This window comes from Metopolophium dirhodum, chromosome 5 (genome assembly GCF_019925205.1).
Source record: "Metopolophium dirhodum isolate CAU chromosome 5, ASM1992520v1, whole genome shotgun sequence".
NCBI classification, from domain to species: domain Eukaryota; kingdom Metazoa; phylum Arthropoda; class Insecta; order Hemiptera; family Aphididae; genus Metopolophium; species Metopolophium dirhodum.
The window spans coordinates 37,601,951-37,737,463 of NC_083564.1; the positions used below are offsets into that span (position 1 = coordinate 37,601,951).

Here is a 135,513-nt window from a genome sequence, read left to right on the forward strand (position 1 = left end):
TTTTCAGTTTCCAATTTTAGACTCTGAGCGAATGTATTGATTTTACAATGATGTGTGTTTATTTTTTAATTTTTTTATTTTTCGTTACCTATTTTAGGACAGTAAAAAAGCTTGGATTTTCTTCAACAGTAACTTTTTTGATAGGAAAGTGAATCTAGTTGGTACTTTGGAGGGGTCAAAAGTAAAAATTTCCCAGTAGTTTTCAAAAGCGACATGAAAAACAAAAGAAAAATCAAGGAAAAACGGGAATTTTTACGCAAAATCTGTTTTTGGATTTTGGTGTAACTCTAAAACAAATGACTGTAGATACTTGACAATTTCACTGAATGTTTATATTATCATTTTCTATACACCATAACATTTTCCAAATATTTTAAGTTTTTTTTTTCTATGAATGTCAATAAAATTGTTGGGTAAAAAAAACTTGAAAATTTAATACAATACAAGACTCTTAATAGATTAATACAATGGCATTTGTAAAATATTAAAAATCTATATAGTCACAGTTTTTTTTATAAGCACTTAAATTTGAATTTTGACAAAAGGCGTAAAAATCACGAAAAAGTGCAAATTATTTTGAGTTAAAATTTCATAAAAATATTTCTATTTAAATCTAACATTTGACTTTTCTTTTTAAGTCTAAGATTTTAAAATGTAAAACAAGATTTCTCATAAGTTTGCTTACCTTTATCAAAAAAAAAAAAGGTGGGTACGTGGATGTCGCTCTGCTGTACAGTAGGTTACAAGTGGGTCACTCAAATAGGTGATGCTAAATTTGAATTCAATGATATAAAATCATTGTATACAAAAAACGATTCTGAGCGAAGAGTCGTCAGCCTATAATATTACTAAGTAGGTACCTATATTTTATGGTGTTATTGTGATTAAAGTAATTTATTGTAACTACCTACAACAGAAGGTTAAATTCATTTTTTCCAAAGAAATTACTTTTGAAAATGTTATTGTGTATAAAATATAATAATATACTTAGGTACTCTAAAAGTTTCATATGCATATACCCACGAATAATGTTTTTAAATTACATCAAAATAACTAAAATCATTATGGTTGGTTTTTATATGTAGTCGTCCAAATTTTAACTTAAAATGATTGTAAAAAAAACCTGTTTATATATTTTTTTAGATTTTTTGGTTACTGTATAAACTATTAATAAAAATCAGTTTTAAATTTTCAATCCTTAGCTACAAAAATTGAACATTTTATAATTTTTTAACAGATATATTTTTCATCTAGATTTTGATAAATTTTTGTGGATCTATTATATAGGTACGGGTAAATATCCAATGTTCAACTTCAAACACTCATAAAAAAAAAATAACTTGACCCTCCGGTAAACTTTTTTTAGATTCTGAGCGAAGCGATGAATGTATTGATTTTACAATGATGTGTGTTTTTTTTTTATTTTTTTTTTTATTTTATTTTTTATTTTTTTTTTTTTTTTTTTGTGTCTGTCATCCCCTTTTAGGACAGTAAAAGTGCTTGGATTTTCTTCAATAGTAACTTTTCTGATAGGAAAGTGAATCTAGTTGTTACTTTGGGGGGTCAAAAGAAGGCTCCTAGGTTATTGTTTCAAAGGCAGATGAAAAAAATTAAAAATCCTTAGTCACAGTTTTTAATTATAAGCATTTTAAGTTCAAATTTTGACAAAATACGAAAAAATCACGAAAAATAGCAAATTATTTTGATGAGAATTCATAAAAATTTTTCTTTTTAAATCTAAGATTTGAAAATGTAATATAAGATTACTCATAAGTTTGTTTACCTTTATCAAAAAAAAAATGTCTAGAAGAAACTTAAATTAAATTTTTATGAGCGTCTGAAATTTATATTTTTACAACATTTGATATTTACTCGATTTCTCATGTAACAATTTTCTTATTTTATTGTAATTAAAAAACGAATGACTGTAGATACTTGAAAATTTCACTGAATGTTTATATTAGCATTTTCTATACACCATAAAATGTTGAAAATATTTTGACTCTTTTTGAGCTGTTTACGGACATTGTCAGTTTTCAATTTTTTTAGTTTTTTTTCTATAAATATCAATAAATTTTTATTTGTTGGGTAAAAAAGCGTGAACATTTAATATAAGGCTCCTGATATATCGCTCTAATAGCAGTTGAAAAATATAAAAAATACATAGGCACAATTTTTTTTTATAAGCATTTAAAGTTCAAATTTTGACAACATTTATCAAATTTATAATTTATTAATTATTTTGTAGTTAAAAATTTATAAATTTTTAACTTTTATGGCTAAGGATTGAAAATTTAAAACAAGGCTCCACGTAAATAGGTTATATATAAATTACTTTATTCACAATAATATCATCAAATATACTTGGTAAAATCATATGCTGACTGACCGTTTTCGCTCAGAATCGTTTTTCTTATACAATGATATTATATCATTGAATTCAAATTTAACACCATCCATTACAGTGACCCACTTGTAACCTACTGTACAGCAGAGCGACATCCACTTATCCACCTTTTTTTTTTTAATTTCTACTAACTTCAACTTATGAGGAATGTTGTAGGTACCTACTACAACATTTCCAAGTATTTTGTATTTTTGACCGAGCGAAAAATATTGTATCGACAATATCTAAACTAAAACTTAGAAAACTCTAAATTTTCTCATAATATGCTAAAAAATAGCTCAAAATGAGTCGCAACATTAATTTTATCTTTATATGGTTATTATTTTTAGTTACAATAAAATACAAAATCTATTTTTCAAAAACTGGTTTTGCGTAAAAATTTAAGTATTTCCATTGTTGGTTCGTTTTTCTCATCGCTATAGAAAACTATTGGGAATTTTTACTTTTACAACATTAAAAAATTATTATATTATTTGTTATAATTTCAAATGTTTTTTCACGGTGTGCTTTTTTTCTTGTGTGCATTTGTTTTGCGTATGAAGTATGTCTACATTAATTATTCCACAAATAATTATTCATGATTACATAATAAACTGTCTTGCTATGCTTGATGTATCTATTCTCCAAATTTTTGTTTCATATAGTATCGTGAATAATAATTGATGGAAAAATTAATAAATGAAACAAAAATTTCGAGAATAGATATATCTAAAACAAGTTTATTATGTATAACTATATTATCAAGAGTAGTAAGTTTTCGTGGGCAGACCGCAGAAGGCAGTAGATATGTGACAAAAAATAGTATGTGTAGATCGGTTGGGAAGGCAATTTCTCGACTTGGGCTATCCAAGTCAAAAAAATCACTTTGAAAGGTACCAGCTACTGAGGTGACATAACACTAGTCCCCGGTATCAAAAATTGGAATTCTGGACATTCTTATAAATAACGATAAAGTTTATGTGGTTTCATATTGTTACAAAACATTACAAAATCTTGAAAAGTTTTGTACAAAAATTCCAAACTAGGGGTGCTAGTGATGAATCTACAAATGCAGCGATACCACACATTGTTTATGATTATAATATAAATACTTGTAAAACAACAATCAATTAAGATCAGGAAATAAAGTATTTTACTAGTTTTATTAATCATCATAATATTATGTTAAATTGAAATTAAATCACAACCTTAAATACATTTGAAATATAGAAAAAAAAAATTAAATAATTACGAAAATAAAAACAGTAAATTAAAAATGTTTAAATAAAAACCGTACTGAGAGTTTGGAGTGTTTCCTGTACAAAATATTATTTTATGGCACAACACAGCATAAAAAAAAGAAAATAAACAAAATTGAATTAAAAAAAGTTATGTACACATTTTTGTTAAATAAATGCATTACATTAAAATGTCAAGCAAACACGTAAACAACAACTCTAAACACTAAAAAAATTGCACACGGGACCTGTGAATTTATTTGATGATGATATTAATCATCAAGTGCTTTATAATTTCTAACATTTTTCTTTATTTGTTTGTTTTGAGCAATGGAAAGACAGAAAAAAATTATTTTGAGATTATGGTAACATTTTTTCTTTCTTTTTTTTCATTTAGTGCTGTTTATTTAGTTATTATGTTAAATATAAATATACATAAATATATACATAATTATATATTTATATATAAATATATAGAAAAAAATTGTGAATTTAAAATGTTGTTGATATTATTTTTAAAACATGTACATTAAGTCTACAAAAAAAAAACAAATACAAATTAACAAATACAAATGTTTTAAATTATTTTTAACTCTATTTACAAAATTATTTTTGATGTCGAGTTTCAAATGTTCCTAAAAATAGTCATAACCAATAAAGACATAGTACATTTTATTACCATTACAATTAAAGCTTAAGTGTTACTTGGAAATAATTTATACACAAAACGGCCTTAACTAATACACAATAATTGTCTAGAATGATAAAAAAAAGAGATAATATATATGAAAAAAAATATATGTATAATAAATATATTGCACAATTTATAAAAAGTACACACGCTAATATTAATTACATTTAATAAATTATATCAATATCTGTATTTATAATTATATTTTACATTGAAATTAATAATTAAAATACGAAAAAAAAAATACAAATTAAATCCTAGTTTTGTTAATTTATTAACAGACTCGATAGTTTAATACCATAATTTAGTTTTAAGCCTAATGGTAGGTAATGTTAGGTAATCTGATTTGAGTAATAAAAAAAAAATTACCTATTAAGAATGAGGTCAGCCAGCCAATTGTTTTGTTTAAATTTGAATGGCTTATTAATAACATGAAATGATAAATCACATTATTTTGCAGTCAAAAATGTTTATCCAAAATGATACACGAGTTAGAAATAATAAATTGGACAATATATTAGGTTGTACGTTTTATTAAGATTTAAAACGAAAAGTTTTTTTGTTAAGTAGAAGAACAAAAGGAATGAATACATTTATACTTAAGGTTACATAATAAACCATATTGTTAATTGGTTCATATACCATCAAGTATTATTTACTAGCAATTAAAAATCCTAATATGATACATACACTTTTTTTTACTTATTATGAAGTACTTAAAATGCCTTCTTATTTTTTAATTCACCATTAAAGTGTGTGATTCAATAGGTGCTGCTGAGTCATACAATGTATCTGTGTCCTGTGTTGGTTCGCCTTGTAACTGACATTGGTTATTTAAAGTGCCAGCTCCACAATCACAAAAGAATCTATAATACAGAGGTTTTGTAGTAATTTAATCAAATAATAGTGGTTCTGTCTTAAAATATAATATACTATAAAAATACAGTTTTTTATTAAAACATTTCTAAACCCTTATTGCTGATTTGAAAATATTAATAACCCAAATAAAATATTTTCTATTCAATATATTCATATTATGTATACTTGACATACCTGTCATGCCTTATGAATTCAACATCATGTCCAGCATGGCATGTTTTTATACAATTTACACAAATTGCATTTCTATCAGTCGTGTTGCATGTCTGACAACGGTAAAAATCATGCATAGGAAATGAAGTGTAAGAGGATATTTTATACAAACATTGACCATTAGCTACAGCCTTTTCTACAGCATCTTGATTACTAAAAATTTTATTGCCTAAAAATATTCAATAAGTATCAATTCTTTAAAACATAAATTATATCTCATAAATAAATTACTTACATCTAACAATAGGTTGTACACCGCTGGCTAAGCAAAGCCCACCAAAACGGTTATTAAATATTTGATTACTATCTAAGGTGGCTGTTGCATTGTTAGTAATTTCAACACCAGCAGCTAAGCCATCAAAAATTCTATTGCGCCTTAATGTAGGATGGCTTTGAGTCGAAATTAAAACACCAGCTTGAGCATTTCTAAATATTTCATTTTCTTCTAAATTACCTAAAAACATATTTTAACTTATTAATGGAGGTTCACATAAAAAAATCAAAAGAAATAGAGAAATTTAATACTATTTTAGTTTATGTACAATTTTGTACAGAAAATAAAATAACATTAAATTTCTAAATTTTTAAACTTATTTTTTTTTTTGGTAATTACTTATTAAATAATATTAAAGAATATTAGTATTAGTAACTACTATTATTGGATCAAGGTGCTTTAATTCATAGACTAATATAAGAATGACTGGAAACCAACCAGTAAGTGGGTGAGTGGTTAATATGGATGGAGTCAGTGAAATCATATTTGAGCAACAATATCAAACTCAAGTTTAACATTAATGCAATGTTGTCAACCTTGAACTAATATACCACTATTGTACTATAATTATTTCAACAAAAACTATACAAGTGGAAAAAATATATATAAAACTTCATAAGACACATTTTATGAGCAGTTATAATGATTATATTTAATTAAATCAGCTATAGTTGGATAGTCCAGATGGGCTGTGCCCAGGTGGGAGAACGATGGGGCAAGTGTCTTAGGGTACCACAACATTTGGGGCACCAAAGCTCTGAAAGCAATTTTTAAGGTTTAAATATGTATGTTGAATTATCGAATAGGGGTACATAATGATATGTAACACGTCACTACTATTGTTTAATGATTCAGTTCTCGACCATACTATTATAATATATGATATAAATGCTATTCTCCGGTATTCATTATTTTAATTTGTGATTTAAATTAAAAAACTGTATAAATATTTTTGAGGATGAAAATATATATTACTTTAATATGATAAAATAGGCAAATATATAGGCTAACACAATTATTTTTGAACATTCCACATTTTACATCAATATAAAATAACAAGTATCTTACCTTTCCCACCATTGAATATACAAATTCCACCATCTCTACCATCATAGATCTTATTTCGTTTAAGTGTTGGGTTAGAATCTGTTTTTATCCAAACACCAGCCATCGCATTATCAAATATTTCATTTTGTTCCAAAACTCCTAATCCACCATTGTACACTAAAACTCCACCATTTTGACCTCCCCAGATTTTATTACCTTTAATGATTGGATTACTACCAGTTCTAAAAAAAAAATATACACACATATATTATTTATTTATAAACCAAATACGTACCTAACCTATTAAATACAATTAATAAAACAAATTTTGACAAAATTTTTTTAACTTTAAAGGATTATAATAAAATGTTATGAGTATGTATTTTTGATATTTTTTAATTAGCATAGGTATGAATAAATTATGAGAAACCTTGTATTAAATAATCAAGGTTTTTAACAGATTGAAAATGTCTAATGCCTAAACAGTGTAACGAAAATATCTGATAAATAAAAAATTGATACAAGTTAAACGTATAAAAAAAATTATGAAAATTATATGGATAATGAATGATTTAAAATTTACTTATGTCTGAAAATTACCAAAAATAAGATTAAAAAAAGTTAAGATGATTCAAATAACTACCTAATTTTACAAAAAAATATTAATATTTTAAAAAATTTTAAAATATAAACTACAAGACTTAAACAAATCTTAAACATCAATATTTTTTATTAAAATAAGATTAACAATTTGATTTTTTTAATTTTTCAAAAAAAGATTTAGTAAAATTTATAATTATTTATTTTCAGTCCTAAAAAAATTGGTATACCGTACTTGTAGTACAAGCATCTATAAACTATACACAAAAAATGTTTTTAAATATTGATTAGAACAAAAGTTATTTGTCAGACCTTTCTATTACACATTGTACATAGCTCAAAAAGAATCAAAATATGATGAAAACTATACCATGTATGGAAAATGACAATATAAACATTTGTTTTTGAATTATAGGTAACAAAAACAAAATCAATTTTGACAAAAATTGGTTACAGTAGAATGGTGTAACCTTAATTTCGTGGGGCAACTTTGATACAATCATAGTTTTATTTACCAGAGTACCATGATTTAATTTTTTTTTCATAACGTGGGGTTACTTTGATATAACATTAAGAAATACAAGTATCAAAGTTGCCAACTATGTTGTGTAACTTTGATCTTTGATAGCATATTAAAAAGATTAAATCTCATAAGATGACATTAGAATTTTAAAAATTTTAACACTAAAAAATTGATCATAACTAGCCGTAACTAAGATTAAACTTTGAGAGTTTTATCGTTAATACTACAGAAGTCATTCATAAAATAAAAAATAAAATTGCCATAAAACAGTAAAAAATTATCAAAATAACCCCATTTTACAGTAAGCAAAAAAATTCCCTAATTTTATTTTAATTTTTTAATTTTTGTTTTTCGGTTATTATTTAAATTACTAAGGTAGTTTACTTTTGAAATAGTATCGACTACAGAAGTATCAACTAAATACAATTTGTTACCAGTAATCAAGTTAAATACCGAAGCTTTTTTACTGTTCCAAATGGTGATGACACAAAAATTTAAAAATTTAAAAAAACACATTGTAAAATCAATACATTCAATACTTAGAATATTAAAATATGAATTTACACAGGTATGACATACCAAATTTTTGCTTTCCAATTTCAATAGTGTACTGTCAGTTATGATATTAGAGTGAATTGACCTATTATCAAAGTTTTAAGTAAGAACATTATCTGTGTTCTCTCATTTTTTTACAATATTAAAATTTTTAAGTGAATTATTAGCATGTTAAAATATTAATATTTTACATACTCATGTCTCATAGGAATTCCACTTAAGATTAAAACATGTCTTAAATAAAACGAGAGAGCATGGTGATGATGTTCTTATTTAAAGGTTTGATAATAGGTCAATTCACTCTAATATCATAACTGACAGCACACTTTTGAAACTGGCGAGTGAAATTTTGGTATGTCATATGTATAAGACAGAATCAACAAAATGCGAGTACCCCGTCTTTTTAAGTTAGGTTAGGTTAGGTTAGGTTCAAATGTTGTTTAATATGTTTACAAAAAAAAAAATATTACTCACCTTATTTGAACACCAGAATATAAGTGATTAAAAATGTCATTGTCTTCAAGTTTTCCATGTCCATTATCATAGAAATATACGCCCACTTGTTTACCAGAATGTATTCGGTTACGGCGCAAAACTGGAGTACTACCAGTAGTGATCCAAACACCAGCTAATGTGTTGGCATATACTTCATTTTCTTCAACAAGCCCTGCACCCTTCTCGTGTACATATATTCCACCATGCTGACCATGATGAATTTTGTTATGCCTAACAATTGGGTCACTGTTTGTACGAATTTGAATACCAGCTAATGCATTTCCTGAAAAAATATATATTAATATATTAATATTTATATGATCCTAACTGAATTACCCGGCATTGCCCGGAATAAAATTGTTGACTGTTCAACTCCTTATGAGTATAACTCGCTGTGAAAGCAAAGTCTTTTAAAATGTAAATGATATTATATTATAATTTATAGCCATCCCAACCAGCGTTGTTTGTGAGATTCGCTTGTGATTATGCGAGCAGTATATTATCATGTAGGCATCTACCTACGGTAAATTGCAGACCCCGTAAGTATATAGTTTAACTTCAAAGAATCAAAGTTATACCAGGTTTGTTGTTTTTACTTAATTCAACCTACGGTGGATTGAATACAATCTGGTTGTTATTCATTCCAGAAAAAAATATCAATTAATACAAAATCCTAATCCAACCGTACTAAAATCCGATAAAACCCAAACATTTGTATCTATAGATAAAGAAGTACTCACTATAAAAAAAAAAACAATGTAAAAACAATTCGAAAAATTGGTCGAACGAATCCGGGTTCGAACTAGAGACATTCTGTAACTAACATTCATACTAAAATACTGTTTGAGCACCTCCTCAGGTTAGGATCTACCGTGTCCAATTGTGAATCTAAATTATCCCAGGAACCACTCAAACAACACACAAAAGAATGTCATCAAAATCGGTTCAGCCGTTTAGGAATGCATAAGGACATCCAGACAGATAGACAAACGTTAATTTTTATAAATTATGAATATTTTTGTACCAACCATATATATTGTTATGTTCAATCAGTCCTCTGCCTTCACCAAATATATATACTCCACCTTGATGTCCATTATATATATCATTACGCCGTATTGTTGGATTGCTGTTCGAAGTAATCCAAACACCAGCAAAATTGTTACTATGAATTCTATTATCAATAAACTGGCCAAGACCATTTTCATGAACATAGATTCCACCTGTCTGACCGTGATGAATCTCGCACTGCACAACAGATGGATTGGCTCCAGCTTTGACTTCAAAACCAGCAATACGGTTATTGTGAATATCATTGGCTTCAAAAAATCCCTAAACATAAAACAGAAATTGTAAGAATTGCAAACTCAGAATAAGTTAAATAGAATCTTATATTTTTAAAATTAATAATTACCAATCCATTATCAAATGTAAATATGCCCACATCTCTTCCATGGTGTATATGGTTGCGACGCATCACTGGATTTGCATGGTTTTTAACCCAAACACCAGCTAAAGCATTTCTACAAATTTCATTGTCTTCAAATGTTCCTTGAGCATGATCAGTAACATATATACCAACATTTTCACAGTCGCTAACATCACAATGGTGAATCCTAGGATTTGCACCAGCTCCACTAACACATACAGCAGCTCCTACAACTGAGGAGCTTCTGATAATACAATGATCAATTGTAGGTGAACAATTTTCGCCAACTTCCAAACAAAAATGTTTATGGTGTGGTACAGTTGAAGTAACATTTGGAGTAAATTTTAATGTGACATGTCCCAAATAGGCACTTTTGGCACCCTCAACAAACATTACAGTTGATTCAGTTTCTCTTTCAAGAATTACTGCATCAGCAACCACACCGGGGGCAGCTCCAATTAATGTTATATCTGAATCTATCACCAAAAATTCTCCTCGATAAGTACCAGGATGTAAAAATATTTTTGCTCCACCATTTAAATGTTCATCGGCATGATCTAAACCGGCTTGAATTGTTTCAAAATGTGGCATTCTCCTAACTGGGTCTTTGGCAGTACCATTATAATGTGGTCGTACATGTAAACAACGTTTTTTTAGTTGCCTAAAACTTTCTTTCCATGGATTATGGTGTTCACTTTCTTCAAATGGAATAAAATCAAAGCGACTATTTTCTGTATGAAACAGTGGTGTATCATACTCAAATACACTTTGATACAATCTTTTCCATAGATTATTATCATTAGCTATTGCTTGAAATCGTTTACAGACTTGAGCTATTCTACATAGATCTTGTTCATATAAGTAACTGAATATTGTCAACATGACCTCATCTGGCAGTTCACATTGTAAATAATGGGCGGCCGAGTTCGAATCTGAAATGTAATCAAATGTATTTTTTAAATTTTATTTAAATATTTATACCTATAAATGGTTGATTATGGAAATTCACTAAGAACTAAATATAACAGTAAGAAATGAAAAATAAGGAAAGAACAACAATTTAAGAATCAGCCCATTAAATAAATAAATACAGTATATTATAGTGTGAATTTAATATAAGCATTTTGGTGGTAACTGGTAGGTATACATTTATATTAAGGGAGCTAACGTAAGTATATCATTAGTTAGGAACTTTATTTAGACCATGTTTAATAATAACTTATAATATTCATTTTAAAATAATTAGGTATTGAAGCAAAAATTTTTCATTTTCAAATAAAAGAAACTTGAAGGAATATAAGTAGACGTGTATTATATAAAATAAATATAATTGTTTATAGAAAAGGGAAATGCAAGTGGGTTTCAATAATGGAAATATTTTAAGTTAATTTATTTTATAGTAGCATATAATTAAAATACTTGCTTTGGACCTTCTCCAACTTCAAGCCTAATCTATATAAATAATACAGATAGTTATATTTGTTTGTTGGCTACTGTGTGTCAGGATGCCCTCCTTCACAAAGAGTGTAAGAATGATATCTGTTATCTTATTTTAAAATGAAATAGGTAACTGATTTTAAGAAATAGGTACCAGAAGAACAATTTTATTTTTTATTTTTGGTAATGGTTAATAATTTAGTGCACCAAATTTTTTGAACTCATTAAAATTATGTTTTATAAAAAGTAAATTATCATATAGTATTACTGTTACTTATAAACGAGATTATTTTCCTGCATTGATTATTAGATGCTTAGATCCAACATTTCAGATAAGTCAATAGATAGAGTGAAATACGATCTGGAAAAGCAGCATATTATGAAACGGGATAGTCAACATCAACAATAAGCTTTATTTATTTTTATTAAGTCAATGGCAAGTTAAGACGTGCCATATAACAATGTGAAGTTTATTTATCACAATAGGTTTGTGATAAATAACATTAAATTAATTTAAATTTTAAATTCTAAATCTTAAATGAATCTTAATTTTTAAAATTTAATTGTGATGTCTATACAAATTTAAAATTAATAAAAAATATTTGGTAAATGGACATTTTTGTATTTGGCCAAATTTTTTTCTGGCAATTTTTGTATATGGACGTAATTACTTGAAAAACTTTTTTATTCTACGTATTCTACGTTTTTACCGACTGCCATACAAATATACACTACAACATTACATGTACCTATACCATAATCACGTCTGTTGTGCAGACAATTATCTCTAAATATCCAGAGTCTAGACAATGTTTAATATTTTACTTATTTGTCTCAATAGATTTTTACATTTTTTGAATTTCCTGTTAATTTGTAAAAAATATTTTGTTATTGATTATTAAATTAATTTAATCTATTAATCCATATAATATTCTATGATATCATGAAAAATCATCGTTAACCTACGAGTAAAAATAGATAACTAACATTGTGAAGATGTGTTAATACATGAATACAAAAATGCACGTGAATATGTATAGGTACACGTGAAACAAGGAGCCCTAATCATAACACATGAAATTCATAATTTTTCTTTATTAGTGTAATAAATGTACCTACCTAACAAATAATAGCAAAAGTATATATTATAAATATTATAAATGCTTAATTTGCGTTGTGATATTAAATTTGAAAGAAAAAATTTCAGACCTAACCTACGCTAATATATTTTTGTTTACTACCTATTAAAAAATTTGAAAAACTACTTCTTTAAAATAGGTACAAACTAGACTTATTTCTAATTACACTTAATAAAAATGATAAATTGAAATTTTTTGATTGTTCCTTTTCTTAAAAGGGTTCATTGTACACATAATACTTATGTATAATTTTATTTAATATTTTCTAAAAAAATAAGGATCTACCTAAATTGATATAATGTTGTTAATATAATTATCTTGTACGTAATTTACCTATTAAAGTGTGAAATAATATTAAATTAATATAAAACTATAGATATAAATACAAGAAACAATGATACAATATTGCAAAACAGTAAAATTACCACATAATTAAGTTTAATATAAATTAATCACTTACTGTCAGAGCTAGTAATTGTACAAGAAGTATTTCGCCTGAGCCGTTTACGGGCAGGCTGAGATAAAGGTGGTGTAGCAGCTGACTGTAACACCGATGCAGTAGCTGATGCTGTAGGTGATGTAGGACGAGTAGCAGTTGGGTGAACTGGTGCTGTAGCATTAAATCCAGCTGTACTAGCATCATGTAAGTGTAAAGGTGATTTTCGACCACGTAAATCATAAGGTGGCACATGTTGGAAACTACTAGTACTGGTACTAGCGCCGCCTGGAGTTGCATAGCTACCACTTGCAGCAACTAAAGGTTCACATGTTACACCAGCTTCAACAACTCCACCTAAACAATAATAAAAAATTTATTATATTAGGTAAATATATTTAAAATCAATTACCTAAAGAAAAAAAATTCTTTTGATTTTGAATTTTTTGTGATAAATAATAATTAGGTAAGTAATAGGTTATTGGAATACAGTACTACCTACCCTGGTACCTAAATTCAAAAGCCTAAAAGTGTCAGGTATACAATTTTAAAATAGGTAGCTATATAAACATAATAAGTGTCATAACTGAAGAGTAGTTTAAACTCGAGTTTTAATGAGGTAAAGATATTTTTAAAGAAATTAGTGAGAAAGTCAGTGTCAAACAATAAATAAAAAATGATAGGTAAGTGCCTAGGTACACTTATTTATTCTTATTTATTCAATATTAAGAAAAAACCGATTACCTACCTAACTTCATATTTTTAAAAAAATCTAATTAAAATGGGTATTAACACTAATAACAAACATAGTATAACTAGGTATGTTTGTAGTTATTTTAATCAACTAAAATTTAAAAATTGATTTTTATGACACACTATTTAACAAATTAAAACATAAATATTATAAATGTAGTCATTGAGGTAACCATGTAATATCATTACAATCAAGGTTACAATTTACAAGACGATTTAAAAGTAATAACCTTTTTAGAGTAAATGTTTCATATTGTACAAGTACCTAGATAGGTACCCCAGGTTCCAATTTTTTCATTAAATAGACGTATTTAATTTTAACGCTTCAATGATTTAAATGAATTTAATGTTTCAAGGCCCTGGCCCACGAACAAGTAATTTATAATGGGTATAGCTCTGATTTCTTTTTCTTTATTAAATCTCCTTGAAATAATATAACAAGTAAATGTATGGATATAAAAAATAATATTCATTATTTAAAACAAGGTCCATAAAATTAACACTGATACCTATTTGAGAAAAAATAATAGTTAGTTAATAGTATTTTTATATAATTTTGTTATTATTTATAGGTAGTTGATAAAAGTTTAACTAAAATTAATGAACCATAACAATATTTTTGAAACACACAATAAGTAAGTACATACCTAACCTGGTTATTACCATTTACCTACCTACTAATTTAATTATTTATCATAAAGTATTAATGGTTATACCAGATAGGTAGGAATAAACAGAGGAATAATGGTCCAAACCGAGGTCCAAACAGACAATCAAATTTTCCGACTGGTCACTAGTCAAACACTTAGCCCGAGCTAACAAATCATGGTGAACTGACCATTCAGCGAAAAACGTCTGTTTACTAAAATCTAACTCTACAACTATATAAAAAAAACTGTATAGCATTGAAGGCCATCAAAATCCAGTCTTCTGTTAGGACCCTAAACAATTATTATATTAGGTATATTACCTACATAGGTAATAAAATGGTATAAAATAATAAAATTGAGAAAACATAATATGTTAACATGTAGGTATCTTTCGAGGTATCTTAATAATATCTGAACGTAGTAAACTACCCTGTAAACTATTTAAGAGATAATGGTAACAGACAAGTTATTAAATAAGAAGGTAATTCTGTACGAGGCCTACAATAAATATTACAAGGTTATGACTGATAATCCAGTAAATAAGGTACAAACAAACAGCGGCCAACAAACCTATCTTGCGACGATTGATACGGCAGGGTCATTCGCCAGAGCAAAGGCATTGGTGACGGACCATGCAATCTTAGGAAAGCCCAGGTCCTAACTACCCATTTCTCTGCAGGTAGTAATTAATTTCCCCCTCCTCTTTTTCCGTTCATGGCACAGCACTAGTGCCCACCCGAGTGCCATACCGATTGCCCGCGGGGGTCCCCACGACACCAAGCACCCCCGAAAAACTTGACCTAAAATCCCGTGGTCGGCGGCGCGAGACTACCATTGCCGTGTGGTGCCCAAGCGGCGGAACGCAGAAGACCCCGCGCGGGGCCTTGTTTATCGATTCGGAAAGTCGTACGCACACGCAAACGCAACACATTTTACCTTGAAAGCAATCGCTTCTCGCTGGGCTGTCGCACGCGGCTCATTGTCATGGGGGCACCTCCAAGGGTCTCTCCCCCCCCCACCATTTTCCAGAAGAAAACGGGAAACCGTTGGCGTAGCGGTAAACTATAGGTACCTACCTAGATACCTAAGTACTCACCGGAATTCGACGTCCTAGACGGTATGGGCAGACGGTTGGAGCCTTTTCTCCTCGTCCTCCGCGTATAAGAACGAGTCGAGCTGAACGATGCGCTCGGCATTCTCTTCGAAGAAGTTTTTCGTACAATTTTTAAAACGCGTCGCGTACGGTCGGACGACAAAATTATATTTAAAACAAAACGACTAAGACGGTTTAACGGGTAAAAAAATTATCACAAAAATGATTGATTATTACTTATTATTATTATTATTATTATTGCACGCGAACGCGAATACCTACGAAGGATACATACGGACACCGCGCGCGCACACGTACACAATTTTATTTATAAATATAGACGTCAGACGCACACACGCACACACTGGCTTCTGTGGGCCGCCACTCTAAACCTACTCTAGACTATAGATTAACAATAATATTATTTATTAGAATATTAAAGTATTATTATTATTTTTTATAAAATTTATATTACGTTGCGTACGTGTGTGTAATATTTGTGTGTGTATACGCGAACGCGGCGGCGGCGACAACGGCGACGACGACGACGACGCTCTCACACACACACACAGTCACTGTAGTCACTAGTCTGTAGCTCACACGCACATAATATTATACACACCACAACTCGGCTCTCCCGCACGCACACAATCTCGCACACGAACGCACCAACGAGCACACGGGCGCACGCACACGCTCTCGCGGTTCGGGTCGGCGGCGAAACAAAAGAAAGGAGGCACAAGGCAGCTGCTGCTGCTGGTCATGAACGACGACGACGGCAGCGGTGAAGTCGCACAGGCATTTTTTCTTCTCTCTCGGCAAACGTCTCTCTCTCTCTCACTCACTCTCACACGCTCTCCCTCCAACACTTTCTCACTCACTCAAAGTGTGTCTCTCTCTGTCTATTGCACGCACGCACCGTAGCGCCACACAAAGTCTCCCCGCCGCGCCCCTCACTGACCACCACCGAATCGCTGCTGCTACTACAACAGTACTACACTACTACTACAATTACTACAATAAAATACTACTACCACCACTACCACCCCTCTCTCAACGGTGAGTACCGCGCGGCCCCGCGAGCACTCACCCACTCATAGTCGGCGAAGGCGGCGACGAACGACGGCGGACGACGACGACCATTAATGAAAAAATAAAAATAATGTGGACGCGGTCACACGCATCGTGTACCGTCAAGTCGGCGGCGCCCCTCGAACCAATGCCGTATCTCGGAACCGGTCACGTGACACCCCGGACAACTACACTGAACAGACGAATGTACCGCCGCCGTCGTACCACTCTCACAGACGGGTGTACGGGACGTTCGGCGTGTGGGGGATCTCAGCCACCGTCGTCAGGCGAACGGCTGAACGAGTGTTATATTTTTTGTTTCTCTACACGCGATTTCTAGGTTTTTTCAGATCTCGCTCGTCGGACCCGGCCCGGCCGTCCGCACCCTATTGAGGCCTCTGTATTCAAACTGTTCACGATTTTTTCCGTCTACTTTTACCTGAATTGTTTACTCGATGACGTTTGACAAGACGTCGTCGAGTACATTATATTATTTTCATAGTGCCATATATTATTATTGCGCAATTGCGACATTATTAATATTTTACTTATCTTACTGACTACTGATTGAAATGAATTTATAATGATAATTTGTATTGGCACAAATAAGAGGGAGACACCAAATGTCTGACAAGTCCGCCAATTCACAGTGTAGTACTTAATATTAAGCAAGTCATTTTTAGAAAATATTATTGAAGGGTCTTCAGCTTCTCCCCCGCCAAATTATATTTTTGAGTAATTCAGTAATATTGAACCCCAAAAATTCCATTATTTGATATTTTGATAGCACTTATCACTGATTGATAACAAATAGCACCTGTCATATTTTTATTTTTGCTCATCAGTTGCCACTATCATAGTACTGTCTATCGTACTATCGTAGCCCTGAACTATTTATTTAGGTAATGTGTTTTGTGTTATTCGCTGTAATATACCTATATAATTTAATAGTTGATTAATATTTTGGTTTGAAACACTTACCATCCGTTTGACTTTTGAATGTTCCTTTTTAAGTTGTAATTGTAGTTTTAAGTCGAAAAAGTTAAATAATAGTACAATAATACACGATTATTTTACTCGTTGAATTTATGGGTTACTGTAGGAGAGAATAGTAATTTAAGTCATATTATTCAGTATTCTATATTTAGGTGATTAACTAATTCACATTAAAGGTAAATAATTGTACAATAATCGCATATAAGATTGTCGTGTAAATTAATTACCTTTTTTTTATTTGGTTCTCATTGTATTTCAAAAATTTTAGGTTAACAGAAATTAATTTGTTTTTTATATTTGATAACCAATAATGTTTGCTATAATAAATATAGTTTTAAATTTTAATGCAAGCCCAAAGGCTAAAAGTAATGAATTAAAATTTAAATTATTAATTTTTAAAGGCAAATTTAATACAGTATAATATTATATTATATTATTATGTTTAGTCATTTCATAGCCTTTAAATAATAAGCCTAACTAATAATTTTTGGGTCATTAAACAGATTTTGACATTAAAATAAAAACTATTAAATAATAAAATTATACATTGTACATTCTATGAAAATTAAACATTGAATTTAAAATGTCTTCAATAGCAAATAGCAATGGCATTAAAAAAAATTCTGATTTCCCTACTGCCATCATTATATTTCCTCACAGTAATGTTTTAATTTGTTATTTTTATTTTTGAACTGGTGATCCAGTTTGCGCTGTGCAATTGTTGATTAGTCAGCTACATTTTCCAGTCACATTTTTGAAATTTATATCCAATTTATTGGATGTTTGTGTTCTATCCCAAATTAATATTAAACATATTTTATAAGTATTAGTCCATGTGTGTATTCAAACGTACAACACGCTGAGCTTTGATAATATATTATTTTTTTTTATTAATTATATGCTTTCAACAATTGCCTATAAATTATAATTATATTATATTATTATTATTATTATTATTATCATAGGTTTATGAAGGGTATATTTTGGTTTGGAGATGTTGACCTAGATTCCTGGTCCTCATTATTAAAAAAAATTATTCTGGAATAATTTTAATCTCAAACCATTTTGCATATTTTTGTAATTTGTATTTTGTTATGCTTATTTCAATTTCTGACCATCTAAAATGTAAATCATCAAAGCAGCAACTTTTAAAAGTTGAAAACATTAAATTATAAAAAGTTAATTGTTTCAGTATTGTATATCAGTTAAAAATCCATTGTTTAATTTAAACTATTAAAATTGGCATTTGTGTATTTGATAATTGCACCAACACAATATACTCATTACTCGTAGATGAAAAACATTATTTTACGGTACCTACTCTTGAAATGTTCAATCTCTTAAAATGTTGATAATAAAGACATAAAGTCAATATTATGCTAAAACTTTTTAAATAAATAAATTGATATAAAACAATTAATAAATAATTTTTTGAAATACCTACACAATTTTTCTGTTAATAGCTAACCATCAACATTCACTAAATGAGAAAAAAATGACAAGACCATAATTTTGTTCCTAAAATGAATACAGACAAATTAAATTACCAATGTTCTTACATAAAATGCATTCTGGAATGTCTCTTATTATCTGTGATATATGTATCCAGTTTATATGTATGGAATTCACAACATTCTAGGTAATTTTATAATTTATTTATTCATGAACAATAAACACAAACTATGAGTAATATTGTAATTGTATAAACTTATTTGATTATTTATTACTTGTTTTCTGTTTTTGTACTAAGAGATCATCCATCGACTATTAAGAAAAGATTTCTTAGTGTATCATTCATGCTAATAATTTCACCATTATATACGTGGTATTTCATTAGTGACAAAACAAAAGTAAGACATACTTAATATAAAACTGTTTTTATTTTCTTAAAAATTGAAATAAATATTTTTAGGTACCTATTCGGTATTGGTTGGGTTTGAAATGGGATGGAATATTGATGTCTGCAGCTTCTTCACTTTTCTTAACATGTATATTATTCATGGGTCCAATATGCTTAATTTGTTGTAAAAACATTCAATTAAAAAATATCATTAGTAAGTTCTAAAAAGCTTACCTAGTAAAGTAATATACCTATACAATTTAATAATTAAAAAATGAATAATTCTCAGGTATTGAAAATATAAAATCAAAGTTAACAGAATTAATTTGGCTCAGAAATTATGTGGTGGCGCCAATATCTGAAGAATTTACCTTTAGAGCTTGCATTATACCTCTACTACTTCAAAGTTTCCAGCCAATGACCACCATTTTAATTTGTCCAATATTTTTTGGAGCAGGTAATGTAACTGTTTAATTAATATGACTACAAATCTAATCTTTACTCTTATTATGTATCTTGTTTAGCTCATTTTAATCAATGGATAGAAAGGATGCGAGCGGGTGTACCATGTTTGGATGCTTTTATTATGTCAGGTAATTTTTTTAATTCTTAAAAACATTATATTGTTTTAAACTCAATTGTTGAATCTTACGCAAGACCTATATACTTGGATTTCACTCCTTAGAAATGTTGAAATATTCTAAGAAAGGGTTACTTACAACCTTATATACTCAGTCTAGCGAGAGAATATATTGTAATCAGTTTTTCTGTGCAACTTCCACCCATTTAAATTTTAAACTGGTCCAATATAGCAGGGATACGCAGAATCAGCATGATCTCTCATTAGACAGAGTATAGTTATAGTCTAACACTTTCAAAGTTTATTCCAACAGGCCGGTGACGCTAATAACTTATCATGTATTTATACAATATAATTAAATCGGATTTTTTTTAATAAACTGAAACTTAGATAGGCCATTGAAAATGAACTCTAAATTTAAAGGTATGGGTGGTATTAGTTTTTGTTATTTCCGTTGTTTTTGAAATCAAGGGTGGCGTTGAACGTGTTAATAATTAATATTTATAATAAAAATGTTTTGTTCTCAAATTGATCATTTAATATTAATTTAATAATTATTAGCATTCTAGTGTTTCAGTTTATGTATACTACAATATTTGGAGCATATTCGGCACTGCTGTTCATCTCCACTGGAAATGTTATAGGACCAATCATGGCTCATAAATTTTGCAATCACATGGGATTTCCTGACTTCCGAGAAATGTTTCAATTTCAAGAGCCAAAACGTAGCTGTTTACTCATTCTTTCATTAGTCGGGTTAATACTATGGTGCATATTGATTAAATATACTACTGACCCCCGCATATATTCTAACCAAATGGATTGGACTGAAATGAACCAATGTAATACCTTAAACTCCAGCAATAATTTTGAGCAAAAATATTTTGTAAAATTGTAAACACAAATACCTTTATTTACATACACACAAAAAGAGAATATTATGTACAACATTATAACATTTTGATAAAACTGTTTAGCTCAAAAATGTAATATAAATGCTTCTATTTAAATTGAAACAATCAAACACAACAAAAATGTTAAATTTAAAATAAAAGACTGGATTATAGAAGAAGTTGTTAAGATTTTTTTATAAGAAACACAAAATAATTATATATATTGTGTTATTTATACCATAAGTAAGAAAAAAAAATTGTTTGAGATATCACAAAAAGTAATTAAAAAATAGGTATATGAATAAGTGAATAAACGAGTTATGTTGAACATTGAATAGTAAATATTTTTCAATATTCAGAAATATACTTGTATATTCCTAAACAATTTAACCAGTACGAACATAATATTATAACAATTTATGAATTACCGTAAATTTGAATAGAAAATAATGTATTATCAACTTTAAATTATACATCATAATGGTAACAAAATATTTTTTGAAATAATAACAAGAATTTATTAAGTTGCTTTTTAAAATACAAGTCTGTTGTGATATTTAAATTTACAAAAAACATTATTTTCTATTATATTTTATTTATAAATTTACAAATATTTTTTCAACAATTACTAAGTATTTTTTTTTTTTACTTATTTCTACCTATAGGTTTAATGGTTTGACCCATTTATTTAAAATCCAAAAATAATTATTTGAATTATATTAAGGAATCAATTGTACTTGGGTCAGTAGACTAAATCACAGATTGAAAACATTAATCCCATCACTGAGTTGATCTGTACACAGATCACCTTGAGTAACACAAATTCTTATTTAAGATCAGTACAGAATTCAAGAGTCCAATTTACCAGTCAATGAGATATTACTGATTTTTGAAGACTATGGAACTTGCATGCTATTTAAGTCGCCTGAAATATATAAATATAACATTAAAATAATAAATTATTCTGACAAATTATAAATAACAAACATTTTGGTAACAACAGATATTAGACTGACTTGCATCTTGAAATCTTCTTCCAGCTTCTTCTTTTTCATTGCCATCAAAATACCAAAGAGTAATTGCATACCTACACCAAATTAATGCAAATACATTGATTAAACTCAATTACATACTTCAGAAATGTTACAAATGTCATAAGGTTTAAAGGTTACATAAATTCACCTAGTTTTAAAAGCTGGTTGAACTTCATGAGGATTTCTTCGGTCAGACCAAAAGAATAATATACGATCAAATAATGGTTCTATGTCAGCTACTTGATCACTCCAACCTTCCGGAAATATTCTTAGCAAGCCACCATTTTCCTATAATACAATTAATAAATTCAATAAGCTTATTATTAGATCATAAATTATAAAACTATTAAACAATGTCACTGACCAATTTTATCTAAACACAAATAGAATAATTTTGAAAACTATTATATAGAATATTAATTCCGAGAACCAATTTTTCTGCATTAAAGAATAGAGGTATTTTTGTAAGTTTATCAATGTTATGTATAATCTCAATTACAAGATAAAAATGCTATTAAATGTTACAAGAAATTAAATATAATAATAAATCAGAAACATGAAACCATTAATTGATTTAGTCTACTGGTAATATGATTATTTTATTTTATCGCAAATAATTTACCTATCATTAAGAGCTAATTTTTATTCATTTAAAATATAATTACAATCATTATAAAACTACATGAAAAAAAAAACAATAAATAATAAGAACAAAATAATTTCATAAACCAGACTAAATATAAATCTTGGATGTCTACCAATATTTTACTTGAGTGCTTACTTTAATATCCCAGTCTTTATTTAAATAATATATCGCAGTAATACATCGGCCATCTTTGTTTGGATTATCTACATGCTTGACATAATGAGATCCATGTCCTGGATAACAAGCGACCATAGCCTAAAATAAATTTATGTTATTTAATTGTATGTAAAAGTTCATAATAAAAACCTATAAATAAAGTAGGATAGCTAATTATTCAATGCATATTATAACTGTTTATTTGAAATACAATAATGTTTAGAGTAGGTAGCTAGTTCTATTTCAACGAAAGAGAATGACAAAAAAATCAACAATATTATAATAGTAATAGATATATAAAAAAATATTTTTGTAATAATATTTTCTTTGGTAATAGACTTAGTCATAAGTAATAAGTACAAGCAGGATACCGGAGATGTTATGTCCTTGACCCTGATTACTAAAATTAAACTGAAAAGAGACTACTTTTGCTAATCAGAGTAAAATATCTCAAATCAGTATTTATGATATACAAGATTGAACATGCAATTGGCCCACAAACTTTGTCAATGTTCAATAAATCATATTCACAGGGCCTGCTTTAGCTTTTTTAGCACCCAGTGCAAGAATTATTTTGGCGCCTATCAACCCTTCTAAAATTCAAATTTAGATGCCTCTGGCCGTTCTGATTTTGATGCCCTGTACCTTCGAATGTGTCAATTGTATCTTAAGCCGGTCCTGAATATTCTTAACCTTATTAGAAAAGTATTCCATAATAATTATGTATGAATTTAATAGAAAATACATTTTTTATAAAAGAAAAAACCCTTTTTATTAAATAGTGACAGAAAATAAATGTAGCCGGTTAAATTATTTATTTAGTTTTATAACTTAAAATAATTCATCAATTGGATTTTTCAACTTTATTATTGCTTGGATCTATATGTGAATATACCTAAATGTATTTATATTATGGTACTCTTAAACCGTCATTGGTTGCATGGTTAGAAATTTTCTCACCTTGGTAATATTTAAGGTTTAGTTACCACTGCCTATTGTATCAGTTTATTGCCTTAGACATCCATGTACGTGTTTAGTAACATAATATAAAAATAATTGTACATCAACCCAAATTGTAATTGACCATCAATTGGCAATATTTGTATAGTAAAATATAGAAGTTTGGTGATCAATACTTACATAGTGAGAGGAATTCTCTACAAGTGACAAATGAAGTATAAAAAAAAGATGCGGCTAATAACAAGTTAACTTAACTAAATATATCAATTTTTTATATTTTTTTTATACAAACTTAGCTAAACCTCAAGACTTATCCATATCTAACGTCAGCAAAGACGAAGAATCAGTCTAATAAATACACCAACAGTTAGAATTCTTTAATAACTATTATGTAATCTTAGCACATATTTGTAATTATTGTAATTAATTTGTAAAAACTTGTAATACTAGGCACATAGTAGTGGGTGAATAGCTATAAATATGTTGAAGTCATTATTTTAATCAAAATTTATTTTTATGCAAGTAAATTTTAAACAAATTAGATAATAACGGGGATAATAATTATAACTACCTATGCTGCTGTCATAAGATAGATGCGCAAGTTACTTTCAAACATTTTGAGCAAAAACAGGTTTTGTTCCATAGTATTGGTATAAGTTATTTTATATTTTATTATTTTATTAAATATAAATAAATTAAGTTATTTGAATTTTATAATATTTTAAAGTTACATATTATAAAATATTAATGTTATTATTTCAATTTGACAATATTACACAGCAAATTATTGTTTTTACTACAGACTAAGCTAAAATGCAGTATAAATACCTAAAGTTATGCAATTTTACGGCATATTTACCTAGTACCTGAAAGTTTTCAACAACTTACATAGTATTTAAGCTTGTGAGGGCAGTATGGCCAAATCATTTTATTTTATGACTACATAGTTTAACTGATGTTTATATGTTTATTGTTACATATTATGTGCCCTAACAATACTGTTAATATTAAAAACTAAGAGTTAAGCAGTGGTCAGGAGTAGCGCGCTAATTGTAGCGACGCTACTTTATTTGTAGCAATTGACGTAGCGTCATGACGTACATTATGCCTTAGATAGCGAAATACTATAGCGCGCTAAACATTTCCGGTTAGCATAGCGAAAATTATCATTATATTGTCACTACCTACAATCTAATTGGTAATAATTAAAATATCAATTATGATTATATTTGTTTATTTATATTATAATGATTAGTGAAGTTTTTGTCTTGGGTCCTGTCCAGTGACCAAATGTCAAATCAGTACAAACTACAAACATTAGTTTTCAATAAGAACATTTTTAAAAATGTAGCGAAAAAGTAGCGTGCTACATCTAAACAATAGGGTTAGAAGCAGCGCGCTACATTTAAAAAAAGTAGCGATAGCGAGCTACTTTTTGGAGGGAGTAGCTGTAGCATTAGCGTGGTACAAAAAACTAGTAGCGTCCCGACCACTGGAGTTAAGGTATACATTCTATGTAAAGCCAGGCCCAGACTAGAGTTTTTTTATTTAGTACATCAATTTCTTGAATATAATGAATTTTTCTAAACAACTTACTTTGGTCCTGCCATTAATTGTATAGTTTCCAAGTTTACCATTGTCATTCATTTTGTTTGATCCCATGACTACGGCATCAACATCGCTTATAAGCTGTCCAATTTGTTTGCAACAATCCTCACGACCATCAACCCAAATGATCTGATCACCTCGTATAGTTTTGAGATTATTACTCGCTTTATTTCGAACCAACTGACCATCCTTGAACACTCCCATGTTATATAGATTCAAAACTTCATCTAGTACAGTCATGCCACGTTGATAACCTAGGAAATTATCTAACACGCACACTCCATACAGATCCATGTCGCGTATAATGTTGCGACATAGATCAACATAGTCACTGCGCTGGGACATTGGCACATTGGTACTTTGAACACTGTGGCTGGCTCTTTTATTTCGATTTCGTCCCATTACAAAGAGATATTCTGAGAAAAAAAAACACAATACACCTGTAATACATTTACACAACATTTGTCGACGAATCTTTAAGGCAATCTCGACAACTACCATCTGGTATCCTGGCATACCTACCTCACATGATAGTGTGAATGATCGGACAATATAGTGTTTTTTTTATTTTTACTCGATCACGTCTTGGCTGGTGATGATTTCGTGTCGATTCACAATTGTTGGTCGTAGTTATGCATTAAGGTCACGACGATGGCCGCGCAGGTGTAAATCCGTGCGAAAGATACCGAATGCAATATCACTCGCACACCGGGAGATCTGACAACAGACGAAATCTTCTGATGGTACTATAACTGATTGCCACCGGGAAACCGAAAATAAAAAATAAAAACTAAAAACATTCGATTCACACACCACCAAATTTCTTACAAACACACGCACAAGCGTAAGCACACACGGGCGAAGTTCGAGATCGTAGTTCGTACACACATTGACACACAGACCAGATCGAATGAAAAACACATGAATATCGCAATTCGCAAACGGACCTCGGACGAACCACGAACGCAAACTGCACGTACGCACTACGGCTACTACGGCACCTACCTACCTACATAGTACATAATATTAAAATAGTAATAATAACACTTATCTCGGAGACGCACTATCTACGAAGAGATAACACCGGCGGCGACGGCGAATGAAAGTAGCTGCTCGAATGCGGGTCTCGCCGGTAATGTGGTTACTCCACAATCCGTGGTATGGTCACAGAATAGATTAAATGGTATCATGGAGTATACTCCAAGTATGGTATACAGCACGGATATATATACTATCTGGTGTACAGTGCACGAACAAGCCACTCAGCCACGGGGACACGGGGTTCAGTGGTTCACCTCAAATACTAATACGACAGTCGGCAATACGGGACCGTGGCCCGTGGGGTCTGATCTAAGACTGTGGGGACAACTCCTTATCAGTTCCTCCCGAAATTGTAGTTATGGTTGTCGTTATTTTACCCCTTAAAAATAAATATAATATAAAAAAAAAGTTTTTACCTATTACTGCATTAGTTAATAGTTTCAATATTTCATATAAAAATACAAGTCGTGGTTCCATAATTTATTTTAAATATTGTCATCCTTTTTTAATATAACAAAATAAAATAATTTTTTAAGGAGTAAAATCAAGCAGTTTTAATAGCAATCTCGGGCTGGTCCCCAGGTTCTACAGTAGGTAGTAAGTGTCCCGTACATAGTATTGGTTGTACCTTCACAAATATGCAGACATGCAGTACAGTACCTATCGCTTGTCGTTGTCGGGTTCTGTTCATTTAATACGCAGATAACAACATTTTGGTAGTTTGTTTCAAGAATAGAGATAGATATAATAATAGAGATTTAGAGATAATTCTATAGCGTAAAATGTTTTGCAGTACGAATGACCACGTTTGAAACGTTGAAAAGGTTGAAATAATCGTAAGCGCACAGAATACATGAAATCTATTTCATCTATTCTGTGGTAAGCGCTTGGTGCAGTATGTAAATTAACCGTAGTATATATTTGGAGATATAATAGGTGCAGTGTTTGGAAAGAACGTCGTTCATGAACGCACGTTCACACGTTCACGTTCATTCACATCCTTTTTTAAGGAGTGAACGTGAACGAGTTCATTTTTTTAGTGAACGTTCCGAACACTGAATATGTGTAACAGTTGTAATTTTAAATAAAATCATTTTATAGGTACTTTATATTAATAAACGTACGTTAAAATCATAGAAAAGTAAGTAAAGTTAAGTACTGATTATTATTATAAATAACAAGAGGGCCCCGTGAGTGAGACTCGCGTTAAAAAGTGGAAAGCGGAAAAAGTATAAGCAAATTCAACCATGGCGTATGTATTGGTTATTGGAACTGAACCAGACAAAACGCTTGATCATGGCGTTTGCAATGTTTGCAAACATTTACTTTACTGTTTAGCAAACAGACAGTCCGGATTTCTCTGTTATCAAACGTTTCCAACGTTAACCGCTATAAAATTTCTTCATAGTTTTCATCTATTGCGTGGTATGTGGTGATACATACTTTTTTCATTTTATTACTTATTTTGTGTATTAATACATTAAGTAAGTAAACGTCAGTTTCTTATTATTCAGAAACTATAATAGGGCCGGTTTTAAGGGAGAGCACCGGTGGAAAATTTCACAGGTTGGCATACTTTGGGAGTGGAAAATTATCTCAGATAAAATAAACAAACACTTTAATTTTTTTTTTGTAAAGATAAAATTAATCCGAAAACAAAAAAAAATGATGTGCTAAAAAATTAACAGTGATATTGATATTTTAGTTTAATAAGGAAATATTATTCATGTTATCTTATGTGAGTGTGACCCACTGATGTTTACTAAACTTTAAACATTTTAATCGAATATTTGAATGTATAACATATACTAAACATAGTATAATATATATTCAGTTATTGTGTTGTCGCTACATCTAACTATATAAATGTGAAATGAAAATCTCTCTTAAGACTAAACTCTGGAACTACTTATCAGATCTTCTAAATTTTTTTTTAACGAAAGATTATATCACGGAGTAGGTTCTTATGAAAGAAAATTTTAGGAAAAACCACCGGAAAAGTAGGATATCTGGATGTCAAAAATACAACAGTGGCGAAATCTGTTTAGAAAAAAATAAACTAAATAAAATAAAAATTTAGTTTTTTGTTGCAGGTTAAGATAATAATAGTGTATTATATATTGGTTGCTATTGGTTAATCAGGCATGTTTGTTGATTTTTATTATTATTTTTTGTCAATATATATATATATATATTTATACTATCTGACCCCGTGCACTTCGTTGCCCGTTAAATGTACAAACTCTATATGACTCAAACTTTGTTCAATTCGTTATTTAATATTCGGTGTATGGTGTTCAAAATTTATCTTAACTTTTCTGTTGCCTGGAATAAAAATTCTGATTCACAGCAGCATATTATCGTGCTGTTTGTACGTAACTGTATGGATTTAACTCTAAAGTATCAAAGTTATACCAAGTTTGTCGTTTTTACTTAATTCCACTTACGGTGGATTAATATAATCAATTAATAAAAAATCCTAACTTAACCTATATAACCGTCATAAAATCCGATGAGTATAAAAAAAACAAATTTAACCCCTTTTAAAATTTTTTAATTATCCAGAGGTCTAATCTACACTCAAACATTAATTTATATATATATATAACCCATAGAAACCATTACTAAACAAAAATTGCTATCGTAAATCTCAAAATTCCTGCTTGGGCACCTACCGGGGGTGATCAATTCCCCTTTTAAATTAGCCTAAGACACTCACAAAGAATATGATTTTCTATTGGTGAAAGAATATTCGAAATCGGTTCAATAGTTTCGGAGTTTATCCCGAACATACAAACAAATGCTATCATTTTATATATTAGTATAGATATAGATATAGATCAGAAAATGATGCAAATTGCAATTGCATATTGTACCTACTACCTACCTAATAAAATACCTAAAAAATGTAGGGCCGTATTCCATAGTCGATGCTTAAAATAAGTATTGCTTAGATAATCTAATTTTGATAATTTGAAAAATAAAAATAATGTGATAACAACTAAAAGCAATGCTTAAGGTACAGTGCTTAAGCAATGCTTTAGGTCTTGACCAACCTTAATTTAAGTAATAATTTTTCTTTTTTTTGGCTTTAGCCAAAGTCTCGTTTATGAATCTTAATTGAATTTTGAGTCATAAGTATAGCATAATATGTGACTGGGTCACGTAAAAGTATATATTTTTATTCCCAAAAGCGCAATGTATACAATACGCTAGTCCGAATATTCCAAACGCCATCTTTGATTCACTACGCTCAGGTTAATAATATGTACCTATTTTGCCTATACTATACGCCGGGTAACTAATTCCTTAGACTTGAGTGAAATACTTAAAACATTAATTATTAATATGTATATAATATTATTAACTAGCTGTCACCCGCCTGCTCCGCCCCCGTGGATAGTTGCTTGAAAATTGTAGTGCTGTTTCGTGGCTCCACAAATCCTGTCTATCTATCGTGCAACTTTTTTTTTTATATGAAGAGTAATTAAATTGTATGCAGAGTAGTGTAAATCTTAACTTTTCCGTTACCCCAAAAAAAATTCTGATTGTTCAACTCCTGTGTAATATGATGTGGAAGCAATATCTTTTTAAGTGTAAATGATATTATATTTTAATGTAAGGCAATCTATCTACGGTACATCGTGGACCCCGTGATGTTTGTACTGGTGAAAGACATAAGCGCCAAAATGAGATAAGAAAAAAAAAAGTGGATAAGTGGATGTCGCTCTGCTGTACAGTAGGTTACAAGTGGGTTATTCTAATGGATGGTGTTAAATTTGAATTCAATGATATAATATCATTGTATAAGAAAAACGATTCTGAGCGAAAACGGTCAGTCAGCCTATGATATTACCAAGTATATTTGATGATATTATTGTGAATAAAGTAATTCATATATAACCTATTTACGTGGAGCCTTGTTTTAAATTTTCGATCCTTAGCCATAAAAGTTAAACATTTTATACATTTTTAACCACAAAATAATTTATAAATTATAAATTTGATAAATGTTGTCAAAATTTGAAATTTAAATGCTTATAAAAAAAAATTGTGCCCATGTAGTTATAATATTTTTTTAACTTTTATTAGAACGATATATCATATAGCCTTATATTAAATTTTCACGCTTTTTTACCCAACAAATAAAATTTTATTGATATTTATAGAAAAAAAAACTAAAAAAATTGTCCGTAAACAGCTCAAAAAGAGTCAAAATATTTTTCAACATTTTAAGGTGTATAGAAAATGCTAATATAAACATTCAGTGAAATTTTCAAGTAACTACAGTCATTTGTTTTTTAATTACAATAAAATAAGAAAATTGATACATGAGAAATCGAGTGAATATCAAATGTTGTAAAAATATAAATTTCAGACGCTCATAAAAATTTAATTTAAGTTTCTTGTAGACATTTTTTTTTTTGATAAAGGTAGACAAACTTATGAGTAATCTTATATTACATTTTCAAATCTTAGATTTAAAAAGAAAAATTTTTATGAATTCTCAACTCAAAATAATTTGCTATTTTTCGTGATTTTTCCGTATTTTGTCAAAATTTGAACTTTAAATGCTTATAAATAAAAACTGTGACTAAAGATTTTTAATTTTTTTCATCTGCCTTTGAAACAATAACCTAAGAGTTTTCTATTAATTTTTCAAGCTTTTTTACTCAACAGATAAAATTTTATTGATATTTTTTAGAAAAAAAACTAAAAAAATTTTAAACTGACGATGGCCGTAAACAGCTCAAAAAGAGTCAAAATATTTTGTTAATTTTACGGTGTATAGGAAATGCAATTATTAATATTCAGTCAAAATTTCATGTCCCTACGGTCATTTGTTTTAGAGTTACACCTAAAACCAAAATTTTCTCAAAAACAGATTTTGCGTAAAAATTCCCGTTTTTCCTTAATTTTTCTTTTGTTTTTCACGTCGCTTTTGAAAACTATACTGGGAAATTTTTACTTTTGACCCCCCAAAGTACCAATTAGATTCACTTTGCTATCAGAAAAGTTAATGTTGAAGAAAATCCAAGCACTTTTACTGTCCTAAAAGGTGATGACAGACACAAAAATAAAAATAAAAAAAAAAAAACACACATCATTGTAAAATCAAAACATTCATCGCTTCGCTCAGAATCTAAAACACACATCATTGTAAAATCAATACATTTATCGCTTCGCTCAGAATCTAAAATTGTATAGTACGAAAGCGCAAAAATCTTAGATACCTGTGTGTCACGCATAATAAATGTCAGTTACATTTAGAACTATATATTATATTTTAACAATTTTTTATAAGATCGAAAAAATCAACCGATTTATTCAAATTATATTTATTTGTATAATGTATATTATATTTTATCAATTTATTATTGACATTTTTTCTTAAGATCAAAAAATCAACCAATTTATTAAAATTATAATTTATTAATTTCTATTATATTTATTGACAATTTTTTATGAGATAGACATTTTCAAATAACTATTTATATAAAATATTAATTTTGGCGCAAATGATATGCCATTTTTCCTTATGTCATATTATAGCCGTTTGTACTTAAGTGTAAAATTTAACTATCAAAGTATCAAGTAACAAAGTTATACCAAGTTTTTTGTTTTTACTTAATTCAACATATAGCGGACATGTTATTAATTTCATCTTCAACTATATTGTTCCTAGATAAGCGCTATCCTCTTGGCACTATTTGTGGAGCGGCCATGGTTTGATTTCCTCTTTTTATTTTAATAAAATTCTTCAAAATTAACAACTAAAACAAAACTAAAACATTCATAAATTCATAACCAATAGCAACCTTACAATAAACAAAAATATATTATTATTTAGTTTATTTTTTTCTGGACAGATTGCGCCATTAATGTATTTTTTATTTCCAGATTTCCTACTTTTCCGGTGGATTTTCCTAAAATGTTCTCTCATAAAAACCTTTTCCTGACAATTATGAACACAACAAAAAACATAAGCCTAATCGGTCAAGCTGTTTCGGAGCCAATAACCGTAACACAAAATATGGACTTGCTTTTATAGTATAGATTATAATTATACTACATTATATAGTTGTTATCAAGACTCACAGTTAGATCCAGAACGACCATAAGAACTTAGAAGTATAAAATAAAGATATAAACTTCCCCTATAAAAACGTACATATAATCTTTTCTGACCGTTTTCAGAAGTGGATTATGATTTAAAAAATGCACAACTGTCAGTTGTTATTAACCAGTGTACCTAACATAAAATAGGATTTTTTTACGTTTTTTTGGAAAACATAATTTTTATTACCTTTATTTAACGATGAATTGTGTACTGAACGTCTGCACTCTAGTCTCTAGATTATACGGTACAGCTAGGTTTGACCGGAATAGTCGATGTTTACACGTAAGTTGGTTTTTATATTATGTTGGTACACAATTTGAACCAGTGATTTACCCCTTGGTAAATTTTAAAATATCTTTGGAGATAAAATATTTTTATTTTGCCTAAGAATTTCTTATCATCTGAGCGCACGGCAGTGCGCCAGGCCAAGTTCCAGCAATGCCAGTGTATCTTTACACGAACCAATTCGCCCAGTTTTTCTAACCCATATATCTCTGTTTCTTCTTAAGATAAACTTTTGAAATTTAAAACACAGATAAATCTCGAGTAGCTTAGGACGCTGTAAGAAAATGAGCCCTGAATATTGTGCCATTTCAAAATGGGAGGTTTTCAAAATTTTTCAATATTGTTACCGACTCACCGACTCACTGATTCACTGACTCACTGATCATCAAAATTATAAGACACTTCCTGTATAGGTAGAAACGTGAAATTTGGCACAAAGGTAGGTTTTACAGTGTTACTAAAAGGAAAAATCTAAAAATTGAAATTTTTTCAAAATTTATGTCGCTTTAGAGAGTGTATTTCTAAACGTATGAAGTGGCGCGCTTAGCACGCATAAACGTTTTCTTTTAAACACAATATGGTGATTACAATATGGTGATTACAATATGGTAATAAGAAATTGTTTGTAGTTGACTTATATATATATTTATAAAACATAGTAATGTTTTCATAAATTTATTTTATTCAAATACGAAATATAATATAATTATTCAAATACAGAATATTTTAAAAATATTCGTCGGTTTACGGACGATAATTTTACCAACAAAAACCTAACAGTGAAAAAAAGCCAAATTCCAAACTCCCTCCCAAAAAAGTCGGCCTATCAAAGTAGGGAAATCTACATTGTGGCCAACTCTGCTATTTTTTAATTCATAACCTCACTGCACTCCTACATTAAAAGTAACACTCCTCTTTTATTTGTATTGTTTAACACTTGGCCAGCATATAACATCATTAACGAATACATTCATCGCTCAACTCAGAATCTAAAATGTATCGAAACTCGAAAGGGTATTTAAATAGGAATTCTGAAGTTGAGTTATAATAATATTACTCAAATATTTGTTCGGTCTAAGCGGCCGAAGTCGAAGATGCATTTACTAAGTTATTATCAATTACACTATTTAGTATTTACTATCCATACGAAAATAAATGTCTACATTTTACCTATTATGTTCTAAACACATATATAATATATATACATATAGATTATAGACGTAATCTCAGGGTCTTTTTTGTGGACATCAACACTAATATAAGCAATATTTTATCATTCAAAAACACAAGTATTACAGAATTGCCTAATTATACTTTACCCTATACTTCAACCTGCAGTATTTTTAGTGAACACTCGCCCAAACTGTGTACGCCCGAAAGGCCAATAGCAATTATAATGATTATAGCACAAAATAGACCTAATACATCTTAAAAATAACGCTGTATAGTTATAGAACACCTACCTATAATATTTTTTTTTGAGCTCCCATTAGCTGTTATTTTGGTCGTAGGTGATTGTAGGGGGAGTAACGGTTGATTTTTACTCGTTTTGTATGTGTGGCAAAGATTTGTTGCTAAAAATCACGGGTGGTCGCCCATGCGGGAGCTAGCAACACCGGTCGATACGTACACTCAGAGCGTTTCCGCAGTAGGTTGTATGGACCAAACCACACCAACCTATACCTATAAAAATAATTACGTAATAATATAACAATATACATAATATAGTGTATACATTTAGAATATCCCATTTTTTCTTCAGAACCAAGTGAACCAACATTAAGCAATAGATTCAGGTCAAAGAGGGAGGACTAAATGACTATCCCACATATTTTATTTTTTACCAAAACAGGAAACCGCACATACTTGATGTGTATCAATTAATAGGTTTGGTACAGCGTACACCGACACACCGTACGTATGGCATACCTATACGTATACGTATTCGTGTTATGATTAAACTTTCAAAGAAATAATTCAATTGACACTCAAACAATTCTTATCTCTAGCTTCACTATTTAGTCATAATACCCATAATAATCTATACGATTATATAAGCACCTACCGCCTAATACACTACATTTAATGTATAGAGTTCACGCAAATAACACAGTTCTAGAAACGCGATTCATAATGTACCATCCATTTATACTTTATTGGCTATTAATTGTGATCACAACAACTGCTACTTTCGACAAAAAATATCAGATCAAACTGTTGAAAGATTCTTCAAGTAAAAATATCAATAACATCAACAAACATGCACCCAAAGGAGCTTGTGATGGGCATTGCAGCAATTCAAATAGTCATCAGATTAAAAATTATCCAGAAGTAATTATTATAAAAAAAAATAGTCTTGTATAAGAAGTCTTGTACTTCTTATATTCTTAAAATTACATAAAAATAAATAATAATGTAGGAATATAGTATATAGTATATACTATATATACCAAACTAAACCAACTTTTATATAGACAATAGACTGATTCAGTGGCGTATTTAGGAATTTGACATGGGGAGGGTCCAAATAATTTTAAGAAAACAGAGCCGCGGGGCAAAGCCCCCCATACCACCCAATTACTTTTTATTAAATAAATATACCATATTTGTAAGACGATATAAAATGTTTGAGTTCTTAATTATTAAATAATAATATGTACAAAACCAATTAAAAAAAATGGGTAAGTGGATGTTGCTCTGCTGTACAGTAGGTTACAAGTGGGTCAATGTAAACTGGATTATATTAAACTTGAATTCAATGATATAATCATTGTATAAGAAAAACGATTCTGAGCGAAGACGGTTTGTCAGTCTGGATATTTCATATCGTTATTATTTATTATAGCCTGTAAGTTGAATTAATATTGAAATATTTTTTTTTTATTCATCTCTATGGTGATAAACAAAGCGTTAGAAATTAAAATCCCATTTTTAGGTGGTTTTTCCCGTGGCATTATATAACTATTGAGAAAATAAAAAAATGACCTCCCTAAAGTACCATCTTGATCCAATTTGCTATAAAATAAGGTACTTGTATTGAAATCGATGCACTTCTTCTGGTAGAAATTTTGTATACAGGATAAAAAAAATAAAATAAACACCATTGTAAAACCACTAGCTTCATCGCTTCGCTCAGTATCTAATATAGTTATGTTATAACTTATAACTGTTATAAAAATATTTCCTAAAAGTTTGAGGATTTTAAGGTTGAAAAAGATCCTCGGGTAGATACAGGTAATGTTCAAAACTACAAAATATTTGAATTAAAAAATAAACTCGGTATTTTTAAACCATTTTCGGTACCAAACTCATAACAAAAAAAAATCACGTTATTAATTGAAAATGTTGATAACTGAAGCTTCGACATTTTTTACAAAATCCTTCGTATCTTATGATAAAATTTGTTTTTCTTAATCATGTATAAACATAACATTTAACATTTACGAGACACGAGTCAATGGGGGGGGGGGGTCCGGACCCTTTGGACCCCCCAGTAAATACGCCACTGGACTGACTGACTACCTGTAGTCCAACATTTATAATAATTAATGTTTTTATGGCTTTAGTATATCTCTATCTACTGACGTCTGACACCCTTATATTGCTACATAATATGATGATGATTTGTCTAATTAATAACCCCGGAAGTTTAGTCACCCCCATTAAAAAATAACCATGGAAAAAATAACGTGTACCAGGTACCTACCTAACACATATTCAGATATTCTTGAGATTTCAATGACAGTTAAACAGTCTATGTATGAAAAAAAAAATAGTCAATTTTTTTAGTCATAATGAAATTGTAATAGGTACAATTTCAATAATATATAAATACAAAATAAATAGTCAAATTTGTTTTGAAATGTCAACAAAACATTATAACCATTTCCATAAAGGTGAAACTATAAAATGTCATTAGAACAGACCAAATTATTAATATGAAAACGAATTCTAATTACAAAATAAGTTTTTAATTAAAACTTTATTAAGTTAGTATGTTATCCAGTCTACAGTATTGGGTCATGGCCTGACTGGCCTAAATCGCAGTTTCACCTGTAACCGTATTTGCTCCAAATCGTTTTTATCGTATATAATAATTTATTAAATCCAAATTATATAAAATTATATAATTGTGAGGATATAACAATTTTAAGTACTTACCTAGGTGTGTCATATATTTTACTAGATGCAATGACATAGGTACAAATATTTAGATTAATTTTAATTTTATAATATATATTATATAGGAACTTGAACCCATTTTCACTGCTCCGCGGCAAAGTAGTGGTAGGTATATTGGCTCAAAAGTTAATAACAATAATCATATAATATGATGGCAGTATACACTATTATAATAATTTTATATTAATCATTGTCCCAACTTTCCCATGACAACGTTTTTTTAATTTTGCAAAATCTCATATGAGATTATTTATTCAGGGTTTTTTTTATCGGAGACTCAATATCCGGGGTTATTTTTATGCGGTACCGATGTGATACCAGCAATGGCATACCGCCCTTATCGCCACTATGACACTATTGCAAAATGCAAAGTCCAGGCTATAGGTATAGTCATCAATTTACTTCAGGATCAAGCAAATAACATTGAGCACGTTCGCCACGTTCTAAACCTTACATATCGACTTAGTTAAATATTTCAGTTACTGAACTCGTTCAAATAATGTACCTACAAACATTTCCATACACAAGCTTATTTCGTTCGTAACTTTTTTGACCATTTTGTCAGTATTGTCTAATATCTATACCTATATCTGCCTTTAACATTGCAGCGACTGCAGTACCTATGCGCTCTACCGTTTTTGCCACTCTACGGTCTCTACTGCAAAACAAAACACAATAACACATCATTATATAATTTATAAAAAACTGTATCATTTAGCACGTATTCTGAAAGCAAGAAGGACTTACTTATAAAAACATAAAGTAGTCCAGGCCCGTTCGCTAGGAGGAGGAGGAGGAGGGGGAGAGGGGGTTAAACCTGCCATTACCTACCTTTATTTTTGCATCTAGGTCGTTAAATAAATAAATAATATTAGGTATCATCGTTATCTGTGTCCTACTGCCCTGTACGGCTGAACTAAAATTGAATGTCTTGATGTTTTAGATACCGTTGGACATTATAATGGAATTAAACCAGGTTAAAAGTGTTTCAGAATTATTTTGGAAGTTTATGCCACGTATCAATATTTATGAAGTATTGAAATACAAAACTATTGATGGTCAAAGTAAGATAGTAAAAATACATTATATCAAATATGCCTAAAAATATGTATGGATAAAAAAAGTAATACATTTAACATAACAGTACAAACAGTATTACATCATTTAACATTTTAGAAACGATTCTGTTTTAGCAACTTTACGATTTTTAATTATTTTTTTTTCAAAATGTGTGTCTTAGGGGGCTTTGTAAGAATGCAAAAAAAAAGCCCAGATAAACTTCGTTTTGAAGTTATTGATGAAAAACTTCAAAAACTACATTTTTTTTCGTATAACGCACATTAAAGAAAAAAAATAGTTAGATATCATTGAATATCGCTTGGACGAAAATATCCCCCGATTTGCTGTGTAAAACCACTTTGGGTAGGCCTCAGAATTAAACAAAGTTGTTAAAAAGTACATAATGATATAATGTGCTGGCGTCAGTGGCGTATTTACGGGGGGCGGGGGTGGTCAAGGGGTACTGGACCCCCTCCCCCAGAATCTCTCCAAAAAAAAAAAATTCTTAGATATTTGCAGACCCCGATTTATGTAAGCACGCGCGTACATGGTTTTTTCCCGTGAACAAAATATTTATATGAAATATAGTTTAAAATTAGCCAACGGTCGAACGATCAAAAACCCGCCACCACGCGTAACTAAACTTTTCCTTGTATTGTATGTATTACCACTTTATAAAATACCCGTATTAGATAAACATCAATAATTCTCGAAACAGTCAAGATATTCTTATCGCAAGGAATTGACGACTCACATCATTTTTCCAATAAACTATTTCTATAGGACAGTATAATAGGTTATAGGTATAGGTCGCTATTATTTATCTATTTGAATTTTTGCTTTGTAAACAAGGGAATTGTCGTAGAATCATATACTTTATGTTTGTATTTGCTACTGAACGACGGCGTCGGCTACGAGTGCGAACTGCATTAAATTTCTTCAATAAAATATATTAGATCTATATCATCTATTACGTATGTTGTATACTTGTATGTAAGTACCAATTAAATATATAATAAATTAGTAAATAATAATAATAGCTCATTGATCTGATGTGAGCCGTAAGGAATTTATTATTTTTAATAAAAACATAAAACATTAATGTAATTTTTGGAGTCAACTGGCCGACAATTAGTATTCATTTAGAACCATGTTTACCTACGTAATATTTATTTTCTGTCCAGAGATTAGCAGAGTGATATGGACGACTGTTTTCATAATTTCATATTTCTATAATTTAAACCTATTCTTATTCTGTGACTAAACACTCTAGTTGCTGATTATGCAGACGATAAGGCAATAATATCTATAAATTCTAATCCGGAAATGGCCTCACACAATCTTCAGAATCACCTAACCCTTATGGAAGTTTGGTATACCAAGTGGCGGTTCAAAATTAACCAGTCAGAGTATCCACACAACATTCACACTTCGTCTCTCTCCTTGCCCTGAAGTATCTATTTATGGCACTCAAATTCCTACTTCTTCTACAGTCAAATATCTAGGACTCACACTTGATCGCAGACTTACCTGGGCTCCCCACCTTAGATCTAAAAGACAAAATTTAAACCTATAGGTTACATATTATTGTTCATAGTGTACGGCTGCGCCTGTTAAAAACTTTTTGCAATAACAACAAATACACACACATTAAAACTAAACTCCTAATTTACAAATCTCTAATTAACCCTAGAGTACACGCTTCACGGTCAAAAAGACCGGGCTTCTTGAATTTTGTTCATTGTTTCAAAAATACGAAATATTAACCTAACCTAATCTAGGTACCTTCTAATTAGATGATAAACTAACATTAGATACAATTCCTAACTGTATACGATTTGTTGCCTGTACTATAGAAGGGTTCAAAGTCCATTACCTATTAAAACACGGTCTAAAAGACCGTGTGCGTGTTATACTGTGACATTGACACACAATTTAATTTTAACTTATGTTAACTTTCTTATCGCCGATAAGACGTTATTCCTTATCGATAAAACGTAAATGAATATTTTATTTTCAATGTGACTGGCAAGATTGTTTTTAGTTGACATTGGTTCGCCATACCGTGTGTAACTACGAGTATAATACAGATAAAACATTTATAAATGTAAGTATCAGTACATTTTATTTTTAAATAAATTTAAATAAAAGTTTAATTTTTTTATATTATGTATCAATTAAATTATTTGAAAATATTTATTTATTTAAAATAAAATCAATAAAATTATTATTTCAATTTATCGAGTTTTAATGGAAATATTTCAATACACGGTCAAAAACACCGTGTGCGTGGAATCTCGTGAATATTTTTAATGCGTGTAACCTAGGGTTAAGCCCATCTGGACATATGGCATACAACTCTGGGGTAATGCAAAAATTTCAAACATCAACAAAATACAAACCTTCCAAAACTTAGCGCTAAGGAAACTACTTAATGCTCCTCCTTATGTCTTCAACCTTTCCATTCAGCAAGATCTCAGGATGAACTCCGTCAAAGATGAAGCAAAACTCTACTAAAAGCGGTTTCACAGTAGGTTACTGAATCATCCTAACCCTCTTATAAAAACTCTAGCAGTCCCTTCGATCCCGGGTAACCCCATTCAGACGTCTCAAACGTAATTGGTGTCGTAACCTGCTAAATGCTTGATTCCTAGATCAAATTTCCCCTAATTAACTAAACAAAATAGGTAGTGTCATCAATGGGTGGCTTCTTCCGCCATATTACTCATGTTTTTTTTATTACTCTTATCTAATTTGCTTATTTTTCTATGAATAAATTGTAAATATCTTGTAAAAATAAAAAAAAAAACATTCTTACAAAGCACCCTAAAATACAGATTTTGGAAAATACAATTTGAAAAATCGATAGGTTGCTAAGCCAGAATTATGCCACATTTTTATATATTATTGTAATATTTTAATTACACTTTATAATCCAAAGATTCAACAATTATTCCAAAAGCGGCAACTTGCACCACAGAAAATCAAACAGTGAGCCTGAGAGACGATGATAACCCAAGTTTATACTTTTTACCACCTTGTACACGAGTGAAGCGATGTGGTGGTTGTTGTGGTAGCCTTTTGGTTTCTTGTCAACCGACCAAAGTAGAGATGCTCAATTTTGAAGAAAGTTTAACGTTCTAAACATCAATTGAATATTTGAATGTTTGGTTTTGTATAAATTTTATTCTTATCTTAAATTTGTTAACCACAGGTCACCATTATACAATATTATAACGGAACGTTCACTTTCAAAGAAAAGAAAATTATTGCTGTAGAGCAACACGTGAAATGTAAATGTGATTGTGTCGTGAAAGAGAAAGTATGTTTTTTTTTTAATAATAAATAAAAATAGTAAAAAAGTAATAATAAAAATATTCAATATCTATCTATACATAGGACTGCAAGCCCTCGCAAGTGTATGATGCTAGAGAATGTCGATGTTTTTGTAACGATTCAGAAGAAATATTATGTGACAAACCAAGTAAGGTATGGAATTCAGACATTTGTTCATGTCAATGTGTTGAAGATCTAGAATGTACAACAGGTTACAAATTCGATTACAATACATGCAGGTGGGAGATAATTAAAAAATAACTAAACCATTATATATTTCATATTACCTATAGCAGTGTAGATATTATTAATTGGGCTAATTACAATTTACAAATATTTTAATGAATTTAATCTATTTTTATCAATATTTAGAAAATACTACCTCACATGTTAACATATTTTGTATATTTGGCACCAAAAATACTTATATGATTATTTTTATTTTACAGCTGCATAGAAGACACCGGCGATTGGTAGAATTCCTTTTTACAATCTTATAAGTACCTACCCACATAACCATGAACTTTATAGTTTATGAAGACTTTACTTTACTCATAGAAGTTATCTAAATGAATACAGAAGTATAAATTATCATTACTTACAATGTACACTTAATAAATAATTCTGTTAAATAAATGTATCTATTACACATTGATAATAATATAACTAAATAATAAATAGTTCTAATAAGACAGATCTAGCTATTTCAAGTATGTGGAATGTAGCAGTACTCCTTAACTAAACAAGGATGTGTAGATATATCTATATTTATTAATAATTAATCTTTTATCAGTGGCGCAACTAGAAAAAAATTTCTGGGGGGGGGTTTACAATGTTACATTATTTTATTACAATATAATATACATAAGCTAAAATCCTGCATGGTTAATAATATTACATAAATAATGTTAATATATACACTGTATACATTTTTCAATTATTATTGTCATGTATATAATATTGTTATACATCACAAGAAATAAAACAATAAACGTCATATTATTATGAATAAAAATCAAACAAAAAACACTTATAGTCCATAGATAAATATATTGAGTCTTCAATTTGAAGTTTTAGCCATTGCCCATTTCATCAATTATCATCAATGGATCAACATAAATATCCTGGTGTATATTGAGGACTGCCAATCCATTTAATCTCATTTGACCAGTAGTATTTCTGATAATTTTTAAGTTGACGCATGGAAGAAAAAGACCTCTCTCCGGTAGCCGTTGTGACTGGTAGTGTAATTAATATTTGCAATAACTTTGAGATTACAGGAAAAAAATAGGATTAAAATGGAAAAATAGTTCTGTTACGACGAATTTGGTGATTTGAATGCGCAACTGTTATGCCACAGTTTAAGTTCACCATAACCTACTTCTAAGCTAGTCAAATTGTTGCTGTTACTTAATATATCAGTATAAATATTGAACATAATTTTGAAGTCCTCAAAACTGAAAAGTTTCTTCAGATATTTGTTTGCTAGTCTTAGGTAATAAGCAGTTGAAACTTTTTAGTTTGACCCTATGTTCAAGAAATCGTCCATGAGTTGTTCAATAAAATTATCAATAAATGGGATGAATGTTGGATTATTATTCATAACATTACTCCTATTTTTTGTCAACTTGGAACACTAACAGTCATACCAAAACAAGAACAAACATCTTCAACTTTTTTAAATATATTATCAAACTCAACATCAGCATTATCGCAGATTTGTTTTATAGTTGATTGAGTCATATCAGCGAATTCTAAATCTAAGTTTTCAGTTTTCAATGTATGTATCAAAATAGTTATAAAACTATTATATTATTTATATTTTTAAATTAAAATTTTTTTATGATAATATTTGTATTTTAAAACATTTGAGGTTCAAGTGGTTAAGTATGTTTTCCTAATTAAATTAAAAATTGTACAGCTAGATATTATTATAAAGTTGAAACTATTTTTATTTTAAAAATTAAGCGTACCTGTGTAATTAGTGGTTATTTTACTGTTTAATTTCTTTTTTATTAATGAATTAACTTTTCATTTTAAGAAGTTTAAGTTAATTTTATTATATTTCACTATTTCAGTATAGTCGATAATATATAGTTTTGAGTTGGAAAAAAATTAAGTACGCTAGCGTTGTATAAACAAATTAACTTTATTTTAACTAAATAAAAAGTTAACAAAAAGTGTGTATTAACTTAACTTTTTGTTATTGATGCATATTAACTTAACTGAGTTAAAAAAAAACCATTAACTTGCCCAGCCTTGCATTTTACAGAGTGCAAAGATTCTTTTTTTCAATTCATCGTAATTGATGGGACATTAAAAAAAACATTGATTACTCTATACATCTTTCTAGTTTCAATTTTTGTCATCCCTTATCAAGTTATTTCAATTTTTATTTTTATTATCGATGTTTAAGACCAGTGGCGGCTATCCTATACTCAAGGTGTATCTGTCGATACACCTTATAGATGGGTGGTTGGTCATGGACCACGGTGTATATAGTGGGTAATGACTAATGAGTAATGACCCTAAATAAATAAAAACAATATATTTAATAATCCAACTGGTGGCTCTAAGTTAATATAGTTAAATACAAATAGAAATACTAGGTAGTAAATATATTGTAATATTGGTTGAAGAAATTGTTGCATTTCCAATGTTTCAAATAAACGATACAATAAAATTAGCACAGAACATTATATTATATTATGAATTATAAATATTATATATTAATAAGTAATCATTAATTAATGTTTATACCTACCTAGTGGAGATAAGATTATTTTATATTTTATTTGTTCCATTTATTCTGTGGCTATACAGTAGGTAGGTTTACAGTATAGCTGAGTATTGAATAAAAAAAAAAATAATTACTAAAATATTATTAGTTATTGTTTGTCGCGTTGTCGTTATTAATTACTACTTATTAGTTATTATATTGAGTACAAAGTAACAACTAAGAATACCTATTTGAATTTATAAATACAAAGTAATCAGAAATAGTTAGGAAAAACAAACTACAAATTAAGGAAAACTGAGATTTTTACACAATACCAGTTTAAAAAAAATAACAGATTTTAAAAAAATAACCGTAGAAGCATCAAATTTTCACAGAATGTTTTATATTAGCAATTTTTATGCGCCATAAAATTTTGGGAATATTGTGAGGCTTTTTGAACTATTTATAAATTATAACCATAAAATTTTTTCAAGGTTTATTAGTTTTTTTAATTTATTGTTGTCGGTAAAAATTTTTTCATACAATCGAAAAACTTGAAATTGTATTCATCGGGCCTTATTATGCGTTTTTTGTTATCTAGTGAAAAATAAAAAAAAGTTGAACATCAATCCACAGTAGTTTCATAAACGTCTGAAGTTAAAATTTTGACACGAAAATTGGCAAATTAATTTGAGTTAGTAATTCATACAAATTGTTCTATTACACTAATATACATAGAGTATATTATTATATTTTATACAAACAATAATATTTTCAAATGCAATTTAGTTGTAAAATTAATTTAACTTATAGGTATACGGTTGTACCAATGCCGGGTAGTTAAATTCAAAATTTGATACACCTTTATTTTGTTTGATAGCCGCCACTGTTAGACAATAGTTATCATTATTCAGTCAAAATAATGTTTACATTTGAACACTCGTACATTCTTGTAGTTACATAGGAATTAAATAGATCAATGTTATAATATACTGTAACTTCACTGATCATGTCAATAAGATTTGTTAAAAGAGACAAAATGATCAAGGTTTAAAAACTTAAAAAAAACATAGACTGACTTAGTAAAATTCTTACTTTTAAGTTAGTACGATAGAAACTATTTAAAAAAAGCTATTCTATCCAATATGTAATTATTGTACAAACTACAGCAGTCATTGTTTATTCTGAAAAAATCGGAGGATTTTGTAAGGATTTAGCTGTTTTAGCGATCATGTTTGATTTTAATGTAATAAATAGGAACCAGAACCTAACTACGATTATTGCGTAATGTTATATATGCCATTAGAACATGTTTAAATGTTATAATCTATAAATATTGTAATGAATGAAGAATCCAAAAAGAATGGACGCAGGTATGACACTTTTTTAGTGTTATCTAGTATAAACCCAACTCAAATTAAAATTTAACAGTTACGAATTTGAATAACATTAATGTATTATCATGTATAAATGATATATAGCAATCAGTGTCATACTGATATTCTCAATTATCAAATGAAAAGAAAAACACAAGTTTAACATTTAAATTAAAAAGATTTGGTTTTATTGATCTACGCAAAATTCTTTTTCTTCAAAATCTCTAACAAAGTGTCCAATTCTTGTGTGTCATCTCCGAAATGTTTGACAACCACGCATGAACATCCTACCACTTTCCTGGCTTGACCGTTGTTGTCGTACTTACACAGACCGCTCCATTCCCCTAAAGTCTTGTTGCTGTCTACCTCAATCAGAGGGGTACTGTTCTCAGCACACAATCCAGTCACTAGTTTCTTGTACATGGCTTCCTCGCAGTTGTTGGCCAAGACGCACAGTACTCCTGTGCACAAAATCAAAACCATGTAACTTACAATAAATTAGATCTAACAACTAGAAATAGTTTAACAATTACCAAGTTTCTTCTCCAGAGCTTTGGTACCCTCATGTATTCCGTGTAAAAGGCTGCCGTTCACTTGGGCATTCTTTAACACTTCTTTCAAAAGGTTGTACATTTCTCCGTGTTCACCAACCTCTACGGCATCTTCAACGTCGGACATTATGAATAAGTGTATAGATACAGCAATAAATTTAAAAAATAAATTAGCAAAAACTTGCTAAATTGAAAACGAGAATTATTTTGAAGCTCAAAAGAAATATAAAATGAACACGTTTTCGAGAAGGAGAGAAAAACTAATTGATATTGTTGAGGTTAAGTTGTTTGCATTCTGTTTATTTCGGCAATCAGTGCATGCAACTAACTCTTGATCGCACGGTAATTTCATCGAACCATATATTTTACATCTATGATATTTTATTATCTATAGCCACAACGATTTAAGATAGTACTATCTTATTCCGTGCCACGGACCCATAGATAATAAAGATAAATGAAAGGCCGGAGGGGAAGGCAATTGAGGCTCCTTTATCCATAGCCGTGATCACGATTTAAGATATACAGGTTGCGTATCGAACTCCCATAATTTAACCGGTGAATTAACTATCTGAAACAGCTGTTCCCTGTACTACTAGCACACCCTGAGGACAAATTTAAAGATTCAATAATACTATATACTATAGGTATTATTGGTATCAAAAGCAAATAACCGTGGTAAGTGATTTATATCGTTACGATATTATATATATATTTAACATATTTAAACCACAACGAGCGCTAGTGATTCTGGGCCCTCAGCTGTTTCAGATAATTGGTTCACCACTTCACCAGTCACCGTACAGCACTATTCGTTATAGGCCGATGTTTAACGTCCTGTATATCTTAAATCGTGGCCGTGATTGATAGCATAGATAATATCTTATATCTTATATTATCTATGATTGATAGTCGATACTCGATTTAGGTATACTGTATTTCACGATTTAAGATATACCCTGTAAAGTAAATCGTGCTTTATTTGGCCTCAATTGTTCCCCTCGAAGACCGCTGATAAGACCATTATGGCTTATCCACGGCTTAAGATGGACTGGGAACCATAGATAATATAAGATCTTATATTATCTATGCTGGGAACGAGCAGCTTATCAGTGGCCTCGAAAGTATGTACAAAAGGCAAATGCGGGGGGTCACAATCATAATTGAGAGTTTACAGCGCCATATGTATAAAACACGGACTGAGATACAAAATGTGACGCTAAATAAAACCACTGGTAGCGCTGAAAACATTCAATTATGGGTGTTGATGATAACAGAGGAACCTTTTGCGGGCCGCTGTCCCCCGTCACCAGGTCCTGCTCACCATATCGTTTCCAGTCCATTATATCATAGAACAATGATTAAATCTAATACGGACTAAGTTAGATAAAAGGTGTATTGATAAGCTGGTGTCGTCAATTGTTTTAAAACTCGATTGGAAGTTTTACTACAGATAGTCGTCACCACCGGGAGCGCTTTATGTCCTAAAAAGGCCGATGAACGAACACTTAATTGGTACACCATAGAATATTCTATGGGTACACCAAAGCCATAAAAAATTGAAAATATATTATTTAAGGAATAAAATTCAAAATTATTCATTGCATAATGACTTCTATGTTTATCAATACACCTTGCTAAGATATTATATCTTAGTCCGTGTTGTGGCGAGCCAAGGCTTCACCACAATGCTCTCCCGCGACGGTCACGCCGCCTATCGTTGGCCACACCACCCGGCACCTCGGCGTCTGTTGCGAGATAGGCCACGATTTACTATAGCTACGATTTAAGATAATATCTTAACAGCTGTCGTAAAAAAGATATTAATGTTATCATATAGAATTAATCTTTGTAGTCTGTGCTTTGTATATTATTATTATCATTATCATAGAACTGTATTTAAATAATATGATTTAGGAAAAATATGCTAATTAATAATTATAATTTATATTATATTCTCTACGTCATGATTGGGTGCAGATCATAGAAGTACGAAAGGTATTTAAATATTATTGAGTGATAACAGTTATAATTATTAGGCATTTAGGTGACTAATATAATAATTTATACTTGTACTGTGAGTATGTATTTTTTTTAGCCACACTAACACAGTAGAATTAAATGCGCAATTTATTGTGAACTTGGTGTCGACAAAAACAAATAGAAGAACATTATACAAACATCAAATGAACATTTGTGTACATTTTTGTTTCAATAGTGTGTTATGATAATTCTGGCAATTTGACAAATTAATACGTGTCGTTACGTGTTGTGCAACAATTTATAAACTATGGAATCTGTAACTACAAGGGTGAACGATGAGAGACGAAAAAGGGTAAATTAACATCCAATAATACAATATGTATAACATTTTTATGATTTTTCTACTATTAAAATTTACTTTCAACTATTTATAACCTAACCTAATTATAGTAACCTAAATATTTTATTTATATTATTATTTTATTAATTACCTACATTAATTGCTTAAAATAACAAATTAAGATAATGTCCAGATAATAGGTATAAAAAAATAAAAATATGTGTTCTCTTTTAAATTTATCTGCATCATTAAAAAATTATACCAACAGTACTTATAATGTTTTATTAAATTAATAATCACATTTGCAGGTGTATGTTGGTGATTTACCTAATGACTTTTTACGTCTAGACGTGGTTTCAGTAGATGATTCAACTAATAGATTACAACAAGAAGCTGCTGACCAGCAAGCTGCTATGGCTCTACAACAAGCATTGTCTTGTGTGCAAGGAGACCGTGATAGAAATAGACTAAATATTACAATAGTACAAGCACGGCTCGTCAAAAACTATGGATTAACCAGAATGGATCCATATGTACGCCTCAGAGTTGGACATTGTGTATATGAAACACAAACGGATCCTAATGGTGGTAAAACCCCTAAGTGGCATAAAACAGTTCAAACGTAATTCAAATTATTTCTAATTAATGTTGATTATATTATAAAAGATTGTACATTTTTAGACTTCCACAAGAAGGTGTTAATCAAATTCATGTAGAAATATTTGATGAATGTTCTTTCAAAATGGATGAACTTATTGCTTGGACAACAATACCAATTCCTAATCAAATTTATAAAGGGGTTACAATTGAACAGTGGTACAATCTAACTGGTAAACAAGGACCAAATAATGAAGGAACTATAAATATAATTATAAGTTTTGGAGTAAGTATTCAATTTATTTTTTAATGAAAATTATAATTCTGTAGTTGTCTAATATTATATTCATGTTACAAAGGTAATATATTAATTATATATTCTTGTTTAATTTAAGACTCCGCCTAGTTTGGGTTTAACAAATTCAGTTATGATGCTGCCACAAATGTCAAAATTCAGCAATTCAAGTGCCAGTTTAACTCCTATTTACATTCAACCTTCAGCACCACAAGTGCCAACTCTTAGTACAGAAGACTTGAAACAAGTAAATTAACTACACAATTTAAAAAATTTTAGTATTAAATTTTATTTTTCTCTCATAGATTCAAGACATGTTCCCAAATATGGATAAGGAAACAGTGAAAACTGTTTTTGAAGCCAACAATGGTAACAAAGATCTTACCGTTAATTCCTTACTCCAATTGGTCGACTAAATATTTGTTAAACAGTTAAGCTTTTACATTAATTCATGATATATTAGTGCCATGTCTGCATTTTGGTACCATTATTAAAAGGTACCCAATAATTGCCTATAGTGGGTTCTTGCCTTAACCACTTCTCATTTGGTTTAATTAATAAAGCAAATGCAAATCAGTTATCACATATTGGATTATATTACAAGAATAATATTAATGTATCTAGTCTATATTAGTAGTAGACTTGTAGTTAAATATTTGTCAATTTGTCCACAATGGCACAATTCATTAATATATCAACTGAAATTCAAAAAAACATAATAACAAAATAATTATTAATCTCTTAGTAGTTAATAAATATATTGATTTAGGACGAGTTACATAAAGAGCAGTCTGTAAATCTGTTACTGGCCCTGTAATTTATTCATTCTATAAAGTTAATGATGGTGTTAAACTATGCTAGTGTTGTATATACAAATATTAAATTATTGATAAGCGTGATTACCAAATATATTAAACCATCAATAACATTAATTATAGGTACTTGTTTGCTATCACCCCGCCAGTACAGCGTATAAAATTTATCTCCCCGCCACTCTTGTTTGTTATCGCACCCCGCTATATAGTTTTATTAGACATTTTTACATTAGTGTGTCATTATTGTTCCTAAAGTTATCGACAATCGTGTATTCTTGTTTAGCTCGTGGATAGATGATCTATTTTAGGAAATAATCACACTTTAAACCACAACTATAATTTTGTTTACCCGGTCACAGGGGCGCACACCCGAAACATCGAGCTGTTGTGTGGTTTTGCTAAAAGGGGAGATAAAGTGTCGTGGAACTAGGTATAATAAAAATTATCTGGAATCGTATTCGGCAGAACTTTTGTGGAGAACATGTCTCAGGGAACATGATACATTTGAAACTATCTTAAAAGATATTTCTGAGTTCTGGCCCGCTTAATAAATTTAATATTTTTTTTTTTAATTTATAATTGTATACATATTTTTAATTAAAATTTTATATATAAAATAATATTGTTTAATTTATAATACAATATATTATTTTCATTTTTATTGTTTATTTTTTTTTTTTTTTTATTGATCTTGAGCCCGGCAGCTGAGGCCATTAGCTATTTTTGGTTTTTACTGTAGGTTATTAAGTCGGTAGGGGGAGGAACATGTATGTGTTTAGTTTGGCAGAGTTTTTGATTGGGCACCCGTAGGTATCTGCCATGCCCGGATGGAGGATGGCGGCACTTGTTCTCCGGACACCGTGACTTGCCCAAAGAAAATGCCGCCCGCGACCAAGGTATCGAACTCGGGCCGGCTGCATCGCAGCCAACGCCTTAGTCCGCTCGGCCACTCCGTCTCCCAATATTATTTATTTTATTCATGATGGGGCGATAACATTTAACAAACAAAAGTGGCGTTATGATACATTTTATACGGTGTACGAGCAGGGCAATAACAAACAAGTACTATTTATAACATCAATGATATTTCATCTATCTGTAAGACGTAAGTTACTCAACCAAAATTTGATCTGTAGTTTACAGGTCTGGTAATCGATAGTTCAAAGAAACTATAGTTTAACTATTGGGCGCTCAAGAAACACCCAGTTTTATTAACTGTTAACATTTCTGTAATTCGCTACAGGACATTTATGCAACCCACCCTAAGGATTGTTTGTTTGGGAACTATTTATAAATAATATTAATCTTTCATCATTTTATTTTGTTCTGTTATTGCTAATTTAATGTTTATGATATTATACATGTTTATCTTTTTTTAAATGACACATACATTTTTTATCCAATTTATTAAAACTTACACATTCCTAATTTGTAAATCAAAATATTTGTGTATTGAGATGATAAAATAGATTTATGACAGTTTGATTATTTCATTGCTTTCTAGCATATTATATACAATACATTTTTTTAAATCATACAAATATTTAAAAGATAATTCACTACACTCTGCACCATAAGAGAACATAATATATGGCTAGCGTATCCAAATAACTGCGCCCTATCATCACAAGGTCTAATATTTTCCTACTACGCGACTACTAGTATGTGAATACCAAGGCACCAACAAAATGGTGCTCGGGCTGATATATAGTGGTGTGTATGTGTGCAAATAGACAAGTTCTTTCATAGCCCAAAGTATACCTAAACCAGTTTTTATACAATTAAAAAATGTATGTTATTAATTTTAATATTGCAAATTATTACATTCTGTATTTTTGAATATAAATATTTAAAAAAATGTTACATTAAACTCAATGTTTTTAATAGGTACATAACATATAAACACTTCAATTTGTAGTTATTTATAGTATATAAAATTATTTAAAAAATAATACATCAAAATATTTTCAAAGATTCTTTATTCTTGCTTTATCCTTTTAATTAACTTTCAAAATAAATGTTAAGAAAACTATTAATAAATTATTTTTTTGAAGAAATGGAATTTTAAATATTATATTATAGAAGTGTACACATTTCAACTATTTGAGAAATTATTACTGGAATGATTTTCTTTTATTATTATTATATTTTACACAATTTGTAAGATAGTTTATTTAGAATAATTATCAGTGATGATTTATACTAAGAAATCACAAGTCTTGAATGAAAAATACATTATTATCAACCGAATTAATATTTCACTAACAATAAATGTCCTTTTTTTCATAAAATATTGTATAGACAATTTGATACAAATAATAAAATTTCTCATTTTTCAAATTATTAAAACATAAATAAATTATTTAGTTGCTTGATTATGCACCATTCTTTACCTAATTTTGTTGCTTTTTACAAGTTTATTATTATTATTATAATTATGCACCAATAATGTACTAATAAAAATATGCTTTGCAGTATTTTTTCGGATACCTAATTTCTTTATTTCACTGCTATATGTATTATGTATAAATGTACGTTTTATTTCACTTAAATATTACTATTATTCAATACTTATACTTTTCTTCGTGGTTAAAATGTGTTTATAACTTATTTAATGTATTACTTGTAGGCTTCAATGTAATTTACTATACTTTTTACTAATTTATTTTGTAGCTTATGAGGAATTATCATTATGGTACTCAATAATTAAAATTTAGAATAACATGTACCTAGTCTTAAACTATTTAAAAATGAAAACAAAAAATGTTGTCAAATTTGTTTAAATATTATATTACAAAAAACACAACTTTATTTTGTCAACATATTATAGTAAGTTAAAAAAATATTAACAACATTATGTAGTTGTATAACATAAAGATATTAAATAATATAAATAAAACAATAAACATTTATATTTTATATTGTAAATAACGTCAAAAAAAAAAAAAAAAAAATGTAATATTTTATTAAATAACAAAACATTGTTAAATATTAAATTATAATTCAATAAATATATATAATAGTAAAAAATAATAATGAAAGTTACTGGCAGTTGTTATTGCTTGCAGCCACTTGGGCTGCTAAATCTGCAAACTTAGCAGTGTAATCCACACTATTCTCACTCATAAGACACTGAAATTGGGCTTCCACCTATTAACAAAAATATTTATTTTTCACTATTTGATGTTTGGTGTTGGTTTGAAAAATTAACAGGTCAAATGTTAAGGTAAAAAGAAAGAGTCCCCAGACCCAGCGTTTTTGGATCAAATCAAATGTATATAAAACAAATGAAAAAAATGAAAACTTTCTTATAATTCTTGGTTAAGAGAAATTGTCATGTTAATTATTCTTAATTTAACATTTAAAAAAATAATAATGATCCAGTTGGCTGGCACTTGGTGGAAAAAATTTAACCACAAATTGAATAAAAACAGAAAATGTTAAATATCTATAAATAGCTCAAAAAAAACCAAAATTATAATATCATGTCTAAAAAATGTATGTAATGCAAATAATCTCCTTTTTGTTTTTAAAGTACTGAGTATTTTTTACTTATGACCCCTTTAAAGAACCAACCAAATTCTATATTATTATTCCATCTAAGTTTACGTTTCAACTGAAAAAAACAGTCGTAGCCTAGGTGGCCATTAAAAACTAGATGTAATGTTAGTTGCTCACTAACGGCGATCAAACACAGAGCAAAGTCAGATGACAGCTAGACGTCGTATTGAATCAAATTTTTAAATTCTCAATAGGTGTCATCAGCGTCGGGAAAAACAACATAAAAATTATGGAAAAACAAGAATTTTTACCCAAAATCGATTTTGGTTTTTAGCGTAACTCTAAAACAAATGAACTTATATTATATAATTGAAATGATCACTGTTTGGGTAAAAGGGCTTAGAAATTTAATACAAGGCTTAAACTATATTGTTAAATGACATTTGAAAAATATTAAAAATCCTAGAACAGATGCATTTTACCACGCCCCTCACGAATTTCAGTAGTGTTGCGCACAGCGTATAAATGTAAAATCGCAAACTTTCGATGGTGTTAACTTCCAAAAAATTGGTTTCCGCAAAAAAATTCAAACAATTTCGAAATCAGCGTTGAAAACACTACTTTTTTTAAAAAAATATGAAATTCGTGAGGGGCGTTCAAGTGCATTTCAGCCAAAATCCTTAGTCGCAGTTTATTTTTATAATCATTTAAAGTTCAAATCTTGACAAAATACTGAAAAAGTAGGTCAGCGCATTTCGGTGGTGGATGTTTGTTCATTGTCCCTTCGGGCCTCGGACAGGATAGTGTAATTTTACTGTATTCGATTTGAATGCAATGACTGCATTCGATAAAAAACGATTCTGAGCGGACGAAGGAATCTTTTTTATTTAATTTTATTCGTTTCTATGGTGATAAACAAAGTGTTTTAAGAACAGCTCAAGAACGATTTATATAAATAGGTAATTTATATAATTATAATTAGGAAATATCATAAAAATGAAAAAAAATATAAAATAAAAGAAAAAGCTCATAAGTTGCTCAAATGTTTTGAAAATTTTAACATGTATAGGTAAGGCTAATATAAGTAAACAATCCAAATTTCAAGTTTTTAAGAATGTTTTTAACCGAATTACAACAAAAAACTCCCAAACTTAAAATGTCTATAATTAGCTCAAAAATGGCCGAACTTTAAACCGTAAAGAACAAAATCCAAAAAAAAACAAAAAAAATCCCTTGTAATTTTTCATTTGAAGTAATATTTCTAGTAGAAAACGTCGTCCGTAATTATTTAATATTATAAAATCGCGAAATCGTACGAATAAGTACCAGCTCAAGAACATTACCTTTCAGAAAATATGTTATACTTGATACTTTTGAGCAAGTTTAGAGGGAGAAAAAGTGTTTACAGAATAAAAAGAAATAAACATCATTGTAAAACCATTACATTCCTCGGTCCGCTCAAAATCTAAAATCACGAAAATTAACAAATTATTTTGAGTTGAGAATTCATAAAAATGTTTCTTTTCAAATCTAAGACTTGAAAATGTAATACAAGATTATTCATAAGTTTGTCTATCTTTATCAAAAAAAAAAAATGTCTACAAGCAAATCAAATTTAATTTTTATGAGCGTTTGAAGATCATTTGGATATTCACTGATTTTTCATGTAGCGATTTTGTTAATTTGTTGTTATTCAAAAACGAATAACTGTAGATACATGAAAATTTATATATTTATATTTTCATTTTCTATATACCATAAGGTTTTGAAAATATTTTGACTCTTATTGAGCTGTTTACGGATATTGTCAGTTTTCAATTTTTTTAGTTTTTTTTTTCTATAAATATCAATAAAATTTTATTTGTTGGGTAAAAAACGTGAAAATTGTATACAAGGCTCTTGATACATTGTTACAATAGCAATTGAGAAATATTAATAATACATAAGTGCAATTTTCTATTTTATAAGCATTTAAAGTTTGAATTTTGACAAAATGTATCAAATTTAAAATGTAATAATTATTTTTGTAGTTAAAAATTTATAAAATGTTCAACTTTTATAGCTAAGGATTGAAAATTTAAAACAAGGTTTTAAAAATAGGTTATGCATAAATTACTTTATTTACAATAATGTCATCAAATAAACTTGGTTATATCATAGGCTGATTGACCGTCTTCGCTCAGAAATTAGAATCGTTTTTCTTATACAATAACATTATATCATTGAATTCAAATTTAACACCATCCATTACAGTGACCCACTTACTGTACAGAAGAGCGACACCTTTGCCCACCTTTTTTTTACTTTCTTGATTTTTAATCAAGTAAGTATGGTAATTGAAATGAAAAAAGTCTGAATTTTGAAAACTTCAAGAATTTGTGTTAAATAGAAAAATAATAAAAATGTAACTCAGTAATGATAAGTAGGTGGGTAATTTAGCTAGCTTTAATATAAAATATTAATGAGAGATATTTGATATCACACCCAAGCGGTATAACCACTTGATTCCATAAAAATGTTGGCGTGAACAGTCCCAAAATTTCTATTTATTAACTTTTCTCATAAACTATGATAGCTAGAAAAATTTTTGATAACTCAATAAAAAGCAATTATCAAGTAGATACTAAATGTGGAATTACATTTTTTTTTTTTAAATATTTAATTTTTCACAGATAAAATAAGTTATTTTTTGCTAGATTTTCATTTAGCGAGGTAGATTTCCAAAACTGGAAAACAGATTTTGTTGTTTGGGGGTCGTGTTAGATTCACATTTGGTAGGAGAAGTGCAGTGAAGATTTTCAGAACTTTCTCTCCAATGTTAATTCACTACAAAGCTGTAAAGCTGAAAAACATCAAAAAACGCCCAATAAAATTTGTTTTTTTTAATGTTCTGTAGTGAATTAACTATTAAAGATAAAGTTCTGAAAATCTTCACTGCACTTCTCCTAACCAATGTGAATCTAACAAGACCTCTAACAACGAAATCCACTCTCTGGTTTTGGAGATCTATCTCACTAAATGAAAATGATTTTTTGTGGGGCTGTTCACACCGGCATTTTTCTGGATTTAAATTGTTATACCGCTTGGGTGTGATTATCAGTTAATACATATATAAAAATTAAAAATCAAGAAAGTTTAAATGCCGACCTCTGACTTGGCAAGCGTTTTTTATATTAATATTATTATAATAAGGGTTTTACTGCTAAAATAATTCAAAATGTATTTATTATTTAAAAAAATATATAGTTTTTTATTGGGTAGGATTTTACTTAAAAAGTTGGATTATTGGTGTGTTTGAAATTATAGGTTAAGAATTTGCCTCTGCACCACCAGAAATTGGACCCAATATACAAATAACTATACAAATAACAAGAATGTGCTACACAAAAATTCCTTCAGAAATCAGAAAATTAAAAAGCATTACTATTATTAAAATGTTTATAAGACACAATTTGGAATATTTCATAATAGGTTATATTATAGTGAACTCATGAATAATTTTCAAAAGTATAAATCAGTATTTGTTATCTATTAAAATTAAATATATGAACTTAAATAAACATATATGAAAACGCTATTAAACTATTATTTATATCCTCTGGAATTTTTTTTTCTAACTACTTCGGGCTAGTAATTCATCCAGATCACCTCTCAATGCTTACTTATTGAAGAGTTTCTTATGGTGTATATTTTTCAATACCAATGGGAAAAAAGTTGAAAAAATATTATTGGTTAGTTTGTAGCAATATATAATATATATACAGTATCATAAGTCCACTTCATCACTCAGTACAAAGTAAATATTTTATTAATTGGTTTTGTTTGACATTTTACAGGCCATAAAATAAATGACTTAGTTATATGTGAAAATATTCATGTAGATAAGTTAAATAGAACTTGAAACAACTTTTAATATTAGTATTATACTTACATCATTTGAAATAACTTTTTGATCATCATTCCTTGTTGATTCAGCCATTTGTTCTTTATCTAGATGACCTAGGAAACTACTTAATGAAAAGTCCATCTGAAATTAAAAACTGTATTTAGATGATGAAAACCAAGTAACCTTTGTCATAATTATATAAAATAACGCTGAATGATGTATTAGTCATATTTTAAACAACTAAAGTTTGACATACATCTGGATTTAGCCATTGATTGCTATCGTCCTTCAAAAGTCTAGAAGGACTAGTGGATGGTGTTGTTAAGCTAATAGCTGATGTTGAACTACTACAGTTTGATAAAAGACCAGAAAAATTTGGAGCTGAGAGTTCATTCATGGACGGCAACGCTATGTCCATTAACCTGTTTATAGCCGATGATGTGATACTTACATCATCCGGAATATCTTCATCAGGGGATTCCCACACTTCTAAAAGAAAATTGAAATTATCATTAATTAACCTTAACGTAATGTATAAAAATAAATAAAATAATATTAGCTAATTTATATTGAAATAAAATGCAAAATCTTTAAGTTTTTCATGAAAACAAATACAAATACAGCATTTAATAGGTACAGCTTATAAAAGTATGATACATTTAAAATAATAAACAACGAGAGAAATGATGGTTCAAAATAAGCTTAATGTATTATACATTGGAATATATGATTTGGTTATAATTGGTGAAGTGCATTGATTAATTTTACGAGAATAAGTCCACTACACACGCACATACACACATCATTTCTATCAACACATAAATATTTAAAGTTTTTACTATACCAAATACATCTACATTTAACATGTTTCATGGTTGATTAATACTAATTCTGTAACCATATCTTTACTTTTTCAATATTTCATGTGAATAATATGTTGTTTATTCTTGGTTTACTACATTACACATTTTTGATATTATATTTATAACATTAAGTAGGTTAGAAAATTCATTATGAATTCAAATCTTCAAAATTAATAATAGACCACAATATCAGCATAGGTACTGATGGAACACAACAGTAAAGTGGGCGTAGTAAAGGAAGGAACCCTCTTATATTTTTATCTATAATATTATCAAAATCTACTATGTAGGTAAAAAAATACTAATAAATACACGTTCATTATTTATACAATTTCAGCCTTGGTAAGTTTTAACCTCCTCCTCCATAGTCTCTGTGGTTGCGCCTAGGAATTTTAATTCAAGATGATAAGACTGAAGAGATATTAAATATTAATTTTATCATTCAACAGTTTTAACAAAAAGTTAGTTGTTTTCTATCCATCTATAATAAAGATTTTAGAAGGTAGTTTTGTGTATTGAGTGTTTTGGGGAAGGTGATCAATTTTTAGTTGGTAAGATGCTAAATTAAGAAATTTCATATCACATATTCCAAAACTGTTTACAATTTTTCCTTAGATCAAATAAATGGAACTATTATACTCACTTTTTGGTGAAAGTGGGGCTTGATCTACTTGGTTAATATCACATTTTACGACTTCCATTATCTGATTCTGTTCAGAATTGATTGCTGGCACAATGGGTCTGAAGTTAGATGTTTGCACAATAGTTAAACTGGTCTTTGGTTGGAGTGGCAGAAGTTTTTGAACAATGCCTACATGTTTATTACTCGGTCGACCTGTTCGATTACAATACCTTGGTTGCAATTTCTGCAGAAAAAAGTTCAATGGTTTAATCATTAATAACAATATAAAAAATATTATATACATTCAAATTAAAAGTAAAATTAACAATTTGTAAATTTAAATGAATAGTTGAAATTCAAGCTGAAACTGTACATAAATATCCTTACATCAAGTTGAGCTTTGAATGAACCAGTCGAATGTAAAGGTTTTGGCTGCAAAGGTCGTCTAAATACTGATGATGGGTTAACCATAACTTTACAGCCGCTGACTAACGAGTATGCACCACGCTGATTTTGATCCACCTCTGTTTTAATCTAAAATTACAAACATGACCATATTTTATAAGTTAATATTATTAAATAAAATTAGCACAGTTCAATCGGTTATCAAAATTTACCTCTGTCTGTCTTGGCAAACTATGTGGTTTATTATTCACAGAACCACATGAACAGCCCTAAAAGTTTCACACAACATTAGGCTTATACTCATTTAATAATAAAATAAAGATTCAATGTAAATATTTAAGAATCTAGACATACTTTAGAAGAAGTTAAATTATACTGAGCAATAGAAATGAGTTTATTGAGCGATTGGGATATTCGATTTTGACTGGTAGCTTCAACGCAATCTTCAAACCAATACTCAAGTTGAATTTTAGATTCACCACCGCACTAAAAAAAAACCAGATATTTTATTTACATGAATTATAAAGAATATATCTTTTAACACATTGACGACGTAGGGAGTCACTGGTGACACCCAAACAGTTTTTTTTTCTGAACGGCGGGTGTCACCAGTATGGACACCCCCATATAATTTGTCACTTCAGTCAACTTCCCAATTTGAAAATGCAATTATATTGTAAGTTAAGGTATTTTTCCATTCCATTATTTGTAGTCGAGGGTGTCACCGGTGACACCCGCCAATATTATTACAGAAACGTGTTCACCTCAGTCAGACAAATTGACTGATATCAAAATAGGTGTCGGTACAAGTGGATTTTTTACCATTTTAATTTTATAAACGGTATGAACAGAACAGCAAAAACAGCCGTCGTCGCCAACATGTTAAATGCTAATAAAATAATACTATATAAAATTATTACTATGAGATAAAGTTCCCCAATTTTAATGGTTTCAACATTGGCCAATGTCCATCCCTGTTTGACTCTTGCAATAAATTCTTCTTTCTTCTCTTTTTCTTGGTCATGTGATGAAATAACTGGATCGTTTTTGGGAGGACTTGCCATTAGAATATCCAAGCCTTTTTCACCATCGTAAATCACATCTGATATCGGACACATTGTTGACGGACATGTATTCAAACTACTTTCTTGACTCCCAGATGATCCAGATGTTGAATTAACAGTTTCTGTGCGCACTCGTTTAACATATGGTTTTTGAACTTTCGTAGAAGGAAACTTTAAACAAAAAATTAACAAATTTTAAAATATTTAATATATTAAAGTAAAAATTATTTTAAAACTTTAAACCTTTTGAAGAATTGAATCTACTGATTCTTTAGAAATTCCATGAGTGTTTCTATGAGCTAATAAACTAACATTTGTATTTTCAATATCACTAAAATTAACACTAATAGGAGTAATATTAACACCAGTAGCAGGAGCAACTCTTAGAATTCTTTTGGATTCTTGATCAACTTCTAGTGTTTTAACTCTGTGTATTTGTTCACGCTAGTAATATAGTGTTTAAGGACAGATTCAACTTAAATATTGTTAGTAGATATAATAAATATCAAATACATTATGGTGAAAAGGATACAAGTTTTCGATTTTCTGTTTGCCATCTATTTTCTAAAAATGCTAAAAGCATAGATAAAGGTTTCTGTAACTCAACTGTTGCTCTAATACGAGGATTCATGGCAAGTGATTGCACTAAAGACCATGTATCCATATCTCGGGGCCTCAATTCAACACTCACTTTTCCTGGCAATTTTAAGTCTCCAATTGTGTCTAAAAAATACAAATTGTATTACAAATAACTTTAAACAGTAAAAAAAAATTTTACCTTCAAGACAGTTGAGCTTCCTCAAAGCTCTACAATGCGGTGTTTTAACTTTCCACAATTTTCCTTTACTCCTGACTTTAGTTGAACCATGATAAATCATTTCATACAATTTTGACCAATTTTTATCATTACAGAATCCAACCCTTCGTTTAAGTTCGCCATAGTTGATCAATCCATAAAGCTCTTGCACTACTTTTTGCATTTCTACAATAATACATTGATATGAATAATAAATTATCAACAAATATATCCTCAAAAATATTATTAATCATTACCTTTGGGAAATTCAATATATTTGCAAATTTTGTGCCATGTTCGATAATAAAAGTGCCTTAACTGTTCTTTACTTTTAATAGCTTGTTCACAAGAACCTTTACGCTTAGCTCGGTTCACCATAAACCACTGAATTGATTCAAAATCTTTGCCAAACTCATTTAAGCCTTCAAAAAAAGAATTGGTATCCTCAGCTGACCAAAGTTCACGCCTAATTTTGGAAGACTTGAAAACTGGAGCATCATTTGAGTCTATAATAGATATATGAATTGTACACAAATATAAATCATATGCAAGCAAGGCTAGGATGCGGACACAATCTTCAAACCTATTTTGGTACAACTGGGTCCGGGTGAAGTAGACACTGGCGTCATACGTAATTTTTTGGACACTCTTGCACTGGTTCTCAACAGCACACCCTTTTCAGAGACCACTGTTGGAGCATCGGGCTCCAGATGGCAGTCATCCTGTTTGATCTTCTCATCCATATTACTGTAGTAGGATCGACGAAAAAAAATCTGAGAAGACGATGTTTTGACCCAATTATGAGAAGGCGCAAATCGAAAATAAAAATAAAAAAATACATCGTACTCATCACTTACCCAGGACGACGATCGTCTAGGTAGCTGTCCAATCAACAACACAGCTCATGTCCACAGCTCAATGAAGTCGTAGGACTGGCTCGGAGCTTTGGATCGCGCGGGGTCAATTAGCGCCATTGTGGAAATCCTCCAGGGACGACGTACACAATTCCGGTGAATCTCGGACGATCGGGGTCGTTATTATTTGTCAGACACGGGCGGATGCATAGCTAATTTTCGGACAACAACGACGACAAGGAAAAAACAGCAGAGAATAGAGATCCAGCGAAATAGTCACTTACTCACTTGTACGCGCAGAAAATGATAAACAGAAAAATCGCTCTAATCAAATGAACACACAACAACAAACATGGCGAAATGTACTGTTATCATTGCAACGGTGCTCCGATATTTTGATGGTGGCATGACGTGAAGAAGGGGAAGAAAATTATAATAATAATAGTCGATGGTGGTGACCGAAAAGAGTTCGCGAAGACACAGCGAGTCGGTATTCTGTATTTTTGTGTTAAATACTTGCTACATACTTAATAATGGCAATACTAAAATAATATTATGGTAGTCGGCAAAGGTGCATAATTATTATAGTTTATACACACACGCGTCGGATCCTCGGATGACGAGTGACGACTAAATTGTCTAAATCTAAAATATTATTGTAATTTACAGTACGTAAGATTTAAATAATATACCCTATTCAATAATCATCGGTGCGCTAATGTTTTTGAGGACGATGGGCTAGTAAAAATCATGTCGGCTAAATCTACGTATATTTTTATATTGGTCCACTGCACCTGCAAAATTGAATCAACTTTTGGAGCGGAAAGTGTTTCGCCGCGGTCTACTCGGATTTCGGCTCATATATTTATACCTACAGCGTTTAATATAATATATGAATAAATAAGGATTTTTCTAAGAATATACCTTCTGGCTTCTATATTGTAACAAGTCACATGTTATATACCTCTATAGTCTATAATATATATATTTACTTATATTATGCTGACTATATGTCTATATAGTAGTTAGTATCGCCTGTATACCAACTGTCTACAGGTTCGCATACAAGAGGCAGGAGCCTATAGTGGTTTAAGCCTGCAAGATTGACTCCCAAAAATGACCTATAATTTATAGTATACTAATGCCGGATTGCACAAAACATTTAATGAATCAATAGTGAGTTAATGGTCCCTTAAACAAGATTTAGTGACCCGTGATTGGTCCATTAAATTTTTAGTGAACCATTAAATTTAATAAATTGTTTATTTTGTGTATAAGTATACTTACCTATAAATTATAATCTATACCTATTTATGTATTATTTAGTATTATACGATGTAGCCTGATGTAGGTATACGATTTTTAAGAGAACATCGCAAACGCACGATTTTTATGGGTTTTCAGGTTTTATATAGGAAATTTTCTTCAAATTGGTTATCACATTTAATGATGTTATATACCTACTTATATAGTGATATTATTGGTAGGTTAAGTTTCTATTTTATAATAGATCAATAGCCAATAGGTTAACTAAATTACATTTTTAAAATTTAAATCCTGGTAGTCGAGTTTTGAACAAGTACCTTCCAGGGCCGTATTCAGAGCAGGACAAGAGGGCATGGGCCAGAATTTCAATACTACTTATGTAATATTTGAAAAATGTATATTTATTTTAAGAGGACGCCACACCCGCATGCGCATGTGTTGTCTCCGTCTTACAAACGCCTAACAAACAAAATTTACGCTCAGAAATTCAAGTTGTATGCCGTTAGTTTAAAAATTAGAGTGAATCGACCTATTATGAAACTTGGTGGTAAGAACATTAACTGAGTTTTGTCGTAATTTTTTTTACGATAATTCAGTTTTTAAGTGAGTTATGAGCATTTTTAATTTACATTTATTGTATACGCTATAACTCACTTAAAAACAGAATTGTCGTAAAAAACCTTCCAACAAAACACAGATAATGTTCTTTCCACCAAGTTTCATAATAGGTCAATTCACTCTAATTTTTAAGCTAACGGCATAATTCTTGAATTTCTGAGCGTAAATTAGGTATGTTACGCGTTTGTAAGACTGAGACAACACATGCGGGTGTGGCGTGGCGTCCTCTTAACGACTTACTATAATAGTAGAGCCTCACTCTATTTTTATTATACAAAAATTATTTATGTTGATGCTGTTGGAGTACAATATTGGAAATATTAACAATTATTTATTATACATGGACTATCTATATATTAAATTTATACCATACGTATAATTTAATATTTATTTGTGAATAATATTCTCGTAAAATAGATTAGGTATGTATTTACAGTGGCGTACAAATTGATGGGGGGGGGGTCCGGAGAAATCCCCCCCCAAAGACAAAAAAATTCAATTTTTAAATGGTTAAAATGAAAAATATACACTGAAAATGTCATCATGTGTATAAAATTAGGTATTTGTCAATTATGATGAAATCACAAAAATATTAATTTTTCGTCAGAGGAGGTAATGACAATTAAATGTTTACTATTTACATAAAAACTATTTTTGTGTAGATATTAAATATTATTTATCATTATTAGTAAATACTAAATTGACTCTGTGCTGTAACCAGTTGCCCGTGTGTGTGTCTATTTTTGTAATGGCATACCCGCATACCGGCGTCATCGAAATCATGGACCTATTAACTTAGGTCTATGATCGGAATATTATTTTAATTCATAACTTTATCCCTTATCTCTTGTTTATTAAATTATTAATTTATAATAATATATACGATTGTCCAAATGTCTGACGACCGACGTCCAGTGTTCAAGTGTACTAATCTATAGTCGTACAACTGTCGTGACTCGTATTTTAAATATTATATTATCAAAATCCATACTATCTGTCTATCTGCAATAGTAATCTAAAATGTAAGTCAATTTTATGATTTAATTTGTTTGTAGCCGGTAGTCTTAAATATTCTTAATGTATACACTAATACACTAGAACATTTTTTATTGGTAAATTAGACGACATAATCATAATGCAACCAAATGAATATACAAATACGTAAACGTATTAACAGTATTCTAAATACTTATGCGTAAAACTGTAAAAGTGTTTCAGTATCTGAGTATTGATATTCAATTACAAATACTTATTACAATTATACAGATTGTACCTAGGTACTTTATATTTTTGGTATCTGTAGTTTATTAATATTTTTGTACATTTAATTTATAAATGCATATAAATATATAATGTCCTATATTAATAAAAAATTGACGTGTTCAAATTAAAATATTTATGATTCGATGAAATGTTTATTAATGACTAAAGTTAAATCAATAATAATACTGGTTTTATGATTTTATAAATTACCTATTAAAATACATTTGGAACGGACTGGTACTAATTATATTAGTACTTATAGTCTCAACATATTATGTTTGCTTTCTAATTCAAAATACTTATATATTATAATACTATAATAGATTCAAATTACTATTGACGAGTGTTGATTTTATTTTTTATTCAAAATAAATCCCTTTACTTTCTAAAATGTAATAACCCGCGGAAACATAGGACATTGGGTGTGGGGGAGGGCACTGTAGGTTTTTAAATTGGGTAGGTTGGTACACATGTGTGTTGTGTTTTGGCAGAATTTATAATGGGGTACCCGTAGGTTTCTGCCGTGCCCCGGGTGGGGGGATGGCGGCACTTGTTCTCCGGACACCGTGACTTGCCCGAAGAAAAATGCCGCCCGCGGCCAAGGTATCGAACTCGGGTCGGCGCGTCGCAGCCGACGCCTTAGTCCGCTCGGCCATTCCGTCCCCCCCGTATTATATTTTGTTCTTGTATAAACTATCGTTTTTTTAAATACTGACATTATGATTTATTTTTTTATTTTTAAAACTCAGTAAATATACAGTGGTTGTGGCCGAAAAAAACAGCCCAAAATTAATTTTTTTTTCAAAACCTCTCCCGGGTACATCATCGCCACATCTATCTCCTTCAGATTTGCCATCAACAATTATATTATCTTCCACCCCATTATCCTCACCAGATCCGATCATAGAGCCAACTTTTAAAGTATACTAAAATCACTGATATTTTTGATATTGCGTATTATATACAAAACAAATTGTTGTCACAAACCGAAAATGCAGATATTTTAAACAAAATATGGAAACTTGATTTAAATTATAATTTTCCTATTAAAACATCAGTTGTTGGTAAGAAACAAAAAATTGTGAAATTAAAATTTCAATTTAAATGGTTTTTAAATTTCTCTTGGTTGGCGTATTCGAAAAGTGAGAGCGGAGCATATTGCAAATATTGTGTCGCATTTGCTAAGAACGAAGCAGGCGTTAATAATCAAAAATTGGAAGCATTGGTGTTAAAAAAATATGATATTTGGAGGCATGCCCTAGAAGATTTTAAATATCATTCAAATTTAGAATATCACAAAAAATGTTTGTTAGATGCAGATCATTTTTTAAACACGTTAAAAAATCCAACTATGTCAATTGATAAAATAATTGATACTGAAAAATCTAAACAAGTGTTAAAAAATCGAAAAAATATAATTCCGATAACTGAAGCGATTATCCTGTGTGGTCATCAAAATCTAGCACTAAGGGGACACCGTGATTCTGGAAAGATTGAAACAGACTCTTCAAACAATGAGGGTAATTTCAGAGAAATTGTACGTTACCGTGCCAAGGGTGATATTGAAATGCAATCTTATTTAGAAGGTCCTGGAAAAATGAATTATATTAGTCACCGAAGCCAAAATTACATGATTATTGATTGATGCTTGAATAAGGTTTTATTAAATAAATTGGTATCTAAAGTCAACGCAGCGAAATGCTTTTCAATTCTTGCTGACGAAACTGCTGACATTTCAGGAACCGAGCAAATATCATTATGCGTTATATATATTGAACTGAAAACATTGACTCTTACTGAAGAATTTTTGGAATTTGTTCCAACATTTGATATGACGGGAAAGGTAATAGCCAATTTAATCTTAGAAAGTCGGCTTAGCTATATCTATAAACCATCATTACCAAATAACCGCAGACGAAGTTCTTATTGAATTATCAAACAAGAAACGACGTTTAGAATTTTTATTGTAGTATACTAGTATAATAATATTCAATATGTCTATTTAAGTTGTTTTCAATTTTTTAATAAAAGTATTAATACAAAAATGAGTGTGAACTCTGAATGTTTTAAGAACTATGGTCTTACGTCTTTGATAAAACATATTGCATTGGGTGAAGCACTCTGATATACATATCACATATGTATATAATATTATTTAATTTCCCAAAAATAATATAAAGTACCTACAGTACACTCGAAGTACAACGATTTTATTTTCTAACTTCTGTTAAACTGCTGCCTAGTGTCAACTGATTTTGACGTAAAATGTACGTGAGTACCTACAACTTTATGGTAATTTATTTTTCTAGCTTTTAAACACTCGTACGAACTATAGGTAATATGTTTTTTTAAACTAATGCAAATTTTCATTTTTTTTTTTTTTGGAGGGGCTGCCGCAAATGCAGTGATTTGCTACCAAACCTCAATACGGCCCTGGTACCTACATAATATGTAGGTAACATATTGTAATTTAATTAAAAAATATAACTTCTCCAACACTGTGTCTATAGGGGCATTGACGAGTAAATCGTGAATATATTAGAATGTCTTTAAACTTGTGGACTATATCTACTATACCCATGTAGTGACGTATATTAGAAGTGAATTAACGATTGACGATAAAGTTCTGAAAATCTTCATTGCACTTCTCCTAGCCAATGTGAATCTAAAAGACCCTAAACAACAAAATCTGTTCTCCAGTTTCAGAAATCTACCTAGCTAAATGAAAATCTAGCGAAAAATAACTCTTTTTTTAACTGTGAAATTAATGTTGTATCTACTTGATAATCCCTTTTTAATGAGTTATCAATCAACTTTCTAGCTATCATAGTTAAGGAGAAAAGTTAAAAAATAGCAATTTTGGGACTGTTCAAGCCGACGTTTTTATGGATTCAAATTGTTATACCGCGTAGGTATGACATCAAATCTCTCTCATTAATATTTTATATTAAAGCTAAAAGCTAACTAAATTACCCACCTACTCATCATTACTCAGTTCATAGGCGCAACCTTACCAATATTTTTAGGGGTGCACAAATTATAAAAATTTTCTTTATAATTTTCCCTTAACACTGTATATCTATTAAAAATAATTAAAAATGTATATTTATGAACTACCTACATTTTTAATATTTTTATGAAACAGTAACAGTAAATACTAAATTGTAACTAGGTAGGTACTACATAATTTTTTGGCCAGTAAATTGTATTTATTTAAATTACTGCTAGTTTAGACTTCTGGACGACATGGTCCACCTCTCCTAACTCAATTGAACCCTAAACAAAAATGCCATTACAATTATTTTTATTCGGTTTAGTAGGTACTTTTTAACTGATTTAAACTAGAATTATAATAGCTTTAAACAAGAAGACTTAGATCATTAATTTTTTGTTAAGTAGTTTTTTTTTCTTAAATACTACATGTACTATGGACGTAAATAGGGGCATTACTAGTGGAGAGCTATAGGTTAGGTTACTTGATATCATTTTTTGTATCATGTGTATTGGCCACAAACACAATATAAACAAACGTACAAAAAAAAGTTATTCATATTTATATATTATATGCTGGCTCAATATGCTGCTTAGTGCCTATTAGTTATTAATTGTCTTATTAATGTTATTAACGTTTTAATTCTGTTCAAAATACATTTGTATAATATAATATACACTAGCTGATCCTGTGCACTTCGTTGTCCGTTAAATGTACCAACTATATATGACTCAAACTTTGTTAAATTCGTTATTTAATATTCGGTGTAAGGTGTTCAAAATGTATCTTAACTTTTCTGTTGCCTGGAATAAAAATTCTGATTCGCAGCAGTATATTATCAGGTAGACAATCTACCTGCGGTAGATCGAGGACCCGGTGCTGTTTGTACGTAAGTGTATGATTTAACTCTAAAGTATCAAAGTTATACCAAGTTGATTTTGATTTAATACAGTGGATTAATACAATCAATTAATACATAATCCTAACCAAACCTAACCGTATACTAAAATCCGATGAATAAAAAAAACCAAATTTAACCCTTTTTTAATTAGCCTATCTTCTTCCCAGAGATCTGCACACAAACATTCATTTATATACAATATATCTGATCCTACGCACTGCGTGGCCCGTAAAAAATGACAACTCTTAAAAAAATTGTGATTGTTCAACTCCTTTTTGGTGTAACTCATTACAGTAAGCAACTCAGCCACCCTGCTTGCCATGGTAGGCAATGTGCGAAAATTCGATTTGATGCATGTTTGAGGTCCATTTCAATGGCCCCCCCCACTTTCGAAATTTGAACTTCTGACCACGCCAAACGTTTGTGCATCGTTTGTGCAGAAATGTGCACCAAGTCCAATCGTTTGTGCACAAAAACTGAAAGCTCTATCCCTAAAACAAAATGGGGGGCCATTGAAACGGTAGCCCCCCCCACATTGAATATTTGGATTTTTGAATGTGCCAAACGTTTGTGCATCGTTTGCGCAGAAATGTGCTCCAGGTCCCAACGTTTGTGCACAAAAACTCCCAGCGCTATCCAAAAAACAAAGTGGAGGGACCATTGAAACGAGACACCCTCTTTTTGGAAAATTGAAATTTTTAATGTGCCAAACGTTTGTGCATCGTTTGTGCAGAAATGTGCACCAGGTCCCGACGTTTTTGCACAAAAACTCAAGTGAGGGGTATTAACACGAGGGTCCCCCTTTTTTGAAATTTTAAATATTTAAATTGTCATATTAATAAATGTTGTTTACGTACCTAATAGGTTTAATATAATTTTACTATTGCCATGTAAACGTCTAGAAATAGTAGGGCAGTAGGTTCATAATATATTATATTTAAATATTGTATTATAATAATATGAATAATATAATAATATTACCTATGTTTTAAATATTCCTAGGTTATTTAAAAATTAAATACCAGTGTTTCTAAAATACAAATACAAAAATCTTAATTTAAAATATCTAAAAACATAACTACCGCTTATAAATTATAACCACAGGTTAGCAATACTAACTTAAAAATAAAAAGTTATAAATTAATATAATAATTTCTTAAGTCGTGTACAACCGAACGCAACTTAACCTAATAACTATTAGTTGTTACATCTTATAATACGTATTTTGGGTATAACATTTAATTTTACATTTTAATTTAATTCTGAATTGAAAATGTATCCCTCATACAGTTTTTTACTGTTACTAAAATAAACATTATTATTTATATGTAATATTATACCCACTCAGCACTCAATATTTTTATAATTGGCAAGAAAACATACATTTGCACCAATAAACACATTATCTTTCTTGAATTACTGTTAGAAGCAATCATAATAAAATATACAGCAAGTTTATAATTTAAGTTAATTTTTTTTAAAAATATTAAAAATATTATCGATCTCTTGTGTTAAATTAACAAAATTGTTTTAATACTATATTAATTAAACAAACAAATCTGAATTCTTTCAGTACACACTATACCAGTGGTCGGCAACCGGCGGCCCGCTTTAAATTCTACGACAACAACATTTAATCGAATATTATATCAAAAAAATCATATTGTATAAAATATATAATTGAACGTTTCTATCAGTCATATTTTATAATGGTAGATATACCTTGTCAGTTACCGATAAGATACCTAGAGTAGATACGACGAGTGTATTTGGATTATAATATTAATTTTCTATTCTGTTCAGTAAAGTAAAACGTTGCGTTTTTCAACTACTCACCAATCCATTTAATATTGATTATGAAGATGTTGATGTTGAGCTTCAAATGGAAATAATAGATTTGCAGTCACAAGATATCTTAAAAGACTCATTCAAAGCATCTGCTTTACTTTTTTTCGTTGAACTTCCGCCATCATTTTCAAAAATTAAAAATATAGCTGCAAAATACTTCAGTATGTTTGGATCCACTTACGTGTGTGAACAGGCCTTTTCTCATATGAAAAAAATTAAAAATCCATACCGTTCACGTTTAATTAATGACCATCTCCACCATGTACTTCGAGCCAGCACAAGAAATTTTAATGTGGAAATTTAAAAAATAATAAACAATATCCAACAACAAAAATCAAATTAAGCCTAAAGCAGTTGTAATTTCCATACTTTTATATTATAATTATTATATTATTAAAAACTGTAAATTTTATGCTCTATTATTTTAAAGTTTTAAACAGTTATTTTTTTCTTTTTACCTTCTTCAAAAGGTTGCCGACCACTGCACTATACTATATTAATAACTATCAGGCACATCATTAGAACTTTTTTTCAGGGTGTTCTGAGTGGTTCAGATACATTTTGTACATGAACAATGCCACAACAGACTGTTTTTTTCATAAGCTACAGTGATTACTTAGATAAATAATTTAATTTATTTTAACACAACATAGGTAGAGTAGCAATGCACGTACTATGGTTTTAAATTTATATTCTAAGTTATAAATGGATATTATATAATATGAACTTTTGATTAATTAACAATGTTTAAATAATACTACCTATTTGGCTATATAATGTTTTTTTCATATAAATAAAGAAATAATTTAACACAGACGTTTAACGACTACATTAACAATGAAGTACAATTTTGACAATTTTATTTTAAATATTACTACTGTTAATGTAAATTTTGAAAACAGTTAACAAATAAGTAATAACAATGGTTATGATTTATTAACATAATTTCAAATTAACTCTGTGAATACCTAATTTATCCAAAAGGTATTATTTGTTGACTATAATAAACAAAAAATCAAATAAATAAATATAAGTCTTGTAAATATATTATAACTTATAAGTGTAACATAAGACGTAAATGTATCCATATATAATACACTGTATATTATATTCTGTATTCTGGAACACAGTTGTTAAATTATTATTTAAATCTATAATCTATTAGAATGTTAGTTTAACAATATTAAAATAATAGTTACTAGAAAAAATACTTTTTAAGAGTATTCAAATACAGATACCTGTTTTAAAAAGTATGTAAAATACGCGTATTCAAGTGATTAAAAAGTATTTGAATACTTTTGCTCAAGTAGGTACTTAATGAGAATTTATCATAACTGATCTGAGTTCCAAAAATTGAACTTTAGATTTATAGTTTTTTTTAAAAATACTTGAAATCTGAACTTCATCAATATTAGTCTTATCGACTTGAAGTCTTTAAGATACAACGCAGTCAAGCCTTTTAAATTGTTTGATATGTTTTTCAAATTCGTATTATATCGAAAACGTAAATCATTCAATATTGGTCGTATCGCCTTAAAGTCTTCAAGATTCAACGTAGCCAAGCCTTGAAATCAAATTTGTAATTTATAATTTATAATTATAACTTAATATCATTAAGATTGACAAGAGAAAATTTCCCGCTCAAAAAATTTTTGAATAATTTAAATTTTGAACACATTTTTGAATTTATCATGTATTAAGAAACTAAAAAACCCAACCAACTGTACCAACATTCCCTACTAATTATACGAATGACGATACCAATATAAAAATTAATTTATGTAGGTATTCTATGAAAAATATCTATTTCCATATTATAAGCTAAAATGCCCAGAATATTAAACAAAAAAAACCATTTAAAATATTTAGTTCATTAAAGATAAGGATTATTCAAGGGTACCCGATAGTCAATGTTTACAAAATTTGGCTAGAGGTTAAATCGTAAAAAAAAATTGAAGGAGGGTGTTGGCGCCCAAAGGCAAATGCATTTTAGGAAACCAAAAAAAAATGTTGAAAAAATTTAACTGTAGGAATACACGTTACAAAGTACAAACTAAAATGCCCAGAATCTTAAACAGAAAAAATCTATTCAAAATATTTAAATCATTTAAGAATGATTATTTATGTAGGCCACCGAGTCAATTTTCAAGTCAATACAAAATATTCAACTAGAGTTACATTACTAAAAAAAAAAAATTGAAGGAGGGTGTTGGTGCCCGCAAGCAACTTCCTTTTAGGACACCAAAAAAAAATTTTGAAAAAATTTAACTGTAGGAATACACATTACAAAGTACAAACTAAAATGACCAGAATCTTAAACAGAAAAAACTATTCAAAATATTTAGTTCATTAAAGAATGATTATTCAATGGGCACCAAGTTATCAATTTTCAAGTCAATACAAAATATTCAACTAGGGTTACATTACTAAAATAAAAATATTGAAGGTGGGTGTTGGCGCCTGCAGGCAAATGCATTTTAGAAAAAAAAAAATTTTGGAAAAAATTTTAGAGAAGAAAAATACATTTCAAAGTTTAAACTAAAATGTCCAGAATCTTAAACAGAAATAACCATTTAAAATATTTATTTCATTAAACAAGGATTATTCAAAAGGTACCAGATTGTCAATGTTTAAAAAATTTGGCTAGGGGTTTAATAATAAAAAAAAATTGAAGGAGGGTGTTGGCGCCCGCAGGCAAATGCACTTTAGGAAACAAAAATAAAAATTTGGAAAAAATTTAACTGTAGGAACACACATTACAAAGTAGAATTTGATGTTTAAAAAATTTGGCCAGAGGTTAAATCATGAAAAAAAAATTGAAAGAGGGTGTTGGCGCCCGCAGGCAAATTCATTTTAGAAAACAAAAAAAAAAATTAAACTGTAGGAACACACATTACAAAGTAGAAACTAAAATGCCTAGAATCTTAAACAAAAAAAAACCATTTAAAATATTTATTTCATTAAAGAATGATTATTCATATAGGGCACAAAGTTATAAATTTTCAAGTCAATACAAAATATTCAACTAGAGTTACATTACTAAAAAAAAAAATTGAAGGAGGGTGTTGGCGCCCGCAGGCAACTGCCTTTTAGGAAACTAGAAAAAAATTTTGAAAAAATTTAAATGTAGGAATAAACATTACAAAGTACAAATTGATGTTTAAAAAATTTGGCTAGAGGTTAAATCATGAAAAAAAAATTGAAGGAGGGTGTTAGCGCCCGCAGGCAACTGCCTTTTAGGAAACTAGAAAACAATTTTGAAAAAATTTAAATGTAGGAATAAACATTACAAAGTACAAACTAAAATGACCAGAATCTTAAACAGAAAAAACTATTCAAAATATTTAGTTCATTAAAGAATGATTATTCATAGGGAACCAAGTTATCAAAAAAATGTAGGAATAAACATTACAAAGTACAAATTGATGTTTAAAAAATTTGGCTAGGGGTTAAATAATAAAAAAAAATTGAAGGAGGGTGTTGGCGCCCGCAGGCAAATGCACTTTAGGAAACAAAAATAAAAATTTGGAATAAATTTAACTGTAGGAATACACATTACAAAGTAGAAACTTAAATGCCTAGAATCTTAAACAAAAAAAACCATTTAAAATATTTATTTCATTAAAGAATGATTATTCTTAGTGCACCAAGTTATCAATTTTCAAGTTAATACAAAATATTCAACTAGAGTTACATTACTAAAAAAAAAAAATTGAAAGAGGGTGTTGGCGCCCGCAGGCAAATTCATTTTAGAAAACAAAAAAAAAATTTAACTGTAGGAACACACATTACAAAGTAGAAACTAAAATGACTAGAATCTTAAACAAAAAAAACCATTTAAAATATTTATTTCATTAAAGAATGATTATTCATAGGGAACCAAGTTATCAAAAAAATGTAGGAATAAACATTACAAAGTACAAATTGATGTTTAAAAAATTTGGCTAGAGGTTAAATCATGAAAAAAAAATTGAAAGAGGGTGTTGGCGCCCGCAGGCAAATTCATTTTAGAAAACAAAAATAAAAATTTGGAAAAAATTTAACTGTAGGAACACACATTACAAAGTAGAAACTAAAATGCCTAGAATCTTAAACAAAAAAAAACCATTTAAAATATTTATTTCATTATACAAGGATTATTCAAGGGTACCCGATAATCAATGTTTAAAAAATTTGGCTAGGGGTTAAATAATAAAAAAAAATTGAAGGAGGGTGTTGGCGCCCGCAGGCAAATGCATTTTAGGAAACCAAAAAAAAATTTTGAAAAAATTTAAATGTAGGAATACACATTACAAAGTACAAACTAAAATGCCCAGAATCTTAAACAGAAAAAACTATTCAAAATATTTAGTTCATTAAAGAATGATTATTCATAGGGCATCAAGTTATCAATTTTCAAGTCAATACAAAATATTCAACTAGAGTTACATTACTAAAAAAAAAAATTGAAGGAGGGTGTTGGCGCCCGCAGGCAAATGCACTTTAGGAAACAAAAATAAAAATTTGGAAAAAATTTAACTGTAGGAACACACATTACAAAGTAGAAACTAAAATGCCTAAAATCTTAAACAAAAAAAACCATTTAAAATATTTATTTCATTAAAGAATGATTATTCATATATAGGGCACAAAGTTATAAATTTTCAAGTCAATACAAAATATTCAACTAGAGTTACATTACTAAAAAATAAAATTGAAGGAGGGTGTTGGCGCCCGCAGGCAACTGCCTTTTAGGAAACTAGAAAAAAATTTTGAAAAAATTTAAATGTAGGAATAAACATTACAAAGTACAAATTGATGTTTAAAAAATTTGGCTAGTGGTTAAATCATGAAAAAAAAATTGAAAGAGGGTGTTGGCGCCCGCAGGCAAATTCATTTTAGAAACCAAAAATAAAAATTTGGAAAAAATTTAAATGTAGGAATACACATTACAAAGTACAAACTAAAATGCCCAGAATCTTAAACAGAAAAAACTATTCAAAATATTTAGATCATTTAAGAATGATTATTTTTATATAGGGCACTAAGTTATCAATTTTCAAGTCAATACAAAATATTCAACTATAGAGTTACAGTACTAAACAAAAAAATTGAAGGGAGGGGTTGGCGCCCAAAGGCAAATAGATTTTAGAAAACAAAAAAAAATTTGGAAAAAAATTTAGAAAAAACTATTCAAAATATTGAGTTCATTAAAGAATGATTATTCATGGGGCACCAAGTTGATAGAAAAAAATATCAAAATATTTAGTTCATTAAAGAATGATTATTCATGGGGTTCCAAGTTATCAATTTTCAAGTCAATACAAAATATTCAACTAGAGTTACAGTACTAAAAAAAAAAATTGAAGGGAGATGTTGGCACCCGCAGGCAAATAGATTTGAAAAAACAAAAAAAAAATTTGGAAAAAAATTTTACTTTAGGAACATGCTTTAGAAGTACACGGGTACTCAGCGTACTCCCAGGTATAGCCGGTTAATCTTGAAAAATATGTATACAAAAAAATCTACTAGAGTTCAATGAATTGAAAAAAAAATTGTTTGAGAAATCTGTGTGAAATAACACTAAAGAAAAGAATACGCAGGAAGTTAAATATTGCAATACATATTAACTACTATCCAAAAACTAGGTATTGTTTACATTATAATAATACGAACAGTTATAATGATCAGAGGTGTATCACCGTAATATATGTATTGGAAAATTTATAAAACCGAATGTAATTTATAAAGGATGAAAAAAAATTAAATCAGAAAAAGGTCCTGCACGGACTCTATTATGTGATTGTAATTTATGAAGGACACAAAATAATGTTTAATTTAAAATAATATTGTGTTTGGCTGGGTCTACAGTCAATATTAAATAACAAACTATAAAGTCTAAATGCAAATAAAAACATAGTCAGATATCTGTTTTAGTCTTTGTAAATATGTGCGGAAAAAAATTAGATATAGTACATTGTAAAAAAATGTGGAAAGAAAACCCTGAGAATTCTTTGACAGTAGGATAATAAAACACAAAACTATATATTAAATTAAAACTATTGATTTTATACATTTTCTATTTACAAAAGCTCATAAGTATTGAAAACCTTATAAAATCCTAAAAATTATATTTTGTTATATTTTAAAATACATTTTATAATTTGTTGTGTTAAAAAAATCATTATTTTATGTTGGCTGTATTTAAGTTTTTAATAACTATACTGGTACAACTCTAGCTGACAGTCTTTAAGACCGTGTTAAAAACTATAATAATTAGTTAACGTCTAATTTACTGTCCTATCCTAACCTAACCTAACATAACCAAATTAATAATATTTAAATATTTTCTTTCATTGTTATGTTTACAATATCGAATACCTTTATAGTTAGTAGGAAAACATCATCGCAAAGCTCTCGACTAGTGATTGTAGTCGTCTATCATCACCATAGCTTCAACTAATCTTAGGTTTACCAAACTAGCTTCTTATGACTAATTACATTAGGACACTATTTGAATAAAAAGTACCTGAGTTGCAGGTTGCCGAACTTATAAGTGATTGATTATCAAGTTGATCCTTAGATTGTTGACACCTTAGTTCCCCTCGAAGACCGCTGGTAAGACTATTACCATATACTATTATGTCCTATCCATTATGTTATATCTATATTATCTATGATGGAGCCATACCCAGCTCACTCGTGTAAACAACTTGAAGCACATAAAAGCGATTAACGAGTCTCTATTAATGATAATATGAAATCCCAGACCTGTCCCCCATACTCTGATATTAAGAGCCCAGCCCACCTTCATATTCTCTATGCAAAAAGTAAATTTAAGACAAATTTGTAAATCAATGCACAGTCTCTCTATTGTACTAGTATTTGTGATTTCATTAATTTTCAGTATTTTGTATAATTAGATTGGGAAAACATAAGACAATATCATTTACAAGACTGTGACTAACACAATCATACTTTGATAAAAGTATATGATATAAGTACCTTCTATATTTGAATTCTTCGTTTTTTTCCCGGTACTTTATTGGTGGACGGAACTTTAACAACGGTCCCTCGATCTACTAAGGCAACCTTGAGGCATTTCCTTTTAGGAAATTAATTAAATTCTCAAACATAACTCTTAATTCAAGAGTTTGTAACTAATATAATATATGTTATGATATTTATGGACGACACTTGCACCATGGCCCCTCGATATAGTAATGTGGCGACCCGGCACATCTCTTTTAGATAAATGATTAAATACTTAATCAAGTCTTCCAATTTACTAAACATTTATGTTTTGTAGATAATTTGAAGAAAAATTTAAAATTGAAGAGAGACTGTGTGAATTAACAAAATTTGTGGTATGAAATGTTTATTTGAACACCTGTTATAATGTATTATATTGAACTTAAGTTAATTTTTTATAATGTACTATAGTAAACGTTTGAACGTTTATTACAATATACGTATATTATACATAGATTTCAAGTATGATTTTTTTTAGTTTTTTTTTTGATAGTTACCTACCTACTACAATACAAGACACTTTATTTTTATATTTTGAAGCAATATTATATGTTTTGGATTATTTAGATCTATATAAACTAAATTTCAGACCCATAGTTTAGTATATAAAGTTTGTATGATCAAAGTCGTGGAACCAAATTTTATCAGACTCTACTAGAATGTTGTAGTTACATTAAACTATAATATAGGTATGTGGAATAACAGTACCTAACCCTCTATTATAATTTGTTATGAATATAATATTTTAAGTAATAACTCAAATTTAGCACTTTAACGGTACTTAATACATTTTCCTAATATTTTAACAGAAATTATGGAGCTAAAAATATAGAAATACCTATATTATGTCACGGTCCATAGTTGATAGTTTTGTTTCATTTATCATAATAATGCTTTTTAATATACTTTTTCATAAATTAATATTTATTACAGTTGGCTTTTATGATTTGTTTGAACTATTAGTACTTATTTTTTTGGGGAGATCCCTATTATTACAACACCGTTACCAATATGCGTTTTTTTCTGGTTAGTTAATATAATTGCATGTTTTCATGATTTCTTCGTATTTATGCTTATTTTCTTAAAATGTTTTTATATTTTCGGTTCATCCGTTACCTACCTACCAAGTGTGTAAATAAAGAATTTTTTTTGTAAACCAATTTGAATTATTATTTATTAATTTAAAAAAATTTTAATAAAAACGTTTTCATTCAGTATTTTTTTGAATATTTTACTATTTTTAATATTTTTGAATATTTCAGTGCATATATTTGCCTGTTTTTAGTGCATACATGCAGGCAAATATTTAACACTTAAGAGGATGTCAGATTTTTAGCGCACCATTTATTTCTCTCTCCGACCCACGCACAATCATTTTAGTGTTTTCTTAATCGTACATTTGGTATGCTACGCGTGGGTCAAAGATGGAAAACAAATAGTGCGCTGACATCCCAACCAGTTTACACGAGTGAGCTTTGTATGGCTCCATCATAGATAATAAAGATATGGATAGGACATAATGGTCTTATCAGCGGTCTTCGTCCTTCGAGGAGAACAATTGAGGCCAAATAAAGTATACTCATATCGAGTATCGACTATCAATATAAAGGAGCCTCAATTGCCTTCCCCTCCGGGAACGCGGCCTCAAATGTATTTAACATAGGCGTGGACTATCCATGGTGTCAACAATCAGAGGATCAACTTGATAATCAAACACTTAAGTTCGGCAACTTGCAGCAACTCAGGATCTTTTTATTCTGCAAAGTGTCCTAATGAGTCATAAGAAGGTTAGTTAGGTAAACCTATAGTTAGTTGAAGCTAGTGGCCTTTGCAATTCAAGATCTTTTCCTACGTATTCGGCATTGTTAACATAACTATTCTACCTTTACACTTTTTCTTCCCCCGTCTCTCACAGCTATATACAGGTTCAGCCACTCTCATTCCACACCTCCATATGATCGGTATTCTGTTTATCCATCTCTTCTTCAGTCTTCTCGTCCCTCATTTCCCACCTAAATTAACTAACTTTTATAGCCATTCTCACTATCTCTTATCATACAGTGGCCGAACCACCTAAACCTATTCTCTCTTGTTTTCACTACAATATGTACACTACCCTACACTACCCTTAATTAATTAATTTCTTATTCTATCCTCTTTTGTACCTTAACACCTTACTTATTATTCTCATATCTGCTACCCTCACTCCACTTATCTTCCCTAACCTTACATTTCTTTTTCATCTTTCCCTTTCATACAACAAACATTCTGAAATCCTGTTGACCCATTTCCTTATCTTCGCCATATTACACACTACCTAATTCCTATTCACCCAGTCTCTAGTTACCTACAAGTCATCGTACTTGATTATCGGTGAAAATATTTAAATATCATTGAGCGAATTCCCTACTCGAAAGAATTACTTAAAAAAATATCATACCTCCCAATTTTCTAATTTTTAACACGACTTTATTGATAGCCGGAATAGTGTTATACCAGTATAATTACAATATAAATATTGAAAAATTTATACAACCTTTGATCAATTAACAATAATAAAAAAAAACCTACTGAGAAATAAGAAAACACATACCCCGTGACGGAATCTAGAAATCCAGAGGTACTAGAAAACTGAGACGAGTGTGTTGAATGAAATAAATTAAAAAATTGATTAACACAACAATCGCTTAAAAATTAATTTAATTCAAATAATGAGATGAACCTTATTAGATCATTTAAATTTTCCAGAACAATCCCCCAGTTGTTGGTCGCATGCCAATTTTAACCATATACTAGACCACAAGTTTATAGACATTCTATAATGCATTCTGCTGCCGGTGGCCCTAGACACTGTTGGGGAAATTATATTTCTTTAGTTATTAAATTACGATATGAATTATAAGTTACGTAGGTACTTGTCCAATACTCGACTACCAGAATTTAAATTAAAGAATGTGATATACCTAGGTAACATATCGATCGATTCTAAAACAGAAACTTAACCTAGGTACAAATAATATCACAATATCAAATAGTGAAATGTGAAAATTTGAAGAAAATTTCCTATAGGTAATAAAACCCCCAAAATAAAACGTACGTTTGAGGTGTTCTCTTAAAACCCAAATATTTAATGCCCGTATGCATAGAAAATGTATGTTTCACATTTAACGAAAACTAAAACTATCGTGACGGAACTGAATTACGAAGAACGTATAAAACAAAAATAATCGTCACCAAGTGATAGGTATAATCAGCTATGTACTTACAAATGATATTAAATAACATTAATCATTATGTATTTTCTTATTTTGTTAGGTAGGTATAAAAACCTACCTTCCTACTTATAAAAGCATTACCTTGTAACGTCACAGCATTTTTTGCATTAATATTATTATATCACAAACATACCTGTACCCATATTGCCACAAATGAGCGTACCTTAGTTATATATTATTATGATTATCGCGCGCTAATGCAGAAGCACAGATTATATGAAAATATAAATAAATATTTCATATAATCTGTGGCAGAAGTGACCGCAGTATTATGTAATAATTGTCCCCTGGCCCCCACAAACCCGCAGTGTACGGTGACTACATGTCGCCACACACGGCCGCCGTTGCTGTCGGCGCTTTCGTCGCGTCCGGTGGCACCGCACCGGCGGAACAATACTGTACACCCCGAAAATATGATGTATTCCCGCAATATGACGACACTGACCTGCCCCACTCAACACTAAAAAGCTCCGCCGTCGACGGGTGACGGGTCTCCGTTTCAACATTTTTTCACCTACGCTGTACCTGGCTGGTACTGTTGTTCTCACGGCTCCACACCTGCTCGGTCGAGACCATCCACCCGTCTGTTCGACAACCAACACAGTAGTACAGTACACACAACCACCCGGGAACCACACAGGCCTTTTTGACTCACCAACCGACTTCGTTAAATACACGCCAACTGCCGTCAACATTTTTCGACGCCTGTAGTCAACCACGATGATGGGCTAAGTCCGCCATGAGGGCCCGGGCGGTGGCCGACAGCTCCTATCAACATCGACCATGCATGCTGCATGCTCATCACGTCAAAGTCGTAATATGCCTAATTTCCCCTGTCCCCCCTTTACCAGCACGTTTTCCCGGTAACCCTGCGAGGACACACCATGAGTGATATGGTGTGTCGCCTCCCGTGGGCCGGGAAAGCATGCGACAAATTATATATTATTTTGTATTTGCCATGTGCCACTATATCTTCGTTCATGTTTGCCCTACTATTATTATATTATTATTGCCATGCGCCCAATTATAATTATCTTGCGTTTGCCTTGCGCCAAAATCATTATATTCATATAGCCTATAAGATTATTATTCTTTATAATGTCAAATTTCAACGCCAATTTAATATATATCTTGTTCATAACCTTAATATCATTTTTATTATTATTTTAATATTATTTCCCCTTAACTAAATAAATCCTCGGCATTCAATTGTCGTTGCGTGTACAAAGCCTGTGAGCTCCACCGACTTGGCCCTCGGGTCATCACGCGGTGCGGCTCACAGGTCGCGACAGAAGTGTTCCCCTTTTGTCGTGGGTGGTTTACGGAGCCCTAAAAAGCTCCGTATTCTCTCAACCTAATCATTGATTTCAAATTTTAAAAATTATTCTACTATAACAATAAATTAACAGTTGTAGGCAAAGTATTATAATTTAAGGTATTTTTCGTAATATACTAATTTTTGTACACCTATAACAACTGGATTTTAAAAACTATTCTACATCTAGTGGGTATATAAGTTAGTCTGACAATAAATATTTACATTAGGGTCTACCGCGTCAACAGAGTAGTAGGACAATACTTATCACTTACGTTATTATTTATTCTTCCGGCGAAACGCGGTCCCTTTGAGTGTATAATATTGTCTAGTGTCAGAGCTGTGCGTCTCCACCAAGCAAAATGCAGCGCCGTCTTCATATCTCCGATCCAAAAGTTCAGTCTGGAAGTATTGAGATTAATGATATTTATAAAAATAGGCACTTAGCTTAATAACCAGAATGGAACGAAATATGTGAGTACGTATTGGAATCGCTGTTCGTCTCAAACGATTGTCATTTGCCATAGATTATTTATAATTATAACCTCACCGTCCCAATCATAGAAAATATATATATGGTCCTAACCGATGGATGATGGATATTTTTACATTATCTTCAAAAAAACATTTATTTGTTTCTACTAGACGCAAATTCGGTAAATTGAATTCCAATTTATAATATAGATAACGGTTTTTTTACTTGGTAACCATTTATTTATTACTTGGTTTATAAACAAATTCTAATTGATATAAAATAGTAATTATATAAAAATAGTTTTATTGATCCCAATATTTTAAAATAATGTTTCAAATAAAATAATAAAAAAAAATTAAGAAATACCTATTAATTAATATGTATTACCTAAATAACAAAATAACTAAATAAATTCGTGTTTTTTTAAACATTTTCACGTCCCCCCCCCCCCCCCTTACGAAATTGTGTCACTCCTCCTTAGAGTGGTGCGCCCCTTAGGTTAAGAGCCCTTGATATAGTGCATGTTGAAAAATCAGCCATATCCCCCCCCCCCCCCACCCCTTGACAAAATCATTTGACTCATTTAGCTACTTTATGAATTAAGAACGATACATTGAACGTACAAAACTGTACCTACCTACATAATAGTTATCAACCTATATTAACCCATCAATAATATTATATTTTTTATTGTGTACACTAATCGATTGGTATATACAAAATAACGTTAAGTTATAAATAAGACGTGGATTTAAATGCATTAAAAATAAGAAAAATGCCTTAAAAATACGATTTAATGCACTTATATTACAAAGCTTAATAAAATGGCCAGAAAAATTAAAAGTCCAATTTAAACGAATATAAAATATAATTTAGATAAGTGTATAGGTAGTGTATTCGTTATATTATTTTGAGTTTCATTATAGTACATCCAGTCGATCAGATGCTATTTAATATTTTAAAATAAAAAAATTCGACAGTAATTCCATATTGGCAAGTGTTGTTTTCTATAACTGAAGACTGAAGTTATAGTATCGAACATAATGGGTACATAAAAAAATAGAAATATAAGAAAAAAAATTACCTTTACTTAATTGTATTTAATTTTTTTCTAATAAGTTTTTTTAAAATTGACTTTATCCCATATAAATGTTCTAATTTAATTTTTCAATTCGTTGATAATATATGAAACGAATTCTTTGCATGGAAAGCAATGTTTTAGAAAATTCAGAAAATGCAGTTTATATTTAAATATTATAAATAATAATTTCTGATGCATTGATGCGGAAGAGTGAGGGGGTGGACAATCAGCCGAACCGAAATCTAACATTTTAAATACTTAATATAAACAATTTTTCACACACGCGTCATGGTATGAAAATAAAAAAAATATTTACTACCGAAAAAATAAATTACTTTAATCTCAATATTATTTATTAGTTAACGATATCTTTGCTCAGAATCGTTTTTCGTTTGTTCGTTTTGTATTTTAATAATTTATACGTGAATATATTATTATTACTAATAATTATAGTAGTTGTGTTTGTTTTATTTCATTAATTAATTTAGTACTATACCCATAAATTATATATTAATTAATGATTTTTAATACATTGTGTTCAAAAAAATAAAAAAAAAATGTGATTTTAATTAGTCTTGTAATGTACCTGCCTATATTTAAAAAATAAATAAATATAATAATAACTGTTGAACTTTTAGGGACATAATAGGTAACACATTCGTGTATGTAGTATTACACTATTTATATAGGTATATTTATATACCTATACGAGTATATGAGTAGGTATATTATTCATAAGTGCGCACACGTCAGGATAGGCAGATGACCATTCCGTGAATATACTTTTATGTGTACATGGTTATACATCCCTAATCCCTATGATATAGAATATAGATATTAGGTGAACAATAGAAGTTAAGTATGTGACACTAAATTAATAGTTACCTATAACTTATAACGTTGTATTTGGAAAAAAAATTACCAGTTATTAATTAAAATTGTATCTTATGACTATTATCAGTTATAAGTCATAACATATATATCTATAAATTAAACCAAAATATTTATATATTTATATTAAGTACCCTGTATACTGTATAGGTATGCACCTATTAATTATAATTATTCTACAAACAGGGACTGGAAAAACGACGACGGCGTTTATATCTCGCGTATTTTATACATTTCTAGTCCGGAACTAAAATATGCGCCTACAACACTTGGATAGCACATTTTTCGTGACATTAAATATTTGTTTTAAGTCTTAAAAGTAAATTTAAGCCCCAAAATAATATAAAAACAAACTTACTTTAATTATCGACTCCTTCGGCGGAATCCGTGACGTGTGTGAACTGCGACGCCCATGAGGAAACGCTCCAGAATACAGCCAGAACTTAGAATATTGTGATTTATGAAAAATAAAATTATACGAAACGCAGTAAGTTTTTTGCTCATATCTTCTTTGCTTATTGAAATTTTAGAATTTTTAATCGACTGTGTCTTCTGCAACGACTTTGAGATTTGCCATAGATTAAATAAATAAATGATAGATATTATACTAGGTACGTCAATATGATGAAACCACGGATATAATATAATAATGCAACTTTTTATATCAAAGAGTTCTGTGTTAAGGACCAATTTGTTCATTGAAATTTGATATGACAATAAACCAAAATAGTTTATAATTTTGAATTTGAATTATAATAATATGATATAGGTATTATTTAAATTATTATTTTCATTTATCAATTTAATTATTGATTAAGGTGGTGAATAGATATCAGAAGCACAAGAATATTTTTATAAGAGCATATTGTATTTTATGAATTATTAAATAAAAATGTGATTACTGGATTTTAGAGTTAACATAAAGCCATAAACGTATACAGTAAATTCATCAAATACTATAATACCAACTATATTTTTACAATGATGTGTGTTTTTTTTTTTTTTAATATTTTTAATTATTTTTTCTTGTGGTCTGTGTAAACAATAAGTATTCGTAATAAAGATTCAATTTTCATATATAATATTATATTATAGGCACTCAGTATGTAATCATATGTTTATTTTTAGTTTAATTTAATTGTAGCGGTATTTAGTAAATAATAATAGGTATACGAAATTGTGTTTTCGAATAGAAATTTATTGTTTGTATTAATACCTACACCATAATAGGGAACTAAAATTTTGTAAATGATGTACAAATGTATTTTTGGTGTTTTAAGGCTGCTGTAAGATCAATTTATGAGAATCCTTTCATTAAATTGTTAGGATTATTTGATATGAATAATTATTTTATTACATATAGGTTTATTACATATTGGTAAGTCGATCAGAAACTATATTTACACTTAATGTTAATAGTAAAAAGCTATTAAAATATCTATTATTTGTATTTATTTGTTAATAATAATTAAGACTTAAATATTAACAGTAATCTTGTTCCTTTCACAAAATGTTTTTTAATTATTTTTAATTTCATTTACATTTATCCCAAAGTGATCTCTGAATAATCATTCAATGATGAATTTAATAGTTACATTCTCGGTTACATTAATTGGATTATAAATTAAAATAAACTACAGTTTCCAGCTTCTACAACAACATTATTTTATATTTTATTTTATGTTTTTAATTTTTTAAACGCAGTCTGCACCTTGTGTTGGTGATTTTACACGTAATATAATAAAATTGATACTATTATAGTGATGAGTAGGTAAGTACCTTATTGTTTAATCAAATTTACACGATTATTAACTAAAAAATATCTATGAAGTATAAACATCCGCATTTCCATTAACTATAAATTCATAATTATATGAGCTATACATGTTACATATATTTTTCGAAAAAACTATTTAAAAAAACAAGAATAATTCCTATTTGATGTCACACGGGTTGATCTAGCAACTGACTGCTACGACAACTGTGCAATTTTGTCTGTCTTGATAACAACTAATTTCATTTAGAGTGTATTGTTATATTATATTATAATGAAATTAATAATTATAGTAAAATATATAATTGCAAGACATTTAATACCTATATCTATAGCCATCTAGGGTATAAACTACAGTAAAAAAAGGTGTAAGTATGCTAATAAAATATATGAGGTGTATAATGTATTTATGTATATACAAATATAAAATATAAAGATTAATAACATTATATTGTTTTAAATACTTCGCGCAAACCTAAGGTGATACACCCGGCGTTTAGTAGGTATAACATGCAAAAAGGTGCGTATTAAACTTGGCGTGGTGAAACGAAGACGGTCTCGCGTATTTTATACATTGCGCTATTGGGATTAAACTTATAAATGATTCTACGTCACGTAGTTAACAGATTGTCCGTGGCAATATAAATATGTAATTTAAGTCTAAAAAGTAAATGTAAAATAGTAGGTAATAATATGAAAACAAACTTACTCGTAAACATCTACTCTTCCGGTGAAACATAGCTAGAGTGCCGCCATCGTCGAAGAAACAGCTATCTTCATCCATCTTTATCTAATCATCTCACTCCGATGAGCTGAAACTTGAAAGTATCGAAATATTTTATGAAAATAACCTGATCAAACGAAATTTGCGAGTTTGTGTTACAACTTATCCGGTTTAACGAACTGTCCATTTATATTTGTGGCCTATTATTTTTTTGTTCACTGAAATCAAAATATACAATATATTATATTTATAATTCAATAGTATTGCTGAAATTATTAGAATTGTTAACCGTCGCCGACGAATTTCGACAATTGACGATTGCCATATAGACATAGGCGCAAATCACCCAAAAATATCAGGGGGGCTTAAGCACCAAAATTTTTTGAATTTGTTTTTGAATTTTTAATAAATTTAGTTGTAATGGAAATATTATGGTGGTAGTACTATAAGTTATAATCACAGGATTTGGGGTGCTAACATAAAATTCAGGATGCTAAGCACCCTTAGCACCCCTGCGATTTGCGCCAATGGCCATAGATATCATAAAATATATTATTTACTATGATAAATCGAAAGAACTTATATATTATTATATAAGTACTCAGTAAACCTATACGGTATATTTATAAATTGTATGTACTTTTACAGAAATCTTTGTGATCTGCAATGCACCTATTCTGGTTTTCTATTTCAATTATAGTTCGCATGCCAAATTTAACTATACAAACTGGTCCGCAAGTTTATAGACATTCTAATACATTCTCCCGCCAGTGCCAATAGACAAAGTGTTTGAGAAGTTATATTTTTTTGGTACCTAATTAATTTACAATATAAATTATTATAAGTTACCTATGTAGGTACTTGTCCAAAACTCGACTACCTGCAAATCATTGGTTTTTATGATATAGCCTTACGAAGTTCACGATTTTCGGTGTTTTACGCACCCGTGCAACGCTTAAAGTTTACCGAGCTTAAGTAATACAAATTAATTTTTTTTTTAATCTAGGTAAATCAACGTTTTAAAATTGATGATACAAAAATAATTCTGACACCCACCCATGGTGGTTTTACATAACAAGTCGAGGGATGTTTTTGATTTTAATTGTTCGAGCAAGCGCAGTGTGGTACACCGGGTACATATGAAAATACCAAAAATTTCAATTAGTTATAAATGTTATAATACATATAACTTAAAAATAAGACTGACCGCCAAGTTCAGACTTCACTGTCGTTTGAATCTAATGAAACTAATGAATCCCGCCAATTATTCTTTGCAATATCGTTCTTAATTCGTTGTTACTTGTAATATATACATATGCCTATTTTAAAAATATTATTCGTGGGTAATTGAAACGTCTAAAATATATTATCATATACAAATACGATAATAAACAAATAATAATAATTCAACTTAACCGGCTACGGTATTAATAATATTTAATAATATCAATATAAATATAGTATACAATATCCTAGGCTGACAAATCCGTCTCCACTTAAAATCGTTTTTATTTAGCGCTGGGAGTTTTTGTGCTAAAACGTCGGGACCTGGTGCACATTTCTGCACAAACGATGCACAAACGTTTGGCGTGGTCAGAAGTTCAAATTTCGAAAGTGGGGGGGGGGGGCATTGAAATGGACCTGCATGTTTGTACCTGATCTGCCCGATTAACAAATAGCAAGCAATAATAAATAAATACTATTTCTATTAATTATTTCTCCTATAACCAATAGCAACCATTTATAAACAAATATTTCCATCGTAAATCTCAAAATCCCTGCTTGAGCACTTCTATTAATTGGTCGTAGCGTGATGTTATATAGCCTATAGCCTTCCTCGATGAATGGACTATCTGACAAAAAAAGAATTTTTCAATTCGAACCAGTAGTTCCTGAGATTAGCGCGTTCAAATAAACAAACTCTACAGCTTTATAATATATTAGTATAGATTAGTTAATACTTTTTACTTTCATTAATAATATAATATTATTTTTTATTAGATTCTGAGCGAAGCGATGAATGTATTGATTTTACAATGATGTGTGTTTTTTTTTAAATTTAATTTTAAATTTTTTTATTTTTGTGTCTGTCGTCACCTTTTAGGACAGTAAAAGGGCTTGGATTTTCTTCAACAGTAACTTTTCTGATAGAAAAGTGAATCTAGTTGGTACTTTGGGGGGTCAAAAGTAAAAAATTTCTCAGTAGTTTTCAAAAGCGACGTGCAAAACAAAAGAAAAATTAAGGAAAAACGGGAATTTTTACGCAAAATCTGTTTTCGAGAAAATCGATTTTGGTTTTTGGTGTAACTCTAAAACAAATGACTGTAGGGACATGAAATTTTGACTGAATGTTTATATTAGCATTTTATATACATGATAAAATTTTGAAAATATTTTGTCTCTTTTTGAGCGGTTTACGGACATTGTCAGTTTTCAATTTTTTTAGTTTTTTGATCTATAAATATCAATAAAAATTTTTTTGTTGGGTAAAAAAGCGTGAAAATGTAATATAAGGCTCCTGATATATCGTTCTAATGTCAGTTGAAAAATATTAAAAATACATAGGCACCATTTTTTTTTATAAGTATTTAAAGTTCAAATGTTTAAACATTTATCAAATTTATAATTTATTAATTATTTTTTAGTTAAAAATGTATAAAATGTTTAACTTTTATGGCTAAGGATTGAAAATTTAAAACAAGGCTCCACGTAAATAGGTTGTATGTATATAAATTACTTTATTCACAATAATATCATCAAATATACTTGGTAATATCATAGGCTGACTGACCGTTTTCGCTCAGAATCGTTTTTCTTATACAATGATATTATATCATTAAATTCAAATTTAACACCATCCATTACAGTGACCCACTTGTAACCTACTGTAAAGCAGAGCGACATCCACTTATCCACCTTTTTTTTTTGTATTGATCCTTAAGCCCGGTATCTATGGCCATTAGCTGTTTGTAGGGTTGTATTGTGGTGGTGGTAGGGTTTGGAACGGTGAGTTTTTACACGTGAGTGTTTGTGTCTGGCAGAATTTTTAAGTGGGCATCCGTAGGTATCAGCCATGCCCGGGTGGGGGATGGCGGCTTTTCTCTCCGGACACCGTGACTGCCCGAAGAAAAATGCCACCCGTAGCCGGGATCGAACCGGCGTCGGTGCGCGTCGCAACCGACGCCTTAGTCCGCCCGGCTACTCCATCCTTCAATAATATTTATATTATTCCGATTACTGTTATAATTTTTATTTTCTAAAAGTTTTCCTATATTCTTTTTAACTTTTAGATTCTGAGCGGAGCGATGAATGTATTAATTTTACAATGATGTGTGTTTTTTTTTGTCTGTCATCACCTTTTAGGACAATAAAAATGCTTAGATATTCTTCAACAGTATATCTTTTCTGATAGTAAAGTGAATATAGTTGGTACTTTGGAAGGTCAAAAGTAAAAATTCCCAGTAGTTTTCAACAGGGCCGGCGTTAGGTTTTGCGAGGCCCTTGGGCGGAATACATTCCGTGAATCCTTAAATTTATGGAATATTTGACACCTCCACTCACCGCCAAATAAGAAATAACCTAATTTTCATAATTATTTACCTGAATATACAGTTAATGATTATTTATACATTATACACTTATAATAATATTAATATAATTCCTAATAACCTATATTTATATTTAATATCTTAATAATTTATTAAGAAAAGTATTTATTGTTATAATAAAATTGAGTTTTACTTTTACCCTTAGTCTTACATACTTAATAATTATTTAGGTAGGTATTTAAAGAAAAAATATTTTAATCTTAAAAATTAAATAAACTAAAATACAAAGATTAAAAGTAAATAGTAACGGTTTGTGAGTGAATATTCTGGCAAAATTTTAATTAGGGTCTACAATATTATTAAATTTAATAAATTATAACGACGTACAATAACTAACGAAGGCACGTTATACCAATTTATTTAGAGATTACAATGTATGTAGGTACTATGTAAACAGCTAAAGATTTTTTCATAATATTATGTTATAGCTGGAAACATAATAGCGAAGTACCTACATATTTTATTCCGCAATATACAATAATATACAGCCATACAGGTATAGTTACAGTACAATATTTTTGTATTTATTGATAATTTTTACTTCAAAATAATCAAAATACAATGGAAGTCTTTTATTTTTTGGGGGGTGCACAAGTCCCCTCAGTATATCCCTAGTTGCGCCAATGACTCAGTTACATTTTTATTATTTTCCTATTTAATACAAATTCTTAAAGTTTTCAAAATTCAGACTTTTTTCATTTCAATTACCATACTTACTTGATTAAAAATCAAGAGAGTAAAATGATTAATTTACATACTAGCTAGGTAACCATGAAAACATGTAATTATTTACCCTAACCCATTAAATGATAATACCTATGCTAAATAAGATTTCGTATTTGAACTATAAATAAATCGAAAAACATTTTGGCCGTATCCATTATTTTATACTGTGTTTAAAAAAAATATGCAAATGCATTTAATTCAAAGCCGATAGCCCTGGTAAAAAGTATAATGATTTATCTGTAGGTGAAACTGGGGTGTAGTGAGACTCATATTGGTAACGATGTTGCAAATTTGCAATAATACTGATCTCCCAAAAATACATATAAATAGCTCAAACAAATAATTAAAGCCAACTTTATTAAATATTAATTTATGAAAAAATATATTACAAAGCATTATTATTATAAATGAAACAAAACTATATGAACTATGGACCGTACCTTAGTGTGTCCATATAAGTGCCAAATTTGAGTTTTTACTTATAATATCTTTATAAAAAAATATCATAATTATTAATTATTAAGAATGAATAAGTACTTATTATTATTATTTTTTTTTTAACTTGACCGCCCCCCTTCCCTGAAATAAAATCCAGTCTACGTCCCTGTTTAGTTCATACACAAACGACCAAGATACAAGGTTTAAATAAATATAAGTATACAATTAATTGTTTACATATTTTCCACAGTCACCAGCAAAAGGGTCACTTAAAAGTTTGTAGTGAAAATGTAAATAATTTTTTTCTTGTGTGACAATACAAGGGGGTGGGTGATCAGATTGAATTTAGCCATACCTCAGTGGTCTGCGCACGCCTATGACCTAAGATGTAATGTAAAATTTAATTTGGCCGGATCTGTTACTTAAGTTGAGGTACAATGGCATTGATATACCTACGTTAACTGTGTTACGTGCATAGGCTCAATTAGATGGAGGGGGGCTCAAGTTTAGCCACTCCAGTTATTTAATCATATTTTAGCTTAAAATATAAATTATCAAGGTCTGTGCCGCTAATACAATTTTAGCCCCTCCAAGAGAAATGTCCCTAGTAGTGTCTCTATGGTTATGTGCGTTCCTTTTGGATCTGATGACAATAGTATGATATAAATACCACGGCGCTGTAAAGTCAGGGCCGGATTTAGGGTCCCCCCGCTGCCTTCCTTCAATCCGGCCCTGTGTAAAGTCATACATTTAGAACTTCAAACAAATGTAATAAAATATTAAGCTTAACAGAATTGGTCGGAAACACATTAACATCAACAAACACATTATAATAGGTATTTAAATATTCCACTGATGTCCGTATTCTATATTATAATAGTTACGCATACGACCGTCACACACGCAGATTTCTGCAGAATATACCGATCTTAGAGACAGTAGTGGATTCTTAGATCATAGGTATTAGCTAGTGGTAAACCATGGCGCTGGATACTAGTACCTATATAGGTACTAAACCTGATAATATCTAGTAAAATATGATCTAATAAAACGTGTGTAATTTTCAAGCTCTTTGGCCCAACTAAATTTTTTTTATCAATATTTTAAAATTTAAACTGTCTAATGTCTATAAATAGATCAAAAAGAATTAACATATTTGGAAAATTGTATCAACATTTGAACTTGAAACACTCATAAAAATTAATGTCACTTTCCGGTAAACTTTATTTTTTTAAAGTTATTAAATTTTCAAATCTTAGATATAAAAAGAAAAAAGTGGGTAAGTTAATGTCGTACTGCTGTACACCATCCATTACAGTGACCCACTTGTAACCCACTGTACAGCAAAGCGACATCCACTTACCCACCTTTTTTTTTTATCACAATATATCTATCAACTATAGGTAGGTACTTTATATATTTACGTTATTTCACGGTTGTAACTTGTAGATAATATTAATATATACCACATACTACATATTTTGTTAGTTAAAATAGTAATTACAAATAACCAATATTTTAGCCCTAAAAAACAGAATATTCTTATTACCTACATTAAACTTTAATATATTATACCTAATTAGTAAATAAAATACTGTTATAATGAGTTAAAAGAAGATCATATAGCAGAAGAATAATCATTAAGGTCATTAAAGTTCACACTTTTTTTAAAAGTTGAATTTTGTACGGAATGACCCGTAAAATTGGGTGACTTTGGACACGTACCTATTAGATTTCATTAAAAACCGATGTTATAATTACAATGGTTGATTTCGGACAATAAAGATCTTTCAAAAAAAAAAATTTAATAAATTGAAATTAAAAACCCCTTACATTAATCGCAAATACAACATAATTTACTTAATATTCTAAAAAAATAATTCTTTACTTTTCTATAAACATGTCAACTTACAATTTTTTTTTTACTTTTCTATTTCAACTTATTGTGTTATTATTTTCTTATAACTAACACCATCAACGACATTTTAAATATCATTAGGATTATATAATTCTTATATACGTACGACCTACTACATTGTTGACATATGATTTGGGCATAGTTAATGTGTTGTCCGAAACTCCGAAGTTACCCCACGTTTGGTAATAATTAAGACGATTTAACACTACAGTGTGAGATCAAGTAACTTAACAATTTGCACATATACTAAGACAAATTAACGAGTATGGGTTACCGAAAACCACCATCAAATATTTCTATTTGTTGTTGTGCTGTTAATAGTCAATGTAGTTCTGTAATTTAAAAATACAAAAATATAATATTTACATAACATGTACTATGACACCATTATGTCAACAATAAATATTATTTTCTATGTAGGTTATAATAGATATAAAGATATTAACATGGAGTATCAGTTTTCAACTTTTATTAAACGTGTATTCTAAAATTATAAGATAACTAAAAAAACATGGTGTTGTCCGAATTCACCCTTTTTTACAGTAGTCATTAGTACAAGAATCTTTGGTTCAGACATTTTTAAGGCCCCCCCCCCCCTGCGGACAACGTCTGCGCACGCCTATGTAAGTGGATGTCGCTCTGCTGTACAGTAGGGTACAAGTAGGACAATGTATAATGAATTGTATTAAACTCGAAATCAATAATATAATATATTAATACCATTGTATAAGAAATACGATTCTGAGCGGAGACAGTTTGTTAGTCTGGATATTTTATATTGTTATTATTAAATTATAGCCTGTAAGTTGAGTTATAATTCTCATTTATTTAAGTACAATTTCTGAGAAAAGTTTATTCATGGGTAAAATACACAGGAATGTTCTTTATATTATATGTATATTGTCTATGAATAATGTATGTATGACCAACATAATGTAAGTATCTAATAACCAATAAGACTAAATACTTTCTAGAAAATCCTCTAATGACTAAGGGCCGTTCTTACAATGTCCGGTTGAGTGTCGGTTAACGCTAACTGGTTGATAACAAATTTTATTACTGGCAGAATTCTGACGGTTAAGTGTCCGTTAACTTTAATCAGATATTGTAAGAACGGCTCTAATAGTACTTGTTTATAAATATATAAATTATATTAATACATGAAATATACACAATATCATGTACAAAGTACTAAGCGATTAAAAGAAAAACATTATTAGTTATTACTTAAAATTAAGTTGAGTTAAGTATAGTATGGTTTATTTATGTTTTTAATAGATTAACTAAAAACAAGAAATAATATTAATTGAATGTTCAATAATAAATTGTTTAATGTTATGTTTTAAAAAATTATTTAATACAATTTTACATTTTCAATTTACTGCAATATTTAATTCTATATTTTTATATTTCAATATCTATTCTTTGCTTTTTACAAAAAAAATATTTTTCTAGTAAAAATGTGTTTGTGAAAATGTTATTTCATATACAAAAAAAGTGTTTAATTTATGTTACCCATAGCTCATGAATATTTTATTAGAGTAAGTACTGAATGCATTAACTACTTTGTGAATAATTAAAAAACATACAACATATTATAAATTTATAATAATAATACTATTCACAAATCTAATGACACTATATCGTATTGTACAAGTATCTATACGATTATTATTAACATTGCATTAGTGAAAACATTTTACTAACTAGTGATATAACAACTCTATGCAGAAGGAATGTCAATAAAATATGAAATAAAAAAATTCTAGAATAGAATCAGTCTATACAAAAATATATTAATTTTTACATATACGAAAGAATTTCATATTTTATCATACTATCTAGTATTAAAAATACTAGTATAACAGTTAAACAATGTTTAAAATAACATTTAAATTCAGTATGGGCATCATGAAGAATCACCATGAATATTGAAGAGTTTAGCAACTTCATTGAGATCTTTGTAACATCTATCGGTTTTAAGCACTTGACGTGCTATAGACATTCTGTTGAACAAATTCCATAACACAATTCCAACAATTACATCATTTTTCAAGTAGAAAACTACACCTTTGTTATAATCATTTTCAGAAATAGATTCATTATTTTTGGATACTAATTCTTCAATTGTTTCTTTTTTATTGGTTAAGGTATTTTGGTCAGTTTCATTAGCCAAAAGTGATGGATCTTTATGGTTTCCTTTGGCAAACACACCCATTGTTACTAGAGACGAATCGACAATTCCAATTGCTTCATAACCCACAGAAGGCCCAATGTCTGACCAAAACATAGGTTGATGTTGATATGGTTTAGCTGAAAATTCAAAAACAAAATTTTCTTCTGAATCAAGTAAGATAATAACCGGTCGGGTAATTACAAGGGGGGAGGATTTGGGTGTTGTATCCCAACCCCCATAACTTTTTTTTTAAACTGGCAAACCATATTTATGTACTTATTTAATTATATGAATATTATTATTTATAGGTACCATTGTACTAATATAGTATATTTTATAGAAACTGTCTATAGGTAGCTGTCACTGAGATAATATTACTTTGTGATAAACACTAATCACTAGTGCAATATTACACAAATATATTGAAATAATGCAGTTTATCTTGATTTTTAGGAATTTTTTTTGAAAACACACATATTTTAACGATTTAAGTACAATGGTGCTATCAGAATTTGTCGGTCGGACTTAGTTCTAAGGTTATAACCTTTTGAAATTTACATTTTTGAGTATTTTACGTCTACGCAGATTATTCCACGAATCTGTAAATGTAAAAGATTACAGATCACAATGGTCACAACTGAGAGGTTTTTATAATATTTATGGTAGGTATTTTGGTGGGGGTAATGGCGGGGGGACGTTGGGGGTAAATGTTTCAATCCCCCTTCCCACAAACATGACCAAATTACACCACTGATAATAACTACATCATATAAAAGTCCCATGCCCTACAGCTATACTCTGATATTCATTATTTACGTTTTGTTTTTAATTTCTTGTTTACATTTAATGTTGTGCAACATTATTTTAGTTTTAAATGTTTGTTATCAATCTATTTGGTACATACAAATGATTTTATTTGGGAATTGGGGTATTTATAATTGTGGTAATCATTGATTAATTGTTATAATTTTATGGGGGCTTATGAAATTATCGCTTATAACTGGGGTGATCCAACATTTTGTACTTGGAGGGCCAATTTACACATTTATAGATTAACACTATAGGGGCCGCCAAAATAACAAAAAATATTTTTATTTCTATTTTATTTTATAACAAACATATTATAAAATAATACACAAGGCTAACAAAACCGCAAAAAAAAAAAATTGTTAACACTGCACTTGATAAAGAAATTTAATTTGATAATATTAAATACTGTATTGACACATAATTTGTGGTGTTATTAATAATTGAATAATAATTTATACCATTATGTAACAAATAAAAGTTACTGATGTCCCCAAAAAGATATTTATATATTATTACTTAAATGATACTTACCAGCACCAGCCATATTTTCACCAGCTAATCTTCCCGATATTACAGCATGATCATGGTGTTCGACACGCCTCCTTCCAAGTTGTTTGTCATAAAAACAAGCACAATCACCAGCCTATAAAAATAATTTCAGATAAATATAACGTTAATAACATAATATGTAAAATATTAAAATATTTTTATAAACTAACAATATACAAATCTGTCCTTGCTTGTAATTCAGAATTGACCAAATAACCATCAAGCTTTGAATCAATTTCTAATCCAGCATCAGTAGCTAGTTCAGTGTTAGGTTTAGCACCAACTGCCATTATCACATGATCAACAGAAATCTGAAAAACCATTACTTTAAAAGATAAAAATTCCAAATTTAATTTAATTTATAGCCAAAATGTACTAACGTTTTTCCCATTACTTAATTTCAAGTTGACTTGTCGCTTATTATTTTCTAAATTGCAATTCTCAACCTCTGTTTCGGTCACAACTTCAACACCTTCATTTCTAACTTTTTCAGTGGTCCAATGACTAAGATATTTAGGTAAAACTTTTCCCATATTACCCTTTTCTTTAAATATTTGATAAATTTTAACTCCATTTTTTTTTCCTTTATTGGCCAATGAAGCAGCAAGTTCACTACCCAAAAATCCTCCACCGATAATGGCAATAGATTTTATATGACCCAGTTGTTCCCATAAATCTTCAAAGTCACTGATGGACCGAAATACTGAGAATTTGTTTTTAAGTTCTTCATTTGCATCATCATACAGTTTTAATGTTTTTGGAACTGAACCAGTTGCTATTAAGCACTTATCATAACTAATTTCTTTACCATCATTAAGCTTCACTTTTTTTTTTGATACATTTATTGATTCCACTTTCCAGCCTCGTGCTAGTGAAATGCCACCATTTTTGGCAGTGGTTAATTCTTCAACAGGTGTATAAAATGGTTCAGGTTCATAAAAAAGACTTCTAGATGTACCATTCCATTGATGAAAGTTTAACGACTTTGCCATTTCAGTATCATCACCATACCATAATTCTTTAGATAATGGGGGTCGCATATGGGGAAGATAACCTTCAGCTGATATTACTAAAACCTTGATTTTATAAATATAGTTATACATCAGAATAGGTCAGAATATTAGGTGTAATAAGATAAAAAAAAATAGTTATTTTACCCTGGCGGTGGGATCTGCAGACTTGATTGCTCGGAATGCTGAGAAGGAAGCTGTTCCTCCACCAATTAATAAATACTGTATATTATCAGGTATTGACTCGGATAACGAAGGAATTTGAACCAGTTTGCGTATTTTTTTAGCTAAATTAAATTAAACATGAGTGAGTTATTATTTCAAAATTTTTTAATACAATGTCTTAATAATTTACCATTTGTAGTTTCTTTGGTAGTAAGGTTATCATCTTTTTTTTGTTTCATTATGTCAAAATGATAGATCTGTTTTAAAAGAAATGTATAATATAAGTAGTAATGGCCAATAGGTAGCTGGGTAGGTACTATATATTATTTTAATTTATTATTGTTGAATATTATTATATGAATCTTGTTATTTTTTTTTACTAGTGAAATTTAGCTCTTTCAATAATTTTAATACTTACACCATATACTGTTCCTGATAGTATAATAGCTCCTCCAAAAAGACTCCAATTACGAAAAGATTGATTATTTTTAGAATTATTTTGCCATCCATAATTGTTTTCAGACTCTGAAGAATGAGTTGTAGGTGATTTTGGATTGGTACTAAATTCATCCTAAGGTATAATTAAATCATTTTTTAACCATAACAAAACTCATTGATAGTAATTTTATCGACTTTTGGTCTACCTTAGTCACTAAAGGGCAAGTATTTAGAGGATATTCGTTATATTCTGAAATTATAATTTCTTTTTTAGGTATATTGACTGGTTCATATATTTTTTTGGTTTTTTTTTGAAAAATTGATTTTAACAGGTTTAATGACCTAAAATTATTGTTAAACATAATGTTAATTTTAGCATTCAATGAACTTCAAACTATGTAGGTATATAATAATAAGTATTATTGTGTTATCTATTAAATAATATTTTAGAACATACAATGTAGTACACTTAAAATGTAATTTTTATTAATTTTACATGAAACAGAAAAAATTATTATAATAGGTATGTGTTGAAAATATTTGAAACCAATACCTATAACAGTTATTTTTATTATATACCTAATAGTTCAATACATCTAATTTAATATTAGATAATATTTTAAGTTTTTAATAAATTTAATACAAAACTACTGCATGCATCTCTAAATCTTATTATTTTTTTAAAAAAATGTTGTATAAATCTGTTGCATAATAAATCAGAGTAGGTAATAATTAAAGAAAGTTTATTTGTATTATATTATCTAGGTATATATTAGGTAAATAGGTATATAATTACTTATAATTAGTTTTGATTAAAAAAAAAAAATACTTTAGCCATGCATTTTTAATAAACATTTATTTAAAAATAAAAACTTTTTTTTAATATTTAAATAATTAATAATTGTCATGCTAAATACCTATAATTGTTTAAATCAATTTTACAAAATAAACTAACTATTATGTGTAATGTCAACAAGGGAATCTATACTGTTTAAAATCATTAAAAGCCGATAATTAAGAAAACAAACATTGTCTATTACAGGTGCCCCTCGAATAACAAGTAATCTTTACCTGTATCAATGGAGGAGTTGTTTTTCCTCTATTGTTTTTTCCACCGCCATTCTTTTTATCACTATAATTTTTATTTTCCCAGGCATTTAATATTCTGGATCCTGTAAAGACCATTCAAACGCATAACGCATAACTCAAAATTGGTGGTATTAAATATTAAATTATACTAACCTGGGGAAACCGACGGTCTGAGTAGTCTGAGCTTGGACAGCATAGCTCTCGATTTTAATACTATATTATAGAGCTGATTAAAAGAATTCTCGTCCTCAACGAGCCAGACGTTTTAAATATTTTCGACTCAGTCTATATGTAGGTAACAATGACAAAATGGCTACAAAATTTAGATGCACTTATAACATAATTATTAAATTATCATCAAACGAATAGGTAGTAGGTACAATAATAATAATAACACGGTTTGACGGCTTCAGAGTTCATAGACGGTCCGGCTTCATTCCTCAATGAACGTTTCGGATATAAAATGTGTTCGACGGGAAAACTTGGGCACCTACATCTGATCCGAATGGCATTTTTCATGGAACATTGAAAATTAATGGTGAGTCTCGAGTGCGACGGCGACGGCGGCGGCGTATTCGGCGATTTCGACATTCGACGTGGGTCGTGGACCGCCCTGACATGCGTGCTTGGACCTATAAAATAGTTGTACACCAAAAGTTGATCGGCTTCGTTGGAACACGAAAAATGACCAAAATTAACATACTCAGCGTCTTAGCATATTTGTTTTTGATTTATTGATTGAAAAAAATAATCAAATTTTTTTTAAATTAATTTACATTTTACGCCGAAAATGGATACCTACCGATGCGTGTGAACTCATAACGCTTACCAACAATTAGGCAGAAAATTATTTACATGATTTACATTATTTAACTATTTAAATTTAAATAAACACCGGTGTCTGGTTAAGTAGGGACCATCGGATAAACGCACTTCCCCGAGTGGTGTATGGTAATCGGAACCGGTTTTCATTACGGAAACGACTTAGATTTTATTCTTACATAGTTACATAATATTGTACATCTATTTAAGAGCATAATCATATATATTTTATTCATATATATTAAATTTTATTTTGATTTTTGAACAGACCGCAGTATTATTAAAATTTAACAACAATCTATTTTAGTTCTGATTTTTCGAAAACGCTTTATATTTTAACAGTAGGTAAACATTATCCGAGAATAAATAGTTGGACGATTGAACGCCAGAAATTGATCTATTAATCAATGATCTTAGTTTTATGGATAATGAATTTCAAAATTCAAAACATTTTAATAGATTTACTGTTCTGTGATATTTGGTAAACGAATAAATATGAATATATAAAATATGTAGTTTATAGGTCCATTGTCCATGATAAATACCACCAGTTACCACAAGGCGCAGACTAAAATTTGACTATATTTTCATGTGGTAATACTGTCGACACGGATGATGTTAATATAAAGCACTACACACCAAAGTAGAGAAGGTCGTATAGCCCCATTCGGTATCAGGATACTTTTCTTATTATCGTGGTTATTATCATCTATGTTTACACCACGCCGGACTTGGATATTATAATATCAGTAAAATGTCATGTTGATACTTACTTGATTGTAGACTGTAGTTGTTACTTGTTATCATGAGTAAATATTTGATTTAATATTTAATCATGCTTGTTATAAAGTGTTGTACTGTTGTTCAATTTGTTGTTTATAGTTGAGTATTGACTGTTGTAGTTGTGTTCATTTTATCGGCAAAAACGTGAAATTATTATTATTTTTTGTCTTAATTTGATTTATTTTTTTCTGTTTTTGTGTATTTGATTATTCGATTGTGGACTTATTATTTCGTAATGGACGTAGATTCTGATTCTTCGTCCTCCTCTTCTTCAGACTCCAATGACGAAGAGCTTGAAAAGTATAAACAAGATGAAATGAAAAAAAAAATTGGTGTCTTAGAGAATAAGGTGAATATTGAATAAGAGTTTGTTCACCCGGTTTTTAATCATTAAGATATTTTATAAATAACAAATTCTAGCATTAAAAAGTACTCGACTTCTGGATGGAAATACATAATGTATTTTATATTTATAGATTGCATTGATGATTGATAATTTACAACTACATTTTGTTTATTTGAAATTAATTGTATTAACATTTATACGCATTAATAAGTAAAAGGTAAATTCTATTTTATGGAAAAATCTTTTGTGTACTTTTTAGATTCTAATTAATCCATCAGATTACGATGCACATGTTGAACTAATAGAAGTACTTCGCTGTGCAGATGATTTGGATCAACTGAGAGCGGCAAGAAAACGTTTAAATGACAAATATCCATTAAGCGCAAGTATGTTATTTTCATTATTAATAGGACGTCACACCCGCACGTGTGGTCTCCGTCCAGTGTTAGGTAGTAACGTAATAAAAGTAACGTGCTACTGTAACGGCGTTACTTTGCTTGTAACGCGTTACATGATTTCATTAGAATTTTTTCCAAGTAACAAAAATGCAATGGAAATTACTTTTGATAAGTAATTTCTATAGAATAACGCTTTACAGTTTCAAATTATTAAGTACCTACCTACCCATTGCGAATTGAAAAAAAAATCTATGTCTGTAATGTGGGTATTATTATGTTTACCAATCTAATATGTATGTATATTTAATTTTAAATCGCCACAATTCAGTTTTCAATGGTTTTGACATTTGACATGTCGAATCGCACCGTAAATCACAAGAACAGTTAATTAAATTTATTATTTAATTTGATTCCTCTAAATAGGTACCTTCACTAAACGTTTCCTATGAATATCTATAGTGTGGACTATTAAGTTTTTTACGCCCCTAAACTATACAGGTTTTATAAAGAATTTAGTGTTGTACAAAAACTGTTAAATTTTAAAATACTTATTATTTATTACTTTATTTAGAATTTACATTAGAATATATAATATTATTTTTCTGAAAATTAAATAAAATCATAATATATACATTGTACTATTATATATCATTATAGCCATATTTTGGCATTTATAAACGCTTTATTTTTTATAATTTTATAAGTTCTTATTGTGTTCTATATGTATTATGATTTTATTTTCACATAACTAAGGTTTATTTAGGGAGTTTGTGACATAAATACAAAATATACTTTATAGATATTATATTTATATAAGATTGGAGATAAAATACACAGATAGGAAACTTCTGTATAACCTATATAAGTATGAATTAGCAGTTATAAGGATCCAAGATGAGGTAGAAGACAGAGGAGTTCGACAAGGTTGCACATCATCCCCAATTATACTCAACGCATATATTCAAGAAGCAATAGATATGATAAAGGAAAATACTAATCTAGGGATAAAGTATAATGGACAAAAAATAAGTATGCTGCGTTTTGTTGATGACATAGCTTTAATTGCTGAAAGCAAGGAAGATCTGGTTCAACTAATGAAAACTATGGATGAAACATTCAAAAAGGAGTTGGAAATGAAAATAAATGTGAGGACAACTGGTATGTGAAAGGGAAAATAGTACAAGAATACAGATAAAAATACAAAACCAAATAATAGAACAAGTAGATGAATTTACTACTTGGGAAGTGCAATCAGCAAGGATGGAAGAAATAGAAGCGAAATTATAAAATGATCTGTCAAGCTAAAATACCCTTTAACAAAAAGAAAACTTTATTTACATCAAGAAGCATGAGTTTAAAAACAAAAAAAATATATTAAAGACATATGTATGGAGCATCGCGGGCGCACGAGTGTGAAACCTGGACAATAACAATGGAAGAAAAAAGAAGACTTGAGGCTTTTGAAATATGGTGCTATAGAAGAATGCTAAAGATAAGTTGGATGGACAGAGTAACCAACGTAGAAGGAAAGAATATCGGATAGAAAGTTACTTATGGAATAACATAGTCAGAAGATGGAACGAATGGATGGGCCATATCATGAGACACGAAGGATTGTTGAAATTGATTATAGAAGGAAATGAAGGAAAGAACCGTAGGGGTAGACCAAGATTAGAATTCATTCAACAGATAATAAAGGACCAATAATGTGACTCATATGTGAAATGAAAAGAAAGGCGGATAAGAGAGAAGAATGGAAGATGGCTACAAACCAATCTACGGACTGAAACCATAGAAAGAGACTATAAATACAGATGAAATAAAATTGTCCCGCGTAAAACAGTTTTTGCTATGTTGTACATTTGTAAGACCGAGACAACACATACAGGTATAACGTCCTCTTAATATTAAACAATTAATAAAACTGACACGATGAAGAAAGTATCTAATAATTATTAATTAATTACTTTGGGCTAAAGTTATAATAGGTAGTCGTGATCCACTGTTTCATAGAAGAAATTACTACTGGAGTGTTTGATTTTAGAAGCTAAATAAATGCATGCACAGTTTTCTTCTTATTTGATAATGTGTATTTGAGTATTATAATCTATGTCACAGCGGTTCCCAAACTTTTACAACCATGGCAGCCTTAGGAAAAAGTTTCGTGTTTCTTGGAACCCTTATATCTGTAAAACGATTATTTTATTGCAATATTATACTAGTAACCATTATTTAGGTGAACTTTCGTTCCAGGTATAATATAAAATAATTTTCTCAATATTCACATACATCTTACGGAACCCTTGAAATTGTCCCACGGAACCCTTAGGTTCAGCGGAACACATTTTGGGAATCGCTGGTCTATGTATACATTACCATGGTTATGTCTAAGCTACTAAATATTCGTTTGAATATATTTATTTATTCTTATTCATATGTAATATAATTTAAAGGTGATTAATAAATTATAAATATAGTAGTGTGTTGAGTATAATAATAATTTTAACCATATTATTAATTTAAAAATAAATTATCATTTATCTTAAGGGTTTGGAATCTCTTCAAAATTATAATCCAGAACTCTGTTATGACTCTCGAAAAAAAAAAAAAAAAAAAGAGTCGCAAGACTAAGGGTAGTTACCCAATCAGTCTCAGTGATATATAAAAATACAATTATTATTAAACCAATTGATTTTGATAAAAAACATAATTTTTGTCAACAATAATTAATTACACAGAACTAATTTGTTTATGTCCCTACCAGGGTTTAAAATATAGGTATCTATTTATAAAAAAAAAACTCATTATTTTATATACATTTTTCAGATTTATGGTTGGACTGGATAAAAGATGAAATAGCTATAGTTACTACTGATGAAGAAAAAGATAATATAATTAAACTATGTGAAAAAGCAGTTAAAGATTATTTAAGTAATTACAAAATATTTAATTTAGCACTAAAGAATTGCTACTTATTTTATTATACTTATTTGTTTGTCATAATTGCTATCTTATTTACTATAATTCCTAAACTATACTTATATAGAAATAATATTTGAGTATATTTCTCAGTATTACTTAATTCAAGAATGTTTGTTAAATATGCTATATTTTTCATAATTTTTATGATAAATATTTATTATAACAAAAGGATTAATGAATATTTTTAAATTTATATTTTACTACGCTTTATTTATTAATTTACAGGTATAGATTTATGGTTAGAATATGTACAATTCAGCATTGGCTGCATGTCTGATACTACTGGAACAGACATCATACGAGAATTAATGGAACGTGCATTGACAGCAGGTGGTCTTCATGTACCTAATGGCAATGTTCTTTTTGAAGTGTACAATGAATTTGAAAAATTAATTTTAATGTCTTTGAAGGTTAAAAGAAACATTAATTATTCTCATTTCAGTTAATTTTAATAAATATTAAATTATATTTGGTTTTATTTTTTAGCAAGGTACTGATGAAAAAGCTATAAATGATCAAAAACGTCGTATAAATAATTTGTATCGTCGACAACTTTCTGTGCCTTTATTTGATATGGAAAACACTTATGCAGAGTATCAACAATGGTTGACTGTTGAAAATCTTGAAAAAGAAAAACCAACTGTGGATGCCTATAATAAAGCTCTTAGTAAATTACAACAAATTCAAGTTTTTGAAGATCGTTTAGTAAGTTTCTATTCATTATTATTTATTAATAACTCCTCATGTAAGTTGAAGTGGCCTTTTAATTGCAAGATTTAGGCCTAAAAGCTTAACCAAACCATTGATTAAATATACATATTGAAAAAAATGTACTTATACAAATAGACGATGAGCTCAAATATTTTTTCTTAATTAAAATTTGATCATTTTAAGTAGGCCTAATTTTGTTGACTTAATTTGTATGTCAACTAGGTATTTTTTTAAATGAGTTATGTCATAAAATAATTATTTTAATATTTTATTTTATTGAACGTAATGGCTGGTGCATGTGTTTTTTTGAATATGTATGTGATGCTGGAGAAAATTACACAACAGCAGTCTATAGCGTTATCATATCCGCCTATCAAATACTTCTTAGAAGAAATACCCCCTTAATTACTGAAAATTGTGTTCTTCATACTATATTACGAAAGTTTAATTTCATACCTCATTGAAAATATCTATTAATTTTTAAAATGGCATTATAAATATTTGTATTTATTTATTCAGTTATCAAAAGAGGTTAAAGATCGATTAGATTCTTATGAAGAATATATACGTTGGGAAAAAAATCCTAAAGAAGGTGGTAATAAGCCAAGTCGAATTATATGCTTGTATGAACGTGCTATTGCTGATATACCCTTGACACAAACACTCTGGGCTGATTATATTGATTATATTGTCGTAACAATAAAAGAAGCTGATTTCATATTAGCTACTTGTAAGAGGTCTGTTGATAACTGCACATGGTCGTCAGATCTTTGGACTACTTATTTAATTCAAGCTGAAGCTAATAACCAATCACACGAAAAAATTACAGGTTTATTAATAATTTTCTAACATTCATTTTTTTCAATATTAATTCTATCAATATACATATTACCTATTTTGTCTTAGCAATTATGGAAAAGGCATTATCTTCATGGTTCAGTTCCCCAGCAGAATATCGATCTTTGTATCTTTTATACATTTTTTATTTGAGACGACGATTAAATAATACAGATGCTGAAACAAAATTGAAGAGAATAGAAGATATAAGATCAATGTTGGAACAAGGACAAAAATTTCTTCTGGAAAGTATGAATATTTATTTATTTTTATTTTATTTTTCATTATATCTAAATATGTTATACTATAAGCAAATATATAATTATTACATTTTAAAAGGATATCTATAGTTTTCGATTTAATTTTTTATTTTTCATATTTTATTAGTTAATAGATTGATATAATTGAGTTTAATTGTATAATAATAATTAATACAGTATATAATATGATTATTGAATGCCTTATAGTCTTAAAATATACTTTTAAGGTTATGGTTATTCTGGAGATCCAAATTGTGAATTGCTTTTATGGTGGACTGATTTTGAAGCCATTATAACTGGTGATATGGAACGTGTAAGAAATATATGGAATGAAATTTTAAATGCTGGTCTTAATCAATATTCTTCATATTGGATGAAATATATAAATATTGAAATGTATGTATAACAAAACCAAAAATTTAAAAAAAAGTAGAATCATTACATTAATTATAAATTTATATCTACTATTCAATTCATTAAATTTACAAAATATTTTTTTATTTTCAGCCAATTTGGTGATCAGAAACATGTGCGAAAAATTTTTGCTAGAGCCTTAATGACCAACACAGATTTACCTGAAACAATTGGAACTGAGTGGATTAGATATGAAACATTGTATGGTGATTTAGATACTTTATTAAATTGCAAAGAAAAATATAAGACTAGGTATGTGAATTGTGATTATTGTTATTCAATTTTAGAATTTATTTCTTTTGTATATTTAATACTAATTATTATTTTTTAAATAGTATGTTTTCATATTTTGGCATTTAAAAAAAATATTTTCACGTAACTTTTTTGTGTACATTAAAAATAAAATATTTAATTTTTACATAAGTTTTATTAAATAATTAAAGTATTAATAATAGTATAAATCAAACTGATAGTGAATGAGTTAGAAACAAATATTACTTGATAGTTATCTATAATTTATATTATATTTATTTGTACATTCTAGTAAATTAAACCCAAGCAATATTATTGTTACTAAAAATTATTAGGGAAAATTATGTATTATAATGTCTTTAATTTGAATTTATATGAATTTCATATTCTGTTATTAGAATGAAACAAGTACAAGAAACACGTGAAAAAGATCCAAAAACTGAGAATAAAATAGGAACTAAAGAGAAAGAGGCAAAAAAAAGAAAAGTAATACTCTTTTAGTAATAAATAATAATCTATTTTAAATTTTAAATTAATGCTTTTTATATTTTAGTGGGATGAAAAAGAACCAGCTAAAACTCATGATGAAAAATCAAATGGTAACTTTAAAGTACCTTATGCCAAAAATGACAATAAACAAGAACCTGAATCTTCTCCTGTTAAGAAATTTAAAACAAGTAATTCTAATTACTATGTAAATCATAATTTTTAATAGTATTTTAAAGTAAAATAAGGGGATAAGTTTTACAACAATATGTACCTGTTTTATTAATTAGGTTAACAGTTTATTTAGGTTAGGTATATTGAATAAAATAAATATTGTTAAGTTGTTGTTTAATTTTAAAACAATTAGTCCATCAATCCAGTAAATGACCGAGCCCAATTGGTATATCAACCCAAAAAATGACCAAGGGCAGTTGGTATATGGAAATGTTATTCTAAGCACAATTCGTAAACTCCCAGGAAAGTAAACTTCCTTGTTTTCCCCAGGAATGTAAATTGGTAATATTAAAAACAGATTTGACCCGATTGATTTCAGGTGATTTGTATCAAGTATGTTGTATATCAGATAGTGCTCCTGGGTTTTATATTATAAAATTATTATGTTATAATTATTTAGGATGTATTTATATGACATCCCTAAAAATATGATGATACAAATGAGACATTAATAATTAATGTTATTCCTCCAAATTTATAATTTTTTTTCTTTTCAATCTTAATCAGGTCTTTGAATAGCATCAGTATATTTTTAATTTGCTCCTCTTAGGATTAAAAGCACCGGTTTTAACTTATTTTTTATTTACTATTTGATCACATTTATTATTTTATTAAAGTATACATTATTTTCTTTTGTTTGTTTGATTTATATTAAAAATGTTTGTTATTGATTAATAATTAATTAGATTAGGTAGTTATTAAGATAATTTGTTTATTATGAACAGTGTAAATCAATAATAATAACATGACACATTCAGATTTAACTATTTCAGACGTTCTATAATTTTAAGATTCATGGATATTTTTATCTGATAAAACAATACATGGCTTTTAAACCCCATATTATACATATCAATAGTATCTATATCTGTGTTTTAGACCCAATTTAATCACATACCTAACAGGTGATAATATTAAAACTTAGATAACTGATATTGGAATTTCTAAATAATGTACTAAATTTACAATATATTATTATTGAGTTATTTTATTTTATTCTACCTATTGTATTAATGAAAATAATACTGAAATATAACTATGATAAACATGAGGAAAATATTTTTAATAACAAATCATTATTAGTTTCTCTTTGTTAAGTTATTGTTTTAAAAAATATTTTAGCCGAAATAAACCTAGACAAAGGAGGTCGACATATGGAAGTGGAAGGTAAAGAAAATCGTTCTGTATTTGTAAGCAACTTGGATTTTGCTGTGACCGAATTGGAAGTGAAAGATGCATTGTCTTCAGTTGGTCACTGTGAAGTGTTATTAGTTAGAGATTTCAAAGGCCGATCTAAAGGATTTGGTTATGTGCTTTTTGAAAAGCCTGTAAGTATGAATAATTATTATTAATTATTATTATTAATCTACTTATGTTTTGCAGGAAATGGTTGCAGAAGCATTGAAAAAAGATCGTGAATCTGTAAATAATAGACCAATGTTTGTATCTAAATGTCAACCTGATAAACAAAGTAGATCGTCAGGATTACGATTTCCTACTGAACTAGAAAAAAACAAACTGTTTGTTAAAGGTAAACATTTTGGTTATTTTTATAAAATTCGTGAAAACTCATATATTAATGTAATTCAACTAGAAAAGTAGATGGTTTTTAGTTTTTTATGAGTAAATTATGTAGAGACAAGTAATAATTAATGTTATTGCTTGTTTAAATAATATATTTCATTAAAACTTGCAATTTAAAAATGTGATGATGGGATCATTTTTTTATAAAAAATATTTTTTTTTTTATGTCATTGTTTTAATGATTATAAAATCATATTATTCCAGACTAGAATAATACATTTATTAAATTAAGTATGGTTACAAAAGTCATGATAATGTCAAATATTGCCTAATATAGTATATAATAATTTAATAATTTAACACAATACTAAATATTTCTTTAATTAATTAATATTAAGAATTCAAATAATTTTTTTTACTAAAAAACCTAATAGGTTTAAGGGGATTCCATACCGTGATTTTCTGTTTTTGTCTAACACACACGTGACAGGATTCTTTGCCAAACATATCAATTGATCTAATAAAGTGATGAGAATTCTGAAAATAGATTTGAATTTGTCGTCAAGTTTACTTGAAATCGACTTTCCCACAGTTTTAATTTTTAGATTTTAGCTTCTCCAAAAATTGAAATACAAAAATGTTTAAATACTCTTTTTTAATATGACGTTTTCTGGAATTTGGGGGATAATATCAAAAATGTGGGAAAGTTGATTTCAAGTAGACTTGACGGTGGATTCAAATCTGTTTTCAGAATTCTTATCGTTTCAATAGATCGATTGGAATGTTTGGCAAAAAACACGTCTAAAATACTATGTCGCGCGTGTGTTAGACAAAAACCGAAAATCACGGTATCGAAAAATTAATAATAGGAAAATAAAAATTCTAAAAAAATGATTCTTATGTTATTTGGTGTTAAAAATTGAAATAACTTATATGACATGTAATACATTATCATTGCATTTAATTATTTATAGAAGATTATAAATTTTCATAGGTTTACCATTCACTTGTACAAAAACTGATATAGAAAATATTTTTAAGCCATATGGAGCTTTAAAAGATGTTCGGGTTGTAACATTTAGAAATGGTCATTCAAAAGGATTAGCTTATGTAGATTTTGAGGATGAGGTAAAATAATTTAAGCATAATAATTTGATGTAACCTTATATTTAATTGCATATTTTATTAGGTATCAGCTGCTCAAGCATTGTTAAAAACAGACAACACAGTAATTAAAGATAGAACTATATCAGTAGCATTAAGTCGGCCGCCAGAACGTAGAGATCCTTCAGAAATTAAATCCTACCCTCCTATTGCTAAATTTAAATCACAAGCTACACCTCTTTTATTAGGGCGGTAAGTTTGTTTTTATTTTATTCAATAATATTTTTTTTTATAAATGTATTTTTTTTTTTTTTAGTCGCGCAAAACTATCTTTTACACCAAGTGTATTGCAAAAAAAGTCTGCGCAAACTGCATCAATATCTGCTGATGATAAAACTCCACTAAATAATGATGATTTCAGAAAAATGTTGCTTGGTAGCAAGTAAATAACTATTGAATATTATTTTTGTTTTAAAATAGAAAAATAATACCTACTTTATTTTATTATTACGTTATCTTTGTATAATTAAAAATATTTCATTTTAATATTATATCTTATGAAAACACTTAATAAAAAAAAAAAAATTTAATTTTCTTCTATATAACCAAATTATTTTATTTTGTAATAGACTTGATTGTGAGTATTTTTAATTTATTTATTTCTTAATAATTATTACTTCATTTAACATCAGATGCATTTATAAAATTTTCATTACAATCTGAACACCTTACCTAGCCAATTATTATTATTAACATCTACTTTTTAAATCACTATTAATAGTTTCATAAATAAAATCAAGTTTAAATTTTAAAAAAAATACTTATATAAATCATGTCTTATCTTGACACACATAGTCTTATTTATATCATAATATATTAAATATATATACAGATTTTAATTAAGCTAATGTAATAACCACAGAATAAACTTTTACACCACTGTTAATTTTCCTTGATGTATTCTTAACAGTATTTATAGCACTCTTTATATTATATAATATATAATAATCACACCATTGCTGGTTCGAATTTTGGCCATAGGCGGCATCGTTCTCTGGGCAGGCATCTGTTGACGGTAAGACCACCATCCCTCAGCCGGGCATGGCAGAAACCTACGTGTGCCCAAATAGGCATCCGAACTAGGATTTCGGAACTACACCCGGACATTATAATACATAGTTAATTAAAAATGTTACAATAATTTGTATATAATATTTTAATTTGAAGGAAGTCATAACTACCTAGGCACAATTCAAAATTATTTGAAAAAATTAATATTTTTCTATATTTATCTATGACTTAGTTTTATTTATTTCATATTTTATATTAACCTATAGGTACATAAATATATAGATTAAACATTTAAAATAATTAGGGGGTGACAATATTTCTTAATTTGATAATAGACGAAAATGGTCTAGATTTGTTTGGGGTGTTTTTCAAAAAAAAACATTTGGAGAAAAATAGCTATGGCCAATAACGTATCTATATTAGATACCTGTGGAGCGTCCCACGGGTCACCACATTTGTCTCCTTTCGTCTGATATTGTCTCGTGAAGCCGCCGCACAACTCGTTGTCATTGTGATTTGTAGGTGAATTGAAGCCATATCTATCGGGAAAAGCGACAGGATTTTCAATTGATTTCATTGTCTTTTAAAAAAAAGCTCACCTCCCCATGGATGCTCTGGACTCTGGAGGGCGGTTCAATTAGTCGTCCGTGACCATTGGTTTCTTTGTATTCCAGCGCCTATAGGAAAAATCCGATAACCAGTTTTGGTCCAAAAATCATTATGATCTGTAGAAAGGAAGTAAAACGTTAATGTTGTTGATTGGCGGAAGAGATCGTCTATTGTGTTATTCGATATTTCGATTTATAAAGAGATGCAATTTTATTTGTATATTCTACATTTAGGTACACAGTATACACGGTGGACTAGATTATAATATGTGTCCATAAACGATAAACATCTATAATTATCATTTATCACGTTAAACTCGAATTCACCGGATTGCGGCTCCTGAACAGAAGATTATTGACACGCTTCACCCATAACAAGAAAAGTGAAAATCGTTAGACTATAATATAGTTAATAATAATTATAACTTATTATGTGTACCTTTAATATAACTGCGTTTAATTTACAAAAAACAAGATTTAATACGAACCAAACTTGAAGTCAATAATAATATATTAATAATTAATATATTATACCTATGTTATTCATTTTTAATATCTTAAATAACAATGCTATTGCCTTTTAACTTTTAGATTTAAAGTTATTATACATTGGCATTGTTTAACACTAAACTAGACTAAAAAAAATTAAATTCAGGCTGATTTAGCGTGTTACTATTATATATTAATGTTACAGTATGGGATACCAAAAAGACGTCTAAAAACAAACTATTTCTATTTTTGTTTAGAGTTGTAAAACCCAGAACCCTTAAATTAAATTTTCCGAAAAACCTGAACCATTACCAGAACCCCATAATAAAAAGAGTATTGGAACATTTGGAACCGTAAAAAACTGAAGGTACCAGTCCTGCAGTATACTGTACTTAATAGAGTAAAACACCTATTATCAATATTTCAGAAGAGAAGTTAATCTGTGCTTGTCTAAAATCAAATTTTCGATATTTTAATTAATAAACTCAATAACTAAAATATTACAAGTTTTAGAGGCAATATTGGACATTGAGAATAAAATATCGAAAATCTACTAATACAAAATCTCTAATACACCACACGCGTCATTATGACAACCTTCTTCTCTTCAATAAGTGTTCATACTATGTCACTCCTGTAAAAATATTATTTGAAATACGAAACTAAGTTTCAATGTTTCACCGAAATTCATATTTGTAATAAGTGGGTAAAGTGATCACTAGGTATTATATACCACGCACGACCCACATACACATACATTGCCTATATTTAACTCCTTAAAAACTAATTACAAAGATATTATAATAAATAAATATTAAATATGTTAATAACTGAATAAGGTCTATAAGGTCTATGCCTCCCACAGTCCCACTAAATATAAATAATAGTAGTGTTATTAATTTTCTTGTTTATAGTCTATAGAATGCTAATGATTACTTATAATATTATAAAATTAATAACTTTAGTAACTAGTATATTATATATTATTAATATTTTAGTTAAAAAATCATAGAATACATAAACAGAAATACAATTAATTTTAAAAATATTATATTATATTTTAACATATTTACATTTAAAAATTATATTATTTGATTTCACTGTTATAATTGCTAAATTGAGATTCTACTTACTGTACACACATAGTACCTACAGTGTACAGTATACTTACTATTATTACTAGGTACCCGTTTATAAATAAATAAATATTTAAATAGCAATATCATATCATATTATAATATGTACCTATGTATCAATATTATAATAATAATAAAATAATAATCATTCAAATTTTATATTTTTTTATTAATTTTAACTAATTATTATTTTTGACAGCTGTATCCAACAGTTACGTATACTTTTGGGGATTTTTTTCATAGATTCAGAAACTTTGCTAAAATACTAAAATTACTTAAACGTTTTCTATCCATTATTATTGAAAATAATGTACTGCCTGATACCCAATTAAGGTTTCGTGCTTCTCATTCGACTATACATCAAGTGCACAGATTAGTTTACGCTTTTTCTATTCGCTGGAACAAAAGTTATATTGTACGTGTGTGATTTTAGGTATTTCTCAAGCTTTTGATCGCGTTTGGCATGATGGCCTCTTCTGTACAAGCTTAAAAGATTCCTTCCACCTGCTTACTATCTAATTATAAAATCGTATCTCCCAGAGGCCAGATCAGAATTTTCAAATTCTTTTGCTCTCTCCGACATAGCGGTATTATTATAAACGTCAGCGTTCCACAAGGTGGCATATTATCCCCTATTATATATAACCTAACCTAAAATGTATATGTTTCAGTCGTTTAAGACCAACCAAGTACCAACCACTCTTAATAGTTAATACGCATGTGACTTTGCTGATGAGTGATGACAAAGCGATAATTTCCATCAACAATGATCCTGTCACTGCCTCCACAAATCTTCAAAATCACATTGTCCATAATATGGAAAACTGGTTCACCAGACACCAAAAATGTCGTTTTAAAGGGGTAATATACGATTCCGAATGCAACGATTGCGAACGGACCTTTTCCGGTAACACCATTGCGAACGTTTTTACCTGCCTTTAATCGTGCGGTGTTGTCAGATTTGGTGTTAGTCAATAACAAATTTTTAAATGCCCGAATGCCCCAGCCTTGAAGAAGGTCATGTATTTACAGACTATTTAGTATCGACATATATTCCACCTGATGCATTATTTCCAACATATCTTTGGGCACAAGAACCTTCAGTAAATCCAAGGTATGATTTAAAAAAAATAACTTGAATTCTTGTTCCTTCCCACTTAAATTTTACCAGTAAATACAAGATCTCTAAGTTTTTATAATTATTTTGTAGAACTAACAATGGCCCAGAGAGCTTTCATAGGACGTACAATGGTCAGTTTTATAGCCCCCATCCTCCAACACACGTCGTGATATCAGTTTTAAAAGAAACACAAGCTCAAAATTTGACAATAATAAATTCAATTAAAAACAACGTATATAATCCTATGGCCAAAAAAGATAAATCTAAAATTGAATTAACATTACAAAATTATAATGATTATAAAATGCACAAGGATCTAATTTTATATTTAAGAAAAACTGAAAATTCCTACCAGGGAAAAAATTTAAAAAAAGCAAAAATGTAGAAAACAATTTTTAAAAGCCGTTATTTTATTTATTTTTCAGCTTTTAACGTAACATTAACACGTAGATTTTGTAATAGTATTATTAATAATTATAATTAAATATTATTTTATTTTATTTTAGTTTGTAACGTAGTTGTTGTTTTCATTGTGTAATTAATATCAATAGTTTTTATTTAAAAAAAATATTTTGTAAACTTGGCAACGTGGTCTATAAAAACGTTCGCGATCGTTCCGTTTTTCAGGTAAAACACAAAATTCTCTGATAAGCGTCATTCGTTCGCAATCGTGTTGTACCCGTTTTAAAGTTAGCCAAAGCAAATCTATTCACACTACCTTCACCCTCAGACAGCTGGATCCGTGTCCTAATGTTTCTTTATATGGTACACCCATTCCTTACTCTCCTACTTTTAAATATCTTGGTCTAACACTCGATCAAAGACTTACTTGGGCCCATCATATAAAAACCACAAGACTAGCTCTAAATAATCACCTACGCATGCTAAACACTGTATTATGCAATAATAAATACACCTCCACCAGCATCAAACTTCTTATGTACAAAAGTCTACTCAAACCAATATGGACACAAGGTCTGCAGTTATGGAATAATGCCAAGAAATCAAACACTATAACAAAATACAAGCATTGAACCTGTACTATAATATTGTAGTTACTAGTTATATTAGGTACTTAGTATGGTTACCTTAGATCAAATACAAGATATATGATCATTATGATCTAAGGATTCTGCGAAGGTTCTTTAATCATCAAAAAACGACATGATAAAAAAAAAATTATCACAGAGAATTTCAAAATGTCAGTATCAAATTGGATTGATTAGCATGATCTTGGTTAGCATGTATGTAAAGGTGTCAAGCATCATAGGCGTGTTTACGGGAAGGGCCAGGTGGACATTGCCCCCCCCCCCCCTCCCCCCCGGCAGACTGTGCCTCCAACAAAATCATGCCGCCAGGATAAAAAAAAAGTCGTGCGGGTGTACAGGGGCGGACTTACCATTTTTCCGCCCCTAGGCATTACAATAACACTAGCGCTCCGTACATTGGCGTGCTCCCATGTTTAATCTTTAATATTGTAATTGATGTTTTCTTATAGGTAGCCAGGTGGTACTGATTTAAGTGGTGAGCACTCCAGTCTCTTAATCGCAATGTTTATTATTATTAATTATTTTATCAAGACATCTGATTTCCAGAATTAATTCCAGTATTCTAAGAATAAACTATTTTGGTGTCCGCGCGTCCGCGCAGTGGCGCGCACACTTATTGTAGTTTCGGGTACGGGGTGAGGCGGGTCGTTCCATTCAATATCAAATAATTGCTAAGGACTGTGCGAGCTGTCTCCCACTTAGCTAGTAGAGCGGCTATATACCATGTACCCGGCGGCCCGAGGCAGTATATTTGACTGCCTTGGCTGGCGTTTTGCGCATGCGCCATTCACAATATTGTATGTGTTTACGCCGCACACCCCGTATACCATCTCCTATGCATTAACATAGGCAACTGCCTCGTCGAGTGTCGATGTCGAACTTTTAGCGGTGGCGGCGCGCGCCGGTCGCAGGGTTAGACTCAAACGGCAAGGTTATTAATTATTATAGCTTATAAATTAAAACGGTACTGCGACGTGACTACGTGAGCCATTCTCCAGTTTCATGCAAGTTGTATACAAAAAAAAATTAATAAAAAATATAAATTTAGGTAAATATAATAAAATTATGAAATTATGAAAAACTAAAAAGTAAAAATTAACTAAAAAATTGTGCCCCAAAAAATATTGCACCCTAGGCACGTGCCTTGGTGGCCTATGGGTAAATCCGCCCCTGGATGTGTACCCTGCAGTACCTATAGATTTTGATTGTAATCTTTTTAACTATGCATTTATTAATTAGTGATTATATTATCATATTATAGTATTTTTTTATTTATTTTAGATTCTGAGCGAAGCGATGAATGTATTGATTTTACAATGTGTGTTTTTTTTTATTTTTTTTTGTGTCTGTCATCATTTTTTAGGACAATAAAATTAGCAAATTATTTTGAGTTGAGAATTCATAAAAATTTTTCTTTTTAAATCTAAGATTTGAAAATGTAATACAATAGATTATCCATAAGTTTGTCTACCTTTATCAAAAGAAAAAATGTCTACAAGAGAGTCAAATTAAATTTTTATGAGCGTTTGAAATTCATATTTTTACAACATTTGATATTCACTCGATATCTCATGTAACAATTTTCTTATTTTGTTGTAATTAAAAAACGTATGACTGTAGATACTTGAAAATTTCACTGAATATTTGTATTAGCATTTTATATACATGATAAAATTTTGAAAATAATTTGACTCTTTTTGAGCTGTTTACGGATATTGTCAGTTTTCAATTTTTTATTTTTTTTTTCTATAAATATCAATAAAATTTTATTTGTTGGGTAAAAAAACGTGAAAATTTAATATAAGGCTCCTGATATATCGTTCTAATAGCAGTTGAAAAATATTTAAAATACATAGGCACAATTTTTTTTAAGCATTTAAAGTTCAAATTTTGACAACATTTATCAAATTTATAATTTATTAATTATTTTGTGGTTAAAACTTTATAAATTTTTAACTTTTATGGCTAAGGATTGAAAATTTAAAACAAGGCTCCACGTAAATAGGTTATATATAAATTACTTTATTCCCAATAATATCATCAAATATACTTGGTAAAATCATAGGCTGACTGACCGTTTTCGCTCAGAATCGTTTTTTTTATACAATGATATTATATCATTGAATTCAAATTTAACACCATCCATTATAGTGACCCACTTGTAACCTACTGTACAGCAGGGTGACATCCACTTACCCAACTTTTTTTATTTTTATTGAAATAAATCTACAATCTATACATTAATTTTTGTACAATAAGTAGGTTTGATAAGTGGTATAATAAAAGGTTAACATGAATCGTGCGATCAGAGAGGATACCCAGTGGTAACACCCTATAATAATCATATAATATAAACATTTTATTTTTATCAACAATTTACTTTATTATGTATCTGTTTTTAATTTAGTTTTAAATGTATTTTTATTGTTTTGACAATGGTCATACTTTTTGATCATAATTAAAAAATATTCCTACCATTGTGAGTTTTGTAGCATAAAAAATAAATGTTTCTTCATGTCTAAAAAAAATATAGGTCATACAATTAAAAAATTTGTTGTGCCACATTGGCCACTAAGTTTGAACACGCCTACGATCAAGCTAAGTAGGATAATATAGTATATTAATTTCAATAGAGCTCCCATTATACCTATATATGATGAAGATACACACTATGTGTAATACGCGTTCATTTTCATAGATTGGGCGATATGTTATATTTCACAGTCATACCGTTTGCGTATCGTCATTTACTCATTTGTCATCATTATTTTCAAGTCTGACATGAAATCACTCATTTTTACGTCCTGCCACCCACGATCGGACGACTGGACGTATTAAAATTTGATAGATATTAGTGCAATTTGGCGACTGACGGTGTCCGCGAGAACATTTTTCATAGTATTCGGGCCCCATTATATATCTAGTCGATATGTCAGTAACGTGACTGGTTAGATGATGGTGAAGCAAATCGCGGCTTAGTCGTCGGTACCCAAAGCCAGCTTAGGCGAACAACTAGAGGGTGCTTAAATTAAATTAAAAATAAGATATTGATTAAATAGGTAAATAATGTTGACGTACAGTCGATCAATTTTACTGTTATTGCAGTAATCATGACAAGAAAATTTGGTTGTCATGAATCGCATATTTGTGTCTATAATGGCAGTTTAAAATATTACTGCTAAAATGTGTCATTACTGTAGGTAATTGCATTAATAATTCCAATGGTTTCTTATGAAAGAAGAAGTTGTATTGCCCATAAACGGAGATTTGATCGAATTTTAGGGGGGGCTTAAATGTTTCTTTGCAAAATAAGCCGTGGGGGTTTTGCCCCCACACCCCAACTATAATATCAATAATACCTTCACTATTCAGTACGCATCAACTACTAAATTACTAAATTACAAAACTTATAAATACGAATTACTAACCATATAATATTATGCACTTTAAAAATCATTTATTTATAATACAATAAATATTTTATTATTTTAGTACAATAAACCTATTTTTATTAGCTAATATATCAAATATCAATACCGTTCTCAATACTGATATTGATATTTTTTTTCAATGTATAATATTGAAGAGTCACTACATTTTTCTTGCAAGCATACTGGTGCTTCAACTTCTTGTATTATGATATCTTTTGATAATCCTGCACAAATATTAATAAGCTCATTTTGAACTCTATGGCTAGTATTTCGTTTTCTCTTTATATTTCTGGGCAAATTCAGGATATAATTTAGAAATCATATAACAGGCTTCTTTAAAATTTCCTAAATACAATAATTAGTTTAATTTAATTATTAATATAAAAAATTACTATCCACTACATACCTTGATTCATGGAGCTGGAAGCTTCATTGTGGCCTCTAAATATGCTAGGCCTTGTCTGCACAAAAACAGTGTCACTTCACACAAAGTTCTTACATATCTATGATTACTTACAATAATTAGCTTATGTTGAGAAGAAACCTGTGCCATTACACTACCAGTTTTTTCAATGTCTTTATGTGACTGCATAAAGGGTTAGGTACAAATGTATAATAATATGGTATAATAATTATTATATTGACATTTATTTTGACAACATTTCGGGAAAAAAATATATTTTGTAAAGTTCCAAGATTTTGTCAATCGTTGTAAAATTACCTATTTTAATATTTTATACTATGAAAAATCTTTAATAATTTTTTTTTGGGGGGGGGGGGGCTAAGCCCCCAAGCCCCCCCCAATCTTCGCCCATGGTGTTGCCCACATTAAGCAAATGGTGAATTTGGACATTGTCGATTTAAAGCGAATTATTATAGATAGTTATTTCCATTTATTTATAAGTTCAGATAGTGCCACAATTAAGCATGCCTATAGAACAAAATATTGTCTACGACTGTCCGTCAACGTGTTAAGGGCTTAAGGCATTAAAGAAGTGGGTATGATTTATTGTATGAATCACCAGGGCCGGATCGGTTACGCCGAGCTACCGAGAAAATCTTGTCGGGTCGCAGAAAGTTTGGACCGGTCGTGTGAGTGAGTGAAAAAAAATTTATGTTTAAAATACGATTGGTGACAGAGTATACATTAATGTACTCAGGATTTGGCGCCCCGAGGCAATTTCCCCCCCGTCGCCCCCCCCCCCCTAAATACGCCACTGTGTGCACTAGGTCTTTGTTCATTATTTTAAAATATTTTTGTTTGGAATTAGGTGTGCAGTAGCAAACAATTTTAATTTTAGGCCCTGGAACATAATTCCAGGCGCGGACTGGTAAAATAGGGCACGGGATGCTACACAATTTAAAGGGCAAATAACATAAATTGTTGGGGCGAATTTAATACATGTAGATTATTTATAAAATATTAATATATTTTATTTTGTTTTGAAAAAATATTGAATATACGTTAAACACGTAAATAAGTATCAAGTTACAAAAAACTTTCAATCAAAGTTGTACAATATTATAGATTACTAGTAATCGTAAGTTGGTAACAATCTGTTGTTCATTAGGTGTCTAGAGTCTTTAAATATATAATAAATAATATTAGGCAAATATATTTTAGGGCAAGGGATGCTGTAGCATCCCAGCATCCCAGCCAGTCCGCGCCTGGACCAGTTTGTATAGTTAAATTTGGCATACGAACTATAATTGAAATAGAAAACCAGAATAGGTGCATTGCAGATGACAAAGATTTCTGTAAAAGAACATACGATTTATCAATATACCGTATAGGTACTGATAATACTGATAGTACTAGAGTTGAACTTCAATACGCTTCTTGAAACTCAGATTATCGATCTTTCTTATGATAAAACTTATGAACATAAATTTAAAAATGAAACTCTTGTAGATTTTTGGTGTGCAGTAAATAATGAATATCCAGAACTTTCAATTAATGCAATAAAAAAACTATTACTTTTTTCTACCACTTATTTGTGCGAAAAAGGATTTTCTACCATGGCCAATATTAAAACAAAACAAAGAAACAGATTAGATGTCACACATGACATGCGCATTAGCTTATCTAAAATTGTACCCCAGTGGGAAAATTTATGCAACAGTTTCCAAAATCAAAATTCACACTAAATTTTCTATTATACTAATTTTTTGTATTTTATATTTTTATTATAATTTATTTTATTTATTTATTTATTAAGTTATTATTATTCAGTATATTGTAATCGTATTGTATTTTATAAAAAACTCAATGATAAAATGGATTATAATAAAAATCTTATTTGTTTACGGCATACTTTTTTTTGGGAGGGGGGGGGGGGGGGGTCGCGTACCTAATAAAGATTAAATTTATGGGTTGCCAATGCAAAAAGGTTGGGAAACGCTGTACTAGATAATACTATAATATATAAGTTCTATGGATTTATCATAATAAACAATATATTTTATAATATCTATGGCAATCGTCAATTGTCGAAATTCGTCGGCGACGGTTAACAATTCTAATAATTTCAGCAAAATATACTATTGTATTATAAATATAATATATTGTATATTTTGATTTCAGTGAACAAAAAAACAATAAGCCACTAATATAAACAGACAGTTCGTTAAACCGTACATATTATAATGTAAGTTTTAATAAAAACTCGCAAATTTCATTATGATCAGGTTATTTTCATAAAGTATTTCGATACTTTCAAGTTTCAGTTCATCGGAGTGAGATGATTAGATGGAGATGGATGAAGATGGCTGTTTCTTCGGCGATGGCGGCACTCTAGCTACGTTTCACCGGAAGAGTAGATGTTTACGAGTAAGTTTGTTTTCATATTATTACCTACTATTTTACATTTACTTTTTAGACTTAAATTAGGCGTAAAATAGGAATTATTCTTGTTTTTTTAAATAATTTTTTCGAAAAATATATGTAACATGTATAGCTCATACAATTATGAATGTATAGTTAATAGAAATGCGGATGTTTATACTTCATAGATATTTTTTTATTGAAATCGTGTAAATAATTTGATTAAACAATCAGGTACCTACTCATCACTAGTATCAATTTTATTATATTACGTGTAAAATCACCGACACAAGGTGCAGACTGAATTTAAAAAATTAAAAACATAAAACAATGTTGTAGTAGAAGCTGGAAACTGTAGTTTTTATAATCCATATAATGTAACTATTAAATTGAATCATTGAATTATTATTCAGAGATAACTTTGGGATAAATGCCAAACGTATAAATGTAAATTAAATTAAAAATAATTAAAAAACATTTTGTGAAAGGAACAAGATTACTGCTAATATTTAAGTCTTAATTATTATTAACAAATAAATACAAATAATAGATATTTTAATAGCTTTTTACTATTAACATTCAGTGTAAATATAGTTTCTGATCGGCTTACCTATATGTAATAAAATAATTATTCATATCAAATAATCCTAACAATTTAATGCAAGGATTCTCATAAATTGATCTTACAGCAGCCTTAAAACACCAAAAATACATTTGTACATCATTTACAAAATTTTAGTTCCCTATTATGGTGTAGGTACTAATACAAACAATAAATTGCTATTCGAAAAAACAATTTCGTATACCTATTATTATTTACTAAATACCTACAACTAAACTAAACTAAAAATAAACATATGATTACATATACTGAGTGCCTATAAAATAATATTATATATGAAAATTGAATCTTCATTATGAATACTTAGCTACTTAGCTGAATACTTAGCTCGTTAACTAATAAATAATATTAAGATTAAAGTAATTTATTTTACTATTAGACATTAGCACCTACAATAGTAGGTTAAAGTCATTTTTGCCCAAATTATAACATTTGAAAGTGTCATCGTGTCTATAAATTATAATAATATACTCTAAAAGTTTCATAAATCCGCGAATACTTACTATTTTTAAATTACAACAAAATAACTAAAATCGTTATTTTTGGTTTTAATATGTAATTTCGTCCAAATTTTAACTTATAATATCTGTAAAAAGTAACTGTGTTTATAATAGATTATTTAGATTTTTCGGTTACAATATGAACCAGGAGCGGACTGGGCCGGCGGGATACTGGGAACTTTCCCGGTTGGCCGCTACTCAAAAATGATTTGTTATTGCTATATATTTATAATTATTATTAATATAGAAGATCGGTATAAATCGGTAGAAAATCGGTATAAATATTAATTATAAATATTTTTTATTTTCATACCATGACGCGTGTGTGAAAAATTGTTTATATTAAGTGTTTAAGATGTTAGATTTCGGTTCGGCTGATTGTGCACCTCTCTCACTCTTCAGCATCAATGCATCAGAAATTATTATTTATAATTAGGCCACGGATTTAAATATAAACGGCATTTTCTGAATTTTCTAAACATTGCTTTCCAAGCAAAGAATTCGTTTCATATATTATCAACGAATTGAAAAAATGAAATAAGAACATTTATATGGGTTGAAGTCAATATTATAAAAACTTATTAAAAAAAAATTAAATACAATTAAATAAAGGTAATTTTTTAAATTATATTTCTATTTTTTTACGTACCCATTATGCTCGATACTATAACTTCGGTCTTCAGTTATAGAAAACAACACTTGCCAATATGGAATTATTGTCAAAGTTTTTTATTTTAAAATATTAAATAGCATCTGATTGACTGATGTCCTATAATGAAACTCAAAATATAACGAATACACTACCTATACACCTATCTAAATTATATTTTATATTCGTTTAAATTGGACTTTTAATTTTTCTGGACATTTTATTAAGCTACGAATTTATTTAGTTATTTTGTTATTTAGGTAATACATATTAATTAATAGGTATTTCTTAAATTTTTTTTATTATTTTATTTGAAACATTATTTTTAAATATTGGGATCAATAAAACTATTTTTATTCAATTACTATTTTATATCAATTAGAATTTGTTAATAAACCAAGTAATAAATGAATGGTTACCAAGAAAAAAAACCGTTATATATATTATAAATTTGAATTCAATTTACCGCATTTGCGTCTAGTAGAAACAAATAAATGTTTTTTTGAAGATAATGTAAAAATATCCATCATCCATCGGTTAGGACCATATATATATTTTCTATGATTAGGACGGTGAGGTTATAATTATAAATAATCTATGGCAAATGACAATCGTCTGAGACGAACAGCGATTCCAATACGTACTTACATATTTCGTTCCATTCTGGTTATTAAACTAGGCGCCTATTTTTATAAATGTCATTAATCTCAATACTTCCAGACTGAACTTTTGGATCGGAGATATGAAGACGCGCGCTGCATTTTCCTTGGCGGAGATGCACAGCTCTGACACTAGACAATATTATACACTCGAAGGGAACGCGTTTCGCCGGAAGAATAAATAATTACGTAAGTCTTGTCCTTCTATTCTGTTGAGGCGGTAGACCTAATGTAAATATTTATTGTCAGACAAACTTATATACCCGCTAGACGTATAGTAATTTTTAAAATCCAGTTTTTATAGATGTGCAAAAATTATGAAAAATACCTTAAATTATAATACTTTGCCTACAACTGTTAATTTATTGCTATAGTAGAATAGTTTTTAAAATTTGAAATCAATGATTAGGCAATACTTTTATAAGTAGGAAGGTAGGTTTTTATACCTACCTAATAAAATAAGAAAATACATAATGATTAATGTTATTTAATATGATTTGTAAGTACATAGCAGATCATACCTAGAGAACACCTCAAACGTACGTTTTTTTGGGGGGGGGGTTTTACGGGATATACCTAAGGGAAATTTTCTTCAAATTTTCACATTTCACTATTTGATATTGTGATATTATTTGTGCCTAGGTTAAGTTTCTGTTTTAACATCGATCGATAGGTTACCTAGGTATATCACATTCTTTAATTTTAATTCTGGTAGTCGAGTATTGGACAAGTACCTACGTAATTTATAATTCGTATCGTAATTTAATTACTAAAAAAATATATTTTCCCCAACAGTGTCACCGGCAGGAGAATACATTATAGAATGTCTATAAACTTGTGGTCTAGTATATGGTTAAAATTGGCATGCGACTAACAACTGGGGGCTTGTTCTGGACAATTTAAATGATCTAATAAGGTTTTTCTCATTATTTGAATTAAATTAATTTTTAACCGATTGTTGTGTTAATCAATTTTTTAATTTATTTCATTCAACACACACGTCTCAGTTTTCTAGTACCTCTAGATTTCTCACAAAATTCATATCGATCATCTCACAGCTTTCATATTCAAAACCAAAAAAATATGTATTTTTATCTTATTTCAATCTTTTTCATCGAACACCAGAATATATTACAGATCATAAAGGTACTAGTATTGTATACTAGATAAGTTTCAATTAGCGAGATGTAGAGAGAGATGGAGATGGAGCGAGATGTAGACGGATGAAGATAGCTGTTTCTTCGACGACAGCGTGTGCTGCAGACCTGCAGTACAGCTAGGTTTCACTGGAAGAGTCGATGTTTATGCATAAGTTTGTTTTTATATTATTTTGGTCTTACATTTACTTTTTAGCCTTGAATTAAATATTTATTGTCGCGGAAAATCTGTTAACTAAGTAACGTAGAAGCATATACGTTTACTATACTGCCTACCAAAGGAGCAATGTATAATAATAATAAATTATACGCCAGTCCGAACAATCCAAACGCTGTCTTACTCGTAGTCGAGTCCTAGTTGATAACTGACTTGTGAATAAATGTAATTTTTGTTAGGTATAAAAATAAAACTAATAAATCCTTAAATACAACATTTAAAAATACAAACTCTGTGTAATAAAAATTAATATTAGGTATTTATTGGTAGGTTTATATAATATCTGTAGACTGTAACTAGGTCATTAGAATATTGTAGAACATTTTACTGCATAAGATGCGTGTTATTTCAGAAATGGTATTCGTCAGTGAACATTTTCAAACTGGGAATAATATATCATAAGCCGATTGAAATGTGTGAACGTTTCAGTGTTTCGAAGACTAAGTTTCGTAGCAGATTTCGATTCCGTCACGGGGTATGTATTTTCTTATTTCTCAATTCTCAGTAGGTTTTTTTTTTTATTATAGTTAATTGATCAGGGGATGTATTGCCCGAAAATTTTCAATATTTGTGTTGTAACTATACCGGTATAACACTATTCGGGCTATCAATAAAGTCGTGTTCAAAATTAGAAAATTGGTGAGGTATGATATTTTTTTAAGCAATTCTTTCGAGTAGGGAATTCGCTCAATGATATTTAAATATTTTCACCGATAATCAAGTACGATGACTTGTAGGTAACTAGAGACTGGGTGAATAAGAATTAGGTAGTGTGTAATATGGCGAAGATAAGGAAATGGGTCAACAGGATTTCAGAATGTTTGGTGTATGAAAGGGAAAGATGAAAAATAAATGTAAGGTTAGGGTAGGTAAGTGGAGTGAGGGTAGCAGATATGAGAATAATAAGTTAGGTGTTAAGGTACAAAAGAGGATAGAATAAGAAATTAATTAATTAAGGGTAGTGTAGGTTAGTGTACATATTGTAGTGATAACAAGAGAGAATAGGTTTAGGTGGTTCGGTCACTGTATGGTAAGAGATAGTGAGAGTGGCTATAGAAGTTAGTTAATTTAGGTGGGAAATGAGGGGCGAGAAGACTGAAGAAGAGATGGATAGACAGAATACCGATCATATGGAGATGTGGAATGACAGTGGCTGAACCTGTATATAGCTGTGAGAGACGGGGGAAGAAAAAGTGTAAAGGTAGAATAGTTATGTTAACAATGCCGAATACGTAGGAAAAGATCTTGAATTGCAAAGGCCACTAGCTTCAACTAACCATAGGTTTACCTAACTAACCTTCTTATGACTCATTAGTACACTTTGAATAAAAAGATCCTGAGTTGCTGCAAGTTGCCGAACTTAAGTGTTTGATTATCAAGTTGATCCTCTGATTGTTGACACCATGGATAGTCCACGCCTATGTTAAATACATTTGAGGCCGCGTTCCCGGAGGGGAAGGCAATTGAGGCTCCTTTATATTGATAGTCGATACTCGATATGAGTATACTTTATTTGGCCTCAATTGTTCCCCTCGAAGGACGAAGACCGCTGATAAGACCATTATGTCCTATCCATATCTTTATTATCTATGATGGAGCCATACAAAGCTCACTCGTGTAAACTGGTTGGGATGTCAGCGCACTATTTGTTTTCCATCTTTGACCCACGCGTAGCATACCAAATGTACGATTAAGAAAACACTAAAATGATTGTGCGTGGGTCGGAGAGAGAAATAAATGGTGCGCTAAAAATCTGACATCCTCTTAAGTGTTAAATATTTGCCTGCATGTATGCACTAAAAACAGGCAAATATATGCACTGAAATATTCAAAAATATTAAAAATCGTAAAATATTCAAAAAAATACTGAATGAAAACGTTTTTATTAAAATTTTTTTAAATTAATAAATAATAATTCAAATTGGTTTACAAAAAAAATTCTTTATTTACACACTTGGTAGGTAGGTAACGGATGAACCGAAAATATAAAAACATTTTAAGAAAATAAGCATAAATACGAAGAAATCATGAAAACATGCAATTATATTAACTAACCAGAAAAAAACGCATATTGGTAACGGTGTTGTAATAATAGGGATCTCCCCAAAAAAATACGTACTAATAGTTCAAACAAATCATAAAAGTCAACTGTAATAAATATTAATTTATGAAAAAGTATATTAAAAAGCATTATTATTATAAATGAAACAAAACTATCAACCATGGACCGTGACATAATATAGGTATTTCTATATTTTTAGCTCCATAATTTCTGTTAAAATATTAGGAAAATGTATTAAGTACCGTTAAAGTGCTAAATTTGAGTTATTACTTAAAATATTATATTCATAACAAATTATAATAGAGGGTTAGGTACTGTTATTCCACATACCTATATTATAGTTTAATGTAACTACAACATTCTAGTAGAGTCTGATAAAATTTGGTTCCACGACTTTGATCATACAAACTTTATATACTAAACTATGGGTCTGAAATTTAGTTTATATAGATCTAAATAATCCAAAACATATAATATTGCTTCAAAATATAAAAATAAAGTGTCTTGTATTGTAGTAGGTAGGTAACTATCAAAAAAACAACTAAAAAAAATCATACTTGAAATCTATGTATAATATACGTATATTGTAATAAACGTTCAAACGTTTACTATAGTACATTATAAAAAATTAACTTAAGTTCAATATAATACATTATAACAGGTGTTCAAATAAACATTTCATACCACAAATTTTGTTAATTCACACAGTCTCTCTTCAATTTTAAATTTTTCTTCAAATTATCTACAAAACATAAATGTTTAGTAAATTGGAAGACTTGATTAAGTATTTAATCATTTATCTAAAAGAGATGTGCCGGGTCGCCACATTACTATATCGAGGGGCCATGGTGCAAGTGTCGTCCATAAATATCATAACATATATTATATTAGTTACAAACTCTTGAATTAAGAGTTATGTTTGAGAATTTAATTAATTTCCTAAAAGGAAATGCCTCAAGGTTGCCTTAGTAGATCGAGGGACCGTTGTTAAAGTGCCGTCCACCAATAAAGTACCGAGAAAAAAACGAAGAATTCAAATATAGAAGGTACTTATATCATATACTTTTATCAAAGTATGATTGTGTTAGTCACAGTCTTGTAAATGATATTGTCTTATGTTTTCCCAATCTAATTATACAAAATACTGAAAATTAATGAAATCACAAATACTAGTACAATAGAGAGACTGTGCATTGATTTACAAATTTGTCTTAAATTTACTTTTTGCATAGAGAATATGAAGGTGGGCTGGGCTCTTAATATCAGAGTATGGGGGACAGGTCTGGGATTTCATATTATCATTAATAGAAACTCGTTAATCGCTTTTATGTGCTTCAAGTTGTTTACACGAGTGAGCTGGGTATGGCTCCATCATAGATAATATAGATATAACATAATGGATAGGACATAATAGTATATGGTAATAGTCTTACCAGCGGTCTTCGAGGGGAACTAAGGTGTCAACAATCTAAAGATCAACTTGATAATCAATCACTTATAAGTTCGGCAACCTGCAACTCAGGAACTTTTTATTCAAATAGTGTCCTAATGTAATTAGTCATAAGAAGCTAGTTTGGTAAACCTAAGATTAGTTGAAGCTATGGTGATGATAGACGACTACAATCACTAGTCGAGAGCTTTGCGATGATGTTTTCCTACTAACTATAAAGGTATTCGATATTGTAAACATAACAATGAAAGAAAATATTTAAATATTATTAATTTAGTTATGTTAGGTTAGGTTAGGATAGGACAGTAAATTAGACGTTAACTAATTATTATAGTTTTTAACACGGTCTTAAAGACTGTCAGCTAGAGTTGTACCAGTATAGTTATTAAAAACTTAAATACAGCCAACATAAAATAATGATTTTTTTTAACACAACAAATTATAAAATGTATTTTAAAATATAACAAAATATAATTTTTTTAGGATTTTATAAGGTTTTCAATACTTATGAGCTTTTGTAAATAGAAAATGTATAAAATCAATAGTTTTAATTTAATATATAGTTTTGTGTTTTATTATCCTACTGTCAAAGAATTCTCAGGGTTTTCTTTCCACATTTTTTTACAATGTACTATATCTAATTTTTTTCCGCACATATTTACAAAGACTAAAACAGATATCTGACTATGTTTTTATTTGCATTTAGACTTTATAGTTTGTTATTTAATATTGACTGTAGACCCAGCCAAACACAATATTATTTTAAATTAAACATTATTTTGTGTCCTTCATAAATTACAATCACATAATAGAGTCCGTGCAGGACCTTTTTCTGATTTAATTTTTTTGCATCCTTTATAAATTACATTCGTTTTTATAAATTTTCTAATACATATATTACGGTGATACACCTCTGATCATAATAACTGTTCGTATTATTATAATGTAAACAATACCTAGTTTTTGGATTGTAGTTAATATGTATTGCAGTATTTAGCTTCCAGCGTATTCTTTTGTTTAGTGTTATTTCACACAGATTTCTTAAACAATTTTTTTTTCAATTCATTGAACTCTAGTAGATTTTTTTGTATAAATATTTTTCAAGATTAACCGGCTATACCTGGGAGTACGCTGAGTACCCGTGTACTCATAAAGCGTGTTATTCCTACAGTCAAATTTTTTCTAAAATCAATTTGCCTGCAGGCGCCAATACCTCCTTTCAATTTTTTTTTTAGTACTGTAACTCTAGTTGATTATTTTGTATTGACTTGAAAATTGATAACTTGGTGCCCCATGAATAATCATTCTTTAATGAACTAAATATTTTGAATAGTTTTTCCTGTTTAAGACTGGTTAGGACATTTTAGTTTGAACTTCGTAATGTGTGTTTCTAATGTAAATTTTTTTCCAAATTTTTTTTTTGTTTTCTAAAATCGATTTGCCTGCGGGCGCCAACACCTCCCTTCAATTTTTTTTTTATGATTTTAACTCTAGCCAAATTTTTTAAACATTGAAAATCTGGTACCCTTTGAGTAATTCTTTAATGAACTATATATTTTGAATAGTTTTTTCTGTTTAAGATTCTGGGCATTTTAGTTTGTACTTTGTAATGAGTATTCATACAGTAAAATCTATTTGCCTGCGGGCGCCAACCCCTCCCTTCAATTTTTTTTTTTTTGGTACTGTAACTCTAGTTGAATATTTTGTATTGACTTGAAAATTGATAACTTGGTGCCCCATGAATAATCATTCTTTAATGAACTTAATATTTTGAATAGTTTTTTCTAAATTTTTTTCCAAATTTATTTTTTGTTTTCTAAAATGCTTTTGCCTGCGGGCGCCCACACCCACCTTCAATTTTTTTTTTGTTATATGACTACTTAAATTTTTTGTATAGACTTTGTAATGTGTATTCCTACAATAATATTTTTTTAAAAATTTTTTTTTGTTTTCTAAAATGCATTTGCCTGCGGGTGCCAACACCCACCTTCAATTTTTTTTTTGTTATGTGACTACTTGAATTTTTTGTATAGACTTTGAAATGTGCATTTCTACAATAATATTTTTTTTAAATTTTTTTTTGTTTTCTAAAATGATTTGCCTGCGGGCGCCAACACCCTTCTTCAATTTTTTTTTTTTTAGTACTGTAACTCTAGTTGAATATTTTGTATTGACTTGAAAATTGATAACTTGGTGCCCCATGAATAATCATTCTTTAATGAACTTAATATTTTGAATAGTTTTTTCTAAATTTTTTTCTAAATTTATTTTTTGTTTTCTAAAATGCTTTTGCCTGCGGGCGCCCACACCCACCTTCAATTTTTTTTTTGTTATGTGACTACTTGAATTTTTTGTATAGACTTTGAAATGTGCATTCCTACAATAATATTTTTTTTAAATTTTTTTTTGTTTTCTAAAATGATTTGCCTGCGGGCGCCAACACCCTCCTTCAATTTTTATTTTTGTTATGTGACTAGTTGAATTTTTTGTATAGACTTTGTAATGTGTATTCCTACAATAATATTTTTTTTTAAATTTTTTTTTGTTTTCTAAAATGCTTTTGCCTGCGGGCGCCAACACCCTCTTTCAATTTTTTTTTTTTTTATGTATCTCTAGTTGAATTTTTTGTATAGACTTTGTTATGTGTATTCCTACAATAATTTTTTTTTTTTAATTTTTTTTTTTGTTTTCTAAATTGCATTTGCTTGCGGGCGCCAACACCCTCTTTCAATTTTTATTTTTGTTATGTAACTCTAGTTGAATTTTTTGTATATACTTTTTGAACATTGATAACCTGGTGCACTTTGAATAATCCATCATTAATGAACTAAATATTTTGAATAGTTTTTTTCTGTTTAAGATTCTGGACATTTTAGTTTGAAGTTTTTAATTTCAATTTTTTTTTGTTTTCTAAAATGCTTTTGCCTGCGGGCGCCCACACCCACCTTCAATTTTTTTTTTTGTTATGTGACTAACTGAATTTTTTGTATAGACTTTGTAATGTGTATTCCTACAATAATATTTTTTTTTAAATTTTTTTTTGTTTTCTAAAATGCTTTTGCCTGCAGGCGCCAACACCCTCTTTCAATTTTTTTTTTTAGTTATGTGACTAGTTGAATTTTTTGTATAGACTTTTTGAACATTGATAACCTGGTGCACTTTGAATAATCCATCATTAATGAACTAAATATTTTGAATAGTTATTTTCTGTTTAAGATTCTGGACATTTTAGTTTGAAGTTTTTAATTTCAATTTTTTTTTGTTTTCTAAAATTCTTTTCTTCGGGCGCCAACACCCTTCTTCAATTTTTTTTTTTGTTATGTGACTAGTTGAATTTTTTGTATAGACTTTGAAATGTGCATTCCTACAATAATATTTTTTTTAAATTTTTTTTTGTTTTTTAAAATGATTTGCCTGCGGGCGCCAACACCCTCCTTCAATTTTCTTTTTATGATTGAACCTCTAGCCAAATTTTTGTCTTCTGTAAAATTTTTTCCAAATTTTTTTTTTGTTTTCTAAAATGCATTTACCTGCAGCCGCCAACACCCTCCTTCAATTTTTTTTTTTTAGTACTCTAACTCTAGTTGAATATTTTGTATTGACTTGAAAATTGATAACTTGGTGCCCTATGAATAATCATCTTAATATTTTGAATAGTTTTTTCTAATTTTTTTTCCAAATTTATTTTTTGTTTTCTAAAATGCTTTTGCCTGCGGGCACCCACACCCACCTTCAATTTTTTTTTTGTTATGTGACTAGTTGAATTTTTTGTATAGACTTTGTAATGTGTATTCCTACAATAATATTTTTTTTTAAATTTTTTTTTGTTTTCTAAAATGCTTTTGCCCGCGGACGCCAACACCCTCTTTCAATTTTTTTTTTTGTTATGTATCTCTAGTTGAATTTTTTGTATAGACTTTGTTATGTGTATTCCTACAATAATTTTTTTTTTAAATTTTTTTTTGTTTTCTTAATTGCATTTGCTTGCGGGTGCCAACACCCTCTTTCAATTTTTATTTTTGTTATGTAACTCTAGTTGAATTTTTTGTATATACTTTTTGAACATTGATAACCTGGTGCACTTTGAATAGTCCATCATTAATGAACTAAATATTTTGAATAGTTTTTTTCTGTTTAAGATTCTGGACATTTTAGTTTGAAGTTTTTAATTTCAATTTTTTTTTGTTTTCTAAAATGCTTTTGCCTGCAGGCGCCCACACCCACCTTCAATTTTTTTTTTTGTTATGTGACTAACTGAATTTTTTGTATAGACTTTGTAATGTGTATTCCTACAATAATTTTTTTTTTAAATTTTTTTTTTGTTTTCTTAATTGCATTTGCTTGCGGGTGCCAACACCCTCTTTCAATTTTTATTTTTGTTATGTAACTCTAGTTGAATTTTTTGTATATACTTTTTGAACATTGATAACCTGGTGCACTTTGAATAGTCCATCATTAATGAACTAAATATTTTGAATAGTTTTTTTCTGTTTAAGATTCTGGACATTTTAGTTTGAAGTTTTTAATTTCAATTTTTTTTTGTTTTCTAAAATGCATTTGCCTGCGGGGTATAAAAACCGTGATACTATCATAGATATAATATATTAGTATACTTTAGAAGTTTCAAGTACCCACGAATAAT

At 29.3% G+C, this 135,513-nt stretch overlaps 10 protein-coding genes across 16 annotated transcripts; 5 read left to right on the forward strand and 5 right to left on the reverse strand.

Annotated features, from left to right (window-relative positions):
• Nucleotides 1-3,530: 3,530 nt before the first annotated feature.
• Nucleotides 3,531-16,936, reverse strand: LOC132945801 (F-box only protein 11). Its single transcript, XM_061015566.1, has 9 exons — nucleotides 15,842-16,936; nucleotides 13,367-13,699; nucleotides 10,316-11,262; nucleotides 9,930-10,233; nucleotides 8,881-9,184; nucleotides 6,750-6,970; nucleotides 5,643-5,861; nucleotides 5,369-5,576; nucleotides 3,531-5,181 (listed from the first exon to the last, which is right to left on the reverse strand). Exons 1-9 carry the CDS (start codon nucleotides 15,939-15,941, stop codon nucleotides 5,052-5,054), a joined length of 2,766 nt encoding a protein of 921 aa, XP_060871549.1. The 5' UTR covers nucleotides 15,942-16,936; the 3' UTR covers nucleotides 3,531-5,051.
• A 20-nt stretch (nucleotides 16,937-16,956) lies between these two features.
• On the forward strand, nucleotides 16,957-21,397 carry LOC132945802 (CAAX prenyl protease 2). 3 transcript variants are annotated; one of them, XM_061015569.1, is made up of 7 exons: nucleotides 16,957-18,057; nucleotides 19,369-19,544; nucleotides 19,656-19,755; nucleotides 19,818-19,959; nucleotides 20,035-20,202; nucleotides 20,270-20,338; nucleotides 20,895-21,397. In XM_061015569.1, exons 2-7 carry the CDS (start codon nucleotides 19,429-19,431, stop codon nucleotides 21,221-21,223), a joined length of 924 nt encoding a protein of 307 aa, XP_060871552.1. In that variant the 5' UTR covers nucleotides 16,957-18,057; nucleotides 19,369-19,428; the 3' UTR covers nucleotides 21,224-21,397. The 3 variants fall into 3 exon arrangements, with proteins under 3 accessions (XP_060871552.1, XP_060871551.1, XP_060871550.1); XM_061015568.1 differs by having other exon boundaries at nucleotides 16,958-17,811; XM_061015567.1 differs by having other exon boundaries at nucleotides 16,959-18,081.
• Nucleotides 21,398-21,539: 142 nt separating this feature from the next.
• On the reverse strand, nucleotides 21,540-26,664 carry LOC132945804 (egl nine homolog 1). 2 transcript variants are annotated; one of them, XM_061015570.1, is made up of 6 exons: nucleotides 26,145-26,664; nucleotides 25,611-26,038; nucleotides 23,034-23,153; nucleotides 22,401-22,540; nucleotides 22,206-22,305; nucleotides 21,540-22,143 (listed from the first exon to the last, which is right to left on the reverse strand). In XM_061015570.1, the coding sequence occupies exons 2-6, from the start codon at nucleotides 26,022-26,024 to the stop codon at nucleotides 22,135-22,137; spliced, it is 783 nt and encodes a 260-aa protein (XP_060871553.1). In that variant the 5' UTR covers nucleotides 26,025-26,038; nucleotides 26,145-26,664; the 3' UTR covers nucleotides 21,540-22,134. The 2 variants fall into 2 exon arrangements, with proteins under 2 accessions (XP_060871553.1, XP_060871554.1); XM_061015571.1 differs by having other exon boundaries at nucleotides 22,235-22,305; nucleotides 26,145-26,663.
• An 8,477-nt stretch (nucleotides 26,665-35,141) lies between these two features.
• LOC132944678 (vascular endothelial growth factor D-like) lies at nucleotides 35,142-42,295 on the forward strand. Of its 2 annotated transcripts, none has more exons than XM_061014145.1 (6): nucleotides 35,142-35,400; nucleotides 38,195-38,315; nucleotides 41,252-41,436; nucleotides 41,525-41,632; nucleotides 41,710-41,885; nucleotides 42,096-42,295. In XM_061014145.1, exons 1-6 carry the CDS (start codon nucleotides 35,155-35,157, stop codon nucleotides 42,121-42,123), a joined length of 864 nt encoding a protein of 287 aa, XP_060870128.1. In that variant the 5' UTR covers nucleotides 35,142-35,154; the 3' UTR covers nucleotides 42,124-42,295. The 2 variants fall into 2 exon arrangements, with proteins under 2 accessions (XP_060870128.1, XP_060870129.1); XM_061014146.1 differs by having other exon boundaries at nucleotides 41,710-41,799.
• Nucleotides 42,296-45,906: 3,611 nt separating this feature from the next.
• On the reverse strand, nucleotides 45,907-46,565 carry LOC132944679 (small ribosomal subunit protein eS12). The gene is made up of 2 exons (XM_061014147.1): nucleotides 46,275-46,565; nucleotides 45,907-46,202 (listed from the first exon to the last, which is right to left on the reverse strand). Exons 1-2 carry the CDS (start codon nucleotides 46,417-46,419, stop codon nucleotides 45,937-45,939), a joined length of 411 nt encoding a protein of 136 aa, XP_060870130.1. The 5' UTR covers nucleotides 46,420-46,565; the 3' UTR covers nucleotides 45,907-45,936.
• A 1,483-nt stretch (nucleotides 46,566-48,048) lies between these two features.
• LOC132944334 (toll-interacting protein-like) lies at nucleotides 48,049-52,294 on the forward strand. 2 transcript variants are annotated; one of them, XM_061013627.1, is made up of 6 exons: nucleotides 48,049-48,290; nucleotides 48,511-48,627; nucleotides 48,924-49,237; nucleotides 49,297-49,498; nucleotides 49,608-49,754; nucleotides 49,813-52,294. In XM_061013627.1, the coding sequence occupies exons 2-6, from the start codon at nucleotides 48,583-48,585 to the stop codon at nucleotides 49,921-49,923; spliced, it is 819 nt and encodes a 272-aa protein (XP_060869610.1). In that variant the 5' UTR covers nucleotides 48,049-48,290; nucleotides 48,511-48,582; the 3' UTR covers nucleotides 49,924-52,294. The 2 variants fall into 2 exon arrangements, with proteins under 2 accessions (XP_060869610.1, XP_060869609.1); XM_061013626.1 differs by having other exon boundaries at nucleotides 48,058-48,290; nucleotides 48,391-48,627.
• An 846-nt stretch (nucleotides 52,295-53,140) lies between these two features.
• LOC132944333 (protein cramped) lies at nucleotides 53,141-62,750 on the reverse strand. 2 transcript variants are annotated; one of them, XM_061013625.1, is made up of 14 exons: nucleotides 62,317-62,750; nucleotides 62,043-62,232; nucleotides 61,717-61,965; nucleotides 61,442-61,645; nucleotides 61,196-61,386; nucleotides 60,907-61,107; nucleotides 60,520-60,834; nucleotides 59,954-60,085; nucleotides 59,812-59,868; nucleotides 59,582-59,728; nucleotides 59,216-59,438; nucleotides 57,966-58,195; nucleotides 57,755-57,850; nucleotides 53,141-53,472 (listed from the first exon to the last, which is right to left on the reverse strand). In XM_061013625.1, the coding sequence occupies exons 2-14, from the start codon at nucleotides 62,200-62,202 to the stop codon at nucleotides 53,365-53,367; spliced, it is 2,313 nt and encodes a 770-aa protein (XP_060869608.1). In that variant the 5' UTR covers nucleotides 62,203-62,232; nucleotides 62,317-62,750; the 3' UTR covers nucleotides 53,141-53,364. The 2 variants fall into 2 exon arrangements, with proteins under 2 accessions (XP_060869608.1, XP_060869607.1); XM_061013624.1 differs by having other exon boundaries at nucleotides 53,143-53,472; nucleotides 57,966-58,198; nucleotides 62,317-62,732.
• Nucleotides 62,751-96,210: 33,460 nt separating this feature from the next.
• LOC132944336 (apoptosis-inducing factor 1, mitochondrial) lies at nucleotides 96,211-101,556 on the reverse strand. Its single transcript, XM_061013629.1, is given in 12 exon segments — nucleotides 96,211-96,750; nucleotides 97,955-98,066; nucleotides 98,143-98,283; nucleotides 98,353-99,048; nucleotides 99,130-99,269; nucleotides 99,338-99,404; nucleotides 99,566-99,718; nucleotides 99,792-99,896; nucleotides 99,898-99,927; nucleotides 100,657-100,757; nucleotides 100,828-101,306; nucleotides 101,378-101,556. Coding segments are annotated over 11 exon segments (1,992 nt in total). The 5' UTR covers nucleotides 100,871-101,306; nucleotides 101,378-101,556; the 3' UTR covers nucleotides 96,211-96,346.
• A 782-nt stretch (nucleotides 101,557-102,338) lies between these two features.
• Nucleotides 102,339-112,773, forward strand: LOC132944335 (squamous cell carcinoma antigen recognized by T-cells 3-like). The gene is made up of 16 exons (XM_061013628.1): nucleotides 102,339-102,628; nucleotides 102,885-103,011; nucleotides 105,850-105,954; nucleotides 106,231-106,415; nucleotides 106,492-106,710; nucleotides 107,236-107,545; nucleotides 107,623-107,802; nucleotides 108,041-108,209; nucleotides 108,321-108,479; nucleotides 108,878-108,965; nucleotides 109,033-109,156; nucleotides 110,322-110,527; nucleotides 110,583-110,730; nucleotides 111,718-111,851; nucleotides 111,913-112,079; nucleotides 112,144-112,773. The coding sequence occupies exons 1-16, from the start codon at nucleotides 102,515-102,517 to the stop codon at nucleotides 112,271-112,273; spliced, it is 2,565 nt and encodes an 854-aa protein (XP_060869611.1). The 5' UTR covers nucleotides 102,339-102,514; the 3' UTR covers nucleotides 112,274-112,773.
• A 3,102-nt stretch (nucleotides 112,774-115,875) lies between these two features.
• On the forward strand, nucleotides 115,876-116,689 carry LOC132944339 (uncharacterized). Its single transcript, XM_061013630.1, has 2 exons — nucleotides 115,876-116,245; nucleotides 116,342-116,689. Exons 1-2 carry the CDS (start codon nucleotides 116,121-116,123, stop codon nucleotides 116,634-116,636), a joined length of 420 nt encoding a protein of 139 aa, XP_060869613.1. The 5' UTR covers nucleotides 115,876-116,120; the 3' UTR covers nucleotides 116,637-116,689.
• Nucleotides 116,690-135,513: the final 18,824 nt, after the last annotated feature.

What these genes read in the sequence shown, in the direction of transcription:
- LOC132945801 (XM_061015566.1), bottom strand. Translation starts at nt 15,941, where the DNA reads ATGCCGAGCGCATCGTTCAGCTCGACTCGTTCTTATACGCGGAGGACG. An exon ending in TACAATTACTAGCTCTGACA is followed by an intron (nt 11,263 to 13,366) that starts GTAAGTGATTAA and finishes ATTACATTTCAG; the next exon opens with ATTCGAACTCGGCCGCCCAT. An exon ending in TGTACAACCTATTGTTAGAT is followed by an intron (nt 5,577 to 5,642) that starts GTAAGTAATTTA and finishes GAATATTTTTAG; the next exon opens with GCAATAAAATTTTTAGTAAT.
- LOC132945802 (XM_061015569.1), top strand. Translation starts at nt 19,429, where the DNA reads ATGAATACAGACAAATTAAATTACCAATGTTCTTACATAAAATGCATT. An exon ending in TCAATTAAAAAATATCATTA is followed by an intron (nt 19,960 to 20,034) that starts GTAAGTTCTAAA and finishes AATAATTCTCAG; the next exon opens with GTATTGAAAATATAAAATCA. An exon ending in TCCAATATTTTTTGGAGCAG is followed by an intron (nt 20,203 to 20,269) that starts GTAATGTAACTG and finishes TATCTTGTTTAG; the next exon opens with CTCATTTTAATCAATGGATA.
- LOC132945804 (XM_061015570.1), bottom strand. Translation starts at nt 26,024, where the DNA reads ATGGGACGAAATCGAAATAAAAGAGCCAGCCACAGTGTTCAAAGTACC. An exon ending in ATAAAGACTGGGATATTAAA is followed by an intron (nt 22,541 to 23,033) that starts GTAAGCACTCAA and finishes ATTGTATTATAG; the next exon opens with GAAAATGGTGGCTTGCTAAG. An exon ending in CAACCAGCTTTTAAAACTAG is followed by an intron (nt 22,306 to 22,400) that starts GTGAATTTATGT and finishes AATTTGGTGTAG; the next exon opens with GTATGCAATTACTCTTTGGT.
- LOC132944678 (XM_061014145.1), top strand. Translation starts at nt 35,155, where the DNA reads ATGTATAGAGTTCACGCAAATAACACAGTTCTAGAAACGCGATTCATA. An exon ending in CAAAACTATTGATGGTCAAA is followed by an intron (nt 38,316 to 41,251) that starts GTAAGATAGTAA and finishes TATAATCCAAAG; the next exon opens with ATTCAACAATTATTCCAAAA. An exon ending in ATTGTGTCGTGAAAGAGAAA is followed by an intron (nt 41,633 to 41,709) that starts GTATGTTTTTTT and finishes ATCTATACATAG; the next exon opens with GACTGCAAGCCCTCGCAAGT.
- LOC132944679 (XM_061014147.1), bottom strand. Translation starts at nt 46,419, where the DNA reads ATGTCCGACGTTGAAGATGCCGTAGAGGTTGGTGAACACGGAGAAATG. An exon ending in AGCTCTGGAGAAGAAACTTG is followed by an intron (nt 46,203 to 46,274) that starts GTAATTGTTAAA and finishes TTTTGTGCACAG; the next exon opens with GAGTACTGTGCGTCTTGGCC.
- LOC132944334 (XM_061013627.1), top strand. Translation starts at nt 48,583, where the DNA reads ATGGAATCTGTAACTACAAGGGTGAACGATGAGAGACGAAAAAGG. An exon ending in ACGATGAGAGACGAAAAAGG is followed by an intron (nt 48,628 to 48,923) that starts GTAAATTAACAT and finishes TCACATTTGCAG; the next exon opens with GTGTATGTTGGTGATTTACC. An exon ending in TGGCATAAAACAGTTCAAAC is followed by an intron (nt 49,238 to 49,296) that starts GTAATTCAAATT and finishes GTACATTTTTAG; the next exon opens with ACTTCCACAAGAAGGTGTTA.
- LOC132944333 (XM_061013624.1), bottom strand. Translation starts at nt 62,202, where the DNA reads ATGGATGAGAAGATCAAACAGGATGACTGCCATCTGGAGCCCGATGCT. An exon ending in AGCCCCACTTTCACCAAAAA is followed by an intron (nt 58,199 to 59,215) that starts GTGAGTATAATA and finishes ATTTTCTTTTAG; the next exon opens with AAGTGTGGGAATCCCCTGAT. An exon ending in ATCAATGGCTAAATCCAGAT is followed by an intron (nt 57,851 to 57,965) that starts GTATGTCAAACT and finishes TTTTAATTTCAG; the next exon opens with ATGGACTTTTCATTAAGTAG.
- LOC132944335 (XM_061013628.1), top strand. Translation starts at nt 102,515, where the DNA reads ATGGACGTAGATTCTGATTCTTCGTCCTCCTCTTCTTCAGACTCCAAT. An exon ending in ACAAAAATTTCTTCTGGAAA is followed by an intron (nt 107,803 to 108,040) that starts GTATGAATATTT and finishes TATACTTTTAAG; the next exon opens with GTTATGGTTATTCTGGAGAT. An exon ending in AAGAGGCAAAAAAAAGAAAA is followed by an intron (nt 108,966 to 109,032) that starts GTAATACTCTTT and finishes TTTATATTTTAG; the next exon opens with TGGGATGAAAAAGAACCAGC.
- LOC132944339 (XM_061013630.1), top strand. Translation starts at nt 116,121, where the DNA reads ATGCCCGAATGCCCCAGCCTTGAAGAAGGTCATGTATTTACAGACTAT. An exon ending in GAACCTTCAGTAAATCCAAG is followed by an intron (nt 116,246 to 116,341) that starts GTATGATTTAAA and finishes ATTATTTTGTAG; the next exon opens with AACTAACAATGGCCCAGAGA.